The sequence below is a fragment of the Epinephelus fuscoguttatus genome, linkage group LG18 (genome assembly GCF_011397635.1).
Source record: "Epinephelus fuscoguttatus linkage group LG18, E.fuscoguttatus.final_Chr_v1".
Lineage (NCBI taxonomy): Eukaryota > Metazoa > Chordata > Actinopteri > Perciformes > Serranidae > Epinephelus > Epinephelus fuscoguttatus.
The window spans coordinates 22,026,886-22,165,657 of NC_064769.1; the positions used below are offsets into that span (position 1 = coordinate 22,026,886).

The 138,772-nt window shown below is 40.5% G+C and overlaps 8 protein-coding genes across 11 annotated transcripts; 5 read left to right on the plus strand and 3 right to left on the minus strand.

Moving 5' to 3' along the window:
• Nucleotides 1-810: 810 nt before the first annotated feature.
• On the plus strand, nucleotides 811-15,816 carry cdc37l1 (cell division cycle 37-like 1). Its single transcript, XM_049604999.1, has 7 exons — nucleotides 811-1,252; nucleotides 3,396-3,698; nucleotides 3,933-4,026; nucleotides 4,942-5,057; nucleotides 5,946-6,068; nucleotides 6,694-6,867; nucleotides 8,673-15,816. The coding sequence occupies exons 1-7, from the start codon at nucleotides 1,148-1,150 to the stop codon at nucleotides 8,787-8,789; spliced, it is 1,032 nt and encodes a 343-aa protein (XP_049460956.1). The 5' UTR covers nucleotides 811-1,147; the 3' UTR covers nucleotides 8,790-15,816.
• ak3 (adenylate kinase 3) lies at nucleotides 15,439-27,832 on the minus strand. Its single transcript, XM_049559817.1, has 6 exons — nucleotides 27,722-27,832; nucleotides 26,838-27,569; nucleotides 22,969-23,088; nucleotides 22,541-22,713; nucleotides 19,626-19,744; nucleotides 15,439-18,407 (listed from the first exon to the last, which is right to left on the minus strand). The coding sequence occupies exons 2-6, from the start codon at nucleotides 26,983-26,985 to the stop codon at nucleotides 18,296-18,298; spliced, it is 672 nt and encodes a 223-aa protein (XP_049415774.1). The 5' UTR covers nucleotides 26,986-27,569; nucleotides 27,722-27,832; the 3' UTR covers nucleotides 15,439-18,295.
• A 129-nt stretch (nucleotides 27,833-27,961) lies between these two features.
• On the plus strand, nucleotides 27,962-42,713 carry rcl1 (RNA terminal phosphate cyclase-like 1). The gene is made up of 9 exons (XM_049604998.1): nucleotides 27,962-28,171; nucleotides 28,601-28,672; nucleotides 29,770-29,945; nucleotides 30,671-30,745; nucleotides 30,882-31,006; nucleotides 31,711-31,836; nucleotides 32,067-32,223; nucleotides 40,047-40,150; nucleotides 42,540-42,713. Exons 1-9 carry the CDS (start codon nucleotides 28,042-28,044, stop codon nucleotides 42,691-42,693), a joined length of 1,119 nt encoding a protein of 372 aa, XP_049460955.1. The 5' UTR covers nucleotides 27,962-28,041; the 3' UTR covers nucleotides 42,694-42,713.
• Nucleotides 42,714-42,763: 50 nt separating this feature from the next.
• Nucleotides 42,764-50,193, minus strand: anxa3b (annexin A3b). Its single transcript, XM_049605000.1, has 14 exons — nucleotides 50,078-50,193; nucleotides 49,623-49,662; nucleotides 49,484-49,531; nucleotides 48,217-48,304; nucleotides 47,955-48,049; nucleotides 47,759-47,872; nucleotides 47,535-47,625; nucleotides 47,325-47,404; nucleotides 46,716-46,772; nucleotides 46,256-46,349; nucleotides 45,264-45,359; nucleotides 45,072-45,130; nucleotides 44,604-44,726; nucleotides 42,764-43,202 (listed from the first exon to the last, which is right to left on the minus strand). The coding sequence occupies exons 2-14, from the start codon at nucleotides 49,632-49,634 to the stop codon at nucleotides 43,143-43,145; spliced, it is 1,017 nt and encodes a 338-aa protein (XP_049460957.1). The 5' UTR covers nucleotides 49,635-49,662; nucleotides 50,078-50,193; the 3' UTR covers nucleotides 42,764-43,142.
• A 2,672-nt stretch (nucleotides 50,194-52,865) lies between these two features.
• On the plus strand, nucleotides 52,866-66,860 carry si:ch211-282j22.3 (ER degradation-enhancing alpha-mannosidase-like protein 3). 3 transcript variants are annotated; one of them, XM_049604387.1, is made up of 21 exons: nucleotides 52,866-53,170; nucleotides 53,299-53,774; nucleotides 53,889-53,934; nucleotides 54,446-54,546; nucleotides 55,576-55,615; nucleotides 55,752-55,864; nucleotides 56,120-56,273; nucleotides 56,595-56,729; nucleotides 56,951-57,056; nucleotides 57,803-57,900; nucleotides 58,087-58,212; nucleotides 58,319-58,402; nucleotides 59,019-59,102; nucleotides 59,278-59,402; nucleotides 59,553-59,718; nucleotides 60,991-61,148; nucleotides 61,247-61,364; nucleotides 62,186-62,356; nucleotides 63,622-63,787; nucleotides 63,938-64,129; nucleotides 64,683-66,860. In XM_049604387.1, exons 2-21 carry the CDS (start codon nucleotides 53,623-53,625, stop codon nucleotides 64,958-64,960), a joined length of 2,613 nt encoding a protein of 870 aa, XP_049460344.1. In that variant the 5' UTR covers nucleotides 52,866-53,170; nucleotides 53,299-53,622; the 3' UTR covers nucleotides 64,961-66,860. The 3 variants fall into 3 exon arrangements, with proteins under 3 accessions (XP_049460344.1, XP_049460345.1, XP_049460343.1); XM_049604388.1 differs by having other exon boundaries at nucleotides 52,866-53,142; XM_049604386.1 differs by having other exon boundaries at nucleotides 52,866-53,774.
• A 4,345-nt stretch (nucleotides 66,861-71,205) lies between these two features.
• On the plus strand, nucleotides 71,206-107,540 carry npdc1a (neural proliferation, differentiation and control, 1a). Its single transcript, XM_049604415.1, has 9 exons — nucleotides 71,206-71,518; nucleotides 87,301-87,450; nucleotides 101,566-101,679; nucleotides 101,903-102,130; nucleotides 102,605-102,671; nucleotides 105,726-105,816; nucleotides 105,980-106,059; nucleotides 106,229-106,328; nucleotides 106,418-107,540. The coding sequence occupies exons 1-9, from the start codon at nucleotides 71,404-71,406 to the stop codon at nucleotides 106,487-106,489; spliced, it is 1,017 nt and encodes a 338-aa protein (XP_049460372.1). The 5' UTR covers nucleotides 71,206-71,403; the 3' UTR covers nucleotides 106,490-107,540.
• A 6,147-nt stretch (nucleotides 107,541-113,687) lies between these two features.
• pou5f3 (POU domain, class 5, transcription factor 3) lies at nucleotides 113,688-118,031 on the plus strand. The gene is made up of 5 exons (XM_049604714.1): nucleotides 113,688-114,726; nucleotides 114,891-115,002; nucleotides 115,355-115,485; nucleotides 115,778-115,942; nucleotides 116,028-118,031. Exons 1-5 carry the CDS (start codon nucleotides 113,968-113,970, stop codon nucleotides 116,286-116,288), a joined length of 1,428 nt encoding a protein of 475 aa, XP_049460671.1. The 5' UTR covers nucleotides 113,688-113,967; the 3' UTR covers nucleotides 116,289-118,031.
• A 97-nt stretch (nucleotides 118,032-118,128) lies between these two features.
• On the minus strand, nucleotides 118,129-125,860 carry LOC125906231 (fucosyltransferase 7 (alpha (1,3) fucosyltransferase)). 2 transcript variants are annotated; one of them, XM_049604717.1, is made up of 4 exons: nucleotides 124,583-125,860; nucleotides 123,033-123,109; nucleotides 121,293-122,217; nucleotides 118,129-119,242 (listed from the first exon to the last, which is right to left on the minus strand). In XM_049604717.1, exons 2-4 carry the CDS (start codon nucleotides 123,033-123,035, stop codon nucleotides 119,223-119,225), a joined length of 948 nt encoding a protein of 315 aa, XP_049460674.1. In that variant the 5' UTR covers nucleotides 123,036-123,109; nucleotides 124,583-125,860; the 3' UTR covers nucleotides 118,129-119,222. The 2 variants fall into 2 exon arrangements, with proteins under 2 accessions (XP_049460674.1, XP_049460673.1); XM_049604716.1 differs by lacking the exon at nucleotides 118,129-119,242 and having other exon boundaries at nucleotides 120,066-122,217.
• Between the last annotated feature and the right edge of the window lie 12,912 nt (nucleotides 125,861-138,772).

Consider the following 138,772-nt stretch of genomic DNA (forward strand, 5'->3'; position numbering starts at 1 on the left):
TTTTTTTAAAAAAAAAAAAGTGACAATTGGCATTTGGCATTTAAAGTGACCATGTGCAGTGCAGTGAGTATGTAAAAGGTGCATAAAGTCCAGTTTAACTGTTTAGCATCCTAACATCCTGTGTGAGGAAGCTGTTAAGCAGTCTACTGGTCCTAGATTTGCCTGATGGCAGCAGTTCAAAGTGCCTGGGAGAGGGTGTGAAGGATCCCTGATGAAGGAGGCCTGTTCTTGCATCGGCTCTGAAAAAGTACCTGGACAGAGGGCAGTGACACTCCCGTGATCCTCTCTGCTGTCCTCACTATCCTCTGACACACTGTAAGGCAGTATAAGCCCTGTGTGCTTCACATGAAAATAGACAGGATGAACATAAAACAGACAAGGCAATTCAATAAAAAAGGACATTTTAAAAAGTTTAAAACACGGATTAACTGATTCATAAAATCATAGAGTTGTAAAACTATAAATCATAACATCAAGTAAGATTTAAAAGAGGCAAAGAGTTTCAGACCTGTATCAGGAAGTCAGAGCTAGTATTTAAAGTATTAAAAGTAAGTAATCAATGCATAAAAATGGCTCCTGTGGCTGTTTAACGTATATTAGGAGGCTATTCATGCAATAATGTATAATAAATAAAAACAAATCCTAAAATTGTTTAGCCTTTTTGCAATAAAAGTGCTTAAAAGTTATTAAAATACTTGTTTGTATTAGTTAGTTATTAGTAATTAGTTATCAATTAGTTAATTTTCCATCAATCGATTAATCGACTTCTCCTTTGAGCTCTAATACTTGAAACTGAAACGTCGAGAAAAAAGTAGAGCTGTCAGTATTTAATTTTAGTGACAGGCGTCAGCGTGTCACGTGGTCAACGTGTTTCCACGTGCTCTGAGCGTCATCTCTTAAACAGACGCAGCCGGGTTCCTTGGAGCAGTGACTGTTGTTGTTATTGTAGCGAACGTTATTTACAGCCGCGGTGCCTCCTATCCCCCAGTCGGCTCTGCTGACTTCTCAGACCGGTGATTAGCTTATACACAACTCTGACAGACAGCTAACCACACAGAGCAACACTGTTTGTGGTCCCCAAGACACAGCTAGCATTAGCTAGCGGACCCCATAGCAGCGGAGCTAGCAGGCTAGTTGCGTAGCAGTGATGGAGTGGCTGGGTAACGGAGCTCCAGTGTACAGCGATGAAGAGTCTAGCAGTGACCCAGCTTCAGCAGCTAACGGCTTCAGCGGTGTTTATCCTCACCAGCAGGTAATTAGCTCATAGCGGTCGGTTTGTTGGCGGAACATGTAGCTTTAGCTTCCTTGGCATCGCTGAGGTAACCTAACGGAATTAGAGGTATGCTAACTAGCTAACGTTAAACCTGTTTGGGGATCGGTGGAGTGAGTTCATGGCAACTTTCACAGCAACGCATGGGCTCGTGTGTGTTTCAGTAGTCTAACTAAACTTAAACTCTGTTGCCCAGTGTCCACCTTCTGTTGTCATTATCTTATTAGCTAGCTGGCTAAGTTAACTATCATATTTAGCCAGTAACTCATGCTGCACAACCACAGTGTACAGGCTGCATGCTGCATTCAATGCCTCATGTAAACTTCCAGCTTTCATCGAGTTAACATAGATAGTCTAATTCAAGGCGTTGTTACTATAAAAAATAGATCACTTGCTGTGTCATCAGCCTGTCAGGACATGGCTGAAATCAACGCTTCAAAATGATCATCCATATGTGGTATGGTGAGATAACAGGCCACAACAAGACATGGAGCAGCAGCAGCTCACTTTCCCTTTTCCCCCGGGTCCTCCCTCGATATTCTCAGACACTGACAGCTGTCTGCTGTCTGCGTTGGCTAGAACAGGGATTCAATTGTTTTGGCATCCATAAACAAAATAGAAACACGCCTTTATTTTTAGCCCTCTCTGCCCCACCCTGTGCCAATGGGAGCTCATGAGCCAATGGCTTTCATTTTGTGTGTGATTGAGAGTGAGGGGGCAGATTATAGGTGTCAGCTGTTGACTCAAGTCATCCTGTGGGAAAAAATGTATTCAGACCATATAGAAAACTTGGGGAGGGAAAAAGGAGAAACTAAGGGGGGTGTTGCTAATGGGACCCCACCTTGTGGGTGCTTTTGCATGTTCAATCAAAATTTGGTGTTGACAGACAGTGTAGAAACAAATGATAGTACACTATCACAGGATTCTTGCATGTGCCCAATGTGTAAATGTTTTAATTAACTTTCAAGATGTGCACACTCTGCTAATAAAGTTTAATAAACCTTTTGCCCCCTTTGTAAAGGAAAGCATCCCTAAGATCTCAGACAGAGTAGTGTCAACTTTCCATCAGTCTAAATTTAGGGCCTTTTCACACCTGAAAATCTTTTTTTTTTTTTTTTTTTTTCCCCAAAGATATTTTTTTGTGCAGTTTTGCCTTTAATTGATAGGAAGGTTAAGAGAGAGGGGGGGGGATGACATGCAGCAAAGGGCCACAGGCTGGAGTCGAACCCGGGCCGCTCCGCCAACAGCCTTGTACATGGGGCGCCTGCTCTATCCACTAAGCCACCGACGCTCCTCACACCTGAAAATCTAAGAAGATTCTTTTTGTCTGTTTCTGTTTTTGTTATACTGTATACATTTGGTCTGGTTTGTTTTGGTTTCACATTGCAATTAAGCAAGTAAACTAAACTATTCAACTATACATGACATAACTGATTCCTTTGGTCATCACCTACATGAGCTGTGTCTCCCAATACTTGACACTGATTGATTTGTAGATGGGTTCTCCCATCATCTCCTATCCCCTCTTTCTCATCCTCTTGGAAAATAATTGAAAAATATTAGGAGTTTTGGGGATTTTTTTCCAGTGGACTCTTTATAAAGCCATTTCCTCCTCTTCCCATGTGCTGAAAAAGCATTGTTATGTTCACTGACAAACTGTCACTTGTATTTGGTCCGAAAGTCGGAATCATTCAAAATAAACCGAATCATGGTCCAGTTTGAGCCAGACTGAGACCACCTCTTTTTGTCAGACCAATGTTCAGCTGTTTGGTCCTCACTGTGGTCCACGGGAGGTTTCACACCTGTAATTTGGGTTCGGATCAAACTGAAAAGTCAACGTCTGGAGCGATCAAGGTAGGTGCGAAAAGGCCTTTAACACCAAAGTGCTTTCGCCATCATGGCCCTGTGGAGGAGGAAATAGAAAGCAGCAGGTAATTTTTGAGATGTACCAAACACTGGAGTAGCTAGACAGGAAATGTATGATGCTCCAATTTGTACAAAGGCTTATATGTATGTAATAAATATGTATGTTGAAGATTTACTGTTATTTGACTTGAGTCTCTGACAGTATCTTGCCATTCTCTCATGTCCTCATCTCTTTTTCTTCCATCGCACCTCACACCAGTCGTCATCATCATTGCACCGTTGTGATTGTCCCATGGCGTCATTGTGCCAGAGCCAGCAGCGCTGTGTGAAAGCCTCCATCGTCTCCAGCTGGAGGCTGGCTGAGGCCCAGGACCAGCTATGCTCCCTAGGCGTCCACAGCTCCGAGTCCCTGGAGCAGGAACGTGCGCGGACTCTGGCCTGCCCCACCGAACTCACGCACATTGAGGAGGAGTGGCGCCGCAAGGAGAACATGCTGGGAAGTCAGGGACCCAGCCGCAGTCCTCTGCTTGGAGCTGTCGGAAGTTGGGACGTTTTTGATAAGGTAAGCAAACACTTTGGCTTTTTACTTAATTAAGTGAGCTATTGTGGTGGAAAATTAAAAGCAAACAAAATCATGACTGATGTCTGACCCTCTGTTATGAAATATTCCAAAAGACAAATTATATTGTGTTGTCTGTTAACATTATCTTATTCTTATTTGACTGTGTGTACCTAATGTCTACTGACCATATAATAAAGTTATCAGCAGTAGGTTAATGTTTTCTCTCTATTCCAGAGTATCATTAATGTCCAAAGTCAACCTGTGGAAATGGAGCAGGACAAATGCAAGACGTTTCTCCAGAAATATGACCAAGAGCTCAGGCATTTTGGTAAGTGAGGCGCCATATCTGAAGTTTCTAATAAGAACTGTCCTGTCCTCAGACTAATGGTAAGTTAATAAAGTTAAATAAAATGTCATAATTTAGCTATTCAACTTGTTGCTTTAATATTGTTGCATGTTAAGACAAGACGTCTTCTCCAGTTTTAATGGTAGAGGTCATATTTAGTTGTCATGTGCATAAATAAACGATTAAATTTTATGCGGGAATTTCTTCTTCATACTTTAAACCCAACTGTGGTAGAAGAATGCAGGTCCCCTATGGTTTTCAACAAACCCCTGACCCTTGTTAGTTATAGAGTAGTCTGAGTGGGCGGAAGTTCACTGCATAGATCAGCCTCTCATTGGGCGGAACGAGCCACCTGCTGAAGTCCCGCCCTACCACCGCCGGTTGTGTAGCACTTTTCAACACGTCCTTTACTAACTTTTGCGGTGTTGGATCTTGCGGGGATGTAGCCATTTTTCTGCCATGGTTCGCGTCCTGTAGGCACTATTTTTGTGGGTGTGTTACACCAAAACCTGTTTCCCCCCGGCAATATTTTTGCAAGCGCAGCGTTGCTGTGGCACCGCCCAGAATAATTGTGATTGGTTGAAAGAAATACAAGCAGCTGGGGCGTTTTTTTCTTCAATCTTAAAGTGAGAGTCGGCCCAGCCGTACTCTCAGCTTTTACCATACCATCAGTGTGACTTTCACAAAAACTGTAGAGTCATTATGTTGAATTGCCTCTCTCAAAAAAGTGTCCATAAGCATAAAGTGTCTGTAGTTTAGGGAAGAAAATCAGTTTTAAAACATACAGACTGCTTTGAAAAATTATGTGGACAAATGTAATATATGGGCTACATGTACGGGCTTTTCATGTGGAAGAAGAAGTGCTGGATTGTTTCTGATGATCTTACCGCTTGTCAGGTATGTTGCATAGATGGGACGACAGTCAGCGGTTCCTTGCAGAGAGGCCTCAGCTCATCTGCGAGGAAACGGCCAACTACTTAATTCTGTGGTGCATGAGACTACAACAAGAAGGGGTAATGTACTGAAAGAATCAGACTGGTGTTATTCTGTCTTTTTATTACTAACAAAACCTCATAGTCTGTGTCATTACAGCCGGATGTAGTTTATGCCTCTGTGGCATAAAAGCCATCTTGTTGCAGCAGGTGGCATATTGCTACATTGTGATGAATGATGGCCAGTTTGGTTCCTCTCAGCTCATCAAACTAGAAAAGCAGTGTAAACATGGAGCCACAAGCCTGAGCATGTGCAGTGACATTTGCAGACACTGAGAGAACATTTGTGGATAGTTTAACTTAGTTCGTTTTCACAGCAGTGTAATCAGCATAGTGAGAGATTATGAGCTGTCAGTAGAAAAAGCACAGATGTTGCTAATAACTAATGATGGTTTTGTCCTATTTAAGCGTCCCAGTAAGCTGTGACAGTGAGGCAGCATGCAAAAAAAAAAAAAAACAGGACCATGTAACTGAAGCTAAATACAGTTCATCCATCATTAACATTCTCTTTGGTCACCAATTTTGGCTACTTTTTTGGTTATTGAAATTGGTCTTTGGTACTCAGGTGTCAGATATGTTTAGCTGTCCCTCTTTCTTTTAATGCCAGCTCAGAGGATTAGTTTCCAAATAAATTAATGGCCTCTTCTGCTTTGTTAGTCCCATATGTAGGTTGTAATTGTCAAAACCAATTTTAAACTAATGCAGCATCACAGAATATAAAGATTTTGGAAGTCCAGATTTTACCATTTTTAGTGAGATGCTGACAAATAACATTCACAGTGATGCCCCAGTGAGTTTATATCACTCAGTAGCTGTAAACACACTTGCTATGCTATTAGAATTCAGTAATTACATAGATAGAAGAAGTGATCTGAGACATGACTTTAAAAACTGTGTATTGTCCTGCAGAAAGAAGCGCTGATGGAGCAGGTGGCACACCAAGCTGTAGTCATGCAGTTCATCTTGGAGATGGCCTCGAACTCTCAGCAGGATCCTCGAGGCTGTTTCAGACAGTTCTTCCACAAAGCCAAAGTAAGACATGAACATCCAGTTAATACTGTGTGTGAATTTCATTCAGCTGTATACAGGGGCATGTTCAAGGCTCTTTGCTTGATTGATTTTCTTACTTTGGAATTTTTCAGCCTGGACCCTGTTTTCAATGTTTTTGTGTCCAAGTGACTAATTGAGACAATTTTTGACATTGGTTCAGTATTGAGCAGGAGCACTACTGCTGACGGCGGTGAAACAGGCTGCAATATAATGTTAATGGGCAAATGTGTATTGTCAGTTTACACTATAATTACTTGTTTTACTTGTTTTTGCCACTAACAGGCTCAGATTATTATTTTAAGTGTCTAACAACATTATGAAAAGGAGCCCACAGAGATAGACCTATTTGTTGAAGGGTAAGATCAGTTTTGTTTAACCAGAAGCAGACCCAAAATCCTGGTCAGCAAACCTGCCAGACTCTTGCTCAATCCCGGGCCACTTTCAAAAATTGTTGTTCCCTTTCGTCACTTAGACACAAACACATGGGGAAAAAGGGTCTAGGTTAAGAAATACCCAAGTAAGCCTTTAATTCTCCCTCAGAAAGATGTTTCTTTTAAGATATGTTGCAGCATGTTCTCCTAATACTGTTGTTTCGGTTGCTGTGTAGGAAGGACAAGACGTCTACCTAGAAGTCTTCCATACAGAGCTCGAGGCCTTCAAACACAGAGTGAAAGAATACGCAGTCAGGTCTAGAAGTGATGCACCTATTAACATTGAACAACAGAAAATTGGCACAAACTGTAGACTCGAGCCCAAAGAAGCCCTGGCCTCTTTACCTCAAGTAAGTGTTCCCTCTCTTTTGCATGGGCTGTTGCAGTTACACCACACAGCTGTTAGATGGCACCATTGAGCTATTGTATGTTAGTCCTGTGATTATATAGAACTCAAAAGGGTCATCTGTAGTTGGATGCTGGCATTGAAGCTTCAGCACCTATATTCTATTTCTTAATTATGTGATTGCCACAAAATATGCAAGAAACTATTTTCATGTGATGACATCACGACAATGCATAAGGTAAGGATTCATGGGAGTTATTAAAACCTGAGTTTACACTTGTGGCCGCAGCAGCTGCCAAAATTCCTTTACCTGCAAACCAGGACGTGCAGTTTGTCATGTTGCCGATGTTATCAGTGAGACCAGGCAGCCTTTGTTGTCTTCCTTAATTTGAAACCCTGACCTCTCACACAACAGAAACTTGATAGGACATCTTAACTCTTAGTTTTTACCTGACTCGGTCAAATGTGCCCGCTGATAAGGAACAGATGATAAATGGCATTTGTCAGGCGTCATAAATCACACTGCAGTGTCACCTTGACACTGTTTTACAGCACCACAGTGGACGTTGTCTGTTTCCTTACTAAAAAAACCATGTGTCTCAAACTTCTTTTTAAAATGAAACCTTTTAAATCACATTGAGGGGGAAGAATCACTTTCAAAGGTGCTAAGCTCCATGCACTATGTGCGGACGCAGCTAAAACTAGCATCACTTTAATCACTAGAAAAGCAAATTTGGTTAAAATCTTACCTGAAACTGCTGAGCCAAATTAGCTTGGATTTTTGGGTGCTGCCTAATTTATTTATTGCAAGGTTGAATAAATTATTTTACCCTTAAATATGCAGTGTATGCATGTTTGCATGTACTGTACTTTTGCAAGTCCAAACACTAGATAATATCCTTACCTTTGCCATCAGTTTTTGTCTCTGCTTCCTAACCATCATGTCAGCTGGTCAGGTATACCAAAAAAAAATCCCCACCCAGATATCATTTCTCTGCATCATTATTTTTCCTAGAAGTGTCAGTGGAATTTAACCGCTCCGCCGTTTTAAGGGAAAGAGGAGTTGCATGTGACAGATGTGTCATAAGTGACAAATGCCCCTCCTGACCTCTGAGTTGTTCGTAATAACATACAGGAAAGACATTTTTGTTTGTCTCAGCATTCAGGTTAAGTAGAGTGTGAAAGTTGCCAAATAGCATATTCCACAGGCTCTTCTACTAAACATGATCTTTGTAGCTTGAGAGCCTTTTGTACTGGGGATGGAATGAGGCCTCCTTCCCTCAGTTGGCCCCAAAGCTTGACGAGCTGCCAAGTATCTACTCAGAGAAAAGCGTAAAGCTCCCCCCCTTCTCCCACAGAGGAAAGATGGCTACCCAGGAATGTGATCCAGCTTGTTGAAAGCGCAGCTTGGCTCATCTGGTCCTGCTTTTGGATTTGAGCTGTTTTCCTCAACTAGCGGCTCCCCTTCACCTCCGTTTGAACTCTCAGTCAGTCTCTGAGGAGTGGTTGGAGGAGAATGCTTGCAGGAGAAGCTCCCAGATTTGTTTTCGTTCATGGCAAGATGTGTGCAGAATTCCAAGTTCAGAGTCGTAGTTTCATCTCAGATTAGGGCACTACATGTTTAAGAGGCAAAGTGCAGTTACGTAACCATCATAATCCACAAACAAGGCAACAGTAGGTTAATACACCAGAGTCTTTCTCCAGCTCCTTTTAAACCTGTTTTTGATTTTGATATGTGCATGACAATCCTCACCTGTGAATGGTTTTTGATTGTCATTGGACCCCTGTGTCTTCTTCTCCCTCCACTAGGTGGCAGAGTATCCTATGAAGCGTTGTTTAGAGGCTGGACTGTGGACAAGCTCAGGGAGGTGGACAAAGGACGACGCTACAGAAACGGACGATATACGCATGATGGAGACCTCCTAGGGATTGTAGGATCGGCCTCTGCTTTTTCCTCCATCTCCATCGCCTCCCCATTTAGGAACCACCTAAGCAGGCCTGGCTGAAACACACCAGTGCAGAGCAGGAATAAAAGCAGACATGATCGGTCTCTTACGCTGCAGGAAAGAATGTTTTACTGATGACTTATTTCTCAGTGTTTGATTTTATGCCGTTGTGGTTGGCCACTGATGAGTTGGTTCCTGCGGTGTCCCTCGCCAGCTAAATGCATGTGTTGTGCCATAACGCTGGTTTTACAGATGGAGTTCTTTTATCCTTCAAGCCTGTTCCTTTTTATTTCTCCTGAAAAACAGAAGCAAAATCCAGACAACACAACGAATACTAAACCAAGTGTTTGGGCGGTAAAGTACCAAATCCAGTGCCCGAGGTAGGACTCAGGTCGGTGGACGTCTGAGGAGTATCGTTATTGCTGCTTGAAATTAATCATAAGACACACTACTGACAAATCAGTGGCTTTGTATCCTGTTTGTGGTTCAAATTTTGGTTAATGGTGAACATTTTATTGAAATGGCCAACAAGATGAGATGGCCTGCTATACTGTGCTTGACATTTGTTAAGGCAAAGTTTCTTAAAGTAACATTTAACTAACTGATCATGTGGCAGTATACAGTAACTACTGTAAACAGAGAGGTGGTGGTTGTGCGGTGGATGAGATCTGTTGAATTTTTTTTAAAGACATCCATGGCCTCACGTGTTTTTATTATTTTTTCTTTGAGTTGCTAAAAGCTAAACTATAAACTCATGAGCAAAGACCAGCTTGTCTGTGTTTTATAGCCTAATGTCTGAATCTGTAATGAATACAGAGAGCACAAATGCAGCTGAGGTTACTTGGGTTTGTGTTTTCTTCAGCATTTAAAGGGTAGCTTAAGTACTTTTCAACCTGGACCATATTTTTCCATGTTTTTGTGTTTGAGGGATTAAAGTTTTTTAAATTGGTCTAGTACTGAGCGAGACAGGCTGCAATGTAACCACTTTACAGTTTAGCTCACACAGAAAGCGTTTTAGCAGCTAGCGACGTTTTTGTAATTGTTTTTAATGACTGAAGCTTTTTGCTCAGTTTTTGTGTTGCACCGCGCCTCGCGTTTCTGCACTCTAAGCACTTGGTGTTTTTGCCGGAGCGCTCTGAACTCCTCAAATTGAAAAAAGCAGAAAAGCACCCCACGTCATTCTTTTTTTTCGTCTTCATTTTTCCCATTGTCCAAGCATGACAAGTTTACAGTTGGTACACAATGGAGGAGAAACTGGTGGATAAAGAGAGCTATACGCCCCAATGATAGACAGCAGGTTGTCAGACTGCCCCCCCAGTCATCCTAAAATATGCCTGGAAACGGCCATCATCGAGGAGAAGCTCCTGCACCAACTGGTGGTACTCCCCATGATCCACCTTTTTTTTTTTTTTAGGGTCTCATGTACCCACACAGATCACCGTTTCCGTATTTGCTGATAGCTTCTCACCCTCAACCAGAGCTACAGCAAGTACCCTCTGCCTGAACATTTTAGGAACTAGATACTAATTACTGTGAAGAAAAAAAAAAGATGGTAGATTTATTCATTACACAGGAAGGTTAGTGTAAGGACGTGATGGGGTGGTTGCCTGGCAACAGTTAAAAGATGCAGCAAGTGTTTTTTTTATTAGTGGCATTCAGCTAAAGAAAAACAAAAGCAGTGCGGTGGGCCTCACATTTTGCAACCTCGGCCTCAAAGTGCTTTTTTTTATTTGCCACTGACAGCCTCTGATTATTTCTTTAGGTGTCTGACAGCTTATGGAAAGGATCCCTGCAGAGATAGACCTTTTTGTTTAAGAGTAAAATCCTTTTTGGTTTACCAGAAACCGCTCCAAAATCAGTATCCCCAAACCCACCAGACTTTTTTAAATAATCAGTAAGTTTATGGTTGTAAAACACACTTCATTCAAAGTCGACTGTAACAAAAAACCCTACTTGATTTGTCTTTTCATTGTTTCAACAATCACCAACTCTGGTTTGGTTGAATTAAACCCGTAATTCACGCAGTTAGATGTGAAAATATGCTGCCTCTATACACGCTAAAATTACTGTTAATTTAAATGGAGTCTGGTGGGTTTTGTCTGTAGCGATTTTGGGGTTCTTTCTGGTTCAACAAAAAGGATTTTACTCTTTAACAAAAAGGTCTGCCTTTGTAGGGATCATTTCCACAGTGCTGTCAGAGACTTTGAATAATCTGAGCCTGTCAGTGGCAAAAACAAGAACTTTTAGTGTACGTAATTGACGAGTGCGAACATGTTCAAGTGTTTACATCGCAGCCTGTTCTGCAGTCTCACTCAATACTGGACCTGTTTCAAAAAGTTTTGTTCAAATAAGTAACTTGGACTAAAAAGCTTTGGAAAGAGGTTCCAGGTTGAGTTACACATTATAACCCAGCAGGCCAGAATCAAATTACAGTCTAGGAGTAAAAAACATTCACAAGGTCAGATTCACCCTGCGTGCGGGCCTTGGCTTTTACAGCTTTCAGTCTCACAACTGATGGATGTATGGAGCTGTGTACAACCCACAGGCTCATTATCAGGAGAGGATTAATAATGCAGTGTGTGGGCAGCTCAGTTAGCTGGCTCAGAGTTTTCCAACATGAGCAGACAACAGGGATGCTTCAAGATGGTAGCTTATGGTGCAAATATTGGCATTTATCACACATTATCGTGTCATTACCTTACTGTTACCAATCTGTGTTTTACTGGAAAGGCCATCAAGAGCTGCCTCTCTTGTTGCTTAAAGTCAATAAAAATGAATGGTTATCTTTGAACAGTAACAGCAGGTTGATAGATATATGAAGGTCAGAGCATGTGATAGTTTCAGGAGTGGTACAGTTCATGTAATGTATGTGCTTCTTGAAAGATAGCACAAGAGTCATTTTAAAGGAGCTCTACATGATATTCAGAGCACATCTGTGATTGAGAGTCTAAGCGGGATTGCCTGCATGTGGCTCTCGGCACAGAGGTGGCTGAGCCGGCAGCTAGCAGCTAAGGGTGCTAATAGCGCAAACAGTGCTAACAACAGCAACAGGAGGGCTGGGTATACCAGTACCCTTACAGTGATACTGATACAAACAGAGTGCTTCATTTGATACCCTTTATATCGACTACCCATCAGGTGAATGGAATCATTCAGTTGTGTAAAACGCCACCAGATGCTATAGGCGTGTCGTATAGCCATACTTTTGCACGCTCAACTGCAAACTCTGTCAAACACACGGCGGTTAATTTCATCACACCACAGACTGTATGGGTTGTAGCTGCTGTGGTAGTGGACCAATCACATGTTGTGTTAAATTGAAGAATGCTTGCAGTGATTGGCTGTGAGCAGATTTGGGTAAAGAAAAAGTATCAGAGCCAGGTATTGTTTAAGTGGAGAAGCTTTGGTGCTACCTGGCACTGGGTAACGTTGTCGATACCTTAAAGATATCAAGTACAGTTACCCAGCTCTAAGTAACAGTGCTGACAGAGCTAACAGTGTTAACCTTGGGGGGGACTGGAGGGTGTGCGTTAGGCTTCCGCAACAATGATATTATGGATATTGCTATTTGCGGTAACTGGCCTTTGAGCGCAGTGCAGGGACTCGCATGCTCTTAATATTCATGTACGGCCGGGCCGTCTTTGACAACAAAGAACAGAGAAGCTTTCTCTGCTCAGGACGCCATTACTCCACTGTATCTTCTTTTTATATGATGCTCTGAATATCATATACAGCTCCTTTTAGGTTCTCTTAAAAACAAAAAGTATTCCTAGTGTTGTCTGGAGAGGCTTAAAGTAGCCATTAAAGTTCGCAAGTAATTCAACTACCTCCTTTACATCTGCCATTGACATGCATCTTTGACATTCAGATTTCATGTATCTGTGCACACATGAATCCACCAAGTATACATAATGCATTGCCTACTGGAGAATCAGTTGAAATCACATACAGTAACAGAGAATGACAGCAATTGTTCACTTGGTTGCTCGTATTGTCCTCTGGGACAGAAACAATTCAGCCTTTCAGAGCAATAGTCAATTGCTCATTGATTTAAGCTTCTTAACACAAGACAAAGACGAATAATAAGCTAAAGACGGCAGTGCATGCTTTGTAGGATGTAAAACAATTTAACAGATCAGCGTTTATTAACATGACAAAGCACTTTTGATGCTGACACACATTTTAGAGGCACAGTCAGCTCAATTTTATGAGGATGTTTAAGACAATCTCGGTGTCGAGTGGAAATGTGAATTCCATAGCCAGGTGTTATCTGGGGGCAAGAGGCATGGTAATGTAAGGTGTAAAGAGGACACTCGTTTGCCAGTTTGGTTGGTTATTATTCATCACCTGAATTATGCTCCTCCTCGTCCTATGTTTATTTTATCAGCTATTTTATCAGGCATTCACACTATCAAAGCCTCAAAGCTTGAACTGGCTTTCTGTATTTATTGTTTCTGGTTTTTCTCAACCAGCTTCTCGCCATCTGTACTGAACCACAACTGTCAGTTTACTCATACAAGTGCTCTGTAGAAGTTAAAGTTCACAGTTCCTGGCTCTACATCTGAGAATGAGATGAAAAGCACCAGTATGGAGGGGAGGGGAAAAAGGGCTGAACGCTCCACAAAGACACTTTCACAAGTTTGTTCGCAGAAGGGAACTTTCTGCATCTGAATGTGTCCTGCACTTTATATTTCTCTGAGAGGTCAAGGTTGAGTGTTTGAAGCACTTGACTTTGTTATTCTTGCCCTTACCTTATTTTGAATTTGTCCCTTTTTTGTTGTGTTCCCAGTCATCTAGAATTTAATCACGAATTCTGTACATTTTAAGTTACAAGCAGACTTTAGACGAGCTTGTGTTTTGAATCGTGTGACATTTTTTGTTTTATTTCATATATTCTGTTTGCTGACTTTTTTTTGTCGATCAAATTCAAGGGAGCGTTTGCCAGATTTCACAGGCTTCCAGTTAACTGTCCCCACAATAATAATCTCCTTTATTTAACAGCCAGCCGAAATCAGTGTAAAAATCTGCTGAGTGACACAATCAGTGAGATTCTTACTGCAGACTGTGGAATTAAAGACACCATACGATGCATTAAAGTACAATATGTGTGTTTATGACTTAAAGCTACTGTGTGATACGTTGTTGATTCTGCAGTGCAGCTGTTATTTTGCAGATTGACTGTATGGTATGTTTGCAGTGCTGGTGTGGGGGCAGTGCACATATAACGAGTATCTTGAATACTGTAAACAAAGGCAGATGTGTTCTGAGCAGGGACGCTAAAACAATGTGCTGTGGTGGTTTTAAAGGGATAGTTCAGATTTTTTAAAGTGGAATTGTATGCTGTACCTATCTATAGTCAGTGTATAGTCAGTAGATGGCAGTCAGCACATCCCCAGATGGAGAAGCAGGCATGTTTGCCACCTAAAAAAATCAATATCAGTTTAAGTGTATGCTATATTTAGAATATTTTCACCACTTTACCTTGCTGTCAGACCGCCATTATCGATCACTCTCTTTATCGCTCTCTACATGCCAGATTCCAATGAGAAAAACAGTAATTTAACATGGCTGAACACAGGAGCTGTTTGTCTATATCCGCCTCAATCAGATAGTTTGTTTGTGTTGTTGTGTGACTTTGGCATTTAAAACAGTTAGTTGGGATTAGCAGAAGTCGCACAATAACACCAACAAACCAATAAATTGAGGCAGCGGTAGACCAGCAGCTCCTATGTTCAGTGAGGTAAAATTACAGTTTTTCTCAATGGAGTCTGGCTGTGAAGAGAGCATAGATGGGAACTGAAGCTGCCAGCAAGGTTAAGTGACAAATACATTGAATATAGGCACTTTTTTTTTTTAGGTGGCCTAAGTACATTTTACTCTTGTCACCATCCAAAGCAGAGCACTGCTTAGCTTCTGTGGCGGTACTCCTGTCTGCTTCTCCAAACTAAGGGCGTACCAGTCGTCAGTAGTTCATACCTTGACTTTTGATAAGTACCATATACAATCACATTTCTAAAGATCCGTTCTTTTTAATGTGTTTTTTGTCTTTCTTTTTTTGTCCACAGTGACTTATCAACTATGCAAAAATATTGTATGGCTTAAGCTGTTGTCCTAAACCCGTGGCCAGTGCCCATGGTGTCGGAACTTCCTAAATTATCTATATCACAGGATTTGTGAGTGTAAGACTGTCACTAAGCTATGAGCTTTAGGAAAACGATATACTTCTCGTTCACAGTGAGCTACTGTAAGATTTGGCTTCTCTTGCTGCTGCTGTGAGAAACTGAAATATAAAACAAGTGCTACATGTTTGTGTCTGGTGTCAGCGGCTGCAGCTCTTTGTTAAACATCTGATAAGTTTATGAAACGTTGGTTGAGACATGATTGGAAATTTGAGCTTACCAAGACCTCTAATGCACTTCTCATTGCTGCTTGAGGCTCCATGAGATTGAGTTGCATTGTGGGTAATGTAGGCACAAGGAAGAAGCATGTGTGGAGTAAATAAAAGATAATATCTCTGTTTAATTGTCTGTTTTAGCAGCAGATGTATTACTGTCAATATCAGTCAAAACAACGACTACCCAGCTGTGTAACTCTGGTGTACAGTAATATATAGACACAAACTACTATCAGAAGTTTATTGTGATTTTTAATAAATACTCACGACACAGTTGTAAGTTGTCTATGAAGAGGAGATGTGCTTTTAAGCATTGCTTTCAAGTTTTTAAGACATACACACAGTACAATTCAGGAAACATTCACTCATAAATCTACAGTACATTCTCGAGGCAAGTTAGCGTCTCTGTTGCTTATCACACGATCTAACATTCTTAAGACTTAAGTGCAAAAACACACAACTGCTGATCAGCCTTGAATGCCATGATGTCATCGAACAAGATGATAGTCCTGTACAAACTCTGCTTTAAATGTGTTAAGTTAATACATTTTTTAAAATTAGGTTCTTAGTTGTCCAGTGGCATTGAAAAGGCAAATATCAGTATACACTTAAAGACCTTGTCACCACATGAAACGCCTGGTTAAAATGGAAATAATGTGGCATATTTCACAGGCTGTTAAGACTTAAGGTGGTTTAAATAAAGTGTTACACTATGATGGTTTAATAAAAACTTTAAAAATGTTCAATAAAGTGAGTGTGGTTGTGGTTTATGTTCATAAAAACATTAAAAACTACATTCACTGAGCTGCCTGTCACAGCAGCAAAAGGCACTTTAGTGCAAAAGTGAATTTACAGTAATGTGTAGCGCATGGCACAAATCCCTTTAGTAATTACCTAATGCATACAAACAGGGTGGCTACAGGTCCTTAAAATACACATTTACCAATAAAAGCAGTAGGAAGTATGATTCAAGTTTAAGACTATTTAAAAATGGGTGAGTCTTAGAGCTGTAGGTGGTAACTTTTATAAAAAATAACTTTCATATTTGATAAACTGTCACTATATCCTGACAGTAGTACATGAGACAAATAATCTTTGGAAAAAAAAATCATGTTCCTCTGCCTCTAGTTCCTGGCCTTCCTGCAAGAATGCACTGCGACCCAGCTGCCATTTTGGAAACAGTCAAGCAAAAACTGAGCACCACTCACAAGCTAGAGCAAAGTTTCTCATATCACAGATAAACAGTACACTAAAATATGTTTCTGAACATATTCAAGGAAAGAAAAAGGCAATGCAGTGACAGAATCTTGATTCACATTTGATCAACGCTGCCTAGTCTGACAGTTTGACCACACTTCAAGCAGCAACTGACTGCCAGTTATGAGATTACTCGGCTCTGATTAGTTGATTTATTCAGGCGCAGTGATTCTTGCCAATGCCTTTAGAAGCACTATGAGGAAGCAGAGGAACATGATTTCTTTACAGATTGTCTGTCTTATGTCCTACTGTCAGGATGTAGGGATAACTCAGGGGTCGGCAGTCTTTACTATCAAAAGAGCCATTTTCGGCTAAAAAAAAAAAAATCTGTCTGGAGCTGCAGAACATATTTAAGCCTCATAATAAATGTACTTGAGCATTCATTAATATGTTTTAGCACAAGGTGGCTCCTCTGCAGTGAGCTATATTTGATTATTTGGTACTTTAACTTTGCAGCGTTGCTGATAAACGCAAACAAATTTGTCCATGCACTATTAGCTTCTCTATTTTTCCCTGAGACTTCCCTTTTCGGAGTTTGAATCCACAGCTAACCGAGCTAGGAAGACCCAAGGCTACCGTAGCCATCGCTAGTGATGTTTTTAGAGGAAAAGGCCCCAGGCCAGATGTATGACGCATATTTTAGTTGACGAAATGTTAAAACATTTTTTTAAATGGGTGTATAGGCTACGCATTTTTACAGCTGAAGAATGTAAGAATCACTTCAAGCCTACAAAAATAAATGGAAATGTTAAAAAAAAGGTTATTCATTTCCATATAATTGTCTGTCAAACCAACAGGGAGCCACTGGAGAGGGGCTAAAGAGCTTCAGGTTGCTGACCCCTGGGATAGCTTACGCAAATATGACAAAAAGCTATTCATATAAAAGTTACCAGCTGTAGCTTTAAACTTTTTTTAGTGACATCATCGCAAGAATTCAGTGTTGTGTCAAAGACTGTATGCCAGAGTAGGGAGGGACACATTTTAACAGGAGGGGAACTCTATTTGCCTGGGAAACAGACTTTAACACAACACCTGTATGTGTGCGATGCCTCTATTTTTGCCCCTTCTTCGCATTTCTATCCCGCAATTAGTCTGTCTTGTTAAACTAACCCCATGCTAGTGCTAATTTATATTACATTTTATATTTATTGTATTTAAAAAGGTCTTAAATTTACCTTGTTTACACCTGTAGTCACCCTGAACAAACAGTCCCGATAAGGCAGCTATTTATATCTTTGTTGTGCGGGGGCAAAATGAACATGCGTTATTGCTTTCAAAGCAAGAGAAAACAGGAAAGCCTCTAATTTATCTCAAAACATTTTGCTGGGTGTGGCTGCCATCAACTGAAAAAAAGTACTCATGTTTGCAATAAGAACACCTAAACATCACTCCACTCTTTAGCTGCTTGCTTTCACCAGAGAAGACTTGACATAACTATTTCTATCTTGCAACATTTCTTGTGAATGTGACCTTGATACTGTGCTGTTAAAGACCTTGATCTTCGTTTCACTGACGTCTCCTGGCTTTATAAAGGCACATAATTAAATAAAGAGACAATCTGTGAAACGTCTAAACGCTAATGTTTGAAGGATTTTAAGCGTCCTGAGAGTTTAGCCAAACTAAATTCAGAGACGTGATCGACACAGTGCAACAGTGGAGTTTTTCCCAACAACATCTGCAGTCTAACTATCGCTTCCTGACATCAACTGTATGAGCCTGCTCCTCATAATATATCATTACACAGATGGCTCTTCTCTTGTTTCACAGAAAGTGGCACCTGATTGGATGTCGCAAACAGATTGGTTTCTGCCAGTAAACTTTAACCCTTCTCGTGCCTATGCGACTTTCTGTTGGACGGAGGGGAGTTTTCTGTGGAGGAACGTCTCGACATGTGGCCAGATCTTGTTGGTTTCTGTCCCAGAGAAGGTCTCTAGCACACCTTTACTCCTGGAAAGGAAAAAGACAAACATAAATCAGTTTTTCTTCAGTCACAATCTAGAAAAATGTGTGTATGAGCTCTTAATCACTTGTGAAAGTAGAAACAGACAAGTTTTTTTGCTTAAAGTTATGAAGCAAAAGCTGATTGCACAACGTAATGGCTATGTAATGACATCATCTGCATTCAGATTGGTTCCCTGTAAGTCTCCCTTCCACTATGCTATTCTGTAGCCACCAGGTACCATCTCACGGGAAAGTGAAGGCTCTGTTTACAGCATAAAGGAAGTGAGTCAAACATTAAGCAACGAGAACAGGAAGAGGACAGCACTTTTCTGTTCTTTACTAGAGTTTCAGTGTAAGTTTTTTGCAGTAACTATTCTCAGTAGAAGAAATGGTGGATGGTGGAACAAGCGAAGGAAACGTGGAACCTCTACCTTGCAAAGAAAAAAGCCCCATGTGCAGGCTCTGAGGAAAATGGAAAGTGATTTGGTTGTCTATGTGACAGCAGCGTCTGGGCAGGTGTTGGGAAGTTTTCTGTTTCCACTTAAACATCATAAAATATTCCGTACAGCACATAAAAGATGTTAAATAGGAATCAAAATCATTTTTCATCCTTAAAGAGAGCACTCTCTGCCCCCTGTTCCCCATCTGTACTTCCTTCAAATGATGAACAGCCTCTCAAACATAATGGTAAAAAATAAGTGGGACACGAGCTAAGCACATCCGTGTGGTTTGAGGGGAACGCAGAGTAATATGTTTTCCTACCTAATTAGTCCAGAAATAGAATTCATGATGCATGCACAAACTGGGTCCACCGCCTCACAACTCTAGTACTTCTGCTTTTGTTTTTGTTTTTTTGTCTGGGTTTTATTAATTCTAGTAATCCTTGATATTTTTTACATTTAAAAAGTGAGGAAGAGGAAAATGGGTGTTTGCGTATACTGGCTTGTCCTGTGGGAATGTGGCTCTTAAGTAATTCTTCAGTCATGCAAGAAACTGTGAGGAATGTGTGGGGAGGAACCAAGGTCAAGGTTCAGTAGCATTTGGTTGCCTTTTACATATATAAAGACGTGTGTGAGGTACGCCTGAGTGAGATATCACACTGAAATTGCAGTTAACCATTTGCCCGTTTTATCTCTTTAAGGTTTCTGTGTACAGCTGCCAAATAGGTTACTGTAATAAAGTCAGAAAATAACTCACATATTAACATAGATTTATCCACACTACCTGTAGTACTCTAAGACGGGCTCTGTCAGGTTTTCATAGGACTTCAGTCTGCGTGTGACCGTCTCTGGTGTGTCATCGTCCCTCTGGACCAGAGGCTCCCCTGTCACGTCATCCAAACCCTGCAGAAAACACATTAACGCATGGTTGCTGACTCATTCCTTAAAAACTACAACAGCACAACATGATGTAATAGCACTTTTTAAATGTATGTTTTCTGCATGCTGCAAATGAATGGTTTAGCTCACTGTTTTTGTGCCTGCTGTATAATGAGAGGAAACACCATATATAATGTTTACCAGAAAGAGAAGTGAGAAACCTGCTGAGACAGATTTACTTAAGACAGGGTTAAGGCATCGAACTTCCAGCTGTTATACTAGTCCACAACTCTTTCACAGGATTAGTCCAGCCCAAACCCAGACACAGCAGCACAGGGACTGAATGTAGTTGCTGGAGTAGCTAAATGGAATGTAACCATCATCAGTTTTAGGCTATTATTTACTCCTGTGACATGACAAAATGTTGTCTGTATGGTGCAGTGTGTGCTTCTTGTTTTTATTGTATAAGGGAACCTGCACATGTAACCTGGTCACTTTACAAGGTGGCTACTGTGTTTTTTATATTGTATTTTGTAATGTGCAGTGTGTATGTACTGCCTCTATTATGTAGGCACATGGATTCACTAGCTATGTTTTCATCCAAAAGTGATTCGAATCATTGGGAAATGCGCATTAAAAGAAATACGAATCCTGTGTGTTTCGTGCGAGTTTTCCGCATAACTGGAAACAAAACAAGTCTCGCATTCTTCTTCTACGTTTTCTGGCGGTTGGCAACCAGCTTGTAAATGCATTACCGCCTTCCCGACCCAGAGTGTGGATATCACCATGGAGAGAGGTGCGCTACGTCAGACTTAATTCGAAGATAAATGTTTCCATCCCCCGTTTTGCGAATCAACATTATTTCGAATCAACCAAAACCCGGCTAAAGCAAGCGTATTCTAGTTATAACATAGCACAACATGGCTACTGTAGTCTGATTTGCACCTATTTTATTCTGATTTATTGCGTTGACTTGTTATGTGTAGGAGTACAGATGGAAATTGGCGTTAAATGTGGTGCAACCATGTTTTCATTCATTGTAAATGATTAATGTCATTGCACACTGTCCTCTTATTAATCAACTAAACTAAACTAAACTAAGCTAAGCTAAACTAAACTAAACTAAACTAGCTAAATTGTCTTCTATATCATTTCTGACGCAACGAAAGCTACCAAGCTGGTGTGTATCTGTAATGTCGGCCACATTCACCTTAAAATTAGCATGCTAGCATTTTCTAATAAACATTAAAGACAAAGTACAGCTACAGCCGATAGGAATGTCATTAGTTTTGCAGGTATTTGGTCATCAACCAAAGTAGTGGACTTAGTCATTTTTGACTTGCTTGGTGCAAGAGGAATGGCTGGGGAATTGCTGCACATATAGTCTTTTTACCGAAGCACACTGCATTCAGTAAATAAATTTTTAAAAAATGACACATTATCTCGCAATTACAAGATCTTATGTCATTATTACGACATAAGATCTTGTAATTACGTGGTCTCGTAATTACGAAATAAGAACTCGTAATTACGATGTCCTGATGTCGTACTTTAATAAGGCCTTTCGCTGATACTGTAATAATGTTAGCTGATTTGTAAAGTGAGTGAGTCCACTGCCAAACACAAGGATGGGACTTCCGGTCAATGTTTTTCAGAATAAAAGCATTATATCTACAGACATAATGTTTTATTCTGAGCTCTTATCTCATAATTACGAGAAAATGTGTCCATTTTTCATTTATTCCTTGAATGCAATGCGCTTCTGTGTGTTTTCTTGGTCTCATCAGAAATAAATCAGCTTTTTATTTGGAGATTACTACATTCTGATCTGTTTCCTTTAACATCCTTTAATGTGGTATGATATGAACTTGAACAATCTCAAGCCAATCTAAATAGAAACTCACATAATGATGACAATAACAATGGTGTGCGGTATATTTCAGCAGGAGATGTTGTGATGAGACAGTTACAGGAATATAAGAGTCTTCAGAGAGCATACACAGTCTCTACAGAGCACTGTGTGTGGGGGGACAGCATGAATAATGTGCTGTCCTGAAATCTGCGTGAAGTTAATGATGCACGTCTGCAACATTTGAATTCATGCCTCAAACAATTGAAGCTATTCTGGAAGATAAACTCAGATTTCTGTTACAAGATGCCTCTGATGAAATGATGTGTTCACTGTTAGTCTCTAAAGGTGGCAGCTGCTTAAAGAACTTAAGGGAAGAGGAAATATTGACATTTTAAACCCTTGACCTGATTGGATTTATCCCACTTTTTATCTGCTTCTGTTACATTGTTCTCTCTAGGCTGGAGCCAATGATTTACTGAATGTGTTACTCCGCCAGACTGTGCAGGAAATCTAGATGGAACGTGCAACAAATCACTGGCACAGACAGAATCCGTGACCACAGACGCGTGAAACATCCACCAGTTACACAAAAGCAGGCTCTCTAAGTCGTACTTTGTCAACCTTAACTGTGCTTAAACGGTATGTTTTTATACATATATTATGGTCATATCTTAAATTCATTTTTCTAATAATTTTAAAAATAAATGTAGGAAGGTTGAAAACGTGTAAAAGGACAAAAAGTCTGTCAAAGAGAACTTGTGATGTCGATTAAAGATCCTGTTTCCTACATTAAGTATCATCAGAGAGCTCTGTCTGTAGCCATGGAAACAGGGTGCAACATGCACCAAAATGTTGATCAAAATAACTTTGGTAACATTATTTTGTGCTGACAGAATCTGTACTGATGATGTTCAGAAACTAGAAACCAAAACAGAGAAGGAGAAACAGGTAGGAGAGGATGTATTTACAGGGACTTTGGGAGGGTTGAAATCGATGTTGTAGACTCTGCCGCTGGGAAGGTGAGTCCAGCGAGACGTGAGCCTCTCTTTGATGGTCTGGAAAGGTACATTGAGGTTGATGACTGTGTCCACTCTATAGGTCCCATCCAGAGCCTCGGCCTGAGATACTGTACGAGGGAAGCCTGGTGGAGAGGCAGATAGATAGAGGAGAGCAAGGAAGACAGAAGGATGTGATAAATACCAGGATCTGAATTGAATACCATAAGAACAAATAAGGTCTAAGAACTAAGAACCATCATACTGTATATATCTCTTAAATATGAATTTAAGTGTGTGTTAATTATCTCACAGTTGTTTTAATATCTAAAACACCCAGTGCTGATATGACACTGCCTTTATACTAGTACTTATTTTCCAGCAGAAATTAGCATTCCTACCATCGAGCAGCCAGCTGCTGTGGTCCATCGCTCTCAGGTCACTCAGAATGAGACGAGACATGACGTCATCGGGTACCAGCTGACCCTGATCAATGCAGGACTTCATCAGCAGACCGAGCTCTAACACACACACACACACACACACACACACACACACACAGAAAAGCAGACACAGAGAGGGGATGCTGTCATACTCTTACTTTTTGTCCTAACAGAAATCTTGAATCTCAACCTTATAAATGCCACTTGAATCACAATATGAAAGATTGCTTGCACCTGCTCGCCAAAAGCTCACAATGGCATTAATGCTCTACAGAAAAATATGAGCTCATGTATGTTTATAGCCACTTTAACCCTGGTAGTGTTTGTAACAGGTCTATTATTGTGAACACATTAAATACTGGATTGAAATGGGCAGTATTATGGTTGGCAATGTGTCGCAGATACTGGAGTGAAACAGACTATTTTAAGATTATTGAACTGGCAACCAGTGAAACCGACGGTACTGTGTTTGGCAACATGTTGGGGACACTGTGTGTGTGATGGATTTTTTCATTTAGGCTGATGACAGAATCGATTGGAGCTTGTCATGTCTGTGTGTGCGTGTTTAGTTTTCTCCTGTGTATTCTGCAATGCTGTGTCATTATGTAAGTTGTAATGGCTGCATTGTTGCTATGTTAAGTCTGTTTTGTGGAGCTCATGTCCATGTTTTAATTTGTCACACACACGCCTAATTACGCTAACATCAATTACACATCGCACACTCACATTTCCTGCTCTTAAATGGACACTATCGTTTGTTTTTAATAACTTTGTAAAATATGACCTCTAAACTATAAACGATAATAGCTGTAGCAACACTGTAGTTAATGGGGATCCAACTAAATTCAACTCAACGCCACAGAAATTGAGCACAGCGTTAGTTCAGGCAGGACACGATGTCAAGCTCAGCTCATATCCCAGCTACATCAGCTGACCTCAAACAGCCTAATTAACTGATGGAGCAGCTGATTGATGGAAGGGAGTCAGCTGATAGATCACATGATTCCTTTCTATGCAACCAACTGGTGAATCTCATTCAGGGCGCCCTATTCAAACCGTTCTGGCCTGCCTACTGTTGCTGCTTCCTCTGCAAGCCGCTTTGCAACCCGCATCCACCCCAGCTCCTCCTTTTCATGCCGTATCTGCCTTATCAATGTCATTTGTAAACTGCTTTGCAACCTTCCTCCATCCCAGCTCCTCCTTTTCATGCTGTATCTGACTATCAATGTAATTTCTGTTTGTCACTGATGCTGCTCTGTTCTGTTCCCAGGGGGGTCTTTGCTCTTGCCCTCCCTGCCTTAGGCTTTCCATGTAGGCACATGGAAGGGCAGGGAGGCCAGAGAGGGCCCCAGAACAGAGCCATACCGCCAAATATAATACTAAGTTTTCTTTGACAAAAGTGTTCCTGACTGAGCTGTATTTAAGGGAAGCAAAGGTTCACAAACATATAATTTGGCATGCCAAATAACAGAGAAATGGCGCACAAAACATCAAGTATGTTTCCATTTGATATATCAGTGCAGCATGTTTGTAGTTATGGCATCTAGGGTTTTAATATCTGAGAATAATCACCATAAAATCAAGCTGCATGAGTACAAATGGGGAAAGTTTGCCTTGATGGCAGAACTCTTTTCATTTTAACCCAAACCAAACATTTTTTTCCAACCTTAACCAAGAAATTTCTGTCTAGCAGACGGCCCTTTAGGCAAACTTCTCCCCACAGCTGCTCAAGCAAACATTATTCCTCCTGTAAAGCTACTTGAAGGAATTTTTTTGCAGGTTAATCCTGCTTTCAGAGGTCGTGGCATTAGAGTTTCTTTCCTTCTGTCACTTCCACTTTAATTGGTCACAGTCCAGCTGAAGGAAGGAATTTCCTGTGAAGCCTTGCAGAAACGACCTGAGTGTGCTTGTGTCCTGCTGTGACCTTAAAAAGGGAGCAAATGGTGAAGCTAACGAAAAATGCATCTGCAAGGACAAATCATTTCAGTCATGAGGGTTTTTCTTTGTTGATGTGACAGACTGCTGAATGATTTACTGTTCTATCTGTTTATTTGGCAAAAGTGACATGAAGGCACACCAGCATGTTTTGGGCCTGCACAATGTACCCAGAACAAGGTGTTTGGAAAGCCAAAGCATTGTTGCATGGATACCAGTTTAGCAAGAGGAGCGCTGGCAAAGTGACAGCTAAGAAGCTTTCTGCTTCTGATAAGTGTATTAGTCTGTTTAAAATGCAATGCCCACGCCCAAACAGACATTCAGTGTGACTTGTGAGAGGGTTGATGAGGTCTCAGAAAGTAGAAGGTCACTGGTTCAGATCCAAGGAATGTTTGGGAAAATTTGAGCTGGCAGAGTCAATAAGAGGAACTGCTTTGACTGCCAGCTGCAGACGTGGAGCTACTCAGCTGCGTCACAACAGAGCAATTTAGTTAAACTGAGTGGCTTGGAAATGTCTGCACGTGTACAGTATGAAAGTATACTCGGGCGCAATGAGAATAAAAGCTTGTTTGTACAGCAGTAACGATTGCAGGAGCCTCCAATCCTCACTGTAACCCTGCATTACTGAACAAAGGTGCAACCTCCCTTATCTTTACACCTCTCCTTAGCTTCCTCCAAGGTGATATTGAGGAGCAGTGGGCCTCCTTCCAAAGTTCAGGTAATGTGTCAAGTGTTTGCAGTGTAAACATTAAACAGCATGCTCTATAAACCAGGTTGACCTTGACTAAAGAGAATGCCAATCCTTCCATTCAACCTCTGTGTATCACAACCAGATAGGAAATCATGTCAGTAGGAGTGGCGATGTTATCACAGCAGACAACTAACCACAGTGAGGGTATTTTTCACATTACAGTATTAAAATATGCTCAAAATAGTATATACAAATATCACAACATAAATTAATGTCAAACACCATACTGTGTCTCTATTTTAATACTTCCAAATGCATCACAAAGTGGAAAACTAGAATGTAATATGCAGTGTTGCCTGTGGTATATCACTGTCAACTGATAGTTGTGATAGCTAGTATGCCATAAAAATGTCAGTATAATATATCATTGTTTCTATTTTCATATTTGTTTAATGGTTCTCAGGTATTTAGAAGTACAATGGTTGATCAATTGTGAGGAGATTATTTATGTAGTAGTCTGCTTAGTGATGGATTAGTATAGTTTGAGATTGGGGGGTAGGACTAGACAAACATGCTGCTTCTTCCTACTCCTTTTCGGACATGAAATGTGAATTTATATTTCTCGTTGCAAGTCTGCTTATGCTTTCTTTTTTTGACTCTGTTTTGTAGTTTTTTTTCTACAATATATTCTATTTTATTTTATTATTATTATTATTTTAAATGTTCAAAATAAATCAATCGAATCAAATTAGAAGTCATAAAAACGTCATAAGAAGGCAGAATGTAATATAATAAAGATTTCATGACATGAAAATGGCATGACAAAAAACTCGTGAAAAAAAACAGCCGTAGTATAATATGGCATAAAAATGCCATTTGAAAAGTTCCCCCTTAAGTGATGGTTACTAAAGGGTGTTAATTCAGATCACCCCCCTAATGTTAAATAGGTGATTACGGCCCTGCACCAAATTACAACGTCCAGTAATAACCATCTTATGCTTTGAGTATAATAATAAGCTATGAAAGTTGTTTCCAACAGTGCATAACATCCATCAACAGTGACATCGGATAACAATCTAAAGTGTCTTTTTGTTGCACATACCTGAAATAACCTGCAGTCTTTAAAAAAACATCAAGCTTTCATATAAGATCACTTTATACTACCTTAGTGCATGTCTGAGATAGGACACCGATATCTTACCGGTTTTGGCGTTGATGTTGGCCCTCAAAATGTCCCCACTAGAAATGTGTTGCAGTCCAAAAGTTTTGGTAATGCGCGCAGACACCGTCCCCTTCCCCGACCCCGGAGGTCCCATAATAACCACACGAAAAATCCTCTGAAGAGACATCTCTGCACGACTATTTGCTCAAAAGTTATTCACTCAAGGAGCTGAATCCTAAATCCGTACGTTATCCTTCCCATGAAAGCCCCCTCTCTCTCCGGATGCTCGGTTGAAACTGGATCGGAGCAGGTATACACTTTCTTTTCCAAGAAGTGCGCAACCAGCAGTGGGCGCGCCTTTTGCAGCCAGTCAAGACTCTGACTGGACCTTGGCTTTTATCTCCCTGCAGAGACAGAAGGAAGAGGAGGAGGGGGGAGGCGGAGGAGGAAGATGAGAACTGCGAGCAGATGACTGCGGTCAGTCCAGCAGCAGGAGTAGTGGTGGTGGGAGCAGACGAGGATCAGCTCCCCTGATGACCCATTCACGGCGCAATCAGCTCCTTTCATCGGCGTCTTGACAAACGTTCAGTGTTTACGGTTTACTGGGGATGTATTTATATAATAACACGGTTATGCAATTGATCCACAGAGGGAAAGAAGCTCGTTGGCAAGGGTGTGCGATTAATCCCTTCCGAGCCCCGATCCCCTTAGCGGACAGTCCCGTAGATTGGCAGACAGACACAGCAATCTGCTGCTCTCTCTAGCCAGCGTCTGGAACGACACAGATGAGATTTAAAGGAAGTTAACACTGTTTGCAGACATAACAAATCAAAATAACACTTCAAGAGTGCAGAAAACAATTACTTTTAGGTCTGGGTTTAACCATTGTGTTAAACTATGTACTAAAACAGGGTTTAGCTTACTTTGAATTGTTTCATTTTATGCCAAAAATCCGTATTAAAAGAATATAAAAGAGATAATCCGTACAAATGTCGGTTGCAGCCCCCTTTGTTTACATTTTGGTCATGTTTGCGCCTTTAAGACGGAAAAATAACATAAAGCCACGCCCATAGCGTTTTTATGAATGGTAATCTGGCGCCATCTTGTGGCCAAAGGTGATAACGCACCCTTTAAAAAGCGCATTTTTGCCCCTCCTGTTTTGCCGTATTGTCAACTCCCACCAACGTCTTCCTGGACAAACACACGTGGATTTCCACTGACGCCAGGCAGAAACAACAATAACATGGCCAGCCACGGGCTCGTCTACGACGGCTGCAACTTCTTCAGACAGCGGCTGGTTTTGTCCACACTCAGCGGGAAGCGTGTTAAGATCAAGAACATACGGTGTAAAGATGACGACCCGGGGCTGCGCGGTGAGTCGCTGCCTCGCTCCGCATGTGGCGTCGCAGTTAGCTCGGCGGCTAACGTGCTAGCTGTTACGCAGTTGGGAGTGTGTGTTATCACTGGGCGTCAGAGGTGGGGAAACAGTGGGACAGGAGTGTAAATGTGAGATAATTTTAATCTTAACTCATTGTGTTAAGTTATGTCGTTGTTTTGCTTGTGAAGAGCGAGTTTACAGAGCGTTGCCTTTTTATATTAAAGTGATTTATCTTGGTGAACGTGAGTGAGGGTCATCAAAAGTTCCCACAGTAGATGCAAAACATGTTTATATATCATATGTAAAATATAAAAACAGGGCTTTAGTTTTCCTCATCTACTTGTTGATATTAAAAAAGTTTTTGGCTTAAATTTAATGAAAAAAATCTTGTTAATATTTTTATTTTTTTGCTTGTCATCTCCAGATTTTGAGGCCAGCTTCATCAGACTGCTAGACAAAGTGACCAATGGCTCCAGAATAGAGATTAACCAAACAGGTGAGTGTTATTATTAGGATATGACTGCGGTGTTTACCTTTGTGTGGTTTATGTAATCACTGTTTACTGCCAGAGGAAAGCAGAGTGCTGAGGTTTCAGCATTGTCGATCTGCAGATAGACAACTTGGATCTGAAAAATAGGATTTTAGCAGATGTTTTTTAGAGTTGTTTTTACTATTTTGGTCTCTTGTGGTTATTTTGATATCTAATTTTTGCTGTTTTTGGGTGTGGCATTGATATCAAGTTCAACTGTGATGTACATTTGCTTCCTTAAAACAAGACTGTAATGCAGAGGTGTGGACTCAAGTCTTGTGTCTTGGACTCAAGTCACAAATTTGACTTTAGACTTGACAAAATCAAAAAAGACTTGCAACTCAATTTGAATTTTAACACCAGTGACTCGTGACTTCACTTGGACTTCAGCCTTTTGACTTGAATATACTTGATACCTTCCCCCAAGTCCAAAGATGAAAAAGTATGTTGTATAAAAGGTGTGCCACAAACCAGTTCATCTCCTGAATCAGCTAACGTCAACACTATATGGAGCAAGCCAACAGGAAATTTTTCCAGAACCACTTTGTTCCATCTGATCTGACAGCATCTAATCAAGTTGCAGGAGAGAAACATGAAGAACTAACGTTTCTTTGGACTTACTTGTGTTTCTTTAAGATGTTTCACCTCTCATCCAAGAAGCTTCTTCAGTTCTAAAGGACTGGTGCGGAGTTGTTGGGGTCACATGTGAGCTCTTAGTTTCAGGTCGTTGACCCACTTAGCCATCGTGTGAGTCGTTAGGGTCAGGCGGGACCAGATGTGAATGGGTGTGAAGTCATCAATTATTATGTAGTCTTGGGATCCCTCCCTAGATGACTAGTCATCCAGGTCATCCATAACATCCATGCTGTTATTGCACATTACGACTCTTTTAGTGCTCGGAATTCAAAGTTTAGGACTTAGGACTTGCTGTCTTGACTTTGGACATGATTGCAAAGACTTACTTGTGACAGAATCAGAATCAGAACAATAACTTGGCCCCACCTCTGCTGTAAAATATCACCCGTTGGATGCACTCACTGTTGTCATTTGTCTGTCCTCACAAGGTACTGTGTTATTCTACCAGCCTGGCTTGTTGATTGGCGGCTCCATTGAGCATGACTGTAACACACAGCGCTCCATCGGCTACTACCTCGAGGCCCTGCTCATGCTGGCTCCATTCATGAAGATGTCCCTGAAGGCCACACTCAGGGGAGTCACCAACGACCCAATGGACCCGACAGTAAGGACACACATGTATCTGTTACTTTTTGTTTCTTAGTTTTGCTCCCTCTGATTTCATTTTGACTCATGTAGCTCATGAGCGCATTGGGTGGAGCTGAAGCATTCCTCTGCAAAGAAACATGCCAACTTCTTTGCACATTGAATTTGTGGGGATAGTGCACGCCTCCCAAATCCAAATGGGCACTGCCCTCTAGTGTACACATCATTTAATGCAGTCATATGTCAGCTCAGATCAACAGCGCTGGTGTAATTACAAACCATACATTTGGAGCAGAGGTGGAGAGCTTTTGAACGTAGCAGCATAGTCAGGTTTTCAGGTGCTCACGACTGAATAAATCTTGCATACCCTCTTTAAAGCAGACTCTGAAGTCAGTGCTGAAAGAGGGACCAAACAACAGAGCTGGTTAAATTTTAAAATTCAGAATTAATGTCAAAATAAATCTGATCCCAGGCTGAAACAACTGGAGTTTGAATCTCTTCCTTAATGAACATCCCTAAAAGCATCAGCCACTGCATCATTCTTATCTCTTTGCTATGTGCTGCAGTGTTTCAAAGTGTGTATTGTCAACAAACTACGCACAAGAAAGCAAAAAGAAGAGGCAGTAGAGAAGTGTTGTCATGGAAACAGTTTGTTGCTGTGATTAGAAGTTGTCCATTGACGTTTTCCTCCCTTTGAAAACACAGAGCTGTATCTTAAGGATGTAAATCTTGTGTCCCCTGCAGGTGGACATGCTGAAGTCCACGGCGCTCCCTCTGATGAAGAAGTTTGGGATCGATGGAGAAAGCTTTGAGCTCAAGGTGACGACTCAGTGGCGGCCTGTCAATTAAACATGGTGTAATGTTACGGGTGCATTTAAATATAGTGCTGCTACTTGAAAACAAATCAGTCTATCCTCCTCCACCTCACCCTTTCTCTGTGCTGCTGCTCCCTCAGGTGGTGAAGAGGGGTATGGCACCCGGTGGAGGAGGAGAGGCGTTATTCTCATGTCCCGTCCGCAGGACCATCAGACCAGTGCAGCTGACGGACCCCGGGAAGATCAAGCGGATCAGAGGAGTGGCGTATCCTTCCCAGGCTCTCAGTCAAGGCCCTTTTTTATCTGAAACAACACTGATGTGATAAAAAATTGTCATTTTAAAGTTTTTTCATTGCTCAGTCTTAATGTAGTTGGTTGTCTGAACTACTGAATATTATCTCAGTTATTCCTTTTGTTGATAATATGTCTGGAAAAAAAATGAAAAATACCACCCTAAAGCCCAACGTGACAGCTTTACACGTCTTGTTTCTTCTTATCAGTTGTCAAAAAGCAAAATATATTAAGTTAACACTGTTAGTTAACAGATAAAAGCAGCAAATTTTCACATTGGAGAGGCCCGAACAGATAATTTTTGGCATTTTTTGCCCTCCCAAAAAATGAAAACAGTGAATTGAATGCCTATATATATTTCTTTCTTTCTTTTTTTTGGGGTGGGCATTTTGCTTTTAATGGACAGGACAGGTAAGCGTGAAAGGGGGAGAGAGAGGGGCCGCTGCGGCAACAGCCTTGTACATGGGGCGCCTGCTCTACCACTAAGCCACCGACGCCCCGCCTATATATATTTCTGTTGACTCATCCCTCTCTAGTGTGTATCTCATCATGAATTCCAGTAACTAAACTTTAAAGTTTCTCAAGTTTGTGTTGCTTTTCGGCTTTTAGTTGAACTCGTTTTTCCATTGATTTGCCTTCTGTATGAGTCATCAAAGGTCCTTGACAGGCTAAACCCAGATATTCAGTTCGAGTTTCTCCTCAGATGGCCAACAGGATAGTGGAGTCAGCCAGGAGCATCCTCAACCAGTTCATTCCAGACATCTACATCCACACAGACCACATGAAAGGAGCCAACTCTGGCAAGTGAGTAACAACATTAATGTATTTACAGGGTTGAAAATTGTGCACACATGTACTCACTTTATTCTCAGACCTTTGAGGTAAAGTTCACACAGATAAACCAGTGTCATCCAACATGTATATATGCAAACACAGACTGGGAAAAACGCCCTCTGTGCAACTGTATTCAAAGTGTCAATTAGCGCAGCTTATTCAGAGAAACTCACAAAGTAATTCATGCTGGTTCATCGCAGGTCTCCAGGTTTTGGTCTGACCCTGGTGGCAGAGACACTGAACGGCTCCTTCCTCAGTGCTGAGATGTCGTCCACGCCGCAGGGGCAAGGAGACCCCGTACTACCAGAGGACCTCGGCAGGAACTGTGCCAAACTGCTTTTGGAGGAAGTACATCGAGTAAGTGCTGAACAAACCCTCACATAAGCGATTTATCTCTGATGTGTTCAGGAGCATATCCTGCATGGGGTCATGTGTGAACGGGAGCAGGGATCGATATTCAGGGAAATCTGTACCACCAGTTCCCTACCTCAAGAATCATTTTAGGGAAAATGGCAGAACAGCTGAGGTTTGAATAGAAGCGGTAACATTTCAAGGACAAACACGTAAAGGGTTATGTGTTGGTTTAGCATTTAGACCAATGCTTCGACAGAGGATTTGGTAACAACTGGCAATACAAGTTCTTTTTTTTGTAAACAAGAGTAGCTGAAAAGATAACAGTCAGAAACTGAATGTACAACGCATTCATCTGGCCTTGATCCATTTTCTTCAGATTAGAGTTGAGAGTTTTATGGTGGTTGGCATCCATAAGCATTGCATTACCGCCATCTGCTGGACTGGATTGCCATCGCATGTGTGAAAAGGTGCAACACGGAAATGTTCCTGAACTTAGTACATACGTAAAAAAACATTACCCCAGTAATTTACCGGGGATTATGTGTGAAAGAGTCTAAAAAGTAAAGACTGTATTGGGACGTCCAGCCAAACCCAACACAAATCTCACCAGAGGTGGACGGTTTTACCTTTGTTGGCGATGGGAGCAGGAAGTCACAATATATAGTCTGCGGGTCCCATGATTCGTTGGAATACAAGCTTGTCTCTTTACCAGCCCTGTTTGTGTGCCTGTCATTTGCACACGGTCACTAACCGGCTAGTTCAGCCTAAGCTTATGTCATAGGTTCCAGTGTAGCCTCCTTAACTGTTATTGTAGCAGCTGTAATATGGTGCATAAATTGTGTTCAGTCCAGTTACATTTGGAAAATCTAGCCAGAAGATTCAATTATTTTGTCCCCATTCGAGTTAGCATACGTCTTAACCAAAAGTTAGACGGCTCGGCCAGTGGAAATGAGCTGGTGTGAATGCTCCACCCATTCCATGAAAGATAATAAAAGAAGTAATAATAACCATATTGGAGTTTTAATTACTGAAACATGGTCAGAAATCCAGCATGAGCAGGCAGGAGCGGGATTAATAAAACCGTTAGCGCAGGGTTCTACTATACTATACATACTCATTTCACACGCGCTCATGTGAGTGTTGTAGCTCTAAGGATTGTTCGTTAAAGAAAAGATCCAGGTTTCAGTTGTCACAGCCTCATCTTTGACATGGAAATTTGAATCATAAAATTTAAATGACTGCTCATTTCATCCCTCTCTCAGCACTGAGTTTTCAGGCTGCTGTGAAGAGTGTATACAAGGTTTACTCAGCTGTAAGCAGGTGTAGACACTCAGTCATACCCAGGAGTCTGGCCAAAGATTTCAGCCTTGGCACAAACAGGCCTGCTCCCCATAAACATCCAGCAGCGGCACTTATAATCAGACAAGGAAAGGCTTGATATTGATTTTCATTTTTTGAAAGCCTGTTGAGGAAGTGCGCTTTGTTTTGGTCTTAGAGAGGAAGTAAACACAATCAAACCAGGGAGGATTTGTAAAAACAAGGCTTAGCTACATTACGATGTACAATGTTTGAGTTCTGGTTGCTCACTTAACTGATTTACAAAGTAACTGCCATTCAGAATACCAAGCCTGTCCTGTTTTATTTGCATAGTAGAAGCAGGGCTAATCTAATCTTTTTTTTGGATGTTTTTGGAAGTTATTTTTTGTAATGTATTATATATACTGTTTGGATTACCCACCCTGAAGGATGCAGTATTATGATACTGTGCTCAAGTTCAGCTCACTCAAATTAAGCTTTTTGCCAGAAAACCTCCATTGTCACCGGTGGTTGCCCTGCACGCGGTAGCTGGAGAATCTGTTGTCAGCCTGCATCTGGACAAATCAGAATTCTTGGGGAATACCTGACATACACAGTCAGGACACATTAGAGTCTGAGCATTCAATACAAACTCTTGCTGCCCTTGTTTACCCACATTCCCTGGTAATGACCCCAGTCTGGAATTCAACTGAGAGACTTTTTGTGGGCAGAACCACAACAATGCGGAAAGCAACGAAAAGGTATTTCCATTTAAATCAAAAGTCTCGATAAGACATTTTTGCCATTTCCATTCAGATAAACTCTCGCCCTGTGCTGCATGGCTCATTTTGAGCGTGAGGGATTTAGTGACTAAAAATGTATACTTAACATCTATTTGTTTCTTAATGATCTGAGCATGTTTAAGAGACATTTCACCCCAAAATTGTGCGTCTACTCATGGATGAGAGGCTCGTGCTCTTGACAGCGAGAGATGTAAATAGTAATGGCGTCCTCCTCAGCTGAGCTGTAACATTAGCTAGCTTGGTGACGCTAGGTGAGCTAGCAGTAGATGCACACTTCCTTCTGGGTGGTGATGCAGTTGACGGGTTTAGTTCGGTAGAGAGAAAGTGGTTCCTACGTGAAATAGCTTACAATAAGGCCCATTGATTATCTTGAGTAACCAGGTCATGATTTCTGCAAAGAAACATTGCTACTTTGAGCACCTCAAGCCAATAGCCCTCTGGTTACATTATATATTCAAGAGAGAAACTTTCAGCAACTCACACCAAAACAATCTAGATTGATACATAGCACCACAGGCAAGAGTAAGAACATTTTTTTTTTATTTGGTCTCTGCACTGGCATTAGCTGTGACCGGAGACATTATGTTTTTGGGTTGTCTATACGTCCGTCCTTCAGTCTGTCCCATTCTTGTGAACCCACAATCTTAAGAACCCTAAGAGGGAATTTCTTCAGATTTGTCACAAATGTTCACGCAGACTCAGAAGTGATGTGATTTTGGTGGTCAAAGGTAAAGGTCACTGTGACCTCATCTGTCTTTTTCTTGTGAATACAATATCTTAAGAACACCCTGAGGGAATTATTTTAAATTCAGCACAGATTTTCACTTGGACTCAACAATGAACTGATAAGAATTTGGTGGTTAAAGGTCACTGTGGCCATGTGTGCGTCTCATCCTCCTGAATGCAATATCTCAAGAAGGCCTTGAGGGAGTTTCCTCAGATTTGATACAGACATCCATTTGGACACAAGAATGAACTGACTGTGAGGTTGAAGGTCAAGGTCACTGTGACCTTTAAAAAACAATGTTTTTGGCTATAACTCCAAAATTCACACCCTAATTATGACTAAATTTACTGGGAATGTCTAATAAGATGTAATGATGAAGTGATGAGTCAACTTCACTATGACATCATAAGCTTCTGCGAAAACTTTTCTGATCAATACTCAACGTCATATCGGGACCAGAGGAGGAGGTATTAGTGAGATTTGCAATTAGTAGGACGGTACCGAAATATTCGGATATTTGTTTTTTGGGTAGGTTTTTCGTTATGAATTTTTTTTTTTTTTTTTTCTGTTTTTTTTCTGGTCTTTTTGTTGTTGGTAAATGTAGGTTATCAATAAAAATCAAAACTTTTAAATTGTATTGTTAAAAATGTGAAAATATAGTATCGCCTACCAACGGAGCTTGTGCACGGCACGCTGGAGCACATCCGTCTGAGGCTGTGGATCAATGCCAAGTTTTACAACTTTATCACTATTCCCTCTAACTTGTAGCTGTTATTTCATTATTTTTTGAATTTAATATGAATTATGGAACCGTTTTTGTCAACGTTTGTTTCCCCCATTTTGTAAAATAAGTTTCTTTTGGAGTGCGTGACACAAGTGTGTTTTGAAAACGGCTGCGGACTGTCACCTGCTCAACGCATCAGTACCTTCGGATGCCATGACAGTAATAGCCAATAATGTCAAAATATCATTTACAGACCAATTTAACAGACAATCACTGCTGCCTGACCTGCAGGTCCATTTGCGGGTCCCGCGGGTTACGGGTCGACCCACGCATCACAGCTCAGCTCAGTCTATAAATGCTGTACACAACAGTAGACATTATATTCTATTCAGGCCGGCAGAACCAGCAGCGCATCGGCTCTACAGTGCACGGCACTGCTGATTAACCATTTTATTTCAGCACAGAGTGTCTGTCAGCAACCAGTTACTTGCGGAGGCTTCCTACAACTTGTTTCAACGGTTCCGATTTAATCAGAAGACAAATTAAACAGGATGACTAGCCAATGTGAAAATCAAAAGAAAGCATAGAATAATGTACTGAAGGAGACTGTTGTGCCATCACATTTTTTTGTGGTTTGAGAGCAAAGATCCGGTCGCCGCTGTACAAAACTCTGCAATACAATCAGGTCTGAAAAAACCCCGGAGTCCGCCGCATTTTAAACCAAAGATGAAAGAAAAATGAACACCTTGTGTCTCTACTTCCAGGTCACAGATATATGTCTGTGCAGAGGTAAAAGGTCTGTGACTGTCTCAGTTGGTTAGGTGACGTGTCAGCTGAAAAACAAGCTTGATGAATGAGAATTTCTCGAGTGGAGCTTCACGGTTATGTTTGAGGCCTCAGAAAAACTTAAACAAAGTCACATTTTCTGTATCCATATCTTTCTTCCCATGTAGTGTGTCCCCAAGTGTAGCTGTAACAAAGACTAACTCGGCTGTTTCTAAAAATACACACGAGCAGCAAAATGCTTTCATGTAGAGTGGAAAAAGAGCCCACTTCATCAGAATATGTACAATTAGATCCACTGATTGTGTGACTTCAGTTTGCCTCCACATGGTCTCTGCCTCTCAGCCCTCGCTCATAGGAGCCATGTGAGTCCAGTTAGCTGGTCAGGGTAGTGCTGATTATCTCTGAAACGGGAATATTGTTAGATGCATCCTCTTAACTCCGAGCAAGAGAGTGGGTAGCTAGCTTTTCTATTCAGCAGCCTCCGAGGGCGGTGGACTAAAAATCCTCCAGTTTTAAACATTTTGGTCCTCTGTTTTTTCCTAAACAGCTGCTGGCAGAGCAGGTTGATTCACCACTTCAGAGGCTGAACAGCATTTGAATAACTGATTTTAATACCTAACTGTAGCAGGCGGACAGGATGATTGCTGGAGCTGAGAGGATACAGGATAACACCAGAGTAAAATGGACATGTGACTCTTGTGCTGGAATAGTTAATTTTTGAAAACTAAGAAAGGAAAAGATTTTAACTGGATTCACATTAAAGGCCACGGGCGCTCTGTGCGTCTGTTTGTTTAATGGTTAATCAGTACAGTCGTCTTGTAGTAAACCAAAGCGACACGATGGACATTTTGTTTTTGGGAGCAACATCAACACTGGACAGGAGCTGATGTGAGTGGGTCCAATTTTGTTGAGTTTTCAATGTTAAATGATAATCATTCATGTAATTATTTTGGAAAGAGATCAGTAACTTGGCTGTGTGTGTGCTTGTGTGGAGAATTTTGTCATGTGAAGAATATTTTCATGCCAGTGTCCACTGTTTTTGTAATTATATTAAGCTTGAGAGCTACAAGTGGAAAGAAAAAACTTAAAAGTGGTTACACAAGTCTGAAGACATTCAGGATTTGAGGCAAGGGTCTAGCAAAAAACTATTTTTTTTAACCAAGTTTGGAATATATCTCTTTTTAATCTGAATATTTCTGTGTATTATTCTCACTAAATTCAAATACAAAACATAAGGGCTTCAACTAAGGATTCTTTTTATTATTGATTAATATACCGATCATTTTCACAATTTTGAAGAATGCTCATCACAGTTTCCCAGAGCCCACAGTGACATCTACAAATGTGATTATCAATTACTATTAACAGACTAATAGTTGCAGCTCTACAAAACATGGATTTATATGGCAGTGTTTTACAGGTTTAGGTGAAGTAAATGCTTGAAAGTTGACACCCAGTTTGAACATTTGAAAGGGGGTTGCCGTTCACGCGAAGGATTCAAGGGACTTTTCCATCAGGCCTCGTGGCCCTGTCGGTGGATGTCGGCCTCTTGGGAGATCTCAACTGTCTGTTTTCTCCAGAGGGCAGGGCCTGAAAGTAGCTGTCAGAAATGTTGTTAATGACTTAATTTCATATTTTGTACTGAAATGTGGCAGCGTGTTGAAAAGGTTACAGCAAATAAAAAGTAGGAAGCCATAAACTTTTCAAGGGCACAAAAAGGTAAGGTGCTCAGGCACAATGATTTTTCAGTAGTCGACTCCATGCGCTCTCCACTTTGTGGAAAATGTTTGAGAAGTATGTGATTGGATAAAATCTGACTTTAAAGTTAATGAAGTTTGTTTCTCTTAATGAACATTGTTGAGTTCTTAGTGGAGGCAACTTGTACGTGATTAGTAGAAAGTCTTGGAGTTCAACGTGCAGTATTTAATTCTGGAGAAAAATAGTTGATTGTCGAGTTTTTTTTCCTGGTTGTTAAATACTGATGCCTGGGTTGGTGGTACGGTCCAACCATCAACCCAAGATCATCGCTAGTTGGTGAACTGGGAGTGAGACTCAGAAATCAACTGTCTTCAAAATTGCACACTGAACCTTTAAATATTAAAATATGAAAGATTCACTCATGTATTTAAAGAACAAGAAGTAAACACCAAAAGTTAAGATGGACTTGCGCTGTGCATAATACAGTAAAACTAATGTCAGATTATAAAAAGCCTTTCAATCCCTCATACTGCTACTCTCAAGGCTTGTTATGGAGTAACTTTGCTCAGTTTAAGTGTTTCTTTAAATTAATTTTTAGGGCATAGCGAGTAGGGCTGGGCTGTGTATCAATATCCTGATATAAGACGATATGTTGTCTTCGATTTTGTATATCCTAGTATTGTAAGTGGTGTTGTTTCCTGGTTTTAAAGACTTATGGTGAAGTGATGTAGTTTTCTGAATTTACCAGATTGTTCTAGTTGTTTTATTATTTGCTTAATTTTTAATATTATTTAATTGTGTAAATAGTTTGTGAAAGCACCAATATTCAACTCTACAGTATTGTTGTAATATTATTTTCGAGATGCTTGGTCAGAAATATTGTGGTATTAATTTTTTTTTGACATCGCCTAACCCATTTTGATAAATCTCTTGTCGAGGGAATGCTGTTAGTAAAATATCTGCCACATCCTCAGTAAAGACAATGTCCCCACAGATTCAGCGAGGCTTTAGTTATATGATTATGTAATTGAATCATATTCCTGCTGACAAGCTGTTAGGATGCCACACTGCTGCGTGACTGGGCCACATGCGTACTTCGTTAGCATGGATGCACAGCACAAGAAACTGATGTTGTGTAGCTTGCTGTGAGGTGACAGAATCACAGAACGGACTATTAAATGTTCTCTTAGTTAGTTTTTATAACGTTCCCGGGTGTGTCGAGTCTCGCACAGACCTCTTCATACAAGCTGGTGAACAGCACGTAGCTGTTGTCGAGTATTCACGATGGCATGTGATGGCTTGGACACAAGTGGATCCTCTATCCCCTAAATATCTCACGGGTCAGAGGGGACAGGAATGCAGTGTTGTTCTGTACTTCAGAAGATTTAAAATACACTTGTGAATTAAAAAAAAAAATGACGGTAATAAAATCTTTCGATTTGAGTAAAAAAACACAACAAAACTGGAAAAAAATGTGCTTGAAAATGTAATGTACTCATAGCTTTTGATGTATGTTTGTCTTTACTTTGGACCGGGACCAAAACTGATTCACATTTTGAGATGTGACCACCTTAAATTAGCGTCCAGAGGGGAAAAAACATCTGGCCTACATTCAGCTCTTGGATCGTCACTATGTTTTGCAAGTGTAGTTGGCTATCAGCGTTGGACCTGAGATAATCAATTCTCTGTCCAGGGGTTGATGAGTCCTTTTTAAACATCTCCACCTCCATGACGTATTTCTGTGTTGTTTTTGTTGCTGAAACACATCGCCCCTCCTCTTTCTCCGTTGTAGGGTGGCTGCGTGGATTCGTCCAATCAAAGCCTGGCACTGCTCTTGATGACCCTTGGCCAGCAGGACGTGTCGAAGGTTTTGCTCGGACCCCTCTCCCCATACACGTAAGCAACATCACTCAGTAATAGACACGCACAGAGCTCCCCTGCCCTGGCTCATTTATAAGTTACTATATAGACGCACTTTGTTATTCTTCTACTCGTCCAAACTTGTCAAGTGGGAATATTCCAAAGTTCTTGTCCCACTTTAGAGCACGAAATGCTGCACAAATACACAACAGAGGCAATAAATGCACTTATCAGGATGTGAAACAGAAGCCTCAGTGTTTGTTTTTTATTGATTTCCCTGAAAAATGCCAGGATTTTAAAGAGTTTTAAATAATTTGCCTTTAAATTAAAGTCATAATGCTCCAGAAGTTGTTTCTTGCAATAAAAGCACATTGGAGTTTGTAGTAAACATGTTAGAGAAAAATGGAGAGAAAATTCAAGGGAATTCAAGTTTGTTTAAAAAGATAAAAAGAATGCAATATAAGCCCCAGTAAAGTCAGTCGACCTTGGATCACTTTTTTCCCCAGCACAAATTATTCACATGCTTTAGAACGTCTGCGTTATCATGAGACTTGGCCAGCTGTGCTTTCACGTGGTCATTGACATGGTCAGTGTCAGTTCATGCAAAGCATACTCAGTGAATTTGTGATGAATTTCCATACAGTTTAAGACACATTTTAACAAGGATTCTTTCTTGTATACAAAAGTGTTTCAAATGTTCAAGAATAAAGGAGAAAAAAATAGAAAGGCAGTTGAACACAAAGTCTGTTTGGGACACCTTCATCATCACGAATGAGGAGTGAACTGTGAACTGTCCATTTTCAGTTATCATGGTACCGGTGCTGTGTCCCTCTCAAGTACAGTACTATGATAACTGAAGATTGGCAGTGCCATCCCAATGCACTCCCCTCCTTACTCAGGTAATGCTGATGTTTTTATCTTCTAAAGACCAATGAAATTAAGTTTAAACAGTTTTTTTTGTAAATTGCCTCTGCCTTAGAAATTTTAGACATCCTTGGTTTAAGAATACTATAACTGATACCCTTTGACCTTTACCTACATCACTTAAAGGACCAGTGTCTGGGATTTAGTGGCATCTAGTGGTGAAGTTGCAGATTGCAACTACCCGAATACCTTTCTACTAAAACTTTGATTCTCTGCCTGAACTCAAGAGGGCCTGACCTGCCAGTTTTGGGCCTGGTTGTCATTTCTCAGCTTTAGCTTGGGCTTCTGTTGTGTTGTGTTGGGTTCTTACAATTTCCTGGTGTAAGAGCGTTCTGTTTCTGTATGAATTAACAGACTGGTAAGTTTCACTTTCACTGAACTTGCTGCTCTGCTGCTCTGTCTCTGAGAGCAGTGGTTCCCAACTGGTAGGTCATGTGTCCATTCTGATTGGACCGCAAATGACTTGCAAATGTGTCAAGTTTGTAAAAAACACACTTTATTTTTAGGTAAAGTGAATTTCCAGCAAAGCACTTTTATTTTTAAGTGCAGTTATCTGCTGTAGGGTGAATGATTAACGGACAGCAACTTGCTTGACGACACAGCCAAATGCCAGTATGACACTGAATATATTAAACTGTGTGGACCTTGAACTAATGACTATGGAGAAATCTGGACCCTGTGGCTGGACCAGTTGGGAACCACGGCTGTAGAGTACACCATGCTCCTTTGAGAGTTCGATGCTCCAAACCAAAAGGAATGTTCCAACAACGTCCTAAATTTATAAAAAGTAAAGTTTGAATCAGAGTACCCCGTGTCACAAATTCCTGCTGCTGCATTGAAAAGACTTTGGTAGACTTTCGCTTGTAAAAATGTTAATATTAAGAAAAAATTACAGTGGACTTTAAAGTTTTTAAGCAGGATTTTGCCCAAACTGCTAACGTGGTTCTGGCTTGTGTGGGCTTGGACAGAAACCATGCAGGTTCATGTAGGGAGGGGTCTGATTTTGGGGCCTGATCAAAGCTGTATCTGTTGATTAACTTTGTTTTTCAAGACATGTAGGAGAACCTAACGCAGCCTTCAAGCTGTTACTTCAGGATAAGAACATGACAGGCCCTTTAGAACCAGTGTTTGGTTTGTCTGTTCTGGGCTACTGTAGAAACATGGCTGTGCATCACAGTTGGCTACACGGAACTGCTCCTTATGTAGATATGAAAGGCATAGTCAAAGCACTCAAAAACAATGCTTCTCAGATTCAGGTTACGATTATATTCCATATCATCCGATAAACCCCCTAAATCCTACACGCTGGTCCTTTTAAGCAGACTTCATGGAGTTGACCCAGGACATTGTGTTCTGTAACTCCCAGTGTTTATCATTTATTGATAGTTGGACTATATTTCATCCAACATAAGGTGAACGCCTCTCCTCGCATAAAAATGGAACTGAAATTTCATCTTCCCTCCTCTCTCTGCCTTCCACCTTTCTGTCTTTGCTCCTCCAGGATCGAGTTCCTCAGACACATTAGAGATTTCTTCCAGATCATGTTCAAGATCGAGGTTCAGAAGCCTCTAGAAGATGAGAGGAAAGGAGGAGACAAGGTCCTGATGACCTGTGTAGGAGTCGGTTACAGCAACATTAACAAAACCATTAAATAAAATAGTATTTTTTATATTAACGCCATGGTGTCGTCTCATATCTCTCTGCTCACTCACATAACATGAAGAATAGAATACAGTATTGTATTTTATTTAATGTGAAAGTCATGACATCAGTTATTTGTGTACCAACTTTAAGGATATTCATGTTACAATATGCAAAAAGATAAAATACGTAAGAAATGTGGAATTGACAAAGACATTTAACATCATCTTCATGTCTATACCTCTTAGGTCTGTGTGTGTTAATCATTCAGTCTGCACAGCTCTGTGGTTTCAACCATCACTTACTGGAATTCCACATTCAAAAACATTTCTAGATGGTTAGTTCCAGCTAAGCAAGTGTATCACTATGGTGCTGTTGGAAAGGTCAGCGACTGGTCATTAGCTGTGGTTCTTCCCATCTGCACTTCACGCCACATGTTTCTCATCATGGGAGTTGGGAGGAGTTAGTCGTCTTGGCCACATAGATGCTTGAGGGCGTCGCCGTAACTGCTTGACACTTCAGACTACACAAACATGAAGGGGAGGGGGGAGACAGGAAACTGTGTTTTAAGGACACGTCATCTAAAACAATTGGGTGATGTTGATGTTGATGTTCAAGGATAACTAAAGTATTGTCCAACCTGGACACTATCTTCCTATGTTTTTGTATCTAAGTGACTAATAGGAGCAACAGTTTTTAAAATGGCCCAGTACTGAGCGTGAGGACACAGGCTGCAAGTGAGCACTGTCAATTTATGTCCACTAAAAGTGCTTGTTTCTGCCACTGAGAGGCTCTGATTGTTATTCTAAGTGTCTGACAATTTATGGAAAGGATCCCTACAGAGATAGACTTTTTTGTTAAAGAGTAAGATCCTTCTTGTTTAACCAGAACCAGCCCCAAAATGACCATTGCCACACACACCAAACTCCATTTAAATAAACAGTAATTTAAGCGGGTATAGAGCCAACATATTTTCACATCTAACTGGATGAATTTATTTATTTATTTCAATCAATCCAGAGCTGGTGACTGTTGGAACAATGAAAAGACATTGAGAGTTTTATTTTCTTTCTGTCAGCTTTCAATGATGTGAATATTTTATTATTATTTTTTTAAAGATTATTTTTAAGGGCTTTTTGCCTTTAATGGACAGGACAGTATGTGAAATGGGGAGAGAGAGTGGGGAGTGACACGCAGCAAAGGGCCACAGGCTGGAATCGAACCTGTGGCCACTGCAGTGAGGCAGTGCCTCTGTACATGGGGCGCTGGCACTATCCACTACGCTAATGACGCCCCAATGATATGAATTTTATGATGATAAAATTACTATTAATTTAAATGGAGTCTGGTGGGTGTGATGATAGCAATTATGGGGCTGTTTCTGGTTATACAAAATGTATCTTTTCTCCATAACAGTAAGTCTATCTCTGTAGGAATCCTTTACATAAACAATAATATCGGCTGCTAATGGCTTTAAAATGAAATATCAGAATCAGCCAACATGCTTTTTCTTAATTCGCACAATGAATGTATATTACATACATTGAAAAGTAACGCACTTTGTCTCCATCTGCTGGTGGGCCATCATGAGAACACTATGCATGCATATCATGATGTTAGTTCCACCACATAAGAGATTTGATCACTAAAATTAAGAAGGGTAAAAAAAAAATCGACATATCGATATCAGTATTGGTTATCGGTCAAATGAGATGTTATATATATCGGCATGTCAGATATCGGCAAAAATCCAATATTGTGCATTGGTGTCTCCCTTAGTCAATTGGACACCCAAGTTATCCTTTAACAATGTGACAAAAATCTTACTCAACGTCTCAAAACAAGATGCCAAGACACTTAAATTTGTTGAACATTTATGTTTATGAGCATGTTAAATGTAATCTTTATGGGTATGTATACTGACCTCCAACTGGGAGTAAAGGGAGCATCCAAACAGCTTCTTATACTCTGCTCTGATGTCCAGCAGATCCATCTCTGAGCGACTGACTATTATCCTGGTCAGAGTGGACTCTGTGGTCCCCACACCCTGGACAAAGGTACATTTGGGAAAGAAGCAACCTGGGTAAATCAAATCAAATAACTTGTGTGTAATTTGTTTACACAGATGATTCTGCATAACAGCAGCTTCATATTGTTTATGTGGTCATCTGCTTTAGGGGCTGTTGACACATTTCCACCAGTGGTGCACATTTATTCAAAGCAGCTGTGGCTTAACATTCCTTTCCACACCACTGCTGACGAACACAATTGTCTGCTGTGGCTAAAAAGAGCATGGTGCATCCAAACAATATGTGGACTTTGTTTTGGGAGCCACTGGCTTTGGGATTTTAAAAAGCCCTCATGATATAGACGGACAGTTTGTATAGCTTACCCTCATGGCCTTGAAAAGCCTCTCAGCCATGTATGCAGGGACGCTCTTCACACACTTCACTAGAAACACAAGTAAGGGAATAAATGTTTTTTGTAATGTTTTATGTTTAATGCATCTCAAGTGATTAACTTTGTAATAAATCCCACAAAAAATGAAGATTCAATAAAATAAAAAATAGCCACTGTTTCTCACCAACGGCCACAAGAAGCTTCTCCAGGTCTCCAGACATCTCACTCTCAATGCTCTCCTGCAGAGTCTTCTTACTTAAATTCTTGTACTCTACCAGAGCTGCCAAAACATGACACAGATTCAGTATAACTTTTTTTGTCTTCTTGGATGTGCTACATAGATTTCTTTATATATATTAGTTTGTTTAGCCATGCTAGGGGCGGTGGGAATAGGGATGACACTATCTTGGTTGGGTAGTCCACCACCTTTTCTGAAATTTTGTGCAGCCTTTGGTGATCTTGACTTTTTATTTGGCACCATCATCAAAGTTATTATACTGTAGGTAACTAAAACTAATCTAAAACTAGGTATAAAATAATATTTTAGGTAACTGAAATAAATGTAAAACTAGATGTTAGGAAAATAGCTTAAAAACTAACTAAAATGAAAATATACAGGAAATATCTTCAGTTTTATTCTTTGTCAGTTTGGTCAAATTTGTCAACACAAGCGTGAGGAGGCAATGGTGCACATGTTTATTGAGACTGTGGTGTCTGCTTGACCTCTTCTGACCTTTTAAAATCTTGCCCCTAACAAATACTGCACATATCATATCAAAAAATAACATTTAAACTATTCAAAACTAAATCAAAACAAAACAAAAAAAATAAACAATAAACACTGAACTGAAACAAGCAAACCCACTCTGGAGACTAACTGAAACTAAACTGAATTAAAACAAAACATTAAAATGAAATAAAAACAAAATGAAAAATACAACACTATAATTACTCTTTACATCATCAGGTAAAAATCTAATTTGCGCAATGACCAAATACGTGCAGAACAAATTTCCTCAGCTGTACTGTGTGTTAAGTGCTTATTAGCAAACCCCTATTGCAGCATGTTAGCATTTTTCACTGTTAGCATGCTGGTGTTAGCATTTAGCTCAAACCACTGTTGTGCCTCAGTACAGTACACCACTATGGCTGCAGACATGTAACACGTGAACTCACTTTGTCTGAGCTGGGGGACGCTCCTGTGGCACAGGATGTCGATAAACTTCTCCTCATCAGTTCCCCACTTATTCTCCCCTGCTTCATACAGAGCCTGGGTGGAGTGAGAGTGAGTGTGAAATCACATACAGCTTCAGACTGTAATGCTTTAGACAAAGTGCATCATGTCATTTAAGAGTTTTTCAAGATTTGACATGTTAAGCAGTGAAAAAGCAGGTTAGACTCGACTCAGCAACAGTAGTGTGTGGTGCCTTCAGGGCCCATGAAGGTGTAAGGTCAAGCTACAGTAAAAGTGTCAAATAACAGCTAAAGAAGCGGGACAGCACCACACTTTCAGATTTGTCTGACACAGAAACTAAACTATTCTGTAGTGTCTTATTTAACATCACTACCATAATGCCTCTGCAATGAAAAAACATCAAAACAAGGTTAATGAACAATTCAGCCATAGAGAATTTACCTTAGCATCTGCTTTAGCTTTGGCAGTATCCACATTGGTGCTTTGGTCTCTCTTCCCCTGTGAGGATGAACACAGTTTGTGACATAAGTGTGGATTTTAGGGGGGAAGCACAGGACAGATCCCCCTCAATATTCAGAATGTGCAAGTAGCTGAGGACTTCTGACAAAATTGAAGACATTTACACAATAAATTGATGCAGAAACGACACAAATTGGTGCATAAAAATTTAGCAGAATGCAGGAAATTAAGTGTCTTATGGTCTAAAGGACCCCCAGATGAGTCCTCCCGAATGTTGAAACAAAACTTATGTCCTTATTTGTGACAGGTATGACAGGCATTTTAGCATACTTGTCACAGTTTGACAAACTTTCCAAAACAATACAAATCTCTTAAAAAAACACATCTTATTTTTCTCTAAAATTCAGGCCTCTAACTAAAGACAGAAATATTAAACATTTTTCTTGAGGTGGAATTTTGTTCCATCACATATTTTAAGATCAGATAAAAATGTTCAGACCTGTGTCCCCTACAACAAATGCAAAGCTTTATGTCTGATTCTCATCTGTCAGGAATGCCAACACATCCCTGTTTAAATTTAACGTACAGTACCTCAGCCAAGATGAGCAGCGCTTTGGCATAGTCTCCAGAAACCTCTGACTTCAGATCATTAATCATCAGTCTCCCAGTTTCTTGAATGAGACAGCAAATACAGAAGGTTTCACAATAATTACATCATCACAAACATCCCCAAGTGTTACACAATAATCTGAGTTACTACATTATTGGTGGAGTTACATACTGTGTGTTGAAGATACTAACCTTTAAGGTATGCTTCAGACAGAGCCTCGATCTGCCTGTTGGTCCTTGAGGCGAAGATTTCTGTCAGCGTACTCTCGGTGGTCCCTGCACCCTGTATGTGACGCACAAGTGAGTGATCATGGAGTGAGATGACAACGCATTTCGGCTGTTCTTATAACACTGATACATCAGCAGGTTTTGGAGCAGGGTCGTGTCATGTGGACATTAATCCGCCACAGTCTCACCTTGATGGCGTTGATGACTTCATGACAGTCGTAGACCTCGGGAGGTGTTATCAATGCTACTAACAAGTCCTCAAAGTCTCCATGGGTGTCGCCCTCCAGGTCATCTACTAGTTTCTGGTGGAGCAAGGTTGATAACACACGTTCTGGGTCTTTGTCACAGCACTTAGAAGTATGATTTAAAAGTGCAGTTACATACCCGCCCTGTGGTTTTCTCATAGGCCTTTGCGATAATCTGGCGCTGAGCATTACTTCTTTGGGTCAACACATCGATTAGCGTCTTTTCTGTCGTACCTGTAGAGGAGAGAACACAAAACAGGCTCAGCACTTACACTACACTTGGAGGGTTCATAGCTTTTCTACCAGCTGACAGATGTACACATTCGGTAAAATATTATTAAAGTGCTTTACATGTTTGACTGATACAGAATGATACCGATAATGGTGAGTTATTAACTTACCGAGGCCCTCTATGGCTGTCCTCAGTGCAGCCACGTCTGCGTCCACTTTGAAGTTAGGGTTGTCTTTCACAGTTCCTCTTACATTAGACTGATGAACACAGAGACACACTCATCATGACTCATACATGACAATGAAAAATGATCAGCAACTAACCATAAATCAAGAGCAAAGCTCCATGTACTAGCTTTTAGCATGGACAGATTATGAGACAGTAGGCCCCTGGTCACAGATATCTCTTACATAGGGGCAAAACACACAGACTGTGTTGTGGTTTTGCCACCTTTTGTTGCTACTTAGCATCTCTTTGTAGCTGTTATGCATCTTTTTGTAGTTTTGCCTCTCTGAGGTCATTTTGTGTCTTTTTTGTGGTTGTTTTGTCCCTTTTTGTAGTAATTTTGTGCCACTTTGCAGTTGTTTTGCATCTCTTTGTGGTCTTTTTGTGTCTTTTTCTCATCATTTTGAGTCTCTTCCTGATCATTCATTTATTTTCTGTAACGGGCGTATCCTGTTGGGGGTCACAGGGTGCTTGAACCTATCCCAGCTGACATAGGACAAGAGGCAGGGTACATCCTGGACATGTCACCAGACTGTCACAGGGCTGACATATAGAAACAGACAACCATACACGCTCACAGTCACACCCAATTAACCTAACCTGTATGTCTTTCGATGGTGGGAGGAAGCCGGAGTACCCGGAGAAAACCCACGCTGACACGGGGAGAACATGCAAACTCCACACTTACGTATCTACAGTAGTTTAGAGGAAATTTCAAAATATATATTGTGTGTCTCTATTTAGCCTAGAGAGAGACAAACAACCATTTACGCTCACATTCGCACCTATGACCAATTTAGAGTTACTGATTAACCTAACATGCATGTCTTTGGACTGTGGGAGGAAGCTGGAGTAACCAGCTGACCCATGCCGACATGGGGAGAACATGCAGACTCCACACAGAAGGGAGGTGATAATGCTAACCACTGCACCACCATGCTGCTGCTCTTCCTGATCAGTACATGTTTATATCAGTTACATTTTGCAGGTGAAGGTCATTGGGGCCCCTGACACCTGGGGCCCCTTGACACTGTGCACGAAAGGCTTTTGCAGAATTCCATCCATGGTTTATATGGCATATTGTTGGCTTTTTATATTCTCAGCTTCCCTACAGGATTTGTTACTATCCACTCAAGCAGTAGCAACCTATGTAATCATCATCATCTTCATCATAATACTGCATGACAAAGGTAAGAGTATGTTCAACTTACTGTCACAGTCAGCGAGGAGGGGGAGTCCAAGAGCAGGTCTAAGTCATCCTACAACATGAGTCAACAAGTAATGCTTAAAATATCATCCATATTTCCTCATATGAAAAGCCTATACTCTAATTTAAATACAGCTACTCACCCAAGCTGCCATTGTGTTGGATGCAGATAAAAGTCTTTAACTGGTGAAAAGAGAAAGCAGACAGTATCAGCACCTTCATATCACTGTGCACGATTTATTTGTTTTTCCTCAGCTCTAGATTCCTTCTGCTGATGTGCGCATTTCTCTCCCACTTCATCTTGACTTTCACTGCCAGCGCTTTTGTTATCCACTTCTGTTAATATACACAAATCCGTTAACTTATTGTAATAAATATGTTTGTGTAAATCCAAATTGACCAAGCCAATAAAGTCGAGTGGACGCGCGTACAGGAATAAAACTGCAGAAAGTGAAAACCTCAACATGTCAGTGTCGATCGCTTCAGTCCAAAACAGTTTTCCCGATGCGTAAATCATAACGGAAACCTAAACGCAGATATTACACACATGCGCATCCATAAAGACTGCGATCAAAAGTCATAAAACGGTATTTGTTACCTTAGTGAAAAGACAGGACAGATGTCAGAGGAGGAATTTCACAATGTGCCAAATGCGCCACACCTTTCAGAGAAGTTGAGAAGGCAACGCCCATTATTAGGTGGAGGAAGTTGAATCATGGAGACGTTTTTACATAAACTCCTCCTCACTTGTACACAGTAACAGTGTTGCCATGTCATTTGTCTTATACTGTACAGACACAGAAAGCAGTAGGATTTATAGCCTACTGTGCCTTTCTCTGTAACCTGACTCCGTTGCGCAACAATCTACCACTTTGAAGTAACATCATCTGCTGCAGAGTGTTTCTGAAACACTTCCTCCTGTACTCAGTGATCAGAATACGACACAGAGACATGAGGAATACATTGAATGAATAGAAAAGAATATAACCTTTTCATTTTTGATGCATTGAATATGTCCTTTGTGGTGTAATGCGCTCTGATTTGTCGGTCATTTTAGTGTTTGGTGCTTGGATTTGTGAATATTGCTTTTCCTTTCAGACAATTTGCATTTTATGGAAATAAAACACACCATTTTAATTTGAAAATTTAAAATAAAGACATCACTTCTCTAAACATTTTTTCGCATATAACAACGTCATCTATTTCTGTAAATTAACCTTTTGTATATCAAAAAATATAGTCAACATCAAGCAAGAAGAATTTGCCACAAAGGCATTCATAAAATAAATGCAGAATTATTTCAGTGCCACCAGTAACCCACAGAAAGTGTTTCCCAAATCTTAGAAGCCATTAGGTTTCACTAATGAGCCAACAAGCTCTGTAATAACTTACAGTGGGTCCAAAGTCATGTTTGCGCTCAGGGTAGGAGCAAGGAGGACATGAGTCAGAGAGAAGGAAGAAGGACGTAAAGAAACAGGAAAACAAATATTTGTTCTTAACCTGCTTTTCTCTTAACATCATCAGTGAAGGAGCTTCATGTTGGGATCACTATTTTTCATCTACATACAGGCCTGCCTCAGTCAGACTAGCAGAACTATGTCATGTAAATAATAATAACAAATCATTTATTTTTTTGTAATTATACAACTAATTAATGGTTTGGTTGGTATAAGCAAAATTCATAGATAGCCCTGCTTAACATCCTGAGGCAAAACTTGTATAGGCTATACTCTGCCATCTCACCACAGCATCCTACAATGAAGACATGATGTTATCAAATGCAACCATGGCAACAAGGGTGACCTAAAGAAGACACCAACGTCCTCATCGAGCAGCAGCACCATAAGTCATGTGTATAAACAGATAAATGTATAAAATCCAAGTGAGGTATGAAGTGATAGCCTATACTGAGAGGAGAGGGGCAGTTGCGACATCTTGTGGCCAATAGTAGAGGCTACAGCTGAAGGGACCAGAACATGTCAGAAGATATGAGGATTTGTGCATGATGACACGTTAAGATGCTTTTCAGTGGGTATGGACATTTTTGGGGGGTTCAGTGTGTTCTTAACAGTTAGTCAAATGCAGCATGGTCATTTGCATGGTCGAATAAGATAAAATACACAAAAGGGGTTGGATTAAGTTATTCCTTTCATCACTGAGGCAGGTCACTTAAAATACACTAGTGGCAAGTTATTTTAGTTCAAGCTGAATATTGATTGTAATTGTGATTTCTGTGGAGTGGAAAAAGAATATTAATCTTTTTTTCCACTGTATAGGCCTATACAGGATTGGATTAATGTTGCCAGCTTTCTAAAAGAGAAACTTAAGATAAATGTTGAAATACTTGTTTGATGTTACGCTATTTATTTAATTATTTTTATTTTATTTTATTTTATTTTATTTTATTTTATTTAACCTTTATTTAACCACGAAGTCCCACAGAGACTGAAAACCTCTTTTACGAGAGAGACCTGACCAAGGAAGCGGCCAATCAAAACACATTTAAAATGCAACAAATACGACCTATAAATAATAAATCTGAATAAATATGAATACAAAATCCACAATAAAACAACACCTAATTTAATTTTGATTAAATTAGGTGATAAGCTTAGATTAGGTGATAGATAAGCTTGGAAATAACATGTTGTGTAGTATCATACGAATCTTAATTATTTTTTGGAAAATTCCATATTTATAAGAAAAAAATAAATCAGAAACCAAGTCGACTTTCCTGCGCTTATTAATGAACTTCAACAATATAGAACCATGTTATCTAAAGTTAAAAACAAAGAAGCTATCAAATGAATTAGTTATTAAATTGTTATTTTACTATTTATTTTTTTAATTGAATTTCCCCTCAGGAGGATGAATAAAAATAAAGTATATAAATATAAATATATATATGTATATATGTATGTATATTTGTTTCATTTTATTCTATTTTATCTGTTCATTATTTTTGAATTTGTGCTTTATTTATTGCTGCCTATGTATCTGTTTGTATTTCTGTAAATTAATTTGTGCACAATAAACAAAGTAGGAAATAAAGACATCCTCCCTGACTCCACCTACCTTGTGACGCATGTCTCGTCTATTAAAATGTCGAGTGTATGCCCTGAGTACAATCTGCCAGGAGACCTTTCCTCTGTGCCTGTACAACAATATGACCACCATTACACTGTCAGATGGCAACACTACGCATAAACTTAATTTAAACTTTCTATAGATTAATATATAACCATTTAAAATGTGGGACTTGCCGAAAGGGAGACTTCAAGTCAGCCTACGTGGGAGTACTGGCATGCCTAACAAATTAAACTCCGGGCTGAAATACCCCATAGTAACAGTACAGCCCCCGCTGCCGGGTAGCAAAACAGCCTGACTGTTCTTTGACAGCTGCTCGGTCCTCGACGTCAGGGTGCTGTATGTCCGCTATGATACTCGGCGACGTGTCATCGACCGTTTAACTGTATGACAGTCAGTTTACACTGCGAGTGAGCCACGTCTTTTAAGACCAAGCTGACGTCTCGTCCGAGTTTGTTTTTTAAATTTAGCTACTAAGCTCGTGAGCTAACTAACTAGCATTACTGACAGCTAGCTAGCAACTTGTTAGCCGGCTAGCAACAGGGATCCTCCCAGCACTGTGATGGCTAGCAAGCGGTAGCGACACTTTCTCTTTCCAAATTTGGTAACTGTGTAAATATTTTCTTAATATTTATTTACATTATTTTAATTTAACAAGACGTGTGTTGTTAGCTCTCTTGGGCTTTCTCTGTTTAGCCAGTGTTTCGTGGTGAGTGTGGTTTTTCTGTGCAGGTTAAGGTCAGCAGTCATTGTTTATCGAGGCTCAGCTGTGTCTAGCTGCCTCTATTGTTTACATGGATACGGTCAGCTGAAGTGCACCGCGGGCATGTGCTCGTTACAATACTGGATCAGCTGCACAACAACCTCAGTGGGCATGTGGAAATGGAGCTGGGAGGTAGCTAACATCTATCTACAGCCGACTCTACCGAAATGAGGATGACCGGGGCTTTGAAGGAGGACAGCTGTGCCTGCTGGACTGTTTGACTTTGTGTGGGTGTTGGACAAAGGACAGGAGTGTGTTTGCCCATATCAAAGCTTAACCGGAAGCTAGACGAGATGCGGAGAGTAGGAGATATACTGCGCCGGGAACTGGTCCACATCTCTGGCACTGGGATGCTTCTGAAGACCCTACTGATCTCCAGTCTGCTTGGCTGGGCGACATGTCAAGAGAGCCAGAGCATGACACCTGAGGAGAAGACTGTTATTAGGTGAGGAATGTTTAGACTCACAGTCTAAAGTTTGTTTAGACGTGCTTGTGCATGAGTGGCCGGGGAAGTCCATGCAATGAGGATGCATTTATATTTCCTTCTTTTTTTTTGCAGGGACCAGATTATTGAAATGTTTGACCACGCTTATGGCAGTTACATGGTAAGGTCACTTTGATGCAATCGTTTTAATAATGGGAACACTTGTAGTAGAATGAACAGCTTTATTATTAGACTAATGTGTCTTTTGCTCTTCATCACTATAATCCAGTTAAGAAAAGCTCAGTGGCTGCTCCTCAGTGCAGTTGGATTTGATTTAGTGGGCTTGGGCAGAAAGCAAACATACAGGATTTTGTTGCAGCTGCCTGGTACAGCAGATGCCAGCAGAACACTACATGATTCACGGTGCCCTTAATATTGATTTAACTTTTGTCAGTAGTGATAGATGTCATCCAGGGGTGAGGAAGTAAGTAATGAGAGTGTACAACCGGAGGTGTCGGGGTCATGGGTGGCCAGACTTATCCCGCAGCTCGGAGTTTTAAATGTAAAAATGCAGTGTCTGTTTAAGTATGTAGCTTTAGGCTGCTAGTTTCTTTCCCTCCTAGAGAATTTTCAACCCTTGAGCCGTCTTTCCTTAATGACACATTTTTCAGTTACTGTTGTTTGCGTTGCAGAAATACGCCTATCCAGCAGATGAGCTGATGCCTCTCAGCTGCAGGGGGAGAGTTCGCGGTCAGGAGCCAAATAGAGGGGACATAGATGACTCCTTGGGGAAGTAAGTTCAGTTTAATAACCTCAAACAAACAAGCTCTGTATTTTTAATCCATTATTTTAAATCAAAGCTATAAGCTCACAGTCAAAAGGCTTTTGTGTACATTTACTAGCTTGAAGTGCTATGTCTGTCATAGAGCTGATTGTTAAAATGTGACTGCACGTTATCAAAACATATTTGCTTGAGTCTGTCCAGTGTACTATGTCTGTCTCCACACTGTCTTTTATCTGCTTTCAAGATTAGAATGTTAAAAAGACAGAGAGTGGAAGAAGATAAACACGCCTGTGTTTTGTCTGCAATTTCTTACTTTTTTAATTAATCTTAATATTAACTTTCCATCTAAAGTTATGTGGAGCTACTTTGTCTTCCATGTTGTACTATTAAATAAAACATTAAATTGAGCAATAAAATGCTTTCAACTTCATATTAAATGTGCTTTGGATAACCAATAATAATATTTTTTTTATTTTAAAATATTTTGTCATAAATAACTACATTTAAAAATATGTCTGGAATACATTTTTATTTTATTTTATTTTTCATTTTTTAAATTTGATTTGTTTTTATTTTATTTTATTTATTTAGAAATTTTTATTAACATTTTAATTTTATTTTTTAAATACATTTTTTTTACTATAAATATGAGAAAATATGGACTTAACACAAAATGTCATTTTTATGTAATGTCAGAATGTCTTGTCTTAAAAGGTATTTTGAATTTTTAAAGATGGGCTAATTTCTTTATATAATACGATTGTGTTTGTTTCAAACAGCTTTAATTCAACATGGAGAAGATGCCCTAGTTTTACAGGAATACATAAATTAGATGCTAATTCAAGTCAATTAAATGTACAAGAAGGCAATAAATCACAGACTTGCAGTACAATACATCCATTTTTCACTGCAAATTCAACATTTAACAGTGTGTGGCTCGTTGAAATGAAACTGGATCAGTGGGAAAGTGGGACACTGCTCCACTGTGTTGTGCCAGAGGCTTGCATCATCATAACATGTCGTCCACCTTTTCTGTAGGTTTTCTCTCACACTGATCGACACCCTTGATACCCTGGTGGTGAGTGTGTTCTCTGTTTACAAGTGTACAAGTAGTTTTTGTTTGTGTCTTTTATTTCTCACCATGCTTTTGTTTGCAGGCTTTTTTCCTCTTCATTTGACGGTAGATTTATTTGTTCCTGTCTGTGTGTGAGCAGGTGTTAAATAAGCTTGATGAGTTTGAGGACGCAGTGAGGAAGGCTGTGACAGATGTGCGCCTGGACAATGATGTGGTGGTGTCTGTGTTTGAGACCAACATCAGAGTGTTAGGGTATGAAACATGCCTCTCATTTATTCACTTTTGTACTCTGTAAATATACTTTTATGCTCTTTTTAATTGATTAGTCTTAATAATTACATCTGGCTGAAGCAGATAATTCCTCTGAATGTAAAATTACTCCACATCAGCACAGAATATTATTATTACAAGACAAAAGGCCATGCTGTATTAAATATCTCAACCTGTCCAGCCCAACTTTTCTGTTTAATTTATCTTTCTTTTCTTCCTTTACTTAATTCTTCCCAGAGGGCTTCTGGGAGCCCACGTGATGGCCGACCTGCTACGGCAGCGTGGGGAGAGGATGCAGTGGTATCGTGATGAGCTCCTACACATGGCCAAAGAGCTGGGCCATCGATTACTGCCTGCCTTTAACACCACAAGTGGCCTTCCCTACCCTAAGGTTTTCCTTATTTTATTGTTAAATATCACAGGTGTTATTTTAGATGTATCTGCATTTGACTAACTGCACGGATGGCAAATAGTTCCTCACAGTCAGTGCACCACAAAGGAACTAATGAACAAAATATAACTTACTTTAGTTCAGTATAGTGCACCCTGACCAGCTCAAACCATTTTGGAAGAAACACGCAGTGAACAAATGTAAACCCATGAAAAAAAATTCCAGAAATGATTCGAGCTGAGTTCATTTTAAGAACCTAAAGTAGACAAAAATGTTGTACAACAAGTGACAAGATTAATGTATCATTTTTTGGTTTTCCAGGTGAATCTGCGGTACGGAGTCCTCAACCCACTTTCACGCACAGGCACTGAATCGGACACTTGCACAGCATGTGCTGGAACAATGATCCTGGAGTTTGCTGCCCTCAGCAGACTGTCAGGAGAGTCTGTGTTTGAGGTATTACTTCCCTCTACCTCTCAAGAGATAAGACTCTTTATGATTGTTTTGTTTTGCTCTTATTGTGAAATGACTGAGATATAATAGAGTGCAGTTGTTTTCTTAGAAATTATAGCTGGCTATAACTGATGCCAGTTCAGGATGAAATCATACTGTATATGAATGACTTAACTGTTTTTTACCAGAAGCATTTTAATGATGTGATGCTCATTGTTTTACAGGAACATGCAAGGAAGGCGCTGGATGTCCTCTGGCAGAGGAGACAGAGGGGAAGTGACTTGGTGGGGACTGTCATCAATATCCATAATGAAGAATGGGTCCGGAGGGGTGAGGCAAAACTTTCATATTGACAAGAGACTGAATGTGAACCACACCTTCATTAATATAGGCCTATATTTTATCTACAAGTGCACATCACACACTGAGCGAGCCGCCTGTTAATGATGCTGTCGGCAAAGCAGTAATGATTGTGCTAATGGGCATGTAGGTACTGACATGTTTCAGATGATACGTCATGTTTGTAGTCGACCAATGAAGATGAGTTTACATATCACCTTGGGTTCGTCCTTCACCTTCTCAAAATGATCCCACACTTTGGATTTCCTTCCCGACGTGTTATTATTAATCACCAAATCATATTTAAAATGCAGCTGAAATGTGTGGCACTTTGTACTGTGCATTATGTACATTCCACATTTTATTACAAAACATAAAAACCCCCTTAATAAAAGTTAACAAACAAATAAACAATCTCCCATGTTCTAAACTAATGACAGCTGGCGTGAGTGTGTGTGAAGGCAGCTGTAGACTTGTACCAGTAATGCTCATGCGAGTCTGAGAGCACACTTGTGTTTGTGTGTGTTTAAAAAAGAAAGAAGGAGAGCTGATGACAATCAGAGCTGCTGGACAGTCTTGCATGCTGAAACTCTCCCCTTTTTCCTCTGGATATTTTAATAATTAATTCAGCTGACTAGTATTTCTGGTGCCAACTAGCGACGTTTAATCGACTAATTACACACATTCCTACTTAATACATGAACCATTTATAGTAATCCTCTCTCTTGTGTTTGTAGACAGTGGAGTTGGTGCTGGTATCGACTCATACTATGAATATTTGATGAAGGCCTACATTCTTCTGGGCGACAATGTTTTTCTGGAGAGGTTCAACATTGTAAGTCCTCCATCACTGCACGCCCACATAGAAATCTATATACAAGCGTTTGGCGCCTGCTGTATTGCGCTCCCTCTTGCAACATAATTGGCTCACCACTGGCCATTTAGCTCGTACCGTTATTGTGTGTTGAACACATTTCTCATTGTTCGCTAATTTATGTTCCATGATGTTTGTTTGTAACAGCACTACAGTGCCATTATGAAGTACATCAGTCAGCCTCCCCTGCTGCTCAACGTACACATGCACAACCCCACTGTGAGCGTGCGTAGTTGGATGGATTCACTCCTGGCATTTTTCCCCGGCTTACAGGTCAGGGATCCTCCATTAATCACATTTACTACCATTAACACACAGTAGATAGAGTAGAAAAGGTTGCACCTGTGTCTCTGGAGTGACATTTATTTTTCCCACGCAGGTTTTGAGAGGAGATTTGAAACCAGCTATTGAGACTCATGAAATGCTTTACCAAGTCACCAAACAGCACAAGTTCCTTCCAGAGGTAAAGACTCTGCTCTCTTTGTTTATTTAATGACATATAGTAGGAAAATACAGGCAGATTAAGTTGGTTTAACACTTAATTGAGGTGGGTAATATGGATAAAATCTTCTGTCACATTTCACAGTTATAAAAACAGTCTGTGTCCACTTCAAAAAGTACTGCATCACGATGATGTAAAAACCTTGAAATTTTAATATAATCATTAAGTAGTCCTTCTCATTACAGCTCTGCCTGTGTTAATCTAACAGAGCCAGAAATGCTGAAGGGATAATTACGTCCGTATGAATAGTATAACACCGTCTCCACCTCTGAATATATTTTGTCACATCACCCAACCCTTATACTTGGCTAATTTCAAGTTACAATAAGACATATTCATATTAAAGTTGACAGGATAAGTATCAGCTGTTGCAAATCATCAGTTTGATATTTATGATCCTGTGCTATGATTTATTATTGTGGGAAAAAATCATGGCCTTACTCTGAATGAAATGTTACACTGAATGGAAATCTCTTGTAGCTACTCTTCTTTCACCCGTTCATTAGTAAATCTGTTCATAATATACAGAGTAGTCTTAGAAGAAGCCAGTGTCACTAACATCTTTTGCTTTCTGCAGGCTTTCACTACAGAGTTCAGAGTTCACTGGGGCCAACACCTCCTGAGACCAGAGTTTGCAGAAAGCACCTACTACCTCTATAAGGTGATTAAAAACTGGCAGGACAGTGTCCTAGACAAACTACAGTAACCTTTCTCTGTTATAAGTAGGCTAATTAATGAAACTACTCCACTCGTGTACTGTATGCACAATTATTTTTATAGCAAACTGAATGTTCCATGTTAGATGTGTGATCGAGACTACATGATTATCCCTGCAGGCCACTGGTGACCCCTACTACCTCAGAGTGGGACAGTCCATCGTGGAAAAGCTCAATGCCTACGCCAGGGTGCCTTGCGGGTTTGCTGCTGTGCAAGATGTCCGCACTGGGACACATGAAGACAGGTACACAGATGCCGTTACAAACTTGTTTACAATGACATGTTTCATATGGAAGTGTGACATTAGAAGGTTTTTTCTGGTTAAACCTTCCTGTTGGTACATTAACCGTCGTAATGGAACAAAATATCTCTCTATTTCTGTGTGTGTGTGTAGGATGGACTCATTCTTTCTGGCTGAGATGTTTAAATACTTGTACCTGCTGTTTTCGGAGAAGAGCCAGCTGCCCATCGATGTTGACGACTACATCTTCACCACGGAGGCTCACCTTCTCCCTGTGTCTCTCTCCACTACCCAGCCGCCCTGTCAAAGCAACAATACGGTGAGAGCTCTCACACACATTTTTTGAGTCTCACATTGAAACAAGCTGATATTATGCTGATATGAAATGATTACTAGACAGTGTAGCTGATGACACCACTGTAATCTGTATTTATTATTGCTGTTATTAATTTATAGCGTATATTATTGTGTAAGAATAGGACATAATGACATTCTGTGTGTGTAAAATGCTGACTGACTCTTTAAAGGGGACCTAATGTGCTCATTTTCAGGTTCATACTTGTATTTTGGGTTTCTACTAGAACATGTTTACATGCTTTAAAGGTCCAGTGTGTAGGATTAAGTGGCATCTAGCTGTGAGGTTGCAGAGCTAAAACTTCTCCCGTGTGCCAAGTGTGTAGGATAACCACGGTGGCTGACGCGAAAACATGAATGGCCCCATCTAGAGCCAGTGTTTGATTTGTATGTTCTTGGCTACTGTAGAACAATATGGTGGACTCAGTAGGAGCAGGCCCGCTCTGCATGTAGATATAAACAGCACATTCTAAGGTAATGAAAACACAGGAAATCTTAGTTTCATGTGATTATAAACTAATGAAAACGTAGTTAGAAATATTATATACAATTTCTGACAATAGATGCCCCTAAATCCTACACACTGGACCTTTAATGTTCAAAAAACACTTCTTAAAATTCATACTGTCTGTGCTGGAACATCTGCACCCTTTGTCTTAAACGCTCCGTTTTAGTGCCTGTGTCTTTAAGCCCCCCTTTACAAAAAGCTCAGGCTGCTCTGACTGGTCAGCATTTCTGGGTCTTCCATATCTTGGTGTCTCTGCATCGTCTTTGCAGCCCAAGGATGGATTGTAATGGAGTATATCAGCATTTTTTTACCTTGAAAAATCTGAAATAAAAGCTTCTAAACACAACCATACGTGTTCCAGCAAGAATATAATCGAAAATCCAGGAGACATTAAGAAAACTGGCAATCAAGATTACATGTGTCTTGACGTTAACATGCAGCTGCATGTATTGGTGGAGGCCACATAATGTAAACACTTGCGGTAGTATGCTGAGAGCAGATGACCATATAAAGACATGTGTCAGCTCTTTGAAGCCTGAGGTTTTTGCTCACAGGGATTACTTTTATGTATGTTTACCTACTCATGAGAAACTTTGGCCAGGTCTAATATGAGCATCTGACATTGTAACATTGTATATATGGCAGAAGATAAGGAAAAGCACAATAGGTCCTCCATGTATAGGAGCTAAAATGTGTTATTAACTGTTAACTGTTGGTTTTGTGCTTTAGGAGACTGTTCCTGTATCTCACGAGGAAGATCTGTTCACACACTCCTGCCCCAGCATGGAGACCTTGTTCCCCAACAATCCCTCATTTGCCAAAACCATTCGGGACAGCTACAAGTACCTCACTGGGGTGGGACGAGCCCTCCACCCCTTACCTGTCAGGTGTGTCTAGGGCTTTTGATTTTAGAGTGAAATCACTGATGAAACCCGTTTCTTATGATTACTTTGTGTTTTAACTTGGATGTTTTTGTACTTCACAGGGAAATTGAACTGCCGCTCCATGATAATGGGATGGAGCCAGTAGAGTTCTTGAAAAGCATGGGCATTTCTCTCACTCCACTGAATGAGGTCATGGCAGGAGACTTGGGAAGTCGGAAGGTATTGTAGTCATTTGTACTCAACATGTCATGAAGTCAAAGTAACCAGAAAGCGAATTGTAGGTGGTAGAACAATGGAAAAAATAATGTTCTCCAGCTGGTGTTAATGGCACAATTTCAGCTTTGAGCTATGAGTTAAAGAGTTTTAGTTATTGATTTACAACCTCATTTTGTCCATTTGGCTCCACAAATGCACTCAAACAACGTGTTAAACCGTGATGTTTTTTTGTTGCTGTGAGCATGCTTTAATGGAGCAGTCAGAGCAGGTTAATTATATAACCTGCTGTTGTGCCAATTATATCTTTCAAATTGTGCAAATAACAGGGTGTCGAGCAGCATGGATTTAGAAAATTATAAGCCGCTTTAATCAAATGAGAGTGTTTTTTAAACAGATTTATTTTTCATCTTATCAGTTATGCTACACTCAATTCTGTGTTTACTTAGGCAGTAAATATGCCCCCTCCAGTATCCTGATGTTTCCAACGGTGAGGGAGAAAAGGAAATCACTCAATCGCATAAAATGGATTGCCAATGTCATTTTGCTTTTTAAACTGTTTACAGGCATTGGGTTTAGAGCAGCATTAATTGAGTGAAAAGTGGGTCAAAGTAATGAATATATGGCTCTAAATGTAAAACAAATGCCTGGAATGTAGGTTACTATAACAATGTCCACAAATTCCCTGTTAACCATGACAAAAGTTGAACTGATGATAGAATAATATTGTCATATAACTTCCCTCTTTTAATTTAAACATGACTCACACATGAATTCAAATCACAGATGAATATCTTAATAGTTTTCTGAATATAAACCCTTTATAGGAGCATAAAGGAGTGTACCGGGTAAAGCTTGTGGCAGAGGTGAGCCACACGGAGGAGGAGGAGGTGGTGCCGCATGTTGTTCAGCTCATATCACCCCCGTTTCTGGGTAGGACAGTCCTCACAGCAGGACCTGCCAAGTTCGGGATGGACCTTACGAAGCAGGAGCATGGGGTGAGCTTCCAACGACTTGTGTAGCTTTCAGAAGAAACAAGTGTTCAATGATAATAACATGACCAAAAATTTTAAATATTATGAAATCACTGACTTTTCAGAGAAGTGATTATAAAAGATGGACCTTCACAAATGGGGGCCAAAACATTTACGATTTAAGGGTGCAAGGGTACACAAAAGTCAGGGTTTGGTTCATGCCCTGGTGTAGGAGTCACAGTTTGGTGTGAGTTCGGTACAGCAAAAAAAACCCAAATGCATTATGATACGTTTCTTTTTATTTATTTTGAATAGATAGTAGTGCCAGAGACAAATAAAATCCTCCTGCTGGGGACGGAGGTAACATTTTGCTCACTGGCAACTTTGGTAAACTATTTTCATTTTAAAAATAAGGAACATTTTAAACACTTAGCTATCACACTGTGTGAACACTGAACAAACTCTTTCCCAAAAGTCAACAGGTCACAGCAGGGTATAAAAATGAAAAAGCATCTCTTATGTTATGAAACTGATAATTTTCAAAATACATAGAATTAAAGTTGTGCACAAGGAGGCAGGTTTAATATGCCATCCTGGTGATCGGCACATCTGGGTGATGCTGCCAAATATGAGATAGCACATTAGATCTGTTTGAATTCACTTTGTTTGGCAACACACCCTGCTTGTCTTATACACACCTCCTTCTCAGTTGCTGTTGTAGCTGACCAGGAAGGAAAGTTTTTTTTCTATCTTGGGTTGTGAAGTCATGACAACTACTGTGCCTTACCATGCTTCTGATTGTTTTACCATGACATTGTAACCCTAACCAATCTCGCTCCTCTTGCCTAAATCTAAACCAACCAACGAAGGCAACAAGCACTTGCTAGTCAGATGGAGAGTAGGGCAGGTGATGCCTTCACAATCCTAGGAAAAAAATTGGAAACTGGGAGCCTGCAAGCTGGTCTTCCAGCTCCGCATTTCATTTAATTTGCTTGTTGGTCTAACCTTGTTATAAGTTGCTAATGGCATACACCTAAAAGTTTACAGGCTGAACTCACTCTTGTGAACTTTTGTTCCATATTACATGCATCAGTCTACATGCCATGTGTTCTTTGGGCTTCATGCACCAGACCGTGGCTCGCTGTACTGTGAGGGTTCAGTACAAATACATAAACCCTCACAGCCCTATAAAATCATCACAGATATTTACTGAACTGTGTAAGTTTTACCTGTCTTCTTTTTATCTCAGCACAATAACTTACAATAACACTCTTACTCCTGTGCCACAGGTTAAGGGCAGCATCGTGAAAGCCTCCCCTTACACTGCGTGCGGACCAATAGATAACACAGTGGAGCTTAAAGGGCATATTGCTCTGGCACTGCGTGGTGACTGCATGTTCGCTGTTAAGGCTCGTCGGCTGCAGGAGGCAGGAGCCATAGGAGTCATCTTTATAGGTGAGGATGATTATCAGGGATGTTGAAACCACATTTTTTCCTATAGTCCATCTCAAAGCTCAGACAGCAAAGATTAGAATAACTAAATATATGAAGGCTGGACCTAAAGAAATTAAATCTTTTCAAATACTCCATTACTCTCTTTCTCAGACCACCGAGAGGGAAGCAATAGTGAGGAAACTCCCCTCTTCCAGATGGTTGGAGATGGCGACTCCACTGAAGACATCACCCTGCCGTTGGTGTTCGTGTTCAACCGCGAGGGTGCTGTGCTCACAGCAGCTCTGGAGGAACATCACAATGTGGATGTGCTGCTGCTGCCCAAAGAGAGGCAGCTGGGACATGGTGAGGAGCAGAAGGAGGAAGATTAAATGATAAGGCTGGCGATATTCTATATTTTTGTTACTGTTAGCAAAACCCATAAACTGAACACCAAAACCAGTTAGGTGCGCTTTTTTACCGTTTCCACTGTGAAAAGTTGTGGATGATACTGATGGAACTGTTCCATATCTTCCCCATTTTTGGTCCCCCCTCTGTTGGGGTACCTAGCACACAGATCTGGTGCTAAAAGGTGGAGCTGTGAACACTGCAGTCCGTTGATTGGTCAATAGAGGACAGTCACTCTGCTCAGGGCTGAGTTGTGGCTGGTTTTGAGGCTCATGTAACCACTGTTCACACGAGTTTTATTAGTAGACTGTAACTATAAAATGAAAGGATGTTTTGCTGCCTCTAGCAGCAGCTGGAGTCTAGGTCCCCTTTAACTTACAACCTGTATGGATTATACAGAAGGACAACTGCAAATACGGCTGACAAAATTATTTCAAATGTCAAATCTTAGTTACTCTCTCTGTTCTTATTCTAATTTCGTATATCGTTGGTTCTCCTCCTCATTGTCCAGATAAGACAGACAAACCCCTCGGCATGAACATCAAACTCCGCCTGGCAGAGGAGGGGGAGTTGGAGGAGGGAGCATCCAGAGGGCCCACCTTGGAGTTTGTGTTGGAGAAACAGGAGGTGCTTCTTAAGGAGGAGGAGGAGGAGGACGAAGAGCTCAGAGGACGACAACAGCCACAGCGGTTCTGCACAGTGGCAGCAGAGACAGACAGAACTGAACCGTGTTCAGCTGATTCCTCTCAAACCACAAACTCTGACAGTAGACCAGACGCAACCCCCTGACCACTGCTGATCCCAAAGCTGCCAAGTTTCCTAACACTGATTTCTTGTCAGTTTCTGAATGGCGTGTGCCTCAGAGCCCCTCACTGCCCTACATGGAGCCCCAACTGACCCAGCCTGCATGTTTACAGCCGATGGAGGAGCGCGAAGCAGTGTGATGGCCCCTTTGCATCCTGTCTTGACTATGAAACCTAAAGATGGTCCTACATTTATTAGACAGAGAGTCAAAGTGCGGCTGCAGGTCTCTCTGAAACGAGGGATGTCATGAGACTAAAACAGGTAGCTGAAGGACAAAGACTGTAGGTTCAGATGGCTGGGCTGTTACTGCCCACACCTAGCCTGTAGTGTTGCTATTGTAGGCACATACACGGTGTTGATAATGACATAGATCATCAACTAGAATTTAAAATTACCTCACCTCGGAGGAAAACATAGACAAAGCAAAATGTACTCAGCTAGGTTTTTATGCAATGCAGTTTGTTTTTAATGTAGAGTGCACCTTTTCACTTCAATAACTACTGTTAAATATTCAGTGAGAGCAGATGGAATATTACCTGGCCAGTAGGTGGCGTTAGCTGCCATAACTTCTCAGTAACATAGTGGATGAAAGAGATGAGCTGGGGCCAATTTGGAAAGTTGATTTTTATTTTGTACCAGTAAGCAACTTCAGGGAATTTCAAGAGTGAATGCAGTTTGCTAGGTTGACCCATTTGAGGAAATGTTTGTGTGTGTGTTGTGCATTTCCTTTTTGCTATAGTGTATGTGTGAGTGTGTGTAATAATACCCAAGAAAGTGTCTCAGCTAGATCATGAGTGCTGTCAGATGACCCCCCCGTCATTACAAAGACGTTATGCGAGGGTTTAAGAGTAAAAACTCTGTCGGATTGACCACCGTGAATCATTTTTCAGGCTGAATGCTACTTTTTCCCCGGCCCATTAACACCTGTCTAGTCACTATTAGATTGTAACCATGTCATTTTAAAAACATCGCCAGAAAATTACCAAAGCTGGTTTTCTTGCAAGCGAAGTCTACATGTAACTCTGGTTTAGTTCCAGATGCAGCATCACAGGTTGGTCTGCGGTCCCAGACTGCAATGCACTTTGAAACACGGGTATGATCATCTGTGGCAGATTAATTTCTTTTTGTGTGTTACAATAATTGCAGTCATATATGCTCCTATTTACATTACATTGTGCCATGATGCAATGGTCATAGCCACCTTAAAATGTAAGTAGTACGTCACAGCTTAAATTTAAATTTAAGTTTTGCATCATCTGAAATGGTAACAGTCAAACTGGAAAGGCTCATTAAATCCTGTACGTCTCTTACACTCTCTTAACAATATTCCGGGCATTTTTATGTGTAATTATTTTATGCAACACTTCATAAAGATGCACAACTCTTTAATCAGTTTGTTCATATTCACTTTATTCTCACTAATTATTTGTTGCATGATTTTTGTCTTGTGTGGTACATTAAATGTGAGCCTATGTTTGAGTGGGGGAAACACTTCTCACGCCAGAGTATGTTGTGGTTTATGTTTGTACAGTGGACCTGTTCCTGATGCTGCTGAGTTCATTTGAAGTCTTAATCCAACATGACAGTCTTTATTTTTTGTTGTTGTTGAGCCTGTATGAGGCTTTGCCAACCCGTATACCTCAGGACTGTTTACGTCTCCGCTCACGCACAGAAGAGGACCGTGAACAAGAAGTAGGGGATTCTTTTTTTTTTTTTCTTCATGCTATTTAATTTTCAGCAGTTCTCTAAGGTATTTGTTGATCAGTGGATGAAAGACAAAAAGTGCCATAAGAGATGCATGACATGGCTCCTGTTTCTGTTTCACATCCTGTCTGTATTTAGTTTCTGACTGTAAGCTGAGGCAATCCCGTTAATAAATTTGAAATCACCATTATTAAACCTTTTTCATCTTTTCTTTCTTGCATTATAGATTTACTTTACATCAGTTTTCAGCAGCTGTGAAATACACATCAGGTCAGGAAAAAAGACACAAATGACTACAAAGAGACACAAAATATTTTTAAAAAGACACAAATTTACCTCAAAAAGACACAAAATTCCTGAAAAAGACATTTAAAAAGACACAAATGACAACAAAGATATAAAACAATCAAAAAAAGACAGAATTACCTCAAAAAGAGACAGAATGGCTGCAAAGAGACAATCACAAAATTACTTCAAAAGGACACAGAATTACCTTAAAAACACAAAATTACTTCAGAGACAAAATTACCTCACAAAAGACATAAAATTACTTAAAAAAAAACACAAAATTACTTCAAAGAGACACAAAATTTCCAACAAGATACATAACCAAAACAAGGCAAAATTACCTCAAAATGACACAAAATTACACAAAAGGACTACAAAGAGGCACAGTTTGCAAAAAAAAGACACGACAAAAAAGACACAAAATTTCTTTAAATAGACACAAAATGACTTAGAAGACACAAAATTACTTCAAAGAGTCTCAAAACGACTACAAAGAGGCACAAAATTTCCAAAAAGACACAAAATTACCTCAAAAGACACAAAATTGCCTAAAAAACAAAACAAAATGACTTTAAAAAGACACAAAATGACCACAGAGACACAAATAACCAAAATTCTCTGTAATTTGAGAATTATGAAGGATGAGCAACAACAATATAATTTCTTTACATATGCCTCCTCTACACATGGCATTAAGCTAATTAAGCAACACTGTTTCTTTCCTGTGGCGTTTTCAGAGAGGAAACATGAGGGTTAATCGTGAACGCAGGAAACAAACCTCTCCTGTCATAGAGCTACCAAGTTGTGTTTTGGTAAATACACTGAATGTTCTTTTGTTTTTTTCCTGTCAGAGAAAGATGAGGCAGACGACTGAGACCTTCTGTGTCAGGTGGGAACAGCTACCTCGGAATAGCACAAAAAATGGTGACGTTCAAGGTGACATCATTGATAATGACAGAGGTGATGCTGACAAGAGGAAATGATTCACAGACCTGAGGTTTTTTTTAGTTATACAGGTCATACAGTTCTGACTGTACAAAGTTCCTGGTATTCATGTAATATTCATCTTAACTACCTTCAGATTCAGTGATAGATGTTTCCCACATAATAAATGAGTCGGGTTATTTTTTACAGACATTTATGGTGCTAGTATTCAGAGTTTAAACATATGATAACTGACAGACACAGCTGAGGTCAAGTGATGGTGACCACTTCTGCCTATGTAGCTGAAGTTTGGCCTTATTTGGTTTGCTCTTTCAGCTCTGAGCAAACAAACAAACCCGGTTTTTCACCAGCTGCCACTCACTGTTTGGCCTGTGTGTAGAAAAGAATAATGGCGTTTGGAGATAATGGGCAGAATGGACAACAATAGAACAAGAGATGTTTGTTTATTTGATTTGTACTCAATACCTACATCTTTTAATATTTGATGTGGTGTCATTTTACTGCACCTGCTACATTCTGTTAAATGGGTACACATATACCAGTTACTCATCAACTTTCTCCCTCAGCCACCATCTTCATCAGGCTGTTATTAACCAATCTGTGTTGTGTAATGATTCATTAACTGATACAAATAAACGAGTGATTGCTTGACGACGTGTAAACTCAGCAGCATTAAAATAAGATTATCCATTTTTTTATCAGCATATGTCAAGCAGTGTGTAAACTATAAAACCTAATGCACCTAATGTCATTTAACACCGGCTTTACCACGTCATCACGTCTTACGTCTGTGCCCTGTTTGTGTCTCCTGCTGCCTTCAGGTGCTGTGGGAAACAGGGGCAAGATTTGGAGAAGCATGTGGTAAAGGTTATGGTAAAGGCAATAAAATAAAATAAAAGAAAAAATTAAGAATTATAAAAGAAAAAAAATTAAATTTAAAGGTCGGAATTTCCATTGATGTTTTAGTTTTCATGATTGATTGAAAACTGTCTGTAGGTTACATCAAAAACTGATTGTCAGAATTAATATTCACCTGTAATTATATTTTTTTTTTAGTTATGGCACTTTTTGCTGGCGTGTATTTTACATAGTTTTAACATTTAATTGTCATGTTTGCCTTCAGTGGAAAATTAAAAAGACAGCCTATTAACCTTAGATTGAATCTGGTATAAAACATTCTGGTTGACATCTTGGCTAATATTTGCTTCCTGGAGCTAAAGGCTTGAACACAGTTGTTTACCAAAAATAAAAAAAAATAGAAATACTACTACAACTACTACTACTACTAATAATAATAATAAAAACTCAACTTTTAACCACATGTCACTGTCTGTCTTAGCAGAGGGAGATTGGAAACATAGACAATTGTAGGCCAGCAGCCTGCAATGTAAGAAAAGGGGAAAAAAGGACCAAATAAAGACTAAATAATAAAAACATTTATGTAGAACTTTTCAAGCTTTCAAGTGCTTTCCAAATTAAAATATTTCCAGAATAGATACTAAAAATCAGAAACCCATGTAAGCTGCCCCTGACACTCAATGTAGGACGCACCTTATCTAGCCTAATAAGGACCAACTCTTGTTTTTGTTTTAGTCACATCAAATCAGAATGACGACTTTGAAGAGGTCGATAGAGGATTACCTCTTTTGACTTTGTAATTATATAAAAAATACTAATGGTCATGGAATTAATAACTGAGCTGACATGAAAGCAAAGACACAAACAACACACAAAATGATTGCAAAGAGAAACAAAATGGCTGAAAAAGAAACAAAATTATCTCAAAAAGACACACAGTGACTACAAAGATACACAAAATGACTAGGAAGAGACACAAAATAGCTGAAAAAGAAACAAAATTATATCAAAAAGAATGACCAAAAAGACAAAAAAAATGACCTGAAAAAGACACAACATTACCTCAAAAAGACACATGATGAATACAAAGAGACACAAAATGTCCAAAAAAGAAAAAAACTTATCTCAAAAAGACACACAATGACTACAAAAGACACAAATTTACTACAAAGAGAGACAAAATGACCGAAAAAGACACAAAATGGCTGAAAAAGAAACAGAATTACCTCAAAGAGACACAATGACTACAAAAAGACACAAAATAACCGAAAAGGACACAATGACTACAAAGAGACACAAAATGACCGAAAAAGACACAATGACAGAAAAAGACACAATATTACCTCAAGGAGACACAAAATGACCAAAAAAAGGACACAAAATGGCTGAAAAAGAAACAAAAATGACCTCAGAGAGACACAATGACTACAAAGAGACACAAAATGACCAAAAGAGACACAATGACAGAAAAAGACACAATATTACCTCAAGGAGACACAAAATGACCAAAAAAAGGACACAAAATGGCTGAAAAAGAAACAGAATTACCTCAAAGAGACACAATGACTACAAAAAGACACAAAATAACCGAAAAGGACACAATGACTACAAAGAGACACAAAATGACCGAAAAAGACACAATGACAGAAAAAGACACAATATTACCTCAAGGAGACACAAAATGACCAAAAAAAAGGACACAAAATGGCTGAAAAAGAAACAAAAATGATCTCAGAGAAACACAATGACTACAAAAAGACACAAAATGACCGAAAAGACACAAAATTACTACAAAGAGACACAAATGGCTGTAAAAGACACAATGACTACAGAGATACAAAATGACCAAAAGAGACACAAAATGACCACAGACAGAAAAACCTAAAAAAAGACCCAAAATTACCTCAAAGAGACACAATATGACTACAAAGAGACATAAAAGACACAAAACGACCAAAAAATACACAAAATAACATCAAAAGACAAAAAATCACTTTAAAAACACCCAAAATGATCTCAAAGAGACACAAAATAACCAAAAAAGACATAGGAAGTACTTTCAAAAAGCCAAAATGCCCCAAAAAGACACAAAATAACTATAAAGAAACGAAAAATGACCACAGACACAAAACACTTAAAAGATGCACAATGGCAACAAAGAGATTCAAAACACCAACAAACAAAAGATGCGAAGTCTGTTTATATTGCTCTGTGTAGGAGAGGTAGTGGGGCCTTCTACAAATCAGTGCCCATAGGTACATTATCTCTTAATCAGCCCGCGCTGATAATAATAGTAATATAGAAAATATAAGTTTGCCGTCTGCTGGGAGAGAACCCTGTGTGTGTTGATTTAGGAGTGTACGAGGAGACCTGAAGGCAGCACACACGCGAACACACGCCCCCTCCTCCCCCTGCTGAAGCTCCGCTATCTTTAGCTCTTCACGGATTACAGTGCGCAGTGTGTCACTGGCTGCTCCCGGGTTCACCTGCACGGCTTATCCTTGTGAATACTTCTCGCTGAAGCCCTCTCGCTAAACAACAAACTGACTACAAACTTAAAACGGGAGCGATGGGGGAATGACGACAAAGTCCGTCCGCGTGTCCGGTTCTCCGTCCCTGAGAAGACCCCGAGGATGCTGCTGCTCCCCAGCCCGCGGAGCGAGCGCTGGCGCCGGGCCTCGCTGCTGCTGCTGCTGCTGCTCGCCGCGGTGCTACTCTGTGTCGTCCCTGTCGGTGCCAGCCTGCCAGGTAAACACACAACAACACATGTTACAGAACACACAGCCAGACACACTAATTACCCGCGCTAGTGTAAGCTGATGTTGTCTGTGTCATTAGTAACCCTGACTGGGGCATCTTTAACCAAGGAGCTCGTGACAATTATAGAGGTGCTTTTTACCTGAAGACCATTTTAATACAGCATGAATTATCACTTTTGTTTGTTTGTTTGTTTACGGTGATTTTTTTTTTTTGCTGTTGATAAAGTAGCCTGCTAGTTTGGGACATCCCATGAGTTCACACGGACGTTTTTGGACAGGTTAAACAAGTGTCTGTATCTCTGTGTGAGTAAGGGAAGAGCCCAAGGCAAAAAACAATGGTGATAAACAAAACTACAAATTCCCTTCCTTGTCAGGTTACTCAGTGCATTTCCTTGTATGTTCACAGATTGTTATTATGTTAATATTGCACTAATGTAGCCCAAATGTTAAGAGTATGTAGGTCAGATTTAAATGGAGGAAATAGAGTATTATTTTATTGTGATAACATAACATTTAACATGATAACATTTCATTTGTTTAATTGTTTATTTATCTCTCAGTATTATCTCAGAAGTAATGGCTATTACAGCAGCTACAAAAATCCAAAATAATTTCCTTCACAATGTTTGTAAAAGCAGAAAAGCAAGCAACTGTTTGTGCTTTTTGTATATATGTAAAATAAAACTGCATATAAAGCTGTAACCTGACAAAACACGTATAAAAACAAAGGGATGGGAGTGAAAATTGATACAGGAAAATTTGGTGTGGCGATATTGTGTCGATACACGGATGCCAAGTATTGATTTTTGTATTAGCCTTTATAAATTATTAATATTTCAAATACAAATTAAACTTTTGGCAGCCTCATAAGTGCTTTTTCAGTCCACTAAACACATTTTGCTGCACTAAAAATGACCGAAGTGAGATAAACAAACTGAAAACCGTATCTTAAGTTTTCCTTTGGGGACATAATGTGAAGCTGAAAAGGGTAAAAATACGCAGCACATCACGTAACATTCAGACTTGAGTATGGTGATACTGTGTTGTAGGGCCTCAGGAGATTTGCACACCTATTAAAAACAGGAATTAATTAGTAAGTATTTTCACAGTTGAGTCACTTTTTATTCTGGAAACAGGTTTGAGAACAGTTTTAAATATTGGAAACACATATTTGAGTGCAGTCTCATGCCTGTTCGTGTGTGTGTGTGATGGGTCTCCACGCTGTGATGATTGCTGCTGTTGCTGTGTGCAGGGGAGATAATCTGCTCCTGAGCTTTTAGCACAGAAACCCATGTGGGAGAACCAACAGCTGGACACTCACATGTAATCTTAAGCTTTTATCTGATGGACACACACACGCTGCACTGGCACTGAACGTTTACAGCCTTGACCTGGACACAGAGTTGTGTAAATGTACAGATTTTAATGTATTTGTCCAGACAACACGTAGGCTAAATCCATCCATGCAGTCGAGCTCACTAAAGTCTGTGCATGAAATCATAAGGATGTGTGAAGGGTAATTTTGCTTGTGTATGTTAAAGAGGATGAAGGAGACGTGACGCAGTGTCAGCCGTGTTTTTCCTTTTGTCTGTCATCAAAATTCAACCAGTGCAAATACTGTTTCCTCTCTCAAGAGCTGCAAAACAAAACTGTGTGGAAAAAGATGGTTTGGTGACGTAGAGAAGTTTATCAGTGTCAGAATAAAGTAATCATTAGCTGTCGATACACTTGTTTTACGCGTTCATAGAAGACTAATATGTTTGCTCTCATCAGCAGCCATAGAATCTTTCTAGCGTGTCGTGTTTTGACACCTGTTATATTTGAACGCAGCTTGTTGGCAAGGTGTGAAAATGTGTCAAATGGGGGCTATTGTTTGCATGTGTTGTGTCAAAATAACAAGACAAGGCAAAATAACACCTTTTTTCAGTCCCATGTGATGTAACAGCGCAATGCATGATGCTGCACAGGAACTTTATTGGAGATATTTATTGAAGATGTACTTTATTAGAGGTCGTTGAATATACTGGAGGCATGTGCAGAACCCTTAAAAAGCACACTCAGTTTAACAGCACATCAGGTTTCGGGGTGTTTTTGCTGGAGTGTGACAACAGCATGAAGTACATAGTAATCAGGTGGTTGATTCAGCAAACGTCGACACATCATCATCATGTGTATATGCCAGAAAGCTTTCACAGAACATTTGGTTCTTGGGATGGAGGTATTCCAAAATCTCCATAAACCCCATTGCTTACATAAACGAAGTCTAGTCCGTGGCTGAGATACAGAATTAATTACCTTAACATGCAGAGGTTGTTGTGTAAATCAGACTCACATCGAATTAGCAGAAGAAAAGTCACTTTTTTCACGGATTTATTTGCATGTTCTTGCTGCTCTAATTTTAGCATTTCCCCGTAGAAACATCATCCTCACTTCTCGATGTTCTAATTCAGCCTGATCATTGTTGTGCTGCCACGTTTAAATGCCACGTTTGTCATTCAGCGAGCCCACATGGAACTGCTGTGATGATTATTCAGAGAGCCGCTGCCTGCGGCCTTTTCCTCCACCAGGATTAATCTTTAACGATTAATATCTTCGGTGTCACACACGCACGCACACAGCCACTGGCCGTGGTGTTTTTCAATCACCTTATTTTGCCCTGCGGCAAAATTAGTCATCTGTGTTGTAGTGGGGATTGAGAGCAATGAAAAGTAAAGGGGAATGACACACACGCTCACTACCAGGCGACATAAAGAACACTGAGATGATGACAGGGTTCATAAGCAATGATTTCTATCCTCCTGTGGCTGGAGATTATGTAAATTTTACGTATATTTGTATGCAGTTAAAGGTCCAGTGTGTCAGATTTAGGCGCATATATTGGCAGAAATGGAATAGAATATATTAAGTATGATTTCTTTAATGTATAATCACCAGAAAATAAGAACTGTCATGTTTTCGTTACATAGAATGAGCTGTTTATATCTACATAGGGAGCGGGTTCTCATCTATAGACTTCAATATGTTACACTACCATGTTTCTACAGTAGCCCAGAACGGACAAACCAAACCACAGCTCTACATGGGGCCGTTAGTGTTTTTGTGTCAGCCACTGTAGTTAGCAGCCTCTCCACGACGAGCCAAACAGCATCGGAAAAACACTGATTATAACGTGAAACTGCTTTATCCAAGTTTTTTACCAGTTTAAATCATTGGAGAGGAAGAGGCCTTTGCGGATAATTCGGCTCCCGGTAAAAACCTCCTGAATGTCTGGATCTTAAGTTATCAGAGAAAAACCGTGAGCACATATTAGCAGGTGCTGTGCTAGCAGCCCCTCCGTGGCAAGCTGAACAGCGCCAGAAAAACACTGATTTTTTTTAACAAGAAACTGCTTTATTCAAGATTTTTACCGCTTTAAATCACCAGGTCCATTTGCTTTGTAGAGGAAGAGAACTCTGTGGATAATTTGGCTCCCGATAAAAACCTTCTGACCATCTGGATCTGAAGTTATCAAAGAAAAACCCGTCTACGACAACCTGAACAGCATTCGAGAAACACTGATTTCTCTGATTTTACTGGTTTTAATCACCAGGTTGTTTGTTTTGAAGAGAAACAGACCTTTGCTGTAATTCGGCTCCTGGTAAAAACCTCCTGAACAATAACCACTGAAGGAATCCTAACTTGGAGTTCACACTTGGCACATAAGAGAAGTACAAGCTGGTTATAGTCTGCAATCCTCACTGCTCGATGCCACAAAATCTTTCACACTGCTCTTTCAAAAGACTAGGTACTGGTTAGATGACATTTTTACCTTTGATAGATGTTGTGAACTCAGTGCTTTCAGGAAGTAGTTTAGAAAATGCAGTTTAAAGCTAACAAGTGCTCCCTTTGGTTTCAAATGGATGTGTTTTGAAGCTTCTGTGGTCCTTGAGGGAATTCGACATTACCAGCATTCATCAGTGAGAGAAAGGGAAAATTACCACTCACTTAAATGGTGGGAACCATCATACTGAAATTACTCAACAGCCAGGAAAGATTGTATCGATCTGCCCCATTGTGGTCCTTTCTGTCTCAACTTGGAGGTCTGAAAAATAAGTGGTCAGCCGAGGCTTTGCTGTGGTGGCTTCTTTAAACCACTGCCCTCCCTCCTTTTTCTATCTTTCTTCGCCCGACCTTCGGCTTCTTCATTTGAGAGCGTTCCGTTGGCTACCAGACCTCTTCAGGAAATGAGAGGGCCACAATTAATCAACTTATAGAGCGTTTACAGGCATTTGATCTAGCCAGAGTCAGCACAGTTCCGCTGGAATGAAACCCATTATGCGCCATCAGTTCTAGCACAACCCTTTAACCTCAATTCTTGTACTAACTGTTGTGTCTATTATCAGCCCAATCATGTGATTGAGACTGACGAATCAGAAAAAGCCAGTATAATATGTCAGCGGGTTTGCTCGTGTAGGTTTTTGCATTTGTGTGTAGCCACATCCTCACCAAGAACAGCAACGCCTGTGTCACCTGTTTAAATAGAGGCACCAATAATATCAGTGTAGATGCTGCTGTGGTGCTCATACCTAGAAATCTGACTGTTATAGATACTGCAGCATGCACTTTAGATAACTTGACATTGGGTAAAAAGACACGCTATGGAAACAAGCAGGCCATCAATTTGGGGTAATCGTTTACATTGGTAAATTCAATTTAGCGTTGCAGTGGTGTTCCGGTTTCATGGTATTATACTTATTTACAGGATTGAAAAAACAATGCAACCAGATGGAGAATCTCACCTGCACATGCGCATCTCCCTACTCTTGGGCTTCCTGTAAGTCTTGTCACAATTAGTTTTCTTATTGATTTTATTTGTTTTTAAAAGGCAGACTTTTTACACATACTAAAAAAATGCATAGGTGTAGATTTTGGGGCAGATGCAAGGGACATGTCTCCCTCAGTATTAAAAATGTGTGTCTTTGTCCCCACAATAAAACATTTAAGTAGGTAAGGACTTTTAATTTGACGAATTTAAAGGTGTTTACACCATGAATTGATAAAGAAAAGGCACAAATTGGTATATATATAAAGATATTTTTGATGATATGACAAATTGGTTAAAAAAATGTATTATTCATTAAATAAAATAGAATTGCAACAAAATAAGTGATAGTCTTACAGTTTGCCTTCAAATACTCAGTAAAAACTAAAGAAAAATAATTTCTCATTTCTTAAGTTACAGTAACTCAGAGTAAGATTCAGATTTTTAAACACTATTAATAGTTCAACTAAATAAAATCTACCACAAATTACACATTTAAACAGCTCCCAAATACAAAAAATGTCCCCTGGGATCTATATATAGGTGATTTCCTTCTTTTAGCAAAATCCTAATTGAGTTGACAGGCTATGATAACTACCCCACATTTACATATATGTAATTTTTTGGTCGAGCCACGAGCATTACTGAAGGTTTAATGACTTGACAACACGACTCCCGTGTGAGCACGGCAAGACAGGAGAGGGAGAGACACTGTGCTGCTGCCAGAGGAGCCGCTGAATGAGTTCCCTCAGAGTGGTAAGTCGCTAAAAGAGTCTGAGGAGTCCGGGGCTGTTCATAAAACACTCAGGACGCCACAGTTAATTCCACACTACTGAAGCTGCTCCTCTTTTTGGAACCACCACAGAGTCCGTAATAATTTCTCTTTCAGCTATGTTTGCTGTTGCTGTGGGTAACAGTATGACATCACTGTCAACGAGTCTAAATATCACAATATGAATTTTTCATATATCAAAAATTACACTGGTGTTATTGTGAATGAAATGATATGGCACGCCCCTAGTGCCATCCCCCTGCCGTTGAATTGAAATCTACACCTTTGAAAAAATGGCTTCACATATAATGAAGCATTTGTTCAACCAGAAAGACCCTTCTAATTTCATTCCTTTAAGGGTCATTGTAACTAATCATTATAATTGTGTGGTACTGTGACATTATTTAATATTTTCTGAGAGGTTATCGCACTGTCAAAAATCTCATACAGTCCAGTTAAAGACCTAAATTGTTGCGTAACAGAGCATTCTTTCTACCGGACCAGCCACATGCCAACAAACACAGTGACCATGAAAAAGAAAATGGAAAAAAAAAAAGTCTAAATCTGGAAGCTTCCATTCGCCACATACTTTCTGCCTTTGTTCTGTTTGCTGCGGGGTGGCTGCTCTGCTCCACTCTAATGATAAAGACGCAGTAATTATCTCCTGTGTAATGGCTCAGACCCGTCATTGTCTGACATGACAGAAGTCACTGCAACAGAAAAGACAAACGACGGATGCGGGGAGAGATAAGGAAGCAGAGACACGACTGCACCATGAGAGGCGAAAAACAAAGACTCGCTTCACCTCCTGCAAACTTGAATTCCATGGAAGATAAAATCCTCTGACTTTTTTTAAATACTTCCTTTTCACCTTTATGCCTCTCTGCTCATGTAGCCACCACCACTGTATTTCCTGCCTCAGCACTATGGGGTGTGTGTGTGTGTGTGTGTGTGTGTGTGTGTGTGTGTGTGTGTGTGTGTGTGTGTGTGTTAAACAGGTGCCAAGTCATGCCCCATTTTCCATCAAACGTGACAAAAATGTTACACGTAGGAGTCACTGCCTCAGATTATGGTGGGAACCCAACACCAGTAGTATACTGAAACAGATAAGGTAGACAGTTTCCACGCATCTAGTCATCTAATTTAGTCTCAGTGCTTTCTGGCACCGTTTTCAGAGAACTGAAGCTATCTTAGTTGACGTGGCAGCTTTTTCCACAATGTTGGTAAAGATTCAAAGCTGACTGAGCAATGCTTTTAATACTCTGGCTACACAAAGCCAAGGAACAAGTAACTAATCCATCCTGTAACATTTGTTGTAGTATGCTTTTCTTTTTTGAAGTGGCTAAGCAAGCAAAACATCTTTTCTTTCTATACCATGAGTCCTTATTTCAGTCGGTCATACGTGCTTATGTGATGATCAGAAATCTGTTAACATCTGTCTGCCTCATTATTTGTGCTTCTTAATACTGCTTTCTTTTAATGTTGCCGATCTTAACATGTTTTTAATGTTATTAAATCCATAATAGGTTGTATTAGAGTGGATATTGCGCATTATTAGATTAGTTTTAGTAATATGGATAAAATCTGGTATCACTGTGTATGTAACTTTATGTCACAATATCAAAATATAACATGATATTCATTTTTTTCTGGTGAATCAATTGATAACCTGTTTTTAGATAAGATAAATACAAAGAGCATTTTGTTTTTGGCCAATCCATTACCCAAATCCATTACATTATCAAAATGGATCCTTAAAAAGCTTGACCCATTTTACAAAAATTAAATTAAAGGAATACTTCACCCACAAAATGACCATCTATCTATCAGTAACACACCACATGTTGCTTTGAATATGTGAGGAAAACCTGCTTTTTCCCACATGTTTCCACAGTGAACGAAGAATGTCTTTTTTGGATTCTCCATTCACTGTGGAAACATGCTTTTTCCCCCACATGTTTCCACAGTGAACGGAGAATCCAAAAAAGACATTCTTCATGAATTGAAGTCACAGGCAACTGCGTTCAACACTAGCAGAACTATATCAAAGCATCTGTTGTAAACCCTCACACAACTCCTGCAGTATAATCCAAGTCTCGTTTATCCAGTCGTTTGCTCAGTACCTGTATGTAACACCTCTAACACCTGCATGTGTTTGGGAAGAACTGAGCACAGAGGCAGAGTGCAACACATCATACTCTGAAACCCCACCAGAGGGGAAAACAAAGGTGTCACAATATGCACATAAAGGCTCAAAACGCTGACAAAAGGCCTGTAGCTGGCTGTAAACCTTAAATTCCAGCATGTCAAATGAGTCTTTGAGCACCTGATGTCTACCAGAGAGGAAGAGTTACATTGACAAAGTCAATATTTTTGGTCTATCTCTGTCTCCTTTTAAGAAATTAACCCACCTAATGGCGTGATTAAAACCAGGCCTTGCATAGCTTAGTTACAGTTCGTCTTGTTTTGTTCGCTTGCTGAACACGTAACCTCAGGCATACTGACATCCAGGATCCCACAGTTTTTCTTCCTGCTGATGCCTCATATCTGTTGCCTTTATCCACTTTTTAAAAAGTTAGATCTGGGTTTACTCTGTTGGTGGTGCATCCCATCGCAAAGCAGCTTCATTTATTTTTTTGATCAAGGTCTTTTTTATTTTCAAATACAAAGAAACACTGAACGATTAAATCGATTAACACTTTAAGTCATTAAGAATATTCACTTTTTTGGATTCTCCATTCACTGCAGAAGCATGCCTGTTTTCTTCACAAATTTAAGGAGTAGTGCAGTGAGTAACTGATATACAAATGATCATTGTGTGGGCTAAATATTTTTTAAAGACAAATTCAAGTCCATTAGTTTTATGAGAAATATTCAGCAACGATTATCTGCGTTTGGGTTCAGCATATCCCATATTTGTGCACATGGATGAAGCAGATGGCGCTTGGCCAGGGGTCCAAATCTACCACTGTATAATCAGAAAGTCTCTGACAATGAAAAATGTATCATGTCTCATGGCCTACATAGCATATGGTCATGTTGTCGAATCCTAACCCACAGCATACAACAGCAGTGTTTGTCCCGGCTGATCGCAGTGAAAACAAAGCAGCAGAAACAGGCTGCTTGGCATTTGTTTGTTTTTGTCATTTGGGAGCGAGTCATGGTGAATAAACAGGACTAATGCAGCATAGTTACACAAAAAGCCACACATGAAGACACGAGCAAACAAAGATGCACTCCATCCATGTGGAAATAACCAGCATGGTTACATATCAAGTGAAGAGCACCAAGCGGAGCTCTTAAATGTTTCCACTTGACTTGGAGTGTTTGGCTTACTTCCTGTCTGCCATCAGAGGGACAGGAAACTCACACAATGGGAGTGTGTGACCCCTCTGGCCTACCCATTTCCTGCTTCTTCTCTAAATCTCTCTCACATACACAGCTACAGATTGGGTGGCATTTGTTGTATTGTATCTGTAGAACAGCTTGAAGGAGCACAAGTTAACGGCGACATGCAATCGTGCGCTCGCCTGCGAGTGCGTGTCAGTGTGTGTCTGCGAGTGTAGGTGTTCACCAGGCTGTGTGAGAATGCCTCTGTTTGCCTCTCCGTTCTCTCTGGCAGAGCTGCTGCTGAGCGCACAGCCTGGCAACAGCAGCAGCAGATGGTTAGGAAAGTCATTTTTTTTCACTCGTTCCAAGGTCTACTTTTTGAGTCCCTGAGTTACATAATGTGTTTTCACACCTCCACTGCCTTCACCGATAGCGAACGACCTGATGTTCCGCAGGAACGTGTCTGCTCCATCTCCTTCTCCTTGCCTGGCTCTTGCTTTATATTTCTCCCCCTCCGTCTCCTTGATTGAGCTCTCTAATTAGCATCAGCAGTGTGTGGGAGGCATGTTGGTGCAAGGACACCCTCCTATGGCGACTTGACATTCACTTGTGTGGCTCCTTTGTGACGCTGGTAAATAGATTTGAGCTGCTTTGTCATATGATTAACATGATGAGCATTGTCACTGGTTCAGCTGCGTTTAGCAAAAGTGACATTATGTAATTGTGACTTTGGTAAAAGACAAAATAATCATTCAATCCACTGGTGCACAGAAAGCATATTATCATAACGCAGTTAGAACAAAAAAGGTTTTCATGCAACTGTTGCTAATGAATTCGGTTTTTGACATATTGGACCGCAGCTCTTCCCCGATTTTCACACTTGCTTTGCTTTTTCTCACCCTCTTTTTCTCCCCGTTGCCACGCATCACACATTCATAATGAAGCACACATCTAGCCGGTTTGTGCCTGGGTGTGTGTGTGTGTTTGTGTATATATGGGTGCTTTGGTGTGAGGAGAATAATTATCTGCATTCATGTGACTGCAATAGGTTCCACCATATTAACTTCCACCGTGATGAATAACAGATGAAGTGCTGGCCAGAGGTGCTGAGATGCTCGCTCCATTATAATAAAGACTGCAGACTTTTGAGATATATAGATTCTTGCTTTCATGAGAAGGACTCTTTTCGTTTTGTCTGAGACACCAGGGATTCATATTATTGCACCAGTATCTCAATATGCTCTCCTTTCATCCTGAGGTGTAGGTGTGTCTTGCTTTTACTACAGACAGTTTCACTCTCACTGTTCTCATCACTGGCTGACATCTAAATGAAAGCGCATGTGCACATATTAAAGCCTTTGTTCAGCATACTGCACTTCATCCTGCAGTGAATATATGTAATACCTGACTACGTCCTGCTTCTGTGCAAAAATATCTTTCAAAAGAGTGACCCTGACACAGCCAGTCTGATCTTGAAGTGCTGTACATGTAATGTAATGTCATGAATTATGAAACAATAACCGGAGCAGTCGTTGTTAGATATTTCAGTCTGTACCCAAGTGATGGATCACCTACCCGCCGGACAATGCAATCCTAGAGTCCAGAAATAGTTTCAAGGCAGATCCTTTTTGGTTGCACCTCTTAGATGTATCAGGTGTGAGTGTCAGGGAGTAGCCCTGTGATTTCCAGCCCTATTAACACACGCACATACAAACACGCAGTCACATATCTGACTGATTTATATTTTAATTGGCTGATCCTCACAATAAAGAAAGGTCAAGGAGTTTTAGACGAGAATGGGTTGTTTGATCTGTGACATGAATGCAGTCATTTGCACCTGATCTGGGGCCAGCCCTTGATCCTCTGACGGTTACCTGATCAAAGAGTCATTAAAAAAAGGGGGCAGTTGGATAATAATATTGGGACAGGACTCGAAGGTGATGGAGAGGAGATAGGCAAGGAGAGAAGCTTATGAAAGGAGGCGTAAAGGTTTTTAAAAAGGGCAGGAGACATGATGCATGGGCTGCATGTTTTAGAAGATCCCAGCAGGGTCCCGTGTCTTGAACATTGGCTTGGTGTGGAGTGAGGAGATAAGAATTTAGATGATTTACTAACGTCATGATTTACGTCCAGTTATTATGGCAGGGTAACCGGTGTCGCAGCTATGCACTGTTACCTTAGAATTCTGAGAAAGATTTTTATGGGGAAGAAAATGTGCTGTGGTTTTTTCTTCTTCATCTTGTTAATTCAGAAAATTGAGCAGATTTTCTTCCCCATAAAAACTTTTCTTGTTAATTCAGGAATTACAGTAATTTTAATTACATCTCTCAGACTGGCCTGGTGCCTAGTCTCCCTCAGTGAGGTAGGATTCAGAATATTACAGCTTTATAATTCCAGGAAATACCCCTCACATTTTGGTAGTAAATCAATTAAAGCTGAAATGATTAGTCAATTAATCAATTGATTTATCGGCAGAATATTTACTGGCAAAACATTTTGACAATTGATTAATCATTTAAATTATGTTTTTAAGATAAAATGACAAAGATTAAATGATTCCTGCTTCTCAAATGTGAATAATAGAAGATTTTTATGTTAGTGAATTTAATATCTCTAGGTTTTGTACTGCATGTTGAGCAAAACAAGCAGTTTTAGAAATGTCAGAGCTTGCGCTCTGGAAATTGTGATAGGCATTTTATTTTTATTTTATTTTATTTCATCCATTCTATTTTATTTTATTTAAATTTACTTTTATTTTACATTATTTATTTTATTCATTTTGTTTTCATTTAATTCACTTTTATTTTATTTTATGTTATTTATTTTATTCATTTTGTTTTAATTTAATTCACGTTTATTTTGTTTTATTTTATTTATTTTATTTTATTTTCATAGACTACACAAGAAGGTAATTAGCAGATTAACTGTCAATGAAAGTAATCATTACTTGCAGCACTAAAATTGATGTACACTGAAATAATAAGGCACCTTTTTTGGTTTAATTCATCAACTTCAAGTCAAGCTAGTGAGAATCTCCTCTTCTTTGGTGCTTTCTAACGGGTCTGGGATATCGCATTGTTGTAAAATGAGAAAGTTGGTTGACGGTCTGCAGTTACTGAGTGACTGGTCGTACAGTCGCTCACAGAAGAGAAAAAAAAACATATTCAGTCATATTTTGAATGTGAGGGAGCCCATGTTTTTTGCATGAAGTCCTGCATATCTTTGTGTCATGCACTGGCACGTCCCCAAGATTTCTTTCCACTCAACTCACTGGTCAATCTCCAGTGACATTTTTTATTCTCTGAGGCCATGCAGGTTGGGGGAAATCAATAGGAACACGTGGAAACATCAGGCAAAGGTTTGATACCTGGAGAGAAATTAAAAGAAAGCCACGTGGCATGTAAAAATAGAAGCCACGACCACACAGGGAGGAGGAGGAGAGAAAACAAGAGAGTGTACAATCTTTGATGAAATCAGGAATAAGCTGGCTTGGCACGTGAGCGCACCACACTCACAGAGATGTGGAATAGTTTGAACACGGGGCCGAACAGGTGAGGCAGCAATTAAATATAGAGGTGACTGAGTTGTTGCCCAGCACTGGGAGATGAAAGAGACAGAGCGTGACTTTAAACAACAACCAGCGGTCAGAGATGCGCAGGGAGTTGTCTACCCCCATGTTAGTTTGTGGCAATTTAATTTATGGTACTCAGCAAAACATTTGCTCTGCTACCTGTTAAAACATCAGTAAATAACTCAAAGGCCCTCACCCACAGATGTGTCACAAACATTCCCAACCTCCTGCTGTATCTGTCATTGACACAAACAGAAAACAAAGCTTCTCAGATTACACTTGCGTCACTCCACCTCTCACTCCCCGAGGCACAACAGTCAATGACATAAGAACATGTGGAGGTGTGTGTCCATCTCCCTCAAATGTTGTGATGTGTAGACTTATCAAAAAGACCTGTGTGTGTGTGTGTGTGTGTGTGTGTGTGTGTAATATCTCTTAGTATTTGTTTTTCTGTGGTATTTGCATTTTGATGTTGTTAAAAGATTGAGAGATTGAGATTTTCAGTAATATTTGTTGTTAGTTTTAGTTCCCAGTCGTGTGGATCTGCAAATTTTAACAAATATTTATTTATTCATTTTCTTTAGCTTTTAGTTCAATTCTGGTTTCATGATTTCTGTCAGATTTGACAACAGAAGTGTCAGGGCAGATGGTTTTTATCTACCTTTAGCAATAGGTATTGTATACAAAAGTGTAATCGGTAAATCTTTTCATGATGTCATTACATTCTCCTTTTAGTGCATGATTAAAGGTATACTTTGAAGGATTTCCCAAAAAGCAAACAACAATGTATAAAGAATTTATACACCAGTTTTGTGTTCTGGGGCTCATTGTATTCTGTACTATAGACTCATTCAAAATGAATCCCTCTCAATCATCCCTTACGCCCCACTAGAAGTGTTTGGTGTATCTATCTGCAAAAATCCATAGTGTATTTACAGTATCTTTTTATTTTGCTGTAATCGGGGCGTTTATAGATGTGTAGCCTCCCAGACAGGTCGGGACTTTCTGAAAAGGTAGCAACCATTTAAGCAGTACACATCCACGAGGAGGCTAGAAAATCAAGGAATCCAGTGCAGAAAAAAATCCTGCGGATATAGTGAGGCGCAACGGCAAGCTTAAAAAGCTCGTCCCAGAACGAGTGAATCTGAGGTGGGTTTCACTTTCAGGATGGGGATGAAAAGTGACATGGAGTTAGCCTTTTTTATTTTGGACTGGTAGGTGCAGGTGGTTAAATTAAACCACTTTGCCATTGAACAGAAAACCCACCAACATCTGGCTTTTTGATTTAATGGGAAAGGTTACAATCAGCATTCATTGCTCTGACAAATTACTCTGCAGTAGTGACGGTATTAATCAGCTCCAGCTCTGATCGGCAACACTCAGATGGACACACTAATTTTTGGCCCTTTTCTGGTGCAAAATGTCGTGCTGCCACAAAACTGGGCTCCTTGCCGCTTTCTACTGTTTTCTAACCAGTTTTCCAGCACATTCCTAACACCGAGCTTGACATACTGGTATAAAAAAACCCCAGAAAGGCAGAGCCCAATGCATAGCTCTGGTCCACTGGCAATGGGAAAGAGGTCACCTATATTTTAAGAGGTTCTCCTACATTTAAAAACCTGCATATACCAACTAATTTTGGTGGAAAGAAAGTATTAGTTAGCTCAAAATATTAGCTTTTCCCTTACAACAAATGTAACGTTCCTGCAATAGTAGTTTGCAGTGTACATACAAGCAGTGTAGGGAGGAGGGGTTGAGATTGTTGTGTTTACAAACAGTAACTGACACTTCCTGACCTGCAAAGTGTAGCCTACTGTTACATAACCTAAACAGAGACATCTAGCCTAAATCAAGAACAGTCTGTGTTCTTACAGTTTACATTGAAGTACTGTGTCAAAAACAGACCAGGAAATACAGAATGAAATAAAAATGATAGTTAATAAATGGCAAAGAGGCGATAAAAGAAGGGAATATGCAAGTACATAGTCTTGGAATGGTCTATTTTTATGTTAGATTAAAAGTTTTATTTAGAAAAATATATCGATGGATATAAGCATGTGTAAACGGATACAAAAGGCACGTCCCCTTCTATCTGCTCTTTATCCCTGCAACACTCTGTCTGCACATGTGCTCCTTCAATAAGGCCCTGTTGCCATGGAGGTCATTGAGATTTCCCCCTCAGCTGTCAGGTTTTATTCTCCTCTGTTATGTAGCAATTGAAAAAAAATTCAGGTTAATAGAAACGCTCTGTTGCAAAACAGAAAAACCAGAGGGGTTTTCATTACAGCTTTTTTATTGTGTCTCATAACAGCTCGGTGAGATCTGATTTATCCGAGCCACATAGCAGAGGTAGTAATGAGCACATTATTGAAAAAGTGACTTCAGTAAATCTCCAAATAATAAATAAAAATAATCTGCTGCCTCAGCGGCGACTGCAAATGCATGGTTCAAACCTTTTGTTCCACAAATGGGTTTTTTAAAAATTGTTTTGTCACCTATAGACTTGTATAACCCAGACCTTTGAGGCCCATTATCCCCTGAAAAATACGGTGTTCATCCACTCTCTCGCCACCTTATATCACCTCCTGCCTGATATGTCATTATCAACACCCACTGTGCCGTTCACCTTCAGCTGGCCCGCTGTGCAGCTCTGCCGGGCTCATTATCCGCTCTAATAGTGCCCCAGTGCTCCACCTGCCCTCTGCTACCAAACACACCTGCTGTGGTTCTGTGACCCACTTGTTCGTGTGTGTGTGTGTGTGTGTGTGTGTGTGTGTGTGTTGTGTTGTGTTGTTTTTTTTTTTCAAACCAACAGTAATCAGGTCAACTGATTATCTAACCCGATTGCGGGCGGGCAGCTGTAGATCATTCTTTACTTTGGTTTAACCTGACTCAGATTATCAAACAGGTGGGGCTCACCACATTGTGACATGCAGAAAATGCACTTTTCTTACTGTCTAAACATTCATGTCCTTTCTGGCAAACCTCCCCTGTGTAGAAGCCGTGATGAGGTACAGAAGATGCTAAAAACTTTCTTAAAAAACTGAGTGATGCTGTGATGTAACTCTGACATCATGTTCGAGGGCAGATGTCTCCTCTCTGAATGAAACTGGAGAGCTCCCACATTCACTATTGAAAGCAGTGTCGGTTGTAAAGTTGAAGCATCTCTTATTGAGAGCATTTTTATAGTACTCCTGAAGACTGGTATTTAACTGCCTCTTAAAAAGCATGATTTCTGCATCACAGCAGTGTGCTTTGGATACTAATGAAGCTGTTGTCACTCTTTCTCTCACTCAGCTCACAGTAAGTGCCCTTCCCGTATAGACTGTGCCAAAGAGGGACGCCACTTCTGCACATTGGGCTCCTCTCGCTGTGGCAGCTGCCTCTTCCCATTGGAGGAGAACGAGGAAGGACGCTGCGTGGGGAGGAAGAGGCACCATCGGCATGGTAAGAATAATAGAAACATCTCACACACAAACAGAGTCGTGCAGTTTTGCATTCACTACGATGAGATCAAGTGGCAACATCCAAGACTGAAACTGCAGTTCCTCAAATGTCCACTTGAGGCTGACTCCAAAATAAATCTGTCCTCCACTGACCTAACAGTAGAAATAAACATGTTTACAGCCTGGTACAAAAGACGATTTTGGTCTCTATAGTTTATCCTCCCATTCATGATAACTACAGTAGAGGGGGTGAATTTTTCTGTAACTTAAAATTATGCACTTTGTCAGGGAGACAAGAATGATGTCTGGGAACAATTTAAATCGTTGTCCTTGTCCGGCACATCTTAACACAAGCATTACTTCTGTTCAAATTAGAGCTGAGAGGACAATGAACAGTTAATCATTTAAAACAGGGTGTCAAATTCATTTTAGTTCAGGGGCCACATACAGCCCAGTTAGATCTCCAGTGGGCTGGACAGTAAAACTGTTACATAATAACCTCTACATAACAACCCCTCAAAATTTTTCCCCTTTTTTAATGTTCATTATCTTTAAATTTGACCACAATAAGTATTCATTGTAATTTCAGAGAGCTGTATTCTGGTCAGGGTGGAGAAGCCTCTGAGGCAGCGTTTTACATGAAGTATACTCACTGTTACAAACTGACACTCTTAGCCTTCACAACTGCATCAATATCAGGTGTACAAAGTCATCCAGTGGGCCAGATTGGAGCCTTTAGCGCAGTGGTTCTGGCCCCTGGCCGTATGTTTGACACCCAAGATTTAAATGTGCAATATGTTACTTTTTTGCCACCAGTCAAAAACAATACCAGAATACAGAGCAGTTATTGCAGTCAGTTTATCCCTGTTAGGATTCATCTTTGTTCATTGAGCCGAAATATCCGCACAGGCCTCCTCCTCCTCTCTGTGTTTCCCATGCAGTTCTTACGGGTAGCCAAATTATCCGTAAAGGTTTCGTCCTCACCAAAACTAACAGACCTGGTGATTTAAACCACTAAACACACTGAATAAAGCAGCTTCATGTTAAATATCAGTGTTTCTCTGATGCTGAGCGGCTGCTAACGTTTGCTTGGCTCGTTTCTCTGATAACTTAAAATCCAGACGTCTGATGACTAAAATCCCCCATCCAGTTAAAAATGACCAAATAATAATAATAATAATAAAAAAACAAAAAGTGGCTTAAAACTGGATAAAAAGTCCATTAATGAGAGCTCCTGGCAGACAACCACAGCTCTGATGCATGAGCGAAGGGAATGTGCCACCACTCGCAGGCAACAGCAGCCAAATGATGTGTCCTTCATTAATATAACAGATTTCTCTGGAAACATTTGGGACACTCTAAGTGCACGACTCAAAAAAATATGTTGCGTATTTCAAGTCGTTTTTTGACATTTTAATGTGGAAAAGTTACACATTATATCTTTACATTAATTTTCAAGCAAATATGTCCAGAATTCTCTGGTTCCAGCTTGTGAAGATTTGATGCTTTTCTTTACCGTATAGCATTAATAATAATAATAATGATAATAATGATAAACTTTATTTATATAGCACCTTTCGTACACAAAATGCAGCCCAAACTGCCTCTACAATAAGGACAGTATGAGACCTGAGTGCTTCACATGAAAACAGACATAAAGCAGACAAGGCAATTCAATATAAAAAGACATTTAAAAGAGTTTAAAACATGGATTAACTGAGTTGTAAAACTATAAATCATCAAATCAAGTAAGATTTTAAAAGCAGCGTGAAGCATAAATAGAAAGTAAAAGCGTAAAAAGAAAAGGTTTCAGACCTGTGTCAGGAAGTCAGAGCTAGTTAAAGGCTAAAATGAACCGATGGGTTTTTAGCTTTCTTTTTAAAATATTTAGCGAGCTAGCTTCCCTGATATATATAGGTAGTGTGTTTCATAGCTTTGGGGCGTGACTGACAAAGGCTGCAGTGTCGATTTTCTTCCGGCTGTTGCTGGGAACCTCCAATATACCAGCAGCAGATGATCGCAGTGTTCTTGGAGGCAAATAGTTCGTAGCAATGTAGCTCGGTCCCAGCCTATGTAGGGCTTTGTACACAAGGAGGAGGAGGAGCTTAAAATCAATTCTGAATAACAGGAAGTCAGTGCAGAGCAGCTCAGACTGGCCTGATGTGCTCTGTCCTCTTGTTTCTGGTTAATACCCGAGCTGCAGAGCTCTCTGTGGTGTTTTTTGGGAAGCCAGTAGAAAGGGCATGAGTCAGTTTCTTGGCATCTTTTTCATTTAGAAATGCTCATACCTTAGCGATGTTTTTGTGGTGGAAAAATTATGTTTTCGTCACCTTGTTAACATGAGACTTGAAGTTTAGATCTGAATCTAGGTTCACACCAAAACTTGTAACTTCGGATTCAGGGAGTTAATTTCCCCAGATTATTAAGCATTACTTCAGTTTTGTCTTCACTGTGACCTGGATCTCTTTGGATTGTGGACAGTTGAGCAAACAAAACAAGGAACTCAAAGACACCACTTTTCATGGACAAAGCAATTAGTCCAGGAAAATAATCCTGCAAACAAATACTTCTACACTTTATGACTTATGTGTTTGCTGAATAAAAAGGCAGAATAGATTAGGCTTGACAAGAGTAAACTGAGGATTGATTAATACCGGCTAATTACAACCTCAGTTCCCCTGCTGACGTCTCAAATGACAGTTACAACAAGAGTGCATATAGACGTACTGACAGACTTGCTGCCATTCTTTCTCTGCTTTCTTGAACATCTTCGCTCCACATTCATTCTTTGTCACTGCCTCTTTTATTCTCAGCTGATCTCTGTATCCTGTTGCCTACATCTTTCTTCCACTCCACCTCTTTCTCTCAGTTGCCTATTGATTCTGCGCTCCCCTTCTCCTCCCCTGTCAATCTTAGTTTGATCGCTTTATTCCTCTCTCCTCCAATTCACTCTTTTCTGGTCCAGCTCTCCTCTCTCTCAACTTTCTTGTTGTGGTCTTTGCTCTTCCTTCATCTCCCATGCATATCTGTGACGACTGTGGTGCGGTCTGATCCTCTGTGTTTTTTAATCCGCCCCTGCCCCTGCTGTGTCTGCAACGCACACATACACACACATGCACCACCCCCGCACTGGCGGCTTTAATCACTTAGTCGACATGCCTCTTTCTCTCCCTCTCTCCCTCCTTTGCCCTTCATCTCCATCACTGAATCTAATGTCATTCAATAAGAGAGCCAAGCTGCAAAAATAAATCTTATTTTTCTGATTTCCATGGCACGACTTCGCACTGCTGGCACGCACACCCGTGTTTCGAGAAGGCGCCGCAGAAATTAGAGAGCAAAATTGAAACATGTTGTGTATATTTGACCACGCTGGCTGTCTCTGCACATTTGTGTGTGTATGTGTTGTCACTGTGTGTGTATTTATGCCTGTCGGTGGGCACGTGTGTGCTCTCTGCAGGATTAATAATTTAGATGGGTCTGCGGCAGGAGAGGATACAAACTTGGCTCGGAATTATTGGCGGCGGCATCAGAAAGAGAAGTAAACGTGAGGAGGAGATGAGTGTGTGGATGTTTTGAAGAGAAAGGTCACATCATGCAGAAGAGGAGAGGCTGTTTTTTAATGCTGCACATTCATATGATGATAAAGCCTGATAAGTTATGGACTTTGGATTGAGTCTCATATGTGATGCTGTTGTTTATGTGTGTGTGTTGTGAATCCAGCATATCGTAGGCCTCGGCTAAGCTCCCTTGTGGTTACATAAACCCCCAAGAGACCACAGGACACAGTAATCCACATGGAAGACCAACTCTGCCTCTTTTTTCACACTCCCATGCAAACGTGGACACAGAAACACACAAAATGTTGAGATGAACAGATGAAATTACTGTAATTTCACTCCCCTAAATATAACACATTTGGTTTATTTGGTGTTTCGGGGGCAGCCACATCTCTTAATGCATCATAACACAATAACGAGCTGCAGTCCAGCTGAGCCTTGGTAGTTTGGCAGCATTACTGACTGCAAATTACACTTCTGTAGTCACTCTGTCACATCAGAGGAAATTTGATGGATGTGATTTCAGGACTAAACAACTGATTATCTAAAATTTGGACGCTTGCTAAAGCATGAAAAATACACATCATCAAAACAGAAATTCTGACGCACGATTTTGTCCACACCCCCCTCAGTATAAGTGAGTTAATTTGCTCTCTTTTTCATTTATTTGCCTCACTCACTAACACACGCACTCACAACCGAACCTTTGTTTTGTCAGCGAGCACAGTTTGCGTCATAAAGTGTTGTTCTTCCAATTCAATTCCCAATTTCCACATCGCGTCATCACCAGCAAGCTGACTCACTGGCTCTTCATCATGGCTGAAGTTTCAACTTTTCTACAGTTTTAAAGAATCATCACAATAATATCATAAAGCAGCTTTTAAAAAGTTACACATTGTGTGAGAATTAGATGCTGAGACTGCTGAGTAGGTACAAGAGTGGCAAGATGAAGTGCAGTCCAGCTGGTTCAAGATACTGCCGTCATCCTTCATTTACACCACCCAGGACTTTGGCTCGTCACTCTCCTCCTGCTGTGGCTTCCCTGGCTGTAGAAAAGTAGTGTGTAAGGATTAATATAGCTACTACTATAAGACTGTGTTACCACCGACTACCTAAAGCCTAGTTCACATTACACGATATTCACTGCGATTTTGACGTTGCAGAGGATCTTGAGAGCCACCTTGGGTCGGAGGTGAGTCAGATAGTCTGCCACAAAGAGTCCTCATGTGAACAAGCCTTCGAGCAAGTTGCCCCCTCGTCTGTGACTGGGACTGGATATCTGGCATGCCAGAAAACTGGAGAAGTCTGACACGACTGACAAAGAGCATCAGCCAATCAGAGGCGGGATACGTCCCACGTCAGCACGCAGGAGGACGGAAGAAATGTGAGGAGGACAAGCCACAAGGTTGCCACTTGCCAGGTCGGCTTATTTGCTGCAACCTTTTGCTTGTTTCTGAAGTGGAGTTGCTTATTTGGGCTTGCTCTCTAAACGTGGCCTTTCTCTATATATGCCCGTCTAATAAGTTATTTAAACGCATGATAGTTGCTTCTTTTGGGCTTGTTTCCATAGCCCTGGTTGTTTGTTTTTCTCCCAAGATCTGGCAACACTGACAAGCCGGCAAGCAACAACAACAACAATGGCGGCGTCCACAGCATCACAGGGAGCGCGTTCTGTTTGGACCCAGGCCCTGGAGGCAGATCTGATTCAACACTGGGAAGAATATCCATGCCTTTACGATGTGTCGTCTCCAAGTTAAAAAAACATAGTTTGGTGATGTCACTGCGTTATCTGGGGCTCTGTCAGCGAGGGCTCGGTGGAGAAATCTTGTGGTGTTTACACACAGGTTGTAATGCATTTGGCGAGACTCCCAATGACAGAAACACATGTCGCCAGCTATGAACACTCAAAAGATTACAATAGTCTCCGCAATGCAAAATCAGGGTGAAAATCGTGTAATGTGAACTAGCCTTAAGTGACAACCTCCAGGACTGAAACTTCAGTTCCTCAAATGGCCACTTGAGGCTTGCTCCAGAATCACGTCAATCCTCATAGACCCCCATGTTAAGTAGAAATATAATACAGTAGAAATAAACATGTTTGCAGCCTGGTGTGAAAAACAGTTTTGCTTTCTGTAGCTAATTTGTCCATTTATGACATCTGTACAGAGGATGGATTTTTGTAGAACTCACCAGTCTAAATTTTATCAGGCTTAAAGTGATGCAGGCTGTCTGCTAGGCATCACCACAGTCTATAGCCCCTTTTACACTTCCTGTTGAGGGCCGAAATGTCTCTCCATTATTCTGCTCCTCCGCTGTGTATAAAAGGTACGATCACAGAATGGGGAGGACAAAGCTGGCAGCGGAGGCAGTAACAGCACCAAATCTGTGTCTGTGTGTCACATTTTGATGATATGTTATGTGTGCAACCAACCGACTGGAGATTTAAAAAGCAGCTGCTAGCAGTTGGCAGATAACTCAAATAAAAAGAACAGCTACTGAAAATGTCCACAAATTAGGGAGACTATGACATCCAGGCACCCTGGGTGTCGTCATAGAGTGCTCCAGGGATGAGGTTTTTTTTCTGTAGGCTGATGTGGAAGTTAGCATTGTCCTGGTTCCCTTGTCAAAAAGCCAGCTGGATTTTTCCATTTGTTTTTGGCTCATTGCGGAAAATGAGCTTTGTGGCAAACAAATGTTTTGTTCAGCAAGATCATGTTCACAAATTAATTCCACTTTTATGATTTTTGAAGCGTAATCACCAGAAGTAAATACCTAATGTTGGGCTATAAACGAACTACACCATGTTCGCATGACCTAACATCCCTGCCACAGTGTGACCGTGAAGCCGTGTTCGTCGTGATGACGCTTTGCGGTCTCATTTAGCCACTTGTCAGCATCCGCCTTTTTTAAGACGCATAATAGCTACAAAATTCACAAGTGGGGGATTTACTGACATATATTATGTCACAGAACAGAACCAAAAAGTCCCTTACACTTGTGTTAACCACAGACCTTATTTCAGGCGTCTAACCAAAAACCTAAAAAACTGACTGACTTCATGACGAGGGACCCAGAAGTGGTAAAATGCTAACTCATTTCCGGGTTTAAAGCGTCATCATTAGAGCACTCTATGGTGGCTACAGCCATTATTTTTATATAGTCTATGCTACTAACCCACCATGACCTCCACACTGCCTCTGCTGCCTTCTGGGGTCTCAGATAATCAGGTTTTGCGTCTTGGTTGACAGACAAAAATAATGGATTTTTTCCTGTTACTTTCAATTAAATCAACAAATTAATTATCAAAGAAACTGGAGGAGTACACTTTATAATTATTGACAGCATAGCTAGTGTCTCTTATTCTCACTACGACCCTGCTCCACTCACTGTGCCAACACTACATCGTTTACTGCTGTGTAGTCTTTCTAACTTCCTGACCTCTGAATCACACGCCCTACTTACATATCTTGCATTCAAATTATTATATCAGTGCTTCTCTTTTTTACATTATTATACATCTGTGGCCTTGCACTTGTTGGTCATTTTGACAGCCTCTAAGTGGCAGAAATTCGATGTTGTTCTGCTTTTGTTTTGACTGGAAATCACTTTATAAGGAGTCAAAAATGTCAAATATTTCACACATTCAATCCAGAGAGGATGGAAGCTCACAGTAGAAGAACAAGCGAGGCAGGCAGCACTTTTTATTGCAAGTAGGACCGGCTTGTATTTGACATGGAGGCGTGCACTGCCATTGGTAAACATACAGAATGCCTGGAAGCACATCCTTTGTTCAGAGGCTGCTCAAATAGACTGTAAATAGTATGTATTCTTTAAATGCAGTCGAATTGTGTATGTTTAAAGGCTGAGCTGTCTCCATGTAGCCCAGTGCTTTTACGGACTGTCTCTTTCTTTCTTCCCGTAGCTCATTTTCTCTTACATCCACTCATAAGGTTATATTTGACTCTCTTTGTTCCCACTTTTTGTGTATGAATGTTTATATATTTCCACATTAATAATACAGAATAGAGCGGCCAAAAACCCGTAAAGACCGAGACACTCAAACAGCTGTTAGAGTGGCACACAACATGAACAAATATCCCGCAGCAGTTTACTTTGGTAACACGAGCTTAGAACACTCATGTCATGCTGTTTTAACATTTTGAACCACACTCCCATCTGTAATAACATTTTAGATATCCAAAAAAGCATTTCTTTTAGTCAGAATTGTATAGTCACCTGTCAGAATGGTAACTAAGATTTCCACAATAACATTCTTAATAGAAATTCTGTTTCAAGATATCTACAACTTTAATTGTACTAGTCAAAATTCAATTCTGCCGAGTCAAAACAAACATTTTAGATATCCACAATGACGTTCTTCCATGGAAAATGGACGTCAGTGTTTCCGTTTGTGTGTACTAGGGGTTTGATTTCACATATCTACAACTGCATTTTTGATCGTATAATTCCATAAAAATCCCATTTTAGATATCTACAATCCAGTTGTTACTCATCATAATTTCAATTTAGATAGACATGTCAGATATCCACACTTGAAATTATTATTGGAAACAATGCAGTTTCAGATATTCACAGAAATAATCCTTTATTCCTAGAGTGGGGAAATTTGCAACATTACAGCAGCAGAAGGATAGTGCAAACAGGAAGCATCAGTAGAAAAAAAAAGCACAAAGCAGTACATAAGTTTGTATCGATAAAGAGAAAAACACAGATTGGTGTAAAATCTGTTGAAATAACATCAGAATAAATGACACCGACTATGATGACTTGCACAAAATATTCAGTTTTTTGCTCCTATTCCAAAAATATTCCTACTAAGCTGTTTACATGGCTAATGAAAATTAATATTCCATTTATATTACTGTTTACATGCAGCCGTGCATACTCTGATAAATATGCTCTAGCTTGTTGTTTGTCAATTTAAAATATGGAGAAGTAAAAGAACCATTTTGCTTCTTTAGGCCAGTTTTCCCACCTGTCGCAGACTTGTTCAACCATGTAAACACAGCCTACCTCTTTCATTCCTTCAACCACCATCTTGAAAATCTGTTAATATCTAAGTCTTTTATCATGTTTGTGTAAATAAATGAATAAATTACACATACACACACCTCTATTCCACTTTGTACAATGAATCTCACAATATTACAGTCTTTGCCGTTGTAAACAGTCACACATTGTAACTGCATGCTGTAATGCTTATAGAGCATCAAAATGCATAAATCTGTTCAAAGTTTAGATTGTCTTCACTGATACTTCACATTTAGCAGTAACTCCAGTTTCACACCTGCAGTTCTGAACCTACACTTTCTCTCCAACCTGCACCACATATTAGCAAGAGAGGTAACAGCAGAAACAATTTAGAGCTGCTGATGTGGGCACATGGAGGCGAGGAAGGTGATTGCTTCTGCAGATTTGATGCCATCTACACTTGCAATCGATGACAGTAGCACTTTTTTATTAAAGTAATTAAAGTGAAAAAGGGAAAAAGAAAGAAAGGAGACTCACTGGCAGATAGACATGGCTGTAAATCTATCAACAGATCAAGGCTGTTATATTACTGCAGATTTTTGAAGTGAAAATATATAGTTTTGAGGGTCATTTTTTAATCAAAGGGGTAAAAATCTGTCCGTCTTTTTCTGCAGACTTGGAATCGTTTCCATTGCTAGGTGTATTCATTTTTAAATAGATGAAAGACAGGTTGGACTATTTACTGAAGGTTAGAACGATGTAACATTTTTTCAGTATTTACCCAAAGCTCTGCAGTCAGCTGTGACGAAGTTTTTATAGCAGGTGGGAGTGTGACTCACTGCTATGATGACAAGGTAGGCTACCTTACCGACTTTAGATTTCACGGGCAAAAAATACATTTTAACTGTGCGCCACTCCCTGATACTAAAAACAGACAATCTAATAAAGTAGATAGAAGTTTCTGTTTAAACTTTGTGAGCTGTCAAGTCAGTCAATAGTCTGGTTTCAGAGCACTTCATAATGAACTACCTGTAGTCTTCTGCCTGTCTTCCTCCCTACTCCATGTATTAAATGTCCCACTAGAGGGCAGCAGGACACTCTGAGTATAATTCAGTGATGTATACAGGACTGAGGACATGCCCACTGTGAATGGGGAGGCACCTGATCACTTACAACTGTCCCTTCCAAGAACTCAAAATGGTCATGTCACAGACTGTTAGTTTCATAGTTTGAAATTAAGGAAGTGCTTTGTTGTAGCACTGAAATGACACAACGTCAATCCCACAAAAGACTGATGATAGATATTTTGCCTGGTTTATTTGTTTTGGTGTAAAAATAAAGATTAATTTGAAGGCTTTTAGGCTCTCCAGAGTTGAGGTTTTCTTTTTGTTGTGCTTTAGTGTTATACTGTTTAATACAACCACAGTACATTTTGCAATTTCCCCACAAATGTCAAGCAAAAACTCGAAAATAAAGTGACAGTATCTGTGAAATCTGTCCTATTTAGAGTTTTTAAACAAGGACAGGAGGGGGCAGGAAGAGAGAGCGTGTGTGTGCACGCATGTGATTTGGGGGGAGGAAGAAATGTGAATGGGTTTTCAAGTGGGAACATAGACCAGCACAGATGTGTGTGAGACCCTCGATCCCTGTTGAGCTGTTTAGTGTTTGTTTGTTGTACCCAGCTGCCCCCTGGGTGCCTCTCAAGAGGTTATGGGTCATTATCAAGCCAGTGACAAAACTCTCTTACACAAGGAGAGGTGTGCGTGCTTAGTCAGTGTGTGACAAACCACACACATACACACAATCACCACCTTTAACTTCAAGCTAGGTGCTCCTGAGAGTGTTTAAACATTTCCCTGCAGGTTATAAATCAGCCCATGCTTTGGAACAAGATGTCCCCAAACCCATACGACCACATACGTGGGCCTACCCTTTAATGCAACTATAGATGTATTATTGGATCTAGATACTGGACTGCTCGACTTTTAGCCTTTGCACTGTGATACTGTAGTGGATTTTTAAATTGCTTCTCTTGGCTCAAGGTAAGCTTTTACAACTTTAAAACCTCTGTGGATCAAAAATTGATAATAGAAAGAGTCATAATTAACCTTGTTTGCAGTTTGAGGTGTCTTGCCAGCAGTTTTACTGACATATCTTTTATAATGGTCATCTGTGGGGAAATGGTTTTTGGGCTACTGCGAGTGATCGCTGGGAAAAATTGGAAGCAAGGATGAGCTGCCATCTCCAAAAGTAGGGCCCTTAATGGGAGCAGGTTTAAACATGTTTGTTTTGTAATGTTGTGAAACGGTCACAGTTTGGTGAGGTTTAGGCACTAAAACTAATTTTCAAGGATTAGGAAATGATGGTCTGGGTGAAAATAAGTGCGTTTGTTGTGTTTTAAGTTACTTGCATTGTGTACATGACGTTAGTTAATTATATTACATAAGTTTACTCATATTTGTTTAAGGTGCTGTATGTAACTCTGGAGGAAGTTAGTTTATTGGGAAGAAAAAATTAACTTCAGGCACTCAGGTTTAGCAGGTTAAAAAATCTTTATTTCAAAAACATGGCTGCTTACATTAAAACACTGACCGGTATCGACTCTATGGTCTTTGTCAGGGTGTAAAAGGATGGACAAGAGTCAAGCAAACATTTTCTAAGCTTGGTAGGGGGTGTCACCCAATCTTGATTAATAAATGAGCGCCGGTGGGTGACAGTAATGGATTACAATGAGAAGCCATTTTGAAAGTTAAAATGCCTCCACAAGCGTTTAAAAAAAAACCTGTACCAAAAATGAAAAATTACTACTAACCAAATATCAAAAATGTACATGTAAAAAATTGAAATGAAGGCTTTTTAACTTCATTCAAATGCATCTGTTCCTGGAGTTCATTTTTTCTTCCCATGTGCCAAACCATTTTCTTCAAGAGCACCTGCATTTTTTCTTGAGTATCATATGATAAAGACGGTCCTCGAGCACACAGCTATCTCGTTCTCCGAAGTTGTTGAGTCTCATTCCCAGGTTGTCAAATTCGTACGCTTTGGGTCAGTGGTTTGGTCTGACTCCCAACCCCAAGCAACGGTATTTGACATTAAAATAACCCAATATTGACTTTTGGTTTCACACAATACACAAACGACACTCTCTGGGGTCAAAGTCCTGCGTTTGTTTGACCCATCCATCCACCTATGCGGACTTCATCGCTCTTTATACTACATTCCATTTCTTCCGTCTTTGCTCCAAGCAGAATTACTACGACCATCAAAGGTTCCTGCCTAACAATAAGCATAAATATGGCTTGTTATAAGTTTCTTCTACAAACCTACTGGGTCAGTTTTTGGAAGAGGACCGTCTCCTTTTGAAATACCACCAATGAATAGCAGATCTTTTTTAGAATCTCCTCTAAAATTGAAACCTGTGTTGCCACCACATGCTCCCCGCGGAGCACATGGGCACAGTTGGAGCTCCCAACCACCTGCAAAGTACAGATGGTGCGTCCTGCCTCCACAGACACCGCCAATGGAGTGCACTAAATGGCCATTAGTCGAGGGGGGTAAGAAAGTAACAAAGCAGGCAGTGAAAGTGCTGGCATGTCATATCATACACATTAGCTCAGCCAGATGGCCGGCCTTCTGTAGAGAAAGTGACACTGTAATCATTAATGTAATGTAGATGCTGGCAGAAGTGTGTAATAACACATTTGTGAAGATAGATTCTGGCTGGAAGATGGTCATTTATTTCTTCGCACTGGTTCCTACATGGATGGAAATCAAACCAACTGTACATATTGTAGGAAAAGATGATGAATGGGTCATCTGCTAACTTTGCTTTAGCACTATTAGTAGTCTCAACTTCTTCTCTCATAACTTGCCTTCTCTCCAGCTCCGAGTGCAAATACCTCTAATTTGATATTTGATATATAGCAGGGTAACTTTATAGAGGGAAATAGCACTTTGATCACCACCATTAGCAGCAAGCTATGGGATCTATTGTGACTGTAGCAACTGAAGCCCAGTGAAGCCAATGTTTGGCTGATTGCTCCGGCCCCCTGTGGTGCTTCCTCCCCCGGCCACACACACACTATCGGCCCTGGTCGCCCTGGACACCTCGGCAGTGCTGCAGGAATGCGGCTCACTGTCTGGCCTCATGAGCTGTTAACAACAGTTTAGCATTGTCTCTTTTTTTTAACAGTCCACAAACAAACAACACACAAGGGCACACTCCCTGTCCATCACTTCAGAGGCAAACACATGTATACATGCCGAAACCATATGCGTGTGCTCTTAGTCTCCCTGTCTTACACACATTAGTTAGACATTATCTGTGGAGAGACGCTAAAATTATGTTCTCCAGACTCTGAAAAGCCCAACCTCAAGCTTATTGGACATGAATAGGGACAAAAACTAAGAAAATTAGAGCTGATTAGTAGACTGGCAGAAGGTAAATCTGCTACTAATATGATAATCTTTTAATCTTTAAAGAGATACCATGGAGGAATGTGGTGCTGTGTCCGCAATATTAGTAGCTTCCTCTTGGATTTGGGCATCCTGTGGTCTGGCACTTGGGTCCGACCTCACCTGTGGGCTGTACACGCCAAATAAGAAGAAATTAAAACAAAACAGGCAGAGTGCAGAGTCTCTGCAGACAAATACACCACCACACTTTTCTAGTGGGTCATAAGTTATCGTTGAGAGGGATTAATTTTATATGAGACTATTATTTTGGGGTTTTTTGGTTGTTGTTGTAGGAAATTGCTGCGTTTAAAATCATTTTTTCAAGCAAAAATTAAGATAAAATAAAAATTTTATAAACCAAATGATTAACCGATAAAATAATTGGCAGATAAATGAATATAATAAGACACGGAAAAGAATCTCTAAGTACATGTCTGGCCAGAAGGCTCATCCTGTGTCAATGGAAGGACTCTTCACCTCCAACATATGGACTTTCATGGTAAACATAGAAGTTCAAAAATTGTAACGAAACATGCTACACGCCTATACTTAAGTCATACAAGGTAATTAATTTGTCATCAGCTTTTCCTTTTTTAAAATTTTTTATACATATTTTTTATTTTTTATTTATTCCTTTTGGTCTGGCTCTCTCTGTTTGTTCCTGGGGTGATGGGTGGGTGGAGTTATCTTTTTGTTCTTGGTTCTGTGACTATTTATTAATGCTCTGTACATCTTTATGGATTTACCATTAAAAATATCTTGTTAAAAAAGAGAATCACCAAGTACACCCCTGAAGGAAAAACATACTCTTCTGTTTTAAATTCCAGATGTTATGCATTGTTGTTATGGCTAAATGTTTATCATTGTGGGAACCTCGGTCATACAGTAGGTGTTTAGGCCTCGTAACTGTGCTTGTGATGCATATGAAGTTACCATTCATGGTTACTAACTAATAAGTATGTTATGTATATGAATGAAGGTGTCTTGTTTATATATAGAGGCCCTTTGTCACATGAAATCTGGATTTCCTGTTGCCTTTTAAAATGTATTTTAGCTTCAAGATCATTGAAGTTGAGTTAATGAGTGATACTTTGATTGTTTTCTGTTCTCAGGCAAAATGAGAGTCTACCCTGACCTGGATGAAGAGATCGATTACCTTCATTCTGTCATCGAAAAGCAGGAAATAACAGAGATCAAACCACCAAGAAAGCAATCCAAACATCCTGGTAAGAGCCCTGAGAGCGATCATGAAGCAGAAGTTAACAAAGATATCACTTCCTGTTTTGAGTAAAAAGGTGTGGGATTTATTCAAGCCTGAGGGCTGGTTCTCTTGTATAGAGAATGATAATTAATTTTCTCCCCACATGTTCTCTAATTGTCAGTCACCTCCATCAGATATTGTGATTTTCTCTCATGGTAGCTTTGGTTTGTCTTCCTCAATCTCTCCAGCTTCAGACACTTCCCCGACAGATGCTAACAAAAGCAAGACAGATGCCTCCGAACACAAACAACAAAGCCAGAATCGTCTCTTATCTGAAACTCAGAATGCCACCACTGCAGCTCCTGCAGTTTCTGCCCCTCCTGCCACAGCAACTCCCAGGCCAGGGGCCACTGGAGCGGAGGGCCGAGTTGGTCCTATCGCTGTGCCAGCATCCAAAAATGACAAAGTTGTTGTCAGTGAGTATGATTTTATTTCCTCAGCACAGACCAGAAGTCTTTACTACACCCAGGAAGTGAAAGCCTGATAAAGAGTTCAGTGCTGGTACAAGATGCTGATATAAATAGATGACTGATGGAAATCTAATCTAATTACATGTTAGAATTTGTGTCATTTTGCCAGCCTCATTTTTTCATTGAGCAGTTTAGTGTCTACTAATGTTTGCCAGCAAGATGTTATCACTTTTTTTCTCCATTTTTCCCAACATAACAGCCAACATTCTTTTCATCCTTTATCACATCAATTATCATTTTACACAAGATGACCTTAACAACTCATAATGATCAAATGAGCTATGATATAATCATATTTAGCACCCATTAAAAAAGTCTCAGCAGGAATGTGATCTAGCTCCCACTCAATCACTCATGATTTACTCCTTAACATTCTCTGTTCCCCTTTCCTTTCCTCTTTTCCTTTGTATCAATCTGCAGTTATGATCTCGCTGTGTGTGGCGGTCGGCACTGTGGCGGTGATCCTGGCAACCGTCTGTTACGTCAAGTGAGTCCGAGCACCTGTATTCATTAGTAACACAACAGAAAGCCTTAAGTGTGTCTTATAGTTGTTGAGTAAATTCTTTAAAGCAAATGGATAGTAATACAAAGACCGATCTGAGTTTGTTACAGTCAGATTTAATTGCATAATAAACCACATGACGTCAATTAGTGCAGAGTAACTGCAGTATTTTTCAAGCTGGATCTTATTTTTCCATCATATTTCTGCCAAAAACTAATGAAGGCAACAATTTTGGAAATTGGTCCAGTATTGAGCAAGAGAGCTGCAGCCAGCAGCAGTGGCAGTGGCAACAGGCTGCAATGTGACTGACATTAACAGGCAGTTTTGCACCGTCAGTTTACATCCACTAAAGCCTCATTTCCAACAAATACTTTCGGTATGGTACCTCTGGAACCATACCGAAAGTATTTGGTATGGTACCTCTGGAACCAAAATTAACCCTTCAGACATGGTACCTAGACCTTAGGTCCATTCGGTGTTTCCACCGCAAACAGTATCCTTAAATGTGGGCGGAGTTTTGTCACTCACTGTTCCGTCCAGCACTCACTATATTTTCTCATCACCGGTGACATAGATGGAAGTCTGCACCTTGTTTATCGTCCACAGAACGGGGTTGTATGCTGACATTTTCAGCACAAAGCAGAACAGGCTGTAGTGAGAGCCTCTTTTGAAGATCCACTCATTAGTTAAAGACTGTGTCATCCAAGAGAGACAATGGTCAAAGTTGTCATATTGAAATTTTAAGGTGTGTTGATGGATTCACGATGTTAGTTCATGCATTGAATAACATTACAAGTAAATGTTCCACCTATAAAGTCACCAACAGTCGGCCCAGTGAATTTAAGTTATTTTTTTCTTAGTCTACAGCTGCTGCAAGAAGCAGCAAAACATAATTTCTAGGGATGCACCGAATATTCGGTAACCGAATATATTCGGCCGAATATTGCAAAAAAACACATATTTGGTGGAATAAGTTAAAAGCAAGGCCGAATAATAGCGGCGTGTTTTGATAACGCAATCAAACAGCGTGCCTTGACAGGCGGAGTAAAATGTCGGCAGTGTGGCGATCCGTCCGTCACCGCACTCGCATTTGCGACTAAAAATAGTTTTGAGCGAGCAAAAAAGGCTTAAATCATTCAACACGCTGTGCGAGCAGCAGAAACAAAAGGTGAATCCCATCGGTTGTGGGTTGAACGAGGGTCACAGACACAGACAGTAATGCATTCCTGTCAATTACGGCTTACCCGGCGACAGAGAAGTCGGCTCCAATAATATCCTCTTCTTGGCGTGTGGACTGCCCAGAAGTACCTGAACAGCTGAGCCAGCCGAACACAGACCGTACATGATGTGTCAGAGGAGAAACGAGCCATTCACGGCCCACAAACCTCACCGCACTTTAGGGACTGTTCTTTACTTATGAAGGGACTGTTCTTTACTCATGAAGGGGAGGAGGGTGGCTGGTTGATTCTTATTTCATTTATTTATTTTATTTTGATCCCCCCTATGTTCATCACTTATTGATGCTGTTTTTGAAGTATGAATAAGTCAATAAGTAATTTATTCCATTGAAATATCATTGATGTATTATAGAAAAGTGATTTATCTATTTATAAATGACAAAAGGCACATCTGTCTCATTTTTGCTGTGGTATCGTGATACTACTCAGAACCATGATATTTTCACTGGTATCGCACAGTGGGTCCCAATTTTGGTACTGTGACAACACTAATCTGGAAGGGGTTCATCTGCAAAAACTTTCGGTGCATCCCTAATTATTTCATATTATAGTTATAGTTTACTAATATATGTAAGACTCAGTACCACAGTATGATTCATGGTTCCATAAAACTAGCCACAACTCAGCCCTGAGCAGAGCGACCGTCCACTATTGACCAAACAACAGACTGCAGTGTTCACAGCTCCACCTTTTAGTACCAAATCTGTGTGCTAGGTACCCCAACAGAGGGCGACCAAAAATGTGGACGGTACAGAACGGTTCCATCGGCACTATCCACAGCGTTTCACAGTGGAAATGGAAAAAAAGTTTACCAAACTGAACTGAACTGTATCAGACTGCTTGGTGGAAACGAGGCTTAAAAGTGCTTGCTTTTGCCACTGACAGGCTCTGAAGTATCTGACAACGGTTTGGAAAGGATCCCTACAGAGGTGGATGTGTAACATCCTTTCTGTTAAATTAGCAACAGCCTAAAAAATCACTATCACCGGTCCAACCAGACTCCATTAAAATAAACAGTAATTTTGTCATCGTAAAACACACTTCATTCAAAGTCGACAGAAATAAAATAAAACTCACAAACTGTCGTAGCACATATTTTATCACTGTTCCAACAGTCTGCAACTTCGATTTGTTTGAAATTAACCCTTAATTCACCCAGGTAGGTGTGAAAACATGCTGCCTCTATACACACTAAAATTACTGTTTATTTATTTAAATGAAGTCTGGTTTGTTTGCTAACAGCGAATTCAGCGCTGTTTGAGGTTAGACAAAAAAGGTCTTACTCTTTAACAAAGAGGTCTATCTCTGTCGGGATCCTTTCCATAATGTTGGCAGACACTTATAATAATAATCTGAGCTTGTCAGTGGCAAAACAAGCACTTATTGTGGATGTAACTTGATGGTGCACAAATGCCCTGAGTGGTTACAGCAGCCAGTTTTGCATCTTGCTCAAAACTAAACCAGTTCCATAAATCGTTGCCTCCATTAGTCGCTCAGACACAAAAACAAGGGAAAACAGGGTCCAGGTTGAAAAATATCAAAGTTACCCTTTAAGTATAACAGTGGTAATTTAGTGGTGGATCAGTCAGTCAATTTTAGGTCAAGTTGGTTATTTAAAATCATGATTTTTATAATTTATACATATTGATAACACTTGTTTGACCCTTAAAATCAAAGCCCACTCCCATTTGCTGTTCACGTATCATTAGCTGTGAGCTCAATTTAAAGGATGTCTTGATGCCAGAGGCAGGAAACAGCCCTCAGTGCTACAGGAGACTCAGATTCACGATGTCCCCCACAGGATGCAGAAAGACTCACGTCTAGCTCAGAAGGTAGACTACCCCGCTTTCGGAGGGACAGGCGTGCCCGCTGCCACAGCCAATGGTACCTCAGTAAGTGCACAGTTCTTCCTTCATGCAACTGCCATTGTTAGCACTTACTTTGTTTCCATTTCTCACTTCTTCTCGTGCGTTAACCGCAAGATACGATAGTGAACTGTGAACCGAGGCTCTGTTTCACAAACATCCACACTTTCTGCTTCTGTTGTGTCCTCAGATGGGAGATAAGACTCTGGCTCAAAGTGCTCAGATGTATCACTACCAACATCAAAAACAACAGATGCTCTCGATGGGAAAGTAAGTTGTTCTCTGTTTTACTACATTCTCTGCCACTCCCTCCTTTCACCCTTTTTTTTATCTCTTGCGATTTAATGTGGACTTTTCAGCCACATCCTCTGACCTTATGACCTCTTTGCCTTAACTCAAGTGCGTGTTTTTTTTTTTTGTTTTTTTTTCCCTTCTGCAGAAACAAACCTGAACAGAAAGTCACTGACACAGAGGTCACATCAGATGAGGAGGAAGTGGGTGGAGACTTTACAGTATATGAGTGCCCCGGACTTGCACCGGTGGGTAGACACACAGGCACACGCGCGCCAAAAACCAGTCATCTCTGATGTTTTATGACTGAAAATCAATTTCCTTTTCTCCTTGACAGACAGGGGAGATGGAAGTGAAGAACCCTCTCTTTGATGACTCAACTTTACATTATCAGGGGAATCACAAGTGAATGCTGACACTTAACACACACACACACACACACACACACACACACACACACACACACACACACACACGGCCATTTATTTGGAAGAAACCACTTGATCTCACACTGCATGCATAGAAATTGAGGTTCCTGGCAGAGGCTGAGGTGATAAAAATGATTGTTTTCTTCTTAGCCCTTTACTGTATCAGCTTTTAATACGACAAATGTACATCGGTTTCTTGTTAATTTATTTCTGTCACTGATTTGAAGCGTTTCTGTCTTTTAACATGACGATTTGAGAGTCATCCCTATATGTGTTTTTCCTGTCTATATGTCAAACTCTTAATTAAGATTTCCCTCTCCTCTTTTGTTACTCTCCTTGATTTCTGCAGCTATTTCCAAAGAATGTGATCCAATAGCAGACATGTAAACAACCCACACACATACATAAGTTGAGAAATAGGTGCCCTCTCCTTGTTTTGTCATGCATAGTTTAGAGGCTAAACCACATTCCTGACAGAAACCCAGGAAATGTTTAAAATCAGACCTCTGTGAAAAGACTCCCTGACACAACACAAGGTTTAGCATTGGAAATGTTACCGTTCGTGTTGCTAATTTTATCCCTTGTCATATAAACTGCACATAAAGATTTTAAGATTATAGAATATAAGTATATATAAATATATATATATATATATATATATGAAAATGAAGTACTTGATGATGTCTGTTTGCATGGTTTGACTGTACTGTTTTTGAATCATGGCAATGCTTTGATGAATTATTCTGCCTCCTGTGTGTATGCATCCCGTCGCTGGGGGAGGGAATTTACAGTAAAAGTGACCCTTGAGCACTTGAATGACACTTTGGTGAAGGACTATACTGATGGATGTGTAGGTGGTAAATATCACTATCTTGTATCGTCCCTCTTTCCTCTCTGTCCTCCTGTCGGTCCCAAGTTAACTTCGTGCTGCAAAATGTACATACAAAGAGTGAATGTGTTCACTTTTTATAGATATTTGTACATGCAGACCAAGGATTGGAATTAAAAGTTTTTACCACATGTGAAAATGAATTTGTTTACCCTTTTCCTTCTGTGCTTCTCATGGTATACACTTAATATTAAGTTGTTTTACTGTGTACATTTTGGGGTATTTAAAGCCTTTACTGGAAATGCAGGCAAAATGACAAGAAATAAGGAAGCCCACTTAGCCAAAATGAGCTGGCCCAGCATCGGCCCAAACTCTGCAGGCTGGAAGAAATAAGTCGGGCCGCGTCCTGTTGCCTGACTGGGCTGAGACTCGGCATGAATGGGGTCCCAGAATCAGGCTGAATTGCGGCTGCTGACACTGCCATCACTGGGCTGTTGTCAAAAATGACCTGGCCCAGTGTTGGCCCAAACTCAACACACTGGAAGAATTAAGTTGAGCTGCATCCAGTTGCCTGAATCAGCTAAGACTCAGCATGAATGAGGTCCCAGAAACAGGCCAAGTAAACTGGTCCGATTCCGGCTGCCAACTCTGCCATCACTGGGCTGTTGTCAAAAATGATCTGCCCAGCACTGGCCCAAACTCGGCACACTGTAAGGAATACGACAGCTGAGACTTGGCATGAAGGATGCCCTTGAATCAGGCCAAATGAACTGCCTAATTCTGGCTGCTGACTGCCATTATGACTGTTGTCAAAAATGAGCTGGCCCAACAACGGCCCAAACTTGGAATGCTGGCAGAAAAAAGTCAGGCCGTTTCCAGTTGCTTGACTCAAGCTGAGACTCTGCACGAAAGATGCCCCTCAATCGGGCCAAAAGAACTGGCCTGATTTCGGCAGCCAACACTGCAAGAGAGGTGCAACAAGGGTCCAAACGCTGGACATTGTGGCTCATGGTCAGCACTTAAAATTTGTTAAAGTAAAACAAAATAAAACATAAAGGGGTTAGGGGTTAACTGTACTCATATTATCTGGTAATAAGTGAAATACATAATCTTTTTTTGAGAAATTATATTATCCGTGTTATCGCCTTTAACAACAGTCGGTGCAAACTTAGTCTGTCAAACTTTATTTTAAAGTCTAGTTGAGATATCACAGTTTCCAAAGATAGATAATATTGCAGACAAAATATCTGGTATGAAATCATGCACAGGACCTTTATTTTTTCAATTATCTATTTGATTTTTTATTTAACCTTTATTTAACCAGGAAGTCCCATTGAGATTGAAAATCTCTTTTACAAGACAGACCTGGCCGAGGTAGCAGTCAATCAAAACATGTTTAAAATGCAACAAATACAACATATAATACAAAAATTAGCATACATAGTGGCCTCTCAAGAAAAACAAGCACATGTCTCTGTCACCACATTCTTTATGATGCCCTTAAATTCATCAATGGATATAAGTGTTTCTAATTTTAGATCTTTTTGGAGATTGTTCCACATCCAAGGTGCAGAGTAGGAGTATGCAGGTTTCCCCAGATACCCAGGGTACATTATAGCAACCACCTGGAGGAGCATGGCTGGTAACTACCAGAGCTGACACACAGATGAAATAGTAGATGAAATAGTGCTGCAGTAAAAACATGGAGTATCTCACCCAGTGAGACATCTGACCACGTCCAAATCTTTATGTACATGTGGATGATAATATACTTAATGAACAATATTTCGATGTGTATTGAAAACAATAATTTTAAGTAAGGACAGGTATGCCCTTTCTTGCCACATACAGATCAATGTGGTCTTTTGGTTTTTGATATCTAACTCTAAAGATTCACAAGTACCTTTTTTGGTAATAGAAAGAGCATATCCTTCACAGCCATCATTTTAAATATAGAATTAATTTTCTTCCAGAAAAGACAGTTCAGACTAAGATGATTTCTCTAACCTTTAAGAGGAAGCTTCATGTCAGGAAGTTAAAGAGGGAGGTCTGATCAACTTGAAGCAATGGAACAAACTATTTCAAAATATGTCTTGGTGAAACCAGTCCAACTTTAAACATCATGAACCCCTGAAGTTATGGCGTAACTGTAGGGAGTCAGATAGACTTAGATATATATTTGGTTTTGCTGACTCAGCAGGTCAAACCAAGGCGCTACACCCACTTCCTGTTCAGGTTAACTCTGCCATCACACATTCACCTTTCACCTCACAGTGTGACACACCTGGTGTTGCCTACTGCCTCAAGCTTTCGCTGACTGTCTGGTTTTTGGTGATCCTGTTTGACCTTGTGTTACCTTCAGGACAACGACTACACTCAGAAAGTGTGTGTGTGTGTGTTGGGGGTAGGGGCAGAGAGAAAGCTTGCATGTACCTCCGTGTGGGTTTTTGTGTATGTGCTTGTATGTCCGTGTGTGTTGGGGAGGGGATGGGTCAGTCTCCCATCCCCATTGAGCCACATGCCAAGGGCCATTAAAGCCCTTTGTGCTGGTGGACAGTGGAAGGAAGGCAGCCATTGGCCCCTCGGATAAAAACCTGGGTGGGTGGAGGGTCTGTGAAGGTGGGTATCAAAGGCAGGGCCGTTAGGAAGAAAATCAAAAAGCCATCAGACTTGTTTGTGGGAGACGTTTGTGCTGCTCAACAGGATGGGCGGTATTGAGATTCCAGGATGGGCGGTATTGAGATTCCATAACTATCAGATTCGACTTTTAAAAGTAGTGACTGATATTTATGCCTGTATTTATCTTAATTAAAAAAAACATTCCAGTAAAGCAAGAATTTTTAAAGTTATTTTTGGGTGTAGGCTGGGCTACAGTGTCTGCTCAGTAAGTTATTTATAACTTGTCATTTCGAGACATCTTCAGAAATGTCACCAGTTTGTAGGGCATTTATAATAAACACATCTTAAAAGTGCTTTTTTTACTAACCACATGAACCGCTAAATAAAACTCACACCATATCCTGTTGAGGTGACAAGTGCAGCTAGATTAACTTCACATGTTTAGACATGCCAAAACCCATACATCCTCACATGCAAGACAATGGTCCATGTGTCAAAATAGAAAGCTACATTCACAGCAACATTTCCGCTAAAAGGCAGACCTAACACATCTTTATACAGCAGGACTTGTCATCAGTCTGCAGCACCTCCCAGACTTGTATCACACAGACTTCAAATACAGCCTACAGTGAAAACGGGAAGAACGATTAAAAGAAGAAGAGCAGTAATTTTAATGAGCAATGGGTAGTCGGATACTTTGGGGTTGGTAGTGGTAGTTTTGTCTCCACTGGTGTGACTGGTTGAGGTGTGCGACACATTCACACTGCTGCTGCTGCTGCATCCACAGGTTTTTCTTTTGTCTGGAACTTTCTCCCTTCTCTCTGTTTGACCAGACTTGCCCTGCCAGCAGCGAGCTGATCTCTTGAGGTGTCTGGAAGAGGCCACTTAAAAAGAACTAAAGACAAGATCTGAGACATCTGGGGGGGGGGGGGGGGGGTTCAACTAAATCCCCAGATACTCCCCTCACACATCTCCTCCTCACTGTACCGAGCCATTCAACACTGACCCCCTCGCTCCCCTCCTCCCTCCTTTGGACACCCTGAGAGCTCTGTCCTCTGCTGTCCCTTTCTCTCTGAGGGCCCTGCCTGAAGTCTACTGTCCCTCTTTGCTGTCTGTCTTTTGCATGACAATTATTCTGCCAAGTCCATGGCCCAGGACAATGCTTGTATAGTTGGGGTTTGATGTCTTTTAAGCTACTGACCAGGCTCGTGTGGTCTTCCTAAGATCCCCTGGTCCTGGACCTACATAACTTTGTATCTGGAAGGAAGACAGTGCCGGTTATAGTGATAACTGCTGTTTGCAACCTGATTTGACTTCCCCCAGAGGACCATGAGATAACTCACAACAAAATAGAGATATACTGCTGCATAAAATCCTCCGATTACAGCTGGAAATCCCCAACCTCTCTGTCTAATTCATGCTGCTAATGTCAGATCTCAAACTGCTAAAAAAAAATCAGAAGCACGGTCCAAGGGACTTTTTGAAAATGTTCAAAATATATCATCCCTTTTTAGACTATTATGCAATCAAATTTCATGCAATTTGAGATTATAAGCCTTCCACATCTCTACCACACCTTTCTGCTGCTCTTAGCAGTACGTACTTTGCTCCCATTAGAAATAAAATCAATCCATGTATGGCATTTATGCAGTTATGTTTTTGTTGTTGTTTTCTTTCTCTTTCTTTATGAAACCTTAATAAAAACAACTTGAAATAAAAAAAAAGATCCTTTGATTACTAGTTAATAACATTGATTAGCAGGCACAATCTGTTTTTTCCACCATTTTTAGTTCATTTTAGTAACTCCTGTACTTATTATGCTCATATTGTTACTCTATTTGGCACTGGTTTTTGCTTTTGCTCCTAGAAAACACTTCAGTCTTGTATATTTGTATATTCTGCCAGATATTTAATACTCTAAAACCGGGCCCAGTGAGTGACCCTGACCCGGGGAATCCACTGAATATCTGGTTGGTACTGGTTATGAATGGTTAAAATTGTGGTTACTGCAGTTACTGTAATTTGAAGCATTCTCTGACACAAGATTTTCCTCCAGGATAAATAAAAAAGTTCCATTAAATTGAATTGAATTAATTACATAGAACAAGCTGCAACAGTAATATCATTATTCCAACTGTTCACCAGTCAGGTATTACTTTATTTGAAGGGGCCACAAGTCAAATCAATATTGAAACTGGCTGCCAAGAGAAGGAATTTGATTCGCTGTCATGTCAAGGTGAAGTTATATTCCAGCTTGATTATCGCGGCTGCACACAGAAGCTCTGTCCTTAGGCCAGTTTTGAACCTTTAGGCCATTATCAGACTGGATGCGGAGGTATTGGCCCCTAGTGAACTCCCGGACTTGCAGACCTGGGTGAAACTTAGGCCTGGTGTTTGTTTCAGAGGACTGGAGGTGGAGGGGGGAATGGAGGAGGTGGTGGGTGTGGGGCGGAATCAAAGGGTTGAAACTTATTGTTCCAATCTGAAAAGGAGCTAATGGTCGACCATCGCAACTCGGGATCTGAAATCCACGGGGTGCCCCGGGGCCAGGTCGTACAATGGCACCCCCTCTCCCTTCCCGCAGTGACTCTTCCTGCCGCAATCTGTGGCCAACGACTCGCACTGGGGGAGCGCATCTGTACCAGGGCTGCGGCCATCCAGGCTTTTCAACGATCAAGGGTGAATGTTGTGGGTGATTTTATTATTTAGTCCCTAGTTGCCTTCCAGTTTGGAAAGTTTCACCCAAAGTTTCACAGTATGGCAGCATTTTGTCTGCAGCCTATATAAATAGCCATCTTGACAAAGCAATATTGAGACAGATTTATCTGATTTCAAACGCCCTGTTTCCACTAGGAAAATCAAAAGTGCACAATGTAATTGACAGCTTAAAACAAACACCCAAATATTAAGTTGGTAAAAAATACACATATCGTCATGTGTGGTCGATCACGCGCACAATCTCCCCCCTTTACGATAAACAAGATCTCACAACAAGCTCAAAAACACTTTCCACGGGTGAAAATTCCACCCTGCATATCTTATACTTTCTAAACCCAATACTTACAGACCATTTACAGTAGCCAGAATACATTTTTTCTTTCTGTCACCTACGTGTTGTTTATGAGCTGCCAAAACATCCCTAAAAGCATAAATTAGCCTGGTCTTTATGTGTTTGTTTCCAATTAAATGTGGCTCATTTCATTATTTGTTTTATCTGAGTTATTCAGGAGTACAGTGTCAGTTTATTTTATTCAGCTGAAATGTCAGTGATAAGCAGAATTCACGTCTGAATGACAGGGATTTTAATATCAAAGCCATCTACTTAAAGGGGAATAAATTAAACAAACCGAGCATTATAATTCATGCATGAGGTGCGCAAAGTTTCAGTGTCACCATATGTATTTACAGGAGCACTGACCCGTGCGTATTTAGCAATGTAAATATGCTTTCCACGGTGATTTAAACTGTTAAATTATTAATATTTTCCCGTGTAGTTGTTTTGCATTGTACGTAATGAGTTTTAAATCCACTTAAAAAGCCAAAGGCAGAGCTGGTCTGCAGCAGAAATGGCTCAGAGTTTATGTGAAAACACGCCCACTACTTTGGGAAGAATCAAGGTCATTCACAAATTCACCATCAGCTGTGCGCAATTGTCTGCGCCAGCCAATGGGCGTAGAGATAAGGCGATCTCCAACACCCGCAGCTGTGATTGGGAAAACCTGTGGAGCAGAGGAAGGAAAGGAGCATTTGAGCTTGAAGGTGAGGTGGTGTTAAACTGAATTTCAGGGAGTAGGCCGTAGGCGTATTTGGGTTATGTTGCAACTACTCAGGCCTACATTTGTGCGCAATTTCAACCCAAACGGACTTTTGTCGGACAGGTGAGCTTCTTCCACTCTCAGCCCTCTTTGGTGTGTGCGTAAACGTGAAACGGATGCAGGTGTAGAATCAGTCAACTTTTTATTTCTAACTTGGTACGCGCGCCTGTGAAGAGACTCTCACGCGGCTCGGAAGATGTCTGAGAGATCGCAGAGTCCGGAGTGCCAAATCCGGCCGTATGACTTCAGCCGGACCAGCCATTGCACCCAGGGTTTGGGTCAGGAGAGTTTGGGCAGCGCTGCGCCATTCCAGCTTCCTCACGGCGTACTGCCAGACCCGAGCCTCTTCTACAACAAACCCGCTTACAGTGGCATCACATCGGCATCCGCGCAGAGCTTTTTTGCTTTCCCACCAGTCACCGGTGACTACAGGGGATCTGACCTGCAGGCTGGAGAGTTTGGGCAACCCAAGCACTGGTATCCCTTCGCTGCGCCCGAGTACACCGGCCAGGTACCCGGCGTAACCGCAGCTACCCAGCCTATAAATCTCAGTCCCCCCATCGCCGAGACCCGGGAACAAATCAAACTGCCCGACATAAAGACTGAGAAGGACACCGATGATGACTACTCAACACAGGGGAAAGTTCAACAGTACCCAACACCGCCAACCTCCGCCGCCATGTCCCATGGAGTCTTCTACCCTCCGGCCTGGAACCCGTCCTTCTGGCCCGGGATCACCCACATCACACCACCCGGCAGCAATAATCAAAATCCCTCAACTTCCTCTGCGTCCTCGCCATCACTGTCCCCTTCACCCCCAAGCAACGGACTTCCAGGGAACGCGTTTTTCAGCGTGAATACAACCCAGGCTGCCACGGGGCCCCAGACGCAGAACCCGGCCTCCTCCACGCGGAGCAGCGGGTCCTCCAGCGGCGGGTGCAGCGACTCTGAGGAGGTAGGTAGTCAGAGAACCAGGGCTCCAATTTTAAACACGTGGGCACTGTTTTTCTTCTGTGGATACCAATGCAGCTTGGGAATCTTTCTTAAAAATGCGTAAATGGTACCTTCAAATGTGTCCAAGCATTCCATCTCATGTTATTTTTCATTTTACCTGTCCAGGAGAATCTTTCTACAGAAGAACTGGAGCAGTTTGCTAAGGAGCTGAAACACAAACGCATTACCTTGGGTTTCACTCAAGCTGATGTTGGCCTTGCCCTGGGTAACCTGTATGGTAAGTTTGGTGCCTATGGAGATAGTTGTTGTACATTTTTGTAGCAGTTCAGAGCAGACAAACCCAGACCAGTTTTATTCATTGTTGTGCCACAATGTCATGATGATCAATGCAGAGCTACATATGGCAGTCAGTTCAGACATACTTCCTGGATTTCTACTTTGGTTAATTGGTACTTAATTATGACCCTTTACCTGCATCACTTATAAAGGTAGCAACTGATTTGATCCTTTTTGTGGATGTATGTTTGGTCAAGTGATTTACCTAACTGTCACAGTATGAAACTGATTGGGAGTCTGGTGTTAGGTCAGCAATTCTTATTGTAATATGTGATATTTGTGTGTGCATGTAGGTAAGATGTTCAGCCAGACGACAATTTGCCGTTTCGAAGCCCTGCAGCTGAGCTTTAAAAACATGTGCAAGCTGAAGCCCCTTCTTCAGAGATGGCTGAATGAGGCAGAGACCTCTGACAATCCCCAGGATGTAAGTCTGCCACACTCGCATCTGCCGACTACTTTACAAGACAACAGATGATCACCAAGCTTCATGGGATCATTGGTCTTTTCAGGCCTGGCTAACTTCCTGCTGAGCAAGCCTGAATCAAGGCCCTCTGGTGATGTGAAATGTAGTCTGCCACCTAGTGGCCATGATTCAGCTGTTCACAAGAACCCTTACCTGAACCTCGACCTCCATGTGTGGCACACCTCAAATGGGATCTGTTCAGTGTATAGCGTACACATCTTCATAAATAACTAACATGTTCCTGATTCCTCAGATGTACAAGATTGAGAGAGTATTTGTTGACACCAGAAAGAGGAAGAGGAGGACCAGTTTGGAGGGAGCTGTGCGCTCAGCCCTGGAGTCTTACTTTATTAAATGTCCCAAGCCCAACACCCAGGAGATCACGCACATCTCAGATGACCTGGGTCTGGAGAGAGATGTAAGTACAGACCATGAAAGTTATGCTTTTTGCCTGTTTTTAAAGAGTTTGTATCTAGTTAAAAGCCAAATGCTGTTTCTGGCAGGTCGTTCGTGTTTGGTTCTGCAACAGAAGACAGAAAGGAAAGCGCCTGGCCTTGCCACTAGATGAGGAGTGTGACAGCCAGTACTATGAGCAGAGTCCCTCCCCACTGAACATGGCCCCTTCCCCCATTCCCAGTCAGGGCTACCCGTCTTCCAGCTACCACACTGCCCCTCCTCCTACACTCTACATGCCCCAGCTCCATCGGCCTGATGTCCTGAAACAAGCCTTACACCCCGGACTGGTTAGTCACCTGACTGGATAAACCTACTCGGGTAGTCCTGGTCAGAACCACAGATTGCCTTCCCAAGTCTCTCTATCAACCCCCAACTCAAGCTGAAGAATAGCCTCTAAATCCAGCAACCAGATCGACAGATCATATCTGCGGATCGCAAACATTCCAGGTGTGAAGGCTTCTCTTCTGACCACAGCAGTAGGATGGATCAAAGTGGTTTCTTGTTCTTGTTTTGATAGTGAAACTCAATGAACTGCCATGGGCAACATCCTCCCAACAATTGCTTTCAACTTCAAACCAAGAGAGAAACTCAAACTGAATGTGCCTTTCTGTTTCTTTAATGTATGTGTTCTTGGATAATGCATTGCATAGTAAGTTATTCCATAGGCTTTAATCACTGCAGGTTTAGAACAATGCTAAAGTGAGATCTGGTGCTACAGTACATGGTCCAGTGGCAGAGTCAGGATGATTTTGTAAATGTCACAGCTGAATAGTCAGGGTATTCTTGCCACTTATGCTAAACCTTGGGCAGGTTTTCTGTGGGGCAGATGAGGAAAGATTTGGGTTATCACAGGAATGACATTGTTAGTTGGTACAAAATTCACCTCCGACAGTTCAGTCAGTGTTTGTGCAATACGTCTTTGTCCCATCTGAACTGAGCAGCTACAGTATTTCTCACTGAAATGGAAACACTCACAAAATTTTCCATTTGTTTTTGCACAAAGTTGTTTTGTAATGTTGAGTGATCTTTTTTAAAATATGTCCGTTTTGTATAATGAATCCAGATTTTTGCCCTATGGTTGTTGATGAACATCGACGTCTTTTAGCAAATGTTTTTAGCATCAGTGGGGAGCAGTGAGATTCAAACATTTTGAGGGAGTTGTGATTAATGTTACAAGTGTCTTTGCTGCTAATCTGCCAATTGCACACTGCCAGTATTTTCAGTCTCAGTTGGATGGCAATGAGATTAAGTCTGACCTGATTTGGATCAATTATGCTGTCGACTTGTATTTCAATACCTCAATTTTGCTTTTATTGTAAAGGGTTTTTATGTTTATGAAATGTTGATACTAAAAGTCAAGTTTGGGTGCTCACTGGAGTATTTCTCTCGTCTGGAATTGTTTTTAAGAAGTTATTTTTTTACTGGGATGACTGTAACTTTTAGACATGAAGACATTAAATGTCAATTAGCCACTTCCCTGACTGTACCTCACATGACTTAGAAGTCCCTATAGGTTACAATTAAATTATTAGCAAGGCGACAGCTTGGGAAACATTGAAACAAGCCTTTAAACCAGAGTTCCTTCATTAATGTTAACATAATATTGCCTCTTTAATAACTTTACAGACAAATATTAGCAGATTTGTGAATGTGCAATCATTACAGTTTGACTCTAACCAGACTTTTTCCAACTGTGACACATTTTGGATTAAATTAAATGGATTAAATTCTAATTTATTGAAATGTCAGCCACACTAAGATGTTTTCAATCAGAGCACCCTGAACCTTAAATGTATCCCTGCTTCTAGTTATCAAGTAAAGCTGACTTCATGCTGAAATGTTTGAGAACTATGTGCAAACTGCTGAAGTATTTTTCCCTTTTTTTCCCCCTCCAGTAAATATCTTGCTTCCCCTTTTGGTTGTGCAGTTGCAGTTTAATAGCGAGCCTACACCTATAGTCAGCGTCTTGATCCACAACAACATGTAGAGGAAAGTTTGAGGAACTGAGTAGTTACGATATGAGGCATGTCAAAAGATTGGTGTACCTCCTGTTTTACATAGGTTTGAGGAAGCTGAGCTTTTTATAGATACGTAGGTCGTAGTGTTTCCTGCAATTAGACTCGGTGGCCATTCATTTCTTCAGTCATTTTTATTGGCATGAAATAAACCATTTAACAGACCAAACTCTTGGTAATTTTCAAAAACAAATACAGAACAAGTATAAAATGACAAATATCAAATGCAAAGATAAAGATGGCTTTTTGAAAGCACATTCAACACGGTACCTGTAGTTTGAAATGTGCTGCGATTATCTTACATTAAGAGAATGTGCTGTTACCTCAATTGCAGCAGTCTGTAAATGGGAGGTTTTCTCTCTTTGGTAGAAAAGAGGATATTTAAGCTAATTGAACTTTTATTGACTGTGATTTTTTTCCATGACAATAAGGCTCCTCCCCTTATTTTCAAGGCATCTAAAAGACAGTATTTAACGTAACACAGAAAGCAGAATTTATCTTCAGTTCTTCAACCTTTAAGTTTTGTGTGTTTTAAAGGCCTCGACCATGGTGTGTCCATTTTAATAAAATGACATCAGTCTGTCAGTGCCATTTACAGTAACCTTTGTGCTTGTTGGGTTTCTGTACAGTACGTGTTAAAAGGTCCAGTGTGTCGGATTTGGTGGCATCTAGTGGTGAGGTTGCAGAACTTAAACTTTCACTATGTGCCATGCATGCAGGAGAACTACGGCAGGTGATGTGAAAATGCAAATGGCCCTATTTTGAGCCAGTATTTGACTTGTTTGTTGTGGACTACTGTAGAACATGGTTGATTCCCTGGGAGAGGACCATCTATGATGGAGTGTTCAGTTCAATGGAATTGCTCGCGTGCATATGTCAAAAAAAGTTTCTAACCTCGTGGTTCAATTCTGGAGTAAGTGAGCTCCTGCTTGACTTGACATTGTGATGACGTCACGGATTTTCAATTGTTTTTCTCAGCTTGAAGAAAGTTTTAAACTTTTTATTAAACCTCTGTGGATCATTGATTCTTAGTTGAAAGAGTCATAAGTGAACTTGTTTGCCGTACGAGGCGTCCTCTTAACAGTTTTACAGCAGTCTCTTTATTTAATGGTGGTCCATGGGGAAAATGCTTTTAAAGCTGCAGGGGATTTCTTGCTGCAATACCACCAGTGGCCACTGTGGAATAGAGGTGAGCTGCCTTCCTGGGGGCCTGGAGAGGACCACTCCTTATGTAGACGTAAATGGCTCTTTCAAGGTAATGAAAACACACCAGTTCTTAGTTTCAGGTGATTATAAACTAATGAAAACATAGTCATGCATATTATATACCAATACCACCAAGTAGATGCTCCTTAATCCTACACACTGGACTTTTTATGGGCTGGGAGTCATTGCACAGTATGGGCCTGTGTTTATACCAGTGCCCTCAAAGTGGACTGAACTCTATGCTGTGTTGAGTTAACCGTAAAGGAATAGTTACACTTTGTGTGAAATGTGCTAATTTGTTTTCTTGCCAATAGCTAGATGAGAAGATTGATACCATTCCTAAAGACATGTGGAAGCTGCAGCAGGTTAGCTTAGCTTAGCTTAGCAGAAAGCCTGGAAACAGGGAAACAACCAGCTTGACTCTGTCCTAAGGTAAAAAAAAAATCCACCTACGGGCACCTCTACAGCTGTTATTACAAATTAACATGTTATATTTTGTGGTTTTGGACAAAGCCAGGCTAGCTGTGTGCTAAGCTACATTAGCTGGCTGCTGGCTGTAGCTTCTTGATTGATGTGCAAATATGATAGTGGTAGCCTATCAGTCCCATCCAACTCTTGGCAAAAAAAGTGTATTCTCTATAACCCAAACTATTCTTTTAACACTAGAAAGGTCAGATATTTGGTATAAAGTGCTATGGATGTACGTGCTAGGATTTTAATTCACTTAATTATTGTTGTCAATATGAAGTAATTGTGTTGGTTGTGTGCATACAGTATATATGTTTCCCTAATGTCCTTGGATAAGGCTTCCTAAATCTCAAGGGTGTAATCTTTAAAAAGTTTCTGCATTATTTGTTGCGCTCCTTTTCTTTTTTTTTTTTTTTTTTTTTAAACTTGCTGCTCAGCCATGTTTCCCATGATCTGATTATCACAGTTTAACGATTTATGTAATCGGCACAGCATCAGCATTAAAACTGAACACATTTTGAAAATATGCATCTTGAATGACAGAAGAGTACTAAGTCCTGATGCAAAAAATGAGGTCATGATGTCTGCTGATATGTCAAAACATGACACATTAAAGGGATTGGTCGGTGATGTTGTATGAGGTACTTATCCATAATCAGTGTATTAGATACAGTAGATGTCAGTCGGCACATTGGAGAAGCAGGCAGGAATGCTGCCACAGAAGCTAAGCAATGTACTGCTGTGGAAGGGGCCAGCAGCAAAATGAGTTTTAACCACTTTAAAAAAAAACAGAATCAATTCAAGAGGCTACATTTAAAATATTTTCACTGTTTTACCTTGCCATTAGTCAACATTTTGCAGCTGGGAACTAAAGCTGTTTTATCGCCTAATGCCAGACTCCATTAAGAAAAGCAGTAATTAAATACTGTTGGATACAGGAGCTACTGGTGTACCTCTGCCTCCATTAGTTACTTTGTTTGTGTTATTGTGTGACCTGACCTTGGCGTTTAAGAAGGTTAGTTTGGATTCACCAAAGTCACACAATAACACAAACAAACTAACTAATTTGGAGCAGCAGTGGATCTGTGTTCATCAAGCTAAAATCACTATTTTTCTCAGTGGAGTCTGGTGGCTTTGACGAAATGGAGAACTGAAGCTGTTAATGGCCTCTCTCTCAGAAGGGGCTGTGTGACTGAAAGGTAAAGCTCTGAAAATGTTCTACATACAGTGTACACTTACATTTTTATTGATTTTATTCAAGTGGGACTTAAGTTAGGTGGCTAAAACATGTTTTGCTGCTGACCCCATCCACAGCAGTGCATTGCTTTGTTTCGAAGTGGAACTCCTGCTAACAAACTAGCAGCGTGTCGACCAACATTTACTGTATGCAACACACTGTCTATGGCTATGTACCCCATACAACCCAACTTTCAAAGATCCGAACTATTCCCTCAACTACAATTATGCAAGCTCAGCTGTTATTAGCCTTGACCCAGGCCTCTAGGTCGGAGTAAATTTTCTCCTGAGGTAAACTGTTGTACTGTGAGCAGATCTTGCACACTCTCTCCCTCCAGTCTGTGTACAGCTTCACTTTCCACTGACGTTTCCAGGTGAAATACTCACTGTAGCGTTTCTTGTCCTCTGCAAGCTGTTGTAGATACTTTGCCAAGTCTTTGACTGATGCAAACTCATCAACATGGATGAAAGAATTAGGTGGAGCCACGGCTTTGTAATCCTCTAATGGCGGTCCAAGGACGACAGGCACTGCCCCGCCTTGGTAAGCATTCCTCCACAGCTTCTCTGTGATGTAATCTTTGGCGAATGAGTTCTCAAAAGCCAAATAGAAGTAGCAGCGAGAGATTGTAGGTAAGAGAGCTGAAGAGCGAAGGGGTGTCTTTGTCCACCGACCGTAAACCGTCACAGGAACCATGGCATTGAGCTCTTTGTACACTTGGCTTCTCTTGTGACGGTTCCTGTAGTTGCTGACCACCCAACAGGCCAAGAAGCTCTTATTCTGAGGGACGTCTTCCGCCAGATCTCCTTCAGCCTTCTTAGGTAGCAGCTTGCCGTATGGTACAGTGACATCAGCATCCCTCCTGTACGTTATAGTCATGTTAAAAATGTTTGCATACTGACTCAAGTTTCCATTGTGAGTAGGGGCTTCAAGGGACATCCAGGCCCACCTCTGGCCCCGTGATCGTGGAAGGTACAGGGGCAGTTTTTGTCGGTGTACTGCCAGCTCTTTGTTGTGGAACACCACCACATCGGCTGAGGGGAACGAGGAGCGCTGGTCCACCAGTCTACAGTGAGGGATGCTGTAGAGGTCCCAGCAAACGTCACCCTTCAGGCTGAATGACCTGCCGAAGGGCCAGTACCACAGCAGGATGGTGATGTTTCTACTGCTGCTCCAGTTCCGATATCTGGCTGTCTGAGTCTGGAATCTCCTTGGCCATCCATTGAGAAGACCCAGTGGTAAAACTAAGAGGAAGGAGAGGAGGAAGCGCCTCCTTGTTGAGCTGAGTACAGTCTTTGTAGTGGAACCACCCTCCTGTCACAAAAGGGAATTAGAAGTAGGGTTATAATGGAGCAATGAGGTTTTGTGGCTTTACCCTTTGTTTAAAGCACATTTTAAATTGACCATATCAGTGATTCTTGCAGGTTTAAAGCTGGAGTGTGGGACTTTTACATGTAAATGAACATCACAACAAACCATTTTGTGAACTATGCTGCTGTGTTTTAGAAATTTAGATGCATTTTTTTTATCACTGTCTCATGCATCAGTTAGTTTCCATTCATTTCCATATGATATAAAATCATTGCTGAGGTAATCAGCACAAACTTTGTAAATCAATCTATGATGACCCACAATGTCCCGAGTTGGAGTCCAGCTGTATCAGAGCTCTCTAAACTCTCTTTGTATATTTAAAAATATACAAAATCCTTTAAATTATACCCTCATCTACTGTTGTTGCAAAAATAGCTCACTATTATTCAATCCTTTGGGGTAAGTCACCTGGGACAAACAAACAGAATTATTGAACACATAAAAAGGCACGCTATTTTATTCAGTGCATCAAATTTCCATTCAGGGTCCGCTCAAGGTTACTGCTGGAGGCTCACAGACAGTACTGAAACAGTTGGTAAGCGTGACCTTGCACTGACATTTGTAAACAGGAAAAATGAGACACCATCTCAAAGGGAGATTCTTAGGGTGTGGCAGTGTGAAGCAAAAACAGTGGAAACCAAATTAATTTTCTTAGAGCTACTGATGGATGGAAACACCTTTCTGTACACGCCGTGCAGATTTTGTTTTAGTGTCTGTGTAACTGACTAACGGCAGTGATTACTGTAATGATGACTCACCATAAGTTACTGTGTGACTGAGACAGTATTCTGCTCCTCTGCAACTCCAGAAACTTGTGTAGAAGCTTAATTTTTTTCTATTCAGACAAAAAGGAAAAAAGCATAGTCATAAGTGCTATAGAAACCAAACCACATATTAAGAGCCGTCAAACATTTCATGCGGTTACTTTGTAAATGTTTTCTGTGATGTCACAGGAGAGATAGAAAAGAACATTTTGATTGATGATTTTTAAAACGAGTTTGCATTTCTTGCATTAAAATTCAATCACTGCGACAAAACAAATACTTTTTTTGTGAAGTTGCAGGCCTCACTGCTGTACGGGATGTGGGAGAGGACATTATTAATTGTGAAATCATAAAGAAAACAGGATTTTGTAATAGATCGCAGAATTGAAAATAGAGGGTCTCCCTTTGCGTAACACGAAAGACCTTTAACAGATCTGTGTGCAAATAAGGAACTAATGAAGGCTCACACCGGATATGAGACACACAAAGGGCATATTGAGAGTAGTGCAAAATTAGAAGGAGACAATGTGATTAAAAAATGTTTTTTCTATGTTAGCATTAATGAGAAAAGGCAAACACATAGAAGAAAACACCCAAAGAAAGATGCTGTACACAAGTATGGACATATTTATTTATTATTTATTTCAGAATGTGGATACTTCCACAAAAAGTGTAGAAGATAAACTCTATTTCTGTGGACTCTATTAAATTTGGATGGCACAAACAACTTTAACTGTCTGTACACCACCTTATGAATGATGTCGCTGCTGTTACTGCATGCTGCAGGCTGAAAGGTTGTCATATTTCATACCCCATTGCTTCATACCCCTGATTCCGGTTTGCACTACACTGCATATGCTATATTATAGGGCAGAAGGCAACAAAGCTGAACAAATCTTCAGCCAGATAACCGTTTTTGCATCAAGTCATCTTTGTGTGCTCTCAGGCTCTTTATATGCTACCTGCAGCTGTCATGCCTCACATTATCTGAACAAAGGGTCGATATTAAGAGCAGCCTGCAGGATAAAGTAAAGGAGAGTACGCAGAACCACACTGTGAAAAACAGCAGCACCACAGCTCAAACCACATCTGTGATTAGAAAATGTAAAAATAAACTTCACCGGTTGCAACTGTAATCCGCTAACATAAAACAAACTGCTCAGATTTTAGTTTAGTGTTAGTCTTTCTTATGAGACTTAAAATATGTGGACATATGGTTGGACATTATTACAATAATTAATTTTCTCTATATAGTTGAGACTTCAGTACCAACTGTGAACAGGATGTGGTGAAACATTTATGTTGGCAGTGGCACTGTTCTTTTCACTGGCTGCTGTGAAGCATTGGTGGTGCAAAGGACAAACCAGTTTGCTCTCAACCCTGCATGTATTTATCCAACAGTAGACTAATCAGCTTTGACATACAGCTGATGACTTTGTACTTCTTGCCAAAGAGAGATCATCAAAGAATATGTGTTTCAGAAACCAGACCACATTGACCAGAGAGATGCATGACAAAGAAAACCCCAAGCTTCCTCCACTAACCTGATCACTAGATGAGCGGTCTGTTCTCCGTCCTCATTCACCACTGATACCATTTTTGGTCGCGGCTGGCAGAGACGTCATGATGAGCTTGAAGTGCTTTAAAAGCCAAAAATGCAGCCCCTTTTAAGGAAGCTGAGGTGTGGCTCTTTGTAAGATTGTTGAATATGATATGAGCTCAGCATTGTGCGACATGCTCACCACCCCTCTCTGTCCAGCCACATCTTCCAGTTCCTGCTTTCTAGTAAATGTGATGCCCCAGTATTCTGCGTCTTTGTCTCTGTTTGGCAATACTCTGCAAGAACAAGTTATCATATCACAAGGTGTTTGCTGCATATGTGAAAAGAGGAAGTGTTATCAGAGTTAACAGAGAGGTTACACAAGGGTGAGCACACACCAGTGAGCCATTAGTGTAGCTCTGTTACGGAGAGTAAAAGAGATTACCAAAATGTAATGTGATATATAAATGTAAAGTGGTTTGTAAAAAAAAAAAAATTGGGAGGAGGAATGAGTTAATTATGTGCCCTTGTACAAACAAATTTACCAGAGAGAGTACTGATGTGCAGAGTATTAACCAAATTGTGGCACAGGCACTGAATGACTGCCTGTGTGCATGTGTGGTTCATGTTTCTGTTGTTGATTGTGCTCTTTTTATTCTCTCAGCATGATAAAGTTGGACTTAAGTGCACAAAAACATGAGCTGAAATCACATATCTAAAATCTTCTAGAGCAGCAAAGGCTCTGTTGTGCTGTCTGTTGACGGACAAGCTGAAAACACAAGGAAAATTTCGATAAAAAAGGACATCCACCCTCTTGGCAGTACTGCTAATCAATACAGCAAGTGCCACCCTCATCAACCTCCTAAGTGTTCAGAAATTTATGAGCTGATGGTCATGAACAGAAAGTGGCAAACCAAACTATATCTCAAAAGAAAAAGGTCATGTTCCAGATCATAACTGACTGATGAGGTCTTTGCTCTGTTGTTGTTATATGTATATCTACACAAAGGAAACTAGTAGAACTTTTCGAACCCCAGGCTGGGGAGGCCCGTCTGTGTGGAGTTTGCATGTTCTCCTCATGTCAGCGTGGGTTTTCTCTGGGTACTCCAGCTTCCTCCCACAGTCCAAAGACATGCAGGTTAATTGGTGACTCTAAATTGTCTGTAGGTGTGAATGTGAGTGTGAATGGTTGTCTGTCTCTATGTGTCAGCCCTGTGATAGTCTGGTGACCTGTCCAGGGTGTACCCTGCCTCTCACCCAGTGTCAGCTGGGATAGGCTCCAGCCCCCCTGCGACCCTCAAGAGGATAAGTGGTTCTGGAAAATGGATGGATGGATTTATTCTGTTATCTATAAAATCAGTAGTGATAGTCTCTTGTTACAGTTGATCTTACAGCTTAATAAATACCTGAACAGTACAGAAACTGCTTGTACTGCATTCGAAACCAAACTCTGTCACATCCAAATATTTAACTGCATCTTCAGGTTGTCTGGTGACATTTATGTCAGTATATTAAACGATCACAAGAGGGCAGTATGCTGCAGGATAAGATAGACATTGAATTCACACTGAATTTGTGTTTGTCATGTGTTGTTGGCAAGGCTGGAGTATGGACCCGACAAACTGGGCCACTGTTCCAGGGGCCAGGACCCCAAGAGGCCCCCAAAGCCTCAGGTTCATGCAGGTAAATTGTTTACTTATTATATATAATTTGACCAAGTGCATTTTTTTAATATAATATGCTACAATACAAATACAGTAGAATAGAAATATCTAATACTTTTTCTAATGCACGTCCTGCATTATTATGATTATTTGTTTTTATTTTTATTATTTATTTTTGAAACATAAACTTAGATGCGCCTGTCTGTACAGTTTATTTATTGCTTGTATTTTCACAGTGCCTCAGTAGGTAGAACAGATAGTCCACCAGTCAGAAGATCACTGGTCGATCCCCAGCCCCTCAGTCTGCATGTCGAAGTATCCACGTGAATGTTAAGGTGAGCACCTTGTATGGTAGCATCAGCCACCACTGTGGTAATGTGTGTGTGTGTGTGTGTGTGTGTGTGTGTGTGTGGGTGTGGGTGGGTGAATGTGACATGTTGTATGAGAGTGCTTTGAGTGGTCAGAAGACTAGACAGATGCTTTACAATTGCTAACTTTATAAACAACTTTGAATTTTATATTGTTCTGTTTACAGTATATTTATGCTGTCTATATTAATTTGGTGGCATGGTGGTGCAGTGGTTAGTATTGTCACCTCACAGTAAGAGTGTTCCTAGTTTGAACCGAGGGATGGGGAACGCCTCTGTGTGGAGTTTGCATGTTCTCCCTGTGTCAGCGTGGGTTTTCTCTGAATACTCTGGCTTCCTCCCACAGTCCAAAGAAATGCAGGTTAATTGATGCCTCTAAATTGTCCGTAGGTGTGAATGTGCGCATTAATGGTTGTCTGTCTCTATGTGTCAGCCCTGTGATAGTCTGGTGACCTGTCCAGGGTGTACCCTGCCTCTCACCCAGTGTCAGCTGGGACAGGCTCCAGCCCACCTGCGATCCTCAAGAGGATAAGTGGTTCTGGAAAATAAATACATGAATGAATCAATATATTTATTTTACTGTGTATGAAGACGTTGTTTTTTACTCTGGTGACTGTAACCTTCAGACACAAAGACATTAGATGTTATTTAGTCACTGCTCTTGACTGTACCTCACATGACTTAGAAGTACCTACCCTCCTGAGACCCAAACTTTTGTTTGGTGTGCATTTTCAACTTCTCCAAGCTATTTGGGATAAGTAGGACTTGTTAAGTATAAAAAACTAAACATTATAAATTATAATTAAGACCCAATATCCTCAAATGAGATGATAAAAAATCCCCAGTGTCTGCAAATGAGTACTTCTGAATTAGCAGTGTCTTAGCTTGTTACTGTTGCTAAAATTGCTCCAATGTGTTGCCAAATCAAACTATAGACATTATTGATAACAATATAAACAAGTTTCAACTATAAAATGTCATCAGGTTTTGGACCTTGTCCACGTTTGTGACAGGAATGGCTTCAGACTGACTTGGCAGAGAGGGCTGTCATCTTGTTTTTACATGGATTAGTGTATTGTGCTCTTACTACCACTAGATGGCACAAAAGGTGTCCACAGACGAGGACAACAGGCCAGTTAAGCAGAATGAAGTATAAAGTCTAGTAAACCCAAAATGTGATGTCCTCATACGAGGACACAGGGTTTTAGGAAGTTTGAGTTTAATAGTTAATTTGGTCCTAATGAGGCATGTCAACAAACTGAATCATTACCTACAGTCACTGAAAATACCTCCTGTTTTTCATTGGTTTGACGAAGTTGAGCTTCGTTTGGATCACATGTTGTTCATGGTGTTTCCTGCAATGACACTCAGTGACAGTTTCTTTCTTTCTTTGTTTATTTCTAAGTCATCCTTTTTATTAGCATGAAATAAACAGTTAACAGACCAAACCCTTGGACATCTTCAAAACCAAATACAGTACAAATATAAAGTGACAAATACCAAATACAAAGAAAAAGAAGGTTTTTTGATATCAAGTCATTCAACATAGTGCCTGCTTTCTGAATGGTACCATATTATGAAAATAAAAAAATGCTTAGATAGGATACACTGACACAGCAATTGCAGCAGTAGAGAACTGGAGTTGATTTCAAGCTCAAGGCCTTTTCCCTTTGAGTAAAGAGAGGACATTAAAACTAATCAAACTTTATTGGTCATGATTTTGTCATATGTTAACACATTTCTATGTATGAACCAAAAAAAAAACAAAGCAAATTCCATGTAAGTGAAAACCTACTTGGCAGTATATCCATTTCTGATTCTCATGATCCTCCCCTTATTTGCAAGGAGCATCTACAACAAAGTATTTAACATAAAACCAAAAGCAAAACTTCAGTCTTCAGTTCTTCAACATTTAAAAGTTTTCAGTGTTTTAAAGGCCTCCACCATTGTGTGTCCACCAATGATTACTCAGTAGTTTTTGATGGATGTAGGCTACTTAATTGACCTTTCAGTAAGTAGCTGGCTCTGTTTCTGCTACGTCCTTGGAGAACATTTTCCTAAGTCTCAAGTCTCAGTCTTTTTTGTCAACAATGTTTCTCTTGGTCTGATTATCACTGTTTGCCGATTTATTTCATTGGCAGATCAATAGCATTAAAACTAAACGCACTCTGAAAAAAATGCATCATCAGTGTTAGAAGCAAGATAAGTGTGATGCACATAAACATTAATAAAAATATTAAGATAAAAATAAAGCAGTCATGATGTCTTCCACTTTGTCTAAAATGTTTACCAAAACAGCGTTGCTCATGGCCACCACAGCTTTTTTGTGTGTGTTCTTTTTTCTTTTATCGTATATTAGTTATGTATTAGGACTTTTTAAAAGTGTCTTTGTCATATTTTTACTTTAATTGGTGGTTCTGAGTCATGCTCTGCTCCTCTGTTATATGGGGTTCCACAGGGTTCACTTTTAGGACCCCTGCTTTTTTCTCGATTTACTGCCACAGGGTTCCATCCTTAGAAAGCATTTTATTTCTTTCCATTGTTATGCTGACGATAGTTAGATATATGTGCCGCTAAGGGAGAAAGATGCTTTCTTGCTTAAACCACTTCTGTTATGTCTCGAAGACAGAACTTTTTAAAATTGTGATAAAAAGAAAACAGAAGTGATAGTGTTTGGTCTTAACTTTCCTCTTGTAGCTAATTGCTCGTAAGTGAAAACCTATTTGGTAATAAATTTTATTCTGATTCTGATGTGGTAAGTGACACCTTAACAACTAGGCAAACTCAGTTGTTATTAGCCTTGTTCCAAGCCTGTAGGTCGGAGTAAATTTTCTCCTGAGGTAAACTGTTGTACTGTGAGCAGATCTTGCACACTCTCTCCCTCCAGTCTGTGTACAGCTTCACTTTCCACTGACGTTTCCAGGCGAAATACTCACTGTAGCGTTTCTTGTCCTCTGCAAGCTGTTGTAGATACTTTGCCAAGTCTTTGACTGATGCAAACTCATCAACATGGATGAAAGAATTAGGTGGAGCCACGGCTTTGTAATCCTCTAATGGCGGTCCAAGGACGACAGGCACTGCCCCGCCTTGGTAAGCATTCCTCCACAGCTTCTCTGTGATGTAATCTTTGGCGATTGAGTTCTCAAAAGCCAAATAGAAGTAGCAGCGAGAGATTGTAGGTAAGAGAGCTGAAGCGTTGAGGGGTGTATTTGCCCACCCGCATTAGTCATACTTCTACTGTTATTATACACGTGATTATTATTGTCACATATGTATACTATCAGATATTAATATATACTTTCAACATATTGTACCACAGTAGCCAGAATTATAATTATAATATTATTACTTTCATTAATGTTGTTATAAGCTATTATCATTACCGTCTGTCCTGCATCTCTCTCTGTCTCTGTCTCTTTCTGTCTCATTGTGTCATACGGATTACTGTTAATTTATTATGTTGATCTGTTCTGTACGACATCTATTGTACATCTGTGAGTCCTGGAGGAGGGATCCCTCCTCAGTTGCTCCTCCTGAGGTTTCTACCATTTTTTTTCCCCCGTTAAAGGTTTTTTTGGGGAGTTTTTCCTTATCCGCTGTGAGGGTCCTAAGGACAGAAGGATGTCGTATGCTGTAAAGCCCTAAGAGGCAAATTGTGATTTGTGATATTGGGCTTTATAAATAAAATTGATTGATTGATTGATTGATTTCAGAAGAACTCCCTTGCATACATACATTTTGTGGTATGTTAGATGTGTGGTCATGATAATGAAAAATCTGTTTCCTGAAGGACCTGAACATTGACTGGAACTAGTTATGTTGTCATGTTGTCCACTCATGACTATAGCTTCCCACTGTAGCAGATGCATGTGGTCTAACACGAGTAGTATCTAAACCACCTAGTGTGTATGAAAAGTGATGGATCCAAAACATTTACTGGTGTACATTGTATCTTTACTGACTCAGTGGAGCTATATTTGAAGTTATGTCAGTGCATTTTGGATGTAGTGATCATAATGTAATGGCAGTAGTGAGGAAGCCAAAAGTTTCTAAAGCAGGAGCTGTGATCATTGTTAAGAGATCATATAAACATTTCCAGAAAGTTTTATTGTTGTACTCTTTTATTGAGGATGTTAAAAATATATGCTGGGAAAATGTGTCAATGAATGATGATCCACATGAAGTACCTGAAACCTTTAATAAGCTATTTGTGAAAATAATTGATTAGCATGCACCACTGGAAAAGAGAACCTTTAAATAATGTTATATCCCCTTGGATTGATGATGAATTGAAGAATTGTATGATACACAAGAATCAAGCAAAGGAAATGGCATGAAACATATCAGATTGGCAAAATTACTGCAAGCTAAGGAATTATGTATCGAAGTTGAATAAACATAAGGAAAGTGATCAGTAATATAAAGTATGACAATAAAAAGCTGAGGAATACTTTTTAATGATATTATATGCAGAAAATCTTCAACTTTTATACTACTACTACTATTTACAATTATTTTAAATACAAATTTAATACTGAGGAACGAGATGGACCAAACAAACAATTAACAATTTTATGACCTCATAAAAGATCAAATTATGACATATAAAAATTGTACATATGAATTTGCTAAAGTTACTGTCTGTTATGTGGAAAAGTTGCTATTTTGGATGTAAAGACAAACCATGTGGTGTAGATCTGTTGGATGGGAGACTACAACCTCGATTCCAAGAAAGTTGGGACACTGTAGGCATGTCAGTCTAGTACCTGCACTCTTTTTATATGAAGCCATGTTGTTGTTACGTGTAGAATGTGGCATTGTCTTGCTTGAATAAGCGGAGGCGTCCCGTAAAAGACTTTATCTAAACCCGTATGTAACTCTCAGCATTCTGGCAATAACACACTAACAGACCATTGCAAATGCTGGCTTTGGATTTTTTTGTTCTGATAACAGTCTGAATTCCTCTTTAGCTCGGAAGTCACAATGTTCATGATTTCCAGAAACAATTTGAAATATGCACTCGTCAGACCACTGCACACTTTCCCACACCAGTCAGTCCATCTCAGTTAAGGTTGGGCATGAGGAAGTCAGCTGTGTTTCTGGATGTTGTTGTCACATGGCTTTCACTTTGCATGACTGAGTCCTAAGTTGAACTGTATTTACAGATACAAGCTGTATTTAGAAATCTAAATATAGTGCAATTGGAGGCTAAATATAGTTGCATTTTTTTTTAATTTATTTGATTTGTTTCACATACATAAATGCAAAAAAAAAAAAAACAGAATAAAAAGATTTAAAAAGTGCACGTGGAAGAAACCTGCACATGCTTATATGAAAACCATTCCCAGAAGACACAGAAGTGGTTAAGTTCAACAGCTAAAATTTTCAGTAAAAATCAAGAATAACTGGTCTCTAAATCATATTTGTGGTGCTGAAAACATGGTAACAGCAGCTTGAGGGGTGACCAAAGTGTTCTATTCCAGTATATTAAGATATAAATGTTGGCGCTTTTATTACAAAAATGAACAGTTTTTTAGCTATGCCGCCCAATTTATTAGTTTGTTAGCAGAATACATAACTGCCTGATCGATTTTCACAAAATTCGGTGGAGGGATGTAACACACGCCAACTTAGAATACATTAAATTTTGGTGTTGATCTAACTCAGGGGGTGTGTCCGCGGGCCGCCCACACATGGCCTCCCATTCACTTCCATTCATTTTTTGGATGAGGATTACGTGAAAAGTGTCCAACCGATTTTCACAAAACTTGGTGGAGGCATGTATGGTCCAACTTAGAAGCCATTACATTTTGGAGTGGATCCAATTAACAGGAAGGGTCCATGGGCAGGTAGGATTCAATTGCCTGCTCTGGCAATTGGGGGCGAGTTTCTGATGCCCCAATATCCAGATTTGTTCTAAATATATTTGTCAACACATCTGCCAAATTTGGTGCTTTTATCACAAAATTGAACAATTCTAGAAAAATATTGAGCTATGCCGCCCCACTATCCCAAAAAATACATTTCAAAATCTCTCAGCTTGCATTAGTAAAAAAAACTTGTAGGGATATGTTTTCATGGAAAGTGAGCATCGATACACAAATAGGAAACTTTATAATGAATACAACAAGGCCTCCAAAATGCCACTGGATAGAACTGCATCAAAATATATAACACAATAATCAAATTACTCTCCACTCTATCAAGACTGCATACTTAAATCCTTCAGCCCCCCAAATGGTAACTGCAGTCAAACAATACAGGTGTCACTTGTGGATGAACCTAACACAGCATATAGAAAAAAAGCCAACACCAATGACACATTTTGAGAAAATCCATCCATCCATTTTCATCCGTTTATCCGGGGCCTGGTCGCGGGGGTAGCAGGCCAAGGAAAGCACCCCAGGCGTCCCTCTCCCCAGCAACGCTTTCCAGCTCCTTCTGGGGTACCCCAAGGTGTTCCCAGGCCAGATGAGATATGTAATCCCTCCAGTGTGTTCTGGGTCTGCCCCGGGGCCTCCTACCAGTCAGACGTGCCCAAAACACCTCCAGCGGGAGGTGCCCTGGAGTCATCCTGATCAGATTCCTGGACCACCTCATCTGACCCCTTTTGACACGAAGGAGCAAGCGGCACTACATTAAGCTCCGTCCGGATGTCCAATCTCCTTACCTTATCTCTAAGGCTGAACCCAGCTACCCTTTGGAGGAATCCAAGATGTCATTCTTTCGGTCATTACCCAGAGCTCATGACCGTAGGTGAGGGTCGAGACGTAGATGGACCAGTAAATCGAAAGCTTTGTCTTCCAGCTCAGCTCCCTTTTCACCACCACAGATCAGCACAGTGCCTGCATTGCTGCAGAAGCCGCACCAAACCGTTAATCCATCTCACGAACTCCCTTGCTTGAGGCAGTAACTCTCCCCCAACCCGGAGGAGGCAATCCACCAGTTTCCGGCAGAGATCCATGGCCTCAGACTTGGAGATGCTGATTCTCATGCTGACTGCTTCACACTTGGCTGGAATCCGGCCAAGTGCATGCTGCTCCGAGAATGGCCACTTTAACATGGTGGAGGGGTTTGCATGACCCTGTGAGCCTGGGACCTGTGTTGTCTGGGGCTAATAGCCCCTCGTAGGGTCCCCAAGGCAAAGTGATCCCAGGAGAGGAACCAGACTAAGAGCCATTCAAGAAGACCTTGATGAAACTGACTTTTTGGAAAATATAATATATAAATATAAAGGTCGTAAAGGCCTAAAAAAATCATGAAGAACCTTTGCTTACAAATGTAAAAGGACACAATCAACAGGTCACACTGGTAAAGGAACCTGATAATATGTGCACATATCTCTAAGTATCCATGACTATCTGGGGGTGAACTAGGAACCCCTGGGGTAAATTTTAAAAATCGACTCCAGATTGTACAGAATTCAGCTGCCAGGCTTTTAACCAGAACCAAGAGACGTGATCACATCACTCCAGTTTTAGCTTCTTAACATCGGCTCTGGTCTCAAGCCCATTGTTGAGGGAGGTTTCAGACGTAAAACGGATTCAGTCCTTTTCAGAGCCAACGTTTGAAGAGTATAAATCTAGTAAGTCTCCCACTGCTTCAGTAGTTTGTCATGGTCATCACCCCTAGGTGGCAGAGTGACCTGTTCAATACCACAGAGATGTGATGAGGAGATGTCATGGTGTGGATCATTAACAGTGTTGGGTGTAATTACAAAGTAACGCGTTACTGCTTTTTTCAGTAATGAGTAGTGTAAGGCATTACTGTCCCTAAATGCAGCAATCACATTACAGTTACTAATCAAACACTTGAAGCTCCAGTAGGCAACACTGTTTTGGCATAATTGAGTAACAATTTTATAATATCCTCTAAGCATAATGTAAATCAAGTGGTCTGAGACAAACAATAGGTTTCTGCACCTCACCATGGCTCTGTGTTCAGCCTCTAAAGAATCAGTATCGTGCCGATGTGCATCAACCAGTCAAAGGTCAGCTCAGACCACTGCGTTCCTATTGGCTGTTCTACTGCATATGCACGTTCCTGTGCCGCCGGCAGAAGGGGAGAGCAAGCGGCAATGGCGAACAGCGCACCAGGTAAAATAGCTATTCCAGCATTGGCTACAATTGGGGCGGCAGTAGCTCAGTCCATAGGGACTTGGGTTGGGAACCGGAGGGTCGCCTTTTCGAGTCCCCGTCCAGACCAAAATATGGAGCGTGGACTGGTGGCTGGAGAGGTGCCAGTTCACCTCCTGGGCACTGCCGAGGTGCCCTTGAGCAAGGTACCAAACCCCCCAACCGCTCAGGGCGCCTCACCAAGGGCAGCCCCCTTACTCTGACATCTCTCCACTTTGTGCATGTATAGGTCCTGTTTGTGCATGTGTGTGTCTTTCAGACCTGTGTGTAATTGACAAGCAAGAGTGAAAACATTGAATTTCCCCTCAGGGGGATTAATAAAGTAAATAAACTTAAACTAAACTTAAACTTTAAAACTGCCTACATGGCTAAACAACCCAAAAAAGGAAGACAGAACTCGGTTCCCCGGAGCCCCGGCGTGAAGGTTGGCTGTGGGAGCCGAGCCGAGCCTCGGGAGTATGTGCAGGTCCGCGAGGGAGGGATGGGGCGGGCTGCTGCACGGTGAGGGAGAGCGAGGCTTGGGAGTATGTGCAGGGCCGCAAGGGAGGGATGGGGAGGGCTGCTGCGCGGTGAGGGAGAGCCGAGGCTCCCAGAGAGGGAGAAACAGAACCAAGTAGGATAAAATACTTGCATGCTCGTCTGGTAGGAGGGGCTCAGGGCGGAGACGAATGAAACCTAACTCAGATGAGACTAAAAAATCAACTGTTTTCAGGCTTTCTACCTACTGCAGCTTTAAGTCGTTACTTGCGTTACATAATTTCATCATTAGATCTTCCCCTTGCTTAAGAGTTAGTGACGACGGGCTTCAGGCTGTTGCCAACGGGTCGTCCTCTGGTCGTGGGAATGCGCGTTCCCGCCGCGACCAGGGGTGCTTTTCACAGCAGGCATGCTTAATACGGTACAACACCTGTCAGCCGCGAACACAGATGCGGGGACAAGCACCAAGACCTGGGGAGACATGGGAGCAGCTTCATGTGTTTACAGCAGATAGCAGGAGCGAGGACAGACGTCTCACTCCGCCACAACTATGCTGACAACTCTGTTGTCCTACTAAGTATTGATAACAAGCTTAGTATTTTACAAATTCGAGTTTTTTTTATTTGATGAACATGGCGCTGATATGCAAAAATGAACTAAATGACTGTGGGGCAGTGGGCAGGTAATATAATCATCAAACCTTTACACACGGTAACCACTCCCAGCCTGGCATAACAACTTCTCTGGCGGAAACCCTGCAAATACTAGTTTTTGTGCTCACTGATATTTTGTTTGAGTTTTCTGGTGGTTTTCCCAGCAAGCCCACATGGACAGTGTGTCAAGTAGATCATGTGTGGATGCACAAGTCTGGGAAATCTTTAACCTGTTTGGGGATCAGTTTTCATGGTGCACAGCTGCTGCAGCGGTAGTTGGCTTTAGGGAGGGTATGCAAGCGTGTTTGTGTTTCTTGACTGGATTTCGTCTTGTAGTCAAAATCGGCATGGACCAAGTGATCTCTTTAGTCCTTGTGCCCGGCCTTCTCTATAGAGTCCTCCATGGAGTGACAAATCCCTGTCAATCAGAAGAATTGACTCATAGGGAGACCCTTTTTTTAGGGGGGTATGGTGAAAACTTGTAGCCAGCAACAAGGTGTTTTTGTCAGTGTCCTTTTGGTAGGGTGTTGTAGTGACTGAGTCCTTGTTTTTCATAACCAACATGTCAAGGAAACTCACCTTTTCATTATTACAGTTCTATGTAAAGTGGGGGTTACTGTCTAAACTGTTCAACAGAATGACAGTCTGCTAATTCATCAGGACTTCCATCACAAATCCAGAAGATGTCGTCTATGAATCTGTACCATTTTAGAAAATGCAACAGTGCAGCTGTGATGACTTTTGTCTGTCTCAGCCTTCCGTCAGCACAGTGATCACACTAGCAATGTAAAATGTTTGTGAATAAGGCCCCTGGACTTTTGCTTAGTGGTATGGTCCAGGGGACATATTCACAAATATTCCCAGAATACTCTCAGAGAGCTCCCAACTTAGACTAAAAAAAATTAGAAAGGAGTCCTAGCTTAGGAGTGATTTAGGAAAGTTCTCAGAGCAACTCTGAGCAAGGAAGGGACAGAAACTTTTATCTTACTGAGGAGGTGTGGCTGCCCCTGTTGCTAGGTATGATGCATTCTTTTAACAGATGTTTGATTGTCAGAGTAACAACCTTGTGTGAGCATGCAAAGTGTGGACACCCAGTGGAAATGAAATGAACTGAGTGACAGCACGAGACTGAAAATGTTGTCATTGTTCGTGTGATCACTTCAGTCACTGCTGCACTGTTGCATTTTTTCAGTTTTTCAAATATTTTGATGTTGTGATCATTTTGTTTCTGGCGTTATATCGTTATTGCATTGGGTGGGAAATGTGTGTTTATCCCTAATGAGTTTGACCACAAACATTATCGCTGCACAATCTTATCTCATAGCATTTCATTTACTCACTGCCATTATGTGTTTGGAGAATATTTAACCCACCTCTTTGCATTTCCACCATTTTCTCCTCTCCTTAAGAAACTCTTAAAACTTCTCTTCTCTACTCCTTAGGTGAACAGTTTTTCACCTTAGGAGCTCTTTTAAGGTCTAAGATGCATTGTGAATAACCTTTATCTTTGCAAGAACCTGGTCTTAACTTTAATGATTCTAAGAAAGCATCATAATTCTAAGAATTTTCCTATAATTTTTTTTTCACTCTGAGCAGCTCTTTATAGGATGCTTTGTGAATATAACCCCCATGCTTCCATGACCCAGAAAGAGAAATTGCACATTGTGCAGAATAAAGTCGCACGTTGTAGCCTTCAATTTGATAAAGTATAATATATAGTCAAGAGGATCTTATATAGTATATACTACTAGGGATGCACAATAATATCGGCCAATATCAGCTTTAAAGTAGAATCAGCCAACATGCTTCTTCTTAATTTACACAATAAATTAATACATACATTAAAAAGCACTGCATTTCATGTCTCCATCTGCTGGTGGGCCATCACCATAAGAGCATGCATGCATAATATGATGGTAATTCCACTACAGAAGAGACTTGATCACTAAATTAGGTAGAGAAAAAAGTGGATATGTCAATATTGGTATCGGTTATCAGTCAAATGAGTTGTTGCATATCGGCACATCAGATACTGGCAAAAAAAATCCAATATCATGGATCCCTAGTATATGATAGTTAGATTATATGATTTATTATCTAATACTGGTGTGGGTTACTATAATGATGATGATGTCGAATATTGGAAGAAGGGGAGACAGGGGTCGAATGGCACACTCTTCACTCTTTTACATATTTCTCTGGCATAGTTTAATTTAAAATATTCTGATCTGCAGCAAATGAAAGCTAAAGGTCTCAGCTGTAAATAAATATGTTTTAATGTGCACTTTTTTTCCCCCCCAGAATTAGGTGATTTGCGATTAAATTCATGTTGTGCATTTGTGTCACCCAGCCCAAATAAGAGATTGGTTAACATACTGTTAAAATGCTATAGTTACAAAATGTGAAGCAACCAATGGAAACAATTTGAGCATTTAATTCAAACGAGAACCAGAAAACATGAACATTTCATAAGATACCTGCCCATTTTTAAAACCAAACATAATTTTTAAGCAAGTTATCAGTAGGAATGTCTAGTTACTTTTGCCATTGACCATTCAGAATAATGATAATTAACTAACAATATAAACATGGTTTTTATTATTTTAAAATAGTTTAAATTTCTCAAAATACAATTACAGTTACAATTGTTAGATTTACAATTGATTGGCACATGTGCCAACCAATCCCCCAAATCAGTGTGCCAACCAATAGCGCTCACATTTGACCCAACTTTGTGATGAATTATGTTTGCCAGCTGCCATCACTCATCGCAGACTGTCAAATCATATATCAAAATGTAGCTGATTCCTTTGTCTAACTAGAAATAAAAAAGCTAACACTTTGATGTTACATTTATGTTTCTGTGACCTTCTAAGGACCAAAAAAAATAGCTGTGT

What these genes read in the sequence shown, in the direction of transcription:
- cdc37l1 (XM_049604999.1), top strand. Translation starts at nt 1,148, where the DNA reads ATGGAGTGGCTGGGTAACGGAGCTCCAGTGTACAGCGATGAAGAGTCT. An exon ending in TGAGACTACAACAAGAAGGG is followed by an intron (nt 5,058 to 5,945) that starts GTAATGTACTGA and finishes ATTGTCCTGCAG; the next exon opens with AAAGAAGCGCTGATGGAGCA. An exon ending in CCCTGGCCTCTTTACCTCAA is followed by an intron (nt 6,868 to 8,672) that starts GTAAGTGTTCCC and finishes TCCCTCCACTAG; the next exon opens with GTGGCAGAGTATCCTATGAA.
- ak3 (XM_049559817.1), bottom strand. Translation starts at nt 26,985, where the DNA reads ATGTCTCTTCAGAGGATTTTTCGTGTGGTTATTATGGGACCTCCGGGG. An exon ending in CAACATCAACGCCAAAACCG is followed by an intron (nt 23,089 to 26,837) that starts GTAAGATATCGG and finishes TGTGTGTGTTAG; the next exon opens with AGCTCGGTCTGCTGATGAAG. An exon ending in CCCGTCTTAGAGTACTACAG is followed by an intron (nt 18,408 to 19,625) that starts GTAGTGTGGATA and finishes TTTCCTTTCCAG; the next exon opens with GAGTAAAGGTGTGCTAGAGA.
- rcl1 (XM_049604998.1), top strand. Translation starts at nt 28,042, where the DNA reads ATGGCCAGCCACGGGCTCGTCTACGACGGCTGCAACTTCTTCAGACAG. An exon ending in AATAGAGATTAACCAAACAG is followed by an intron (nt 28,673 to 29,769) that starts GTGAGTGTTATT and finishes TGTCCTCACAAG; the next exon opens with GTACTGTGTTATTCTACCAG. An exon ending in TTTTGGAGGAAGTACATCGA is followed by an intron (nt 32,224 to 40,046) that starts GTAAGTGCTGAA and finishes TCTCCGTTGTAG; the next exon opens with GGTGGCTGCGTGGATTCGTC.
- anxa3b (XM_049605000.1), bottom strand. An exon ending in GTCTGAAGCATACCTTAAAG is followed by an intron (nt 47,405 to 47,534) that starts GTTAGTATCTTC and finishes GTCTCATTCAAG; the next exon opens with AAACTGGGAGACTGATGATT. An exon ending in CGTCCCCCAGCTCAGACAAA is followed by an intron (nt 45,360 to 46,255) that starts GTGAGTTCACGT and finishes ATGTTTTGGCAG; the next exon opens with CTCTGGTAGAGTACAAGAAT.
- si:ch211-282j22.3 (XM_049604386.1), top strand. Translation starts at nt 53,623, where the DNA reads ATGCGGAGAGTAGGAGATATACTGCGCCGGGAACTGGTCCACATCTCT. An exon ending in CTCCACCCCTTACCTGTCAG is followed by an intron (nt 61,149 to 61,246) that starts GTGTGTCTAGGG and finishes TGTACTTCACAG; the next exon opens with GGAAATTGAACTGCCGCTCC. An exon ending in AGAGAGGCAGCTGGGACATG is followed by an intron (nt 64,130 to 64,682) that starts GTGAGGAGCAGA and finishes CTCATTGTCCAG; the next exon opens with ATAAGACAGACAAACCCCTC.
- npdc1a (XM_049604415.1), top strand. Translation starts at nt 71,404, where the DNA reads ATGCTGCTGCTCCCCAGCCCGCGGAGCGAGCGCTGGCGCCGGGCCTCG. An exon ending in TGTCGGTGCCAGCCTGCCAG is followed by an intron (nt 71,519 to 87,300) that starts GTAAACACACAA and finishes TCTCTCACTCAG; the next exon opens with CTCACAGTAAGTGCCCTTCC. An exon ending in GCAACCGTCTGTTACGTCAA is followed by an intron (nt 102,672 to 105,725) that starts GTGAGTCCGAGC and finishes TGTCCCCCACAG; the next exon opens with GATGCAGAAAGACTCACGTC.
- pou5f3 (XM_049604714.1), top strand. Translation starts at nt 113,968, where the DNA reads ATGTCTGAGAGATCGCAGAGTCCGGAGTGCCAAATCCGGCCGTATGAC. An exon ending in TGCCCTGGGTAACCTGTATG is followed by an intron (nt 115,003 to 115,354) that starts GTAAGTTTGGTG and finishes GTGTGCATGTAG; the next exon opens with GTAAGATGTTCAGCCAGACG. An exon ending in ACCTGGGTCTGGAGAGAGAT is followed by an intron (nt 115,943 to 116,027) that starts GTAAGTACAGAC and finishes TGTTTCTGGCAG; the next exon opens with GTCGTTCGTGTTTGGTTCTG.